General features: G+C 38.8%; 1 protein-coding gene across 4 annotated transcripts; it reads left to right on the top strand.

Annotated features, from left to right (window-relative positions):
* The first annotated feature begins 59022 nt into the window (after nt 1–59022).
* On the top strand, nt 59023–142257 carry GADL1 (glutamate decarboxylase like 1). 4 transcript variants are annotated; one of them, XM_058833229.1, is made up of 16 exons: nt 59041–59115; nt 59391–59424; nt 70164–70333; nt 71108–71234; nt 72911–73001; nt 73613–73719; nt 75172–75287; nt 82315–82394; nt 82510–82564; nt 85952–86068; nt 92224–92288; nt 92526–92607; nt 99552–99751; nt 103890–103941; nt 106981–107070; nt 139367–142257. In XM_058833229.1, exons 3-16 carry the CDS (start codon nt 70241–70243, stop codon nt 139538–139540), a joined length of 1449 nt encoding a protein of 482 aa, XP_058689212.1. In that variant the 5' UTR covers nt 59041–59115; nt 59391–59424; nt 70164–70240; the 3' UTR covers nt 139541–142257. The 4 variants fall into 4 exon arrangements, with proteins under 4 accessions (XP_058689211.1, XP_058689212.1, XP_058689214.1 ...); XM_058833231.1 differs by having other exon boundaries at nt 59063–59115; nt 59396–59424; XM_058833228.1 differs by lacking the exon at nt 59391–59424 and having other exon boundaries at nt 59023–59115.
* Nucleotides 142258–144179: the final 1922 nt, after the last annotated feature.

Genomic DNA, 144179 nt, shown 5'->3' with positions numbered 1-144179 from the left:
CTGATGTTCAGCTGCTCACAACATACGTGAAACAAGGCGTATTAGTGACTCTACTGAGCAGACAAAAATCAAAGCCTGAGCAACAGAGACAAATGTTCTCTCTTTTAAGCCACTCTTCAGCTTTTCTGGAGAACATCACTACAGGACTGGCCTAGAAAGAAAAAAGCAATTGGGGATTTCAGAGTGCCCAATGTCCTTGCAGTGTGTATGAACGCTGCCATTAAAGGCATGCTGAAAATAAACTCCTTTGAAGAAAAGGATTGTTAGCAGTCAATAGGAATTCATGAGTACAATATTTTATAGAACAGAAATTGAGATTAGAACAAGTAAAGGTTGTAGACCTCATATGCTCATAGGCTTGATAGGATTAAGTTTTCTTCCATGTTGAATAAACTTTATTTGGTACTGTTTCATTTTAATCAAAATTAAAAGACATAGTGGGCTAGTCTTAAGAAAAAGTATGCTCTAATTTATGCTTCAAAATAATTTCTAACAAATTTATTCAGACATAAAACTGGTTCTCACTCCATTTATGAGATAAAGAATGGACTGGTGGATATAAGATGTCACTTAAAAATATAATTCTGAAATAGGAGGCACTGAGTGCAGTACATTACTCAGTATGCTGACCCTGTTCTATTTGTTTTTCCTGTGTATGTTTTTATCATTATATCTACAGCTGTTAATTTGTGAGGTATTTTCTATGCAAATGGGAAGGGAAAAACACAAGAAGAACACCTCACTCAGTGCAAGATGATTTTTAATCTATTTCGCTTCATCTCATTGTTCATTAGTTATACAAATTGGACCCAATCTCCAACTCTGATGTAAATTTGCATATTTAAGTTGGCCAGAATTTCATCTCAGAGAGCCTTGAATTATACAGCTGATTCCAGTAGACCAATGTAACCTCACAAATCTGACCAGCTTTGTGCAGGAGTCTGTGTGTGACTCTGTAATCTTTGGGTCATAAGTAACTTAGTGGAGCATTATAATAGTTTGTTTTATATAATTCTAATACTGCAGCTGTTTTATATTGTAGTGTTTGACCTCCATCCTAATGAGTGGATAACACAAATAAACTAGCACCTTCAGATGCTTCAGTTTCTCTGAAATGAGAGGGATTTCTTCCCCAGGTCCTTAGGTCCCTGTCAATTAAAAACTCTTACAGAGTTATAACTAAGACCTACATTCCTTTGAAATGAGCCCTCACTTTTAAATGAGATGCCTACCCTTTTGATCTTTCACTTTTAAAGTCTTTTCTCCTGACCCTGATTCTAGACAGACCTCCTCTTTCACCTTTTCTCATGGCATAAACAAACATTATGTTTCATTGCTTCTGAGAAGCAAGAGGGAGACAATAGTAAAAAACAGTGCTGTGGCTTCTTACAGGTAAAAGAGAAGGGCTGTGTGATGTTAGGGTAGAGAATCAGGGCATGGCAGAGAAGAATTAAGCCCCAAAGGACTTTAAAAGGTATTTGAATAGAACAATCCTTGCTTCAATGGGTTTGCAGTGTGAGTTAATATGTGAAATGCGAGCTACTAGTGGTAACAGAGGAATTCTGGTTGAACTTTGCCTCTTTATGTGGCAGAACAGAAAGGGGTAATAAAAAACAGCTTTGTGGAGTGGAATATAAGAGTAATAAGTCATGCAAGTGGATGAACACATCCTGTTAATTTTGAGGCATTATATTAGTTTTCTTGTCTTCTATATGTGAGTGTTATTTTAAGTGGTGCAGAGAGAAAACAACAGATGAGAAGAGTAGATGGTGGCAGTAGAAGGGATATTTGCAATGGGATTAGGAAGAACAAATGGTGTCCTTTGGCATGATAGAAGGGATTGAATATTCTGGGCATGAGGAAGTGTAGGGAGCCATTAGGAAAAATGGCCCAGAGATTTTGGGCTCACAGAGGAGGACCAACATGAAAAAAATCTTTAAATACGGGATCTTTCTGAATGCACGGAAGTGCATTAAATGGAAAGGAAGTTTAAAGGATGGTATAGTGAAAACCATGATACAGACAGGCAAAGCAACCTTAAGCAGGCTGAAAATTATAAAATTTAAACTAGTAGAATGGGACTGTGTCTGAGAAGCTTGCAAGGGGTGGTGAGCACAACTGGAGGGCAAAGCAGAAATTTAATTCAACAGCACTAAGGAAAAGCTTGGTAAATTGCCAGAGTAGCTTGTAGAAAGCACAGCTATGTGGAAGATGTGAAATATTCTATGATTGTGATCATCACATGAGCTACAGTTCATTTTTTCTACCAAGCATGTAACACTAAATCTTCTGATTTAAACCTATTTCAGTTTGTATATAGCTATGACAGATCTAGGGAAAAATGTAAAAATTGGTGTCTTTTAGGGTTACTATCATTAATCCTTTAGGGTTAGGCAATTCTTTTGTTCAGTTGGATATCAGGTCACCACTTGTACCAAAATCTGCTTTGCCCATAGATTATTGCTCTACTTTCTTGAATAAACACAAATTTATAGAATACCAGAGTTCTATATCCTAAAAAAGCCTGTGATGAGCTGGATAAGTAACAGTTGAAGCAACTTTTCTGATGGCAAATTCTGATTTTTTATGCCAGCTATTTCCAATGAGAGGGCCATTCAGATGAAACAAACAACAGTATCTTACATGTTTACAGTTTTCCATTAAGGTGCTTTCATTGGTAGGCATACTCAGTGCCTTATCTACCATTGATGTAATTAACAAAATATCTTCGCATGTTAATGACTCTCGAAGCTCATTCCATGGCACAACTAATTTGACAGCTGTCTAAATTACCACAATGTGTGTTAATAGTATATTTTCTTAATGCTGGAATTAAAGTTTGTCTTTGAGGCCAAAATTACTATCTCAATCTGTACTTCACAAAACTAACTTTGACATTGATAGTCTGATAAATTGCTCAAAACAATTTTCAACCAGTCAGAACAGATATGATTTTCTTCACTTTGGATGAATATCAAAAGTGTTTAGATCCACATCCAACTGTTTCATCTTGCCAGATATTGCTTGATAACACAATGTCATTTTATAGTGACAGACCACAATTTTGTTCATATTCCAAATATTGCCCTTTATAGGATACAGAAGCGATGCTTGAACACTGAAGTTAATTTCACAACTTACAACCTAAAATAGTATCATAAACACACATCACATAGAATATCCTAGTGAAGTGTTATTTTAGGAATAGTTTCAGAAAATATGGTGCGATATCACACTTTTTAGATCCAATTTGTAGCTTACATAAATTCTGACAAAGGAGTCAATCACAAATGGAGGTTGAAAATCCACTGAAGCAATGGAACAAAACTCTTGGGATACAGGTTTCAGTATCAGCTAGTGATAATTCACAAGGAAAAAGATTTTCTGCAAGTGCAGTTTTCTAGAATTCCAAAATTAATCATCAACTACAGATCATTAAAACATAAATACAAAAGGTCAATTGTTGATAATATATCCTCTACTTGACAAACATGAAATCCCTGACATCCAGTCAGGTGTATTTTAATTTCAGTCCTTTGTGCTAACCAAAATATTTTTTCTTAATGAATCAAAGTAAAAATGCTCATGAAATTCTTGCAAACTCTAGATAATATTAAATGATACCATATTTTACATAGTTCGAAAAATATTTTTTAGGGCTTTTTCTTATTACTTCACCTTTCTTTTTTTCCTTTAATTTTGACTGATATTGCAGAAACGTTCCAGAGCACGTTTTTGCTGATGATAACAGAAAGTCTATACAGGAAATTTTTTGAGTGCTCTAAATATAGATGACAGGATTTTAAACTACTTGACCACCTGACTTTTCAGAGATTTGAAAGGGGACTGGCCCTATACAGAGAGGGAAAAAAAAGTTAAATACATCTGAGTCAGAGTCATGCTGATATATTTTAAGAATCCCCTTTCCTTTACTTCCCAGTCTTTTGTCTAAGACACTTGGTCACATTTATTTCATTTTCTAGATAGAGAGGACAGTGATAGGTCAGTTTCTTGAACAATTTTGACTATGTTGTATTGACCATCAAGAGTATATTTTGTAGTAGTTACTGTTCAGAATAACATTTTCTTAAATTTTGTTTAGGATCCAAAAAAAAACCAAACCCAAAGGCATTACTTGACTATACTTTGGAAAAAGGAAATACTATAGTAAAAGAGCTATAATTTAAACTGTAGGTAAATTTTAGGATCTGCTTTCTGTTTTTAATGCATTAAAATAATATAAAACCCACCATGTAACTGTGATATCTTCACACATCAAGCCTTTGTACTGCAATCACCAGCCTAAGAGAGTCTCTACAGCTGCTACATCTTGTATCCAAGCCACAACAGTTCTTATTATGGGTAATTTACAGGATAACTTAATTAAATAGGTGGTATTTGATAGCAAAAGTTGACTGTTAATCAAGACTAATTCTGTGCTTAAATGAACTGGAATATCTTGCCAAGATGAGCTTCAGTCATGTACACCATGAATGTTACTTAAGACTCATATTACCTCAGGGCTTCTTTCTTCGTACACAGGTCTACCCTGCCTCTACTGGTGACTACACAGCGATCCTGTAGATGCAGTTTACTTTCAAAGAACAGGGGAATACCTGCAGGAAATAATATGTACAATTACTCCTATTACAGCAGCACAAACAATCAGAGTTCTTTTGTGATGGGTGCTTTATATACATGAGGGTGGAAAGGGTCTCTGCCTCAAATGGCTTGCTAAATAAACACAAGTAGGAAAAATTAACTATTATTGTCTTCACTGACAAGAATTGAATAAAAGAGTAATTTACTGACTGGCCTTAGGTCATGCAAGAAGCTGATGGCAATGCTGCTGATTAAATGTAAGCATTCTCAGTTCCAGTGCAGGGCTTCATCCAAAAATAAATCCTTATTTGTTAGACATCTGAGTTAGAACATTCTGATAGATATCCTGACAATTCTTTCTCTAGAAAACATTCTCATAGTGCTAGGTTTAATTTTAACTTTTTTTTTTTTTCTTTTAAGACCCATGAATCTTTAAACTTATATTAAATTATTGGAAGAAGGACTGAGAAGTGGTTAAAGGTGGTATACACAATAACTAAAATACTCTTGGGATTCAGTTCAGTTTTATTGCATTTAGTCTGCTCAGCCAAGTAATATATATCTAGTTCCAGGTATTTGCTTCTTGTCTCTGTTTGTATCATGTTGGTAGGAAATTGGTACCATAGATATTCTTTGCAAGAAGAAATTATGTACATCCCTCCATAAAACAATTTTGAACAGCTCACAGAAGCTGAGAAATGCTGGTTAATTTTCCCTTTGATTTTCTCCAGTGTTGAGGAACAGTTCCCAGGGTATTTGTTGGCTGACCTTGCAACCTGGAACATTGTGGTCTGGTGTTATGTCTTGCAGACCAGTTGACAACCTCAGTTTGGATGTGTTATAAATGTGTGAACAGCATCTGGATGTGTATTTTCACGCAGCTGTCTTGTCTTCTCCCTCCAGCACAAAGCCTTAAGGCCTTTGATTATTCCTTCTGTGGTTTTCTGAGGGCTTGGTAACTGAAGGATGATGTTAAAGTTTCAGTCTGAAGAGAACTGTCAACACAGAACTCACCAGTTTGCTGTGAGGGAGGGATGCAGGGAAGAGAGGCTGCATTATGATTCAGTGTTACCTCACACATTTTTTGCTTATGAAATTAAATATTCCATTCAGCCTAATAACACTTGTACAGCATTCAAAGTGGAAGATGTAGTCTGCTGCTTCCAGGCCTGATAGAGCAGATATAGCAGCTTCCATCAGGTTGTCATGGGGAATGTCACAGCCAGAGCACCTCATCATGGAGCTTTACCTACTCTGCCATTTGCCAGGAGCTGCTACAGAGCCCAGGCTAGAAGAGTCCTATAACATTTGTTTCTGTTATGCTAATATCTGAAAGAACTAAAATCAGAACTTAAACACATTTTTTTTTGCCACCTGTTGGGTGCAGGGTTTTGCAAGGGAAATTTACTGGTGGACCTCATAGTCTTTGATCAGCTTGATTGATTTTTCTTGACAGGAGAAGCAGTTGTTTCATGATAGTCCCATGTTTGACCTCAGCACTGGCTGGGTGAAGAGCAAGCTGAGTTATTACTGTCTTCTGCCTGATTTATCTGGGTTCTTCTAATGTGCTGATCATTGTTTCATCTCATCTCTCAACAATTTGACAGAATTAGTAGTAATTACAATATAGATGTTACCAGAAGGACCGGGATTCTTGCCTTATGTAAAAAACAGGAAGTAATGCGGGTCAGTCTCTGTTAGTTATTGGGTTGCAGTGATTTGTAGGTTCTCTTGGATATATATGAAAATAAGATTGCCCTAAGGACAGCAAGGATATTTAAGAATATTTTCTAAATCTATTTACAGATACTGAATTCTAAGTTCTGATGTTTTATCTCTATATTTTTAAATGATGAAAGCAAGCTGTCTTCACAATTTTAAGGAAATGTTATTATACCACTGTATAAATCCACATTAGGCTTGGATCTTGAATGCTTTAAACAATTCTGGTTCCTCCATCTCAATAAAATGTAAAATAGCTTAAAAAGTTAGTGAGATGAATAACAAAGATAATCACGGGTATTGAAAAATTTCCATAATGTGGAGTTAAGTATGCTAACATTGTTTAGTCTGGAGAGAAGATGGCTAAGGGACAACAAGCTAGAAGTCCCTAAAGCTTGACATAAAGAAGGTGAGTAGAGTTCATTATCTTTTCCAGTGCAAAACATAGAGACCTGAAATGAAATTAGAAGATGTTTGTTTCACAGCAAAAAGAAGCACTTCTGAATATAATGGGTAATTCAGCCAAGAAAGTTATCAACACAAGACACTGAAAAATGTTAAGGTTTTATAGAGCAATTGACAGATTCATGAAGGAAAATGTAAGCAAGGCTGTAAAGAAAATTCTTACATCTGCCTCAATAAACTGCAGGAAGCTGGGGCAGTATTGTGGGTAAATGTTTATCTTCTTACACTCTGCTCTAGGCAGAGTGGTACTGGCCAGTGGCAGTTGATGATGTGGCAGAGATCCAGCATGGTACAGCTGTTCTTTCCATTCCTGTGTCCTGGATTCAATATCACTACTAGAAACAAGGAATTTACTCTGTTTCTGAGATGAAAAGTTATACCTAGATAAAAAAGTAAATTTTCTAAAAAAAATACATTCATGAGGACCGATGCATTTTTTTTATAGCAAATTAAGTAGCTGTTGAATGATTGTAGAAGAAATAAAGACAGAACTTTAAAAGGCTATCTTATTTTTTCAAATGTGCACTTTCAAATATTTTGTTGTCATGTACAACTGAGAAATCGGCATTCAGGGTTGCCTCTGTCCTGGTCTGGATCTGTCAAGGCACCTGGATGAGTTAGGCATCCCCTTCTTGCTAGAGGTTCTGCAGAAGTTGGCATCTTTTTGTTTGACCTTCTAGGAATCCTTGACTGAATGCCTGTGCACAGTGCTGTGTCTGCGAATTAGAGTCGTATTATTTGGGTCACATGTAAGAAAACCTGGCCAGGTATCTTAACAAGGCAGATTAACATTCATCTGACAAACACATTCTGGAATAGTGAGTGCCTCTTCCTCACAGAGATGCAGATCTGAATAGCAAACACTTCCTCCTTTTGTTTGGATTTTCTGTTCACCTGTGCTTTGGTTTTATGTTCTGTAAAGATATTCCAGAAGCATTTTTCTTTCTAATGATTAGCTAAATATAAAGAAAGACTAAATCTTATATCTTACTCTCTGATTATATTTCTGGATTAAATAGCTTTTTTTTCCCTTAGAATTTATTTTTGTTTCCCAGTCTTACTAAGTCTTTTGTAGTAATTCAAGAAGTAAAGCAGCGTGATACTCCTACCCACTAATAATTTTCTATAAGACCAAGAAATGTCAAGGATTTAATGCTGGCAGTATCTTTGGAGTTCAATTCAGATATAAAAAGAATACTGGTTTACAATAGATTTTACTCAAGTAACTATTTCCTAAGGACCATGATTGTATACAGTAGGAAATAGGTATAGTTATTTCCTTAGAATAAAGTAATTTGTGAGGTCTGTCATAAAAGGCTAAGAGAATTCTGCCTTTGCTTCACATCCCTTTTAACTGCCACTATAAAATTTAAGGAATTGCAATAAAACTTGGTAAAGTGGTTTGACTGGTGAGCACTATTTGATAGCACTTATGAGATTACCATGTGCTCAAGGCCACTTGGAATGTTTGCTCATAAGAAATTATTTAAAATTATATTTGTTTTCTGATTTTTTTTAAATTTCTACCTTAAAATATCTCTCAATCTGCCTTTTTTTTTTCCTTTCTTAAACAGAAAGATCTTTAAACACTTCACTGCCTCCTTGGCATTTCTTCATTCCGCTTTTCATTTCATGTGAAGTCTCCTGGGCTCTGACCGGTTCAAAACGCAACTTTGTAGTTTTCTCTGGTAAATGACTGACAGTGTTGGAAATTATGCTCTTTGTCTGACAGACAATTGTATTCACACTGCTAAGCAGCATTTGGACTGAACTTTTAATTTAACCCTACTGGCTTCTTTTTTCTCTTTCTTCCAGCATTGTCTGTATTGTGATTCCTACCATGGCAATTATTCTTCTGTTTCTGAAGCAGCTGTAGTTTTTTCTGTGATTCCAAATGCATCTTTGGTGAACAGTTTGGGGTCTAATGAAGATGTACTTTGTGTATTTGCTGTTGCACAGAATAACCCAAGGCATTGATATTAAAGCCCGTTAAAGGGTGGCTCCTGCCAGTCAGTAGGAATAGAGCCTGTGACTCTTTGATAGCTGGTTGTGACTGATGTGGTGTCAGTCAAATTACTAATAAAAAAGAAGTGCTAATAAGACTATGAGTTTTGTGAGAACTGTAAACAAAGCAGCTGAAAGCTGAATACAGCTGGAGTTCGAATAACTCTCTTATGTTAGTGTCACTATGCCAAAGTTTCAGTGTGTTCAGGAGAATGTTTGGGAATTTTTTAATACACACAGTAAGTATCTTTCTGATATTTTATTGAGAAGAGAACTATGCGTAGGTCTCATTAGTTCACATGCTTAAAATTCCTCACGTATTTTGATGCTCTTAGCCCAAAACCTACAGTATGGTGCTGTTGGATTTGTGGAGGTTGTGAGATATTTCCATGAGGCTAGCCAGTTCTTCCTTGGAAGAGGTGTGCAATAGCTGTTGGGGCATCCTGTTTTACTCTGCTGGTGAAACACCTATTCCAGTTCATGGCTAGAATCTATATTGCACCAACTACCTCCATAGGAAAAGAGAGAACAAAGTATGTGTGGCCTCCATCTCTACTTCAGACTCAGACCTACTGCCAGGATGCACACAGGGACATCCCAGCTAATGAGGACGTTCTCTAACTCAGATATAACCCCAGTCATTGCTATTTTCAGGCCACCCAGGCCTACATAAAAAATGTTGATGCTTAATAAAATAAAGAACACAGTCCTAGGTCCCCTGTGAACAGTCCTGGTGATGTATAACCTTTCATAAGTAATTGATTTGCTTTAAAAACTGGGGAATGTGAGGAGGTAGGAACCTTTTAAATTAGCAAAGTTATGGAATATTTGTGCATATAAAAAATATAATTATTTTAGTGTATAGCACAGACAGCATGCCATGTTTTCATTCCAATATAAGAATTTATGTCATTTGAATGAAATTATGCTCTTACCCATATATCTCTTTTCTACAGCACTCAGTTTTGCGATATGTGTGTCTTTGAATCTTAAAAACTATATTATATTTATGTCAATTTTATCTGTGCATGTTGAAAGTGGGTGTATAAATGTCTTCTAAATGTTATTTGTTACAGGTCATCCCTTGCTTTGAGATGAGAAGTGCACTAATAAATTTTTGGAAATTCAAGTTCAAATACACAGTTCACAGAATGGGGTTCCAAGATGCCACAAACATCATTAAAACCCCAACTTTGCTTTTCTTCTCTGTCTACTCACCTAAATGCAGTTTGACCACAATTCTCACATTTACTCATGTTATATCAATGCATTTCTAATGCAAGCTACAGAACACCTACACAGTGCCCTGGCAGGATGTTTCTCCTGTATGTCAAAAGATGCCTTACTTTGTTTCCATCCGTCTGAAAAAGAACTAGAGACATGACCATCTTCCATTATGTTATTTATTTTTTTTTTTTGGTAGTTAAAAGATGACAACATATTCCATTATACTTGTCTGTACTTGTGTGGTGTGCAGAATTATTTCACTGCACTATAATTAAGCAGCAAATACAGTTTATCTTGAGGTACCTTTTAACTATAAATGGTAAATCTTCTCAGGTTATGGAAACCTCTGGTCTGCTTGAGATTCAAGGATCTTTGAGGAGTCCAAAAAGCAAGAGGCAAAAACTTGAGATTGTAGTTTAAAGCAGCCTCAGGAACATTGTTTCCAAGCAAACATGAGCAGCTCAAAGCAAACACTGATATCTGGAACTGGGTGATACTCTACTTATATGCATACTTGAAATATAATATATGGTTATCATACAATATTTTATAATACAATTAAATTGAATAAGTTTAGCTTGTATTTAGCTATGTTCTGCTACATTAGCATGATATAACTGTCTTTATATATAATCTTGATAAGGACTTGCACAAACAGAACAGTTTTTTGCCATACGGACAATTATAGTAATAATTATAGTTATATAATAAATAATATATTAATAAGTAATAAATGCATTTATGAATCACACAGAGCAGGTGAAGGGTAGTTCCTTTTGTATGCAGCTGTTCTCATGAGCCTTCTGGATACAGAACAAGAGTGGAGATTGCTAAAGAGCTCTTGGACTGCTTGAAAGGATATTACCCTTTTTCTCATATTGCCTATTGTAGAGCTCACACACCTCAGAATGTGCTATTAATAAATAACTTATTGACTCTGAATTAGGCACGTTGATGCACATGTGAGTCTGATTTTATTTATGGGGTGGTTCTGAAAGAGCAGTGTGATTTATGTATCCATGTATCCAAGTCAGGGCAGAAAATCTACAGTCCCGCATCCCTTCCTGTAATGATTTAAAATTCACAAGTCAGTGTTTCAAAATTCTTTTTTTTGCATTTCTGCATGTACTTAGCTTTGACTGACCAAGTAATAATGTGAGGAATGTCTCTATTCACCCTATCTTTCAGATCTCCCAAGTAACGTGATGTAACACATCTGTTTGAAGCTACTGTAGATTCAAGAGGGTTCATGGGAGTGATGACAACATTTTTCAGAGTGATCCTTTAGTTTATTATATGGACAGAAGAGACATAAGATGCAATCTGAATTAAGGAGAATGTTGGGGAAGTGCATGAATTTTTAGGAGTGGGATAAATTCACCTACCTTTTGATTTAATGGCCAGAATTTTCCCCATTATTTAAATTATTCTGTCTCTGGCTTCTCACTTGTCCTTTCATCTTCAAGATACATATATTTAATATCCTAGCTCATAATCTTGGATTATGTGGACTTAAAAAGATTGAAGCATTTTTTAAGAGAATGGTGAAGGACAATGACTGGAAGGACAGGGTATTTCAAACAAACAAACCTGTGAGGGGAGTAAGGATGATGGAGATGATAAAGAACATAAGAGAAGTTTTGTAAGATCTCTTTCCCTGCTGCCAATATTCACACCTTTTCATTATGAAATTTTGCTACTTCTTTCCAGATTAGTCTTCCTGAGGGGGAATCTACCTGTTCTGGTTGATCTTCAGGCCTCTTGGATATTCATTGATGTTTTTCCAACAGCAGAAGAAATGTCTCACCAGCTTTCAGTTCTCTCCATTCAGCTTGTGGCTGCAATTGGGCCTCATAGAGCTGTGAACCCATAGTTTGTCTGACTGCTATGATAATTGCAGACTCCCTCCTTGCCTTTGCTAATTAACTGGCTTATACAACTTCACTGTTTTCCCCAAATCCCACAGCTGCCTGCAGTTCCAAGGACTGTTCTGAATGGCAGGTTGCAGCATCCTCTTGCTGCATAGAATGCAGAGCACAAAGCTTTTGCTGTGTGTTAACTGGTAAGCACCTCCTTGTACAAATAGCATGATCATCTCTGCGTCATGTTCAGCTTGCTCTCCTTGCTGTGTTAGTGGCAGAGTTTATAGGTGGAAATAGAATCTAGAGCCAAATTTATTTCTCTCAGTTGGCTTCAACAGCTGTTGGTTGTGGATTTCTTTCTGTAAAATTTCAAAGCTTTTGATTGACATTATTATACTAGGAATACTAGGACTGTGTCTGCAGCAAATATGCAAAGCTATAGACAAAATGTGGAGCATTTTATAACCTTTATACTCTCCCATCCTTAAAGAAAAGTAAATAAAAAGCAATGGACTTTCTTTTGTAGTTGTCAGGTGCTCAAATTCTATAGTGCAAAGGACTTATAACTACACAGAAAACATAAAAATGTATACCTACAAACATGTCAAGAACGTTTACTAAAGTAATATTAATGACACTTTTTAATATTAATGAACTGGTGAAGATAATTTTTTTGTCATATAAACTAATATATTACTACCATTATGCTGATCTTAATTGATTCTCTCTCATAAGAATTACAGTTGCTAATTCTGTATTCATAGGAAGTGAAATTCTTCATTAGCAATTATTTTATGGCTCATTTTAGCTGTGAAAGGACAGTCGCTCTGCATTTTCTTTACCTTCCTATTTCTATATTTTCAAAACCACCAATATGGAAATTCAGCATATCAGACTTCTGGAGAGTTCTGATTTTTGTCTCCCTCTTAGCCCTCAGTCTGTTAGCCAACCTAATGGGATTCAGAGGTCATATTTTTAATCTGCTGTTGCAAAGCTAGATTGAAAGGTGCTGCTAAACCACAGATGTCTAAGCATGGAGGTCTACAATGTATTGAAATGATGTCAGAATTTTTGTTAGCACTGATTTCTGCATTTTCTGTAGAAGTTAGTGACAGAAGGGGCAACTAAGAGGCAGTCCATGAAAAACATTTTATTATACTGAAGCCTCTCTTACTGTAGAAATGAGGTCCTTCTCAAGTAAACAGGGAGATGTACAGCATCTCTAGCACCTAAAGGCAAGCACACCAAACTGCTCCCTGAGAACTTAGTGCATGGTAGGGTGTCTGCTATTTCCCTCTATTGAGGGTCATTTTTTTACCACCATGTGGTGGTGGTGATAGAAGAACTGCAGTTTTCTGCAGCTTATAAAAACAAGTTTGTGTTAAGGGGATGATATCTGCTGGACATAACTTGGAGGACAAGCATTCATCTTTTTTTCAGGATGGCAGGTGAAAGCATTCTTTCCCTTGCTTGGTCTAAGTGGATTTGTTGCCCTTGCCATGTGTGCAGTACTAAATGAAAACAGTGTTCACTCAATAATAATGATGCTTTAAGCTAGTAAAATCTGACTATTTTTAAATTATTTTTGTCCCTGCCTAAATCTGTCTTTTTTGTCCCCTGAAAGCAGGAGCAAAAATCCGAGACATTTAGCTGATTGTGATTTTTAAAAATGCTATCTAGAAAACAGGTTCACTGACACATATGTGCAATATGGTAATACTTCTGGTATTCAGATCATCCACATTTCAGCTCATTTTTTCCAGCAAGGAGATTTTTTAAGATTTAGCCAGTTGAAAAGTAGCAGAGCAGGCAAAGCAAGGGATTGTATTATCCATCCCTTTCACACTCAGCACGTGATGTTTTTCTGAGAGGGAAGAAATTTGTTTTCTAAAGACATTGTCAAGTTCACTGAGATTCGCTGACTCCTGGTAGCAATGTAAGCTTGAGACAGCAGTGACAGGCTTTATTTCAGGACACTGTGTATTGTACAAAATAAGCTTCCTCCGACTGGAATGATGTCTGAGTTACAGCACCTCCATGAAAATTAACAGACGCATAGATCAGCCAAGCAGTAAGTGTGCAGCATTTCTGATCATGCACATACAGCTCCTCTTATCACCTTTACTGGTGATACTTTCCATAGGCAGCTTCTCTTTGAGGGGTTATCCTGCAGCTGAACACCCCATGTTCTCTCCCCAACCTTCCAGCCCTTCCAGGAACTGCAGAGAGAGCAGAACATGGCAGCAATATTGGGGCACTAATTATTTTTGCTAGCAGGAGCTCGTTTTGGCCTTTGATTTTGAACTGACAGTTAATAGATAGGGCAGTTTCAGAAGTGGGTGTGTTTTACAGCACTTGGCAAATGACTGCCTAAATCACAGGTACAGTTTGCAATTGCAGCCATATAAAGCATCTCTCTGTTTACTCTCTTTATTGAAGATATGTATTCATAAAGAAGATATATTTTTTTCAATACAATGAATGGAACATTGGCACTGATAAGGCGAACTTTATGGAGAGTAATTGGGTAAATCTTATTATCATTGCATTACAGGCAGAAACTGAGTTTGCATCTGGCTGCACAAGACGTATGCCTACAGGGAGGGGCAGCCTGAGGCAGCTCTGTACAGGGTAGAGCCAACTGTATGGACCAGGGCAGCTGGAATGAAGGGATCCAGGCTCTGTCTCTAATGCAGGAGAGACTAGGGACAGGGAATGAGCCCTGGGGGCTGCTGATGCTTGCTTTGCAATCTGGCACTGTTTTGTGTTGTCAGGACCGGTTTTGTTTTCCCCTCTTCCTAATGATATCCTAAGATTTTTTTCACCTTCAAGGCTTCTGTTAAACCCCAGATAATGCAACCTATAGCCTGCATTTTGTACTGATAAAACGTTGTTTTGATGAGTTGTGACACCTCCATAGCATTACTTAAAATGGTCTGAACTGAGAATAATACACAATTAAATAGTGTTTATGCAATCAGGCTATGATTCAGCCACAGGGGACCAAAGGAAAACCCTTGGCCAAACATTATGCAGAGTGATGAGGCAATGCCACACAGCTTGAGCTTTATTTAGCAGTGTGGGTAAGGTCCTTACACATTAGTTTGGTGTATCTGAGCTGATGTAAGCTGCTGTCTGCTACTAAGTGTGATATCTGTGGTTATTTTCTAGCAGTCATCTCATGATCCCATGTGGGAGCAAGAACTGAAATTAAAGACCTCTGGATTTCCAATTCTTGGGCTCCTCCTCTCCAGAAAATGCTGCACTGAAATACAGTAAAAGAGAAAAAAGCACCTAAAGAAGGTAAAATTATGGTTCCTGATGACATACTCTTTCTGTCATCTCATCAGTTCAATGGAGAATTGCAGTAGAGCAGGAGTAATTCTTCTCTCTAGAGCCCCTGGGAGCTCTGACTTTATTTGCAGTAGAAGTTGGACTGAATTCTGAAATAATAAGAACTTTAAGTCAAATGCATTACTAAAATTATGTTCTATGGATGCATGAGGGATTAAGGAGTTTAAAAATAATGATTTACTCAAGTCAGCCTTGAGGATCAAAGCTTTGGCTTCAATGCTGTCTCAAGGTGGACTTTAGAATCTTGTGGGATTGTTTCATGGCTCAGTGCAACACAGATAATTTGGCATTCCAAGCTGTCAACACCATGGATTAATAAAGCATTTACAGTATCTTTTAAATTATTATTGCGAGCCAAGTCTCTTGCTCTTCCTGAGTTCTGCTGTGTTTGTTTCTGAAATGCACAATTTCTGTTTGTTTGGTTTTGTTTTGTTTCTTTTTTTAGGAAAATATCCTTGAAATTTGGAGTAGGCAATTAAAACCAGCAGGAAATGTATAAGAGAATTCTTGGTGGTCTAATAAGGGATTTAGAGACTCCAGCAGGGGAGAATTATTTTATAAATTTAATATGAGGGTAAATAGTATTATCTCTGTTTTGCAAATGCAAGAACTTATTCAAGATCATTATTCACAGTCCTTAAGTTTTTGTGTTTCTTTTCTTAGCTAACTACATCATGCCCCTGTCTCCAGCAGAAGGACAGGAAGATGCATAGAAACTGAACTTCTTAGTTGGGATTATCTCATAAGGCAACCTTAAATTCTGGCAGTAAGTCAAAGGTTTACAGCATATCGAGAAATGAAACATGAGGACAGTTCATGGTGCTGCTATCAACTCTCTCTCTATCAACATCCAACAAGCAGAGGTCAGAGTAATTACCTCCTGGTCACCTTTGGGGTCTTTGTAGCAAACGAGGCACTCAGGCTGTGCTACAGAAGAGCACTGTAATGCTTGGGTGGTTTTGGCACAAGGCAGCTGCCCTGCAGGGCTCCGTGGCCCTCTCACAGCAAGCTCCTGTCTTGCTCTCAGCTTGGGAAGAGAGGATCTGATGGTCAGTGTGCCTGGTTCCTCTCACTCAGCCTTTTCCAATGTGGGAAATATCTTATTTGCTTGTTGGAGCAGAGCTCCAATCATCTCAAATGGGCCTCTTAGGAAGTTGATAGAGTGAACGTTGAATACTTGTACTTTGCACAGGTTTGGTGCCTTAAGCTGAAGGTTCTTTTGACAGACCAATGGAGTAATTGAGAAGGGCTGTATGGATAAAATTAACTGCAAACTTCTAATGTAAATATGAACATTTAGACAAATTGAGAAGAAGGGCAAAGTGACTACCTAATTATTATGAAAAATTGTATTCATGTTTTGTACAATTACGGCTATATTAAGCCTATTTCAAGCAACTAATATGCAGATCTGATTCAGAAGAGATTAATTGGTGATATGAACACTTAAGCTATATAATTTACTCTGATTGAAGAGGCAATACTAAAATGTGGCATTAGCAGATGTTGGATGAGTTTTTGCTCTGAATCCATTCACTGAAAATGCTAGGTAAAGCTCCCCTTATTCTAAACTATTAAATACCCTAATTTCTGGATTTGACTTGCATCTCTGTTTTGTTTCTTTGAATTATTAGTCAAGAGTCGTTGCTGTGGCAATAGCCAGTTCTGTGGTGAAATGAAGCACATTCCAGATTCAGCTGTTAAGGTCTGTATGGGGGCCCTTTGGCAGGATCCAGCAGGGTGCTTATTAGAAAACACCTGCCCCTTTCTGTTTAATATTCAACACCATATTTTTGTTCTCCACAAACTCACTGGTTATCACAGGGCAAGTCTCTGGGCACTCCACTAGCTGCTGTGAATAATTCACTGCCACTCTTCTCACCTTAGAACAGAGAAGCTGTGTTTTGTGTACCATCCTGGCACCAGAAATTCCCTAAATCCATATTTTCTGAAATGGAAGGGAAGCTGCAAGTCATCTCCTTAATTCCATTGACAGTGAAATAGTTAAATACATTAATTCACTCAAGCTCATTGGTTCTGATCCAGAACCAGTATTTCATCTGCACTGTGTGAATGCCCCTGAAAACTGAAGTAAGGGAAGAGGTAGACAAATTACTAAACTGTGCTATCTCAAATACGCATCGTAAAGCCTGGTTATGATTAGGGTTCAGTTGGAGGCCAACTATATATATAGTAGGGTATAGTTCGGTTTCATTTGCCATAAGCACAGAACTCGCACCTGGATGCCAGTACACATGCCATGCAAATTTGCCTAAATGCTGTAAAGTCCTGAAGTATCAGCAGAGCAGGATCCTATAACAACTGTGTCCAAAAAGCCTAACTATGTGCAGCTAACACAGATATTAAATTGAATGCTTCTCTTGCTATTATAAATGGCTGCTTTGCTATCTTTGTCAGCAGAGTTGTGGCATTCATCCCATTGCTAAGAATAAGAATAAGATGACCATCTGCATTTCTGCAGAGTGATGGCTACCCAGAGTGAGTTCAATAAAAGAAAATTATGGCTTTGTGCTTTGCTACAGCCGATAAATCATGAGCAGGTCTCGCACTGAGGCAAAAAATGAAAAATAACATTATGTGGCAAGACTCTTTATAGGGTACCAGCTGAGCAGCCACTTGAATTGTAATACCCCCAAAATGTATGTCATGCAAGTGCTAAGTAATGACCTGTTCATGAGGAGCTGAGAACGCTGGGTGAATAGAGACACTGGTGGATACATGTCAGGGACCCCGGTGATTGTGTGAAGCAGTGACAGCACATATATGCCAGCTATGAGGGTGTTTATCATTTTCTTCCTTCAGAATAAATCTCTTCAGTGCTAGTTCAGCATATCATTCCTCTCCCTTTTTGGGGTCTTCGGCAACTGCCCAATCCTTTAGCCTTTCCTATGTCCTGGAAATCAAAGCTAGTTAAAAGATGGCCTCAGGGATGCCTTGGAGGTGGTGTAGACCTTCTTTCTGGATTTGAATATGACTGGGGTTGTCTGACTACATACATCACTGTAAAACCTCCAGTTGTCTTATTTCTCAAGTAATAAAAGCCCTTCTCATTGGTGGGGACTCTAAAATCAACTGAAACCTAAGAAGGAGTTTTTGGTCTCCCAAATCAGTTCTTCCTAAAGGAAATTGATTTTCTGGTCATGTTTCCTTTTTCAGCTTACTTTGAAATCAGTGGTTAAGGTTCTCCCCAGTAGTTTCTCCCCAGTTCAGTTTTCCAGAGTAAGGAGTGCATTGCATGCATGATTTTGCAAATGAGCAGAAATCTGTGCTAAATGAAGATGGAGTAAGTACTGTGGAAAGTGGCTTTCTAAGTAGAGTTTTGACTGTTATCTCATAAATATTCATTGGTGTCTACAATATAGTAAGGTGTTTTCAAGATAGTAGTCAACTAAATTATCATTTAAATGCTATTTGTAGCCATTTACTTACAAAAAAAATAGGCAAACAACTGCTTAAAGACAAATTTTGATCTGAATTCAGTAAGAATAGCTTAAGGAGTCTCTGATCAAATCAGGTGTAATACAGATCCTATTGTGGCTCCAGACATGCAGAACTGCACTCCCATCTATTTCTTTTTCAATTTTACAGTCTCTGCTTAAACACATGGTGATTGTCAGTCAAGAAATGCCTCCAGGTGGAGTTTCCCAAAGGACTCAGTGTGGTGTCAATAGGAACAGTGCTTTAGAAAACATCAGTTTGAACAAATATCAGAAAGCACAATAATCACTAAAATTCAGTTATCTAGAACACTATTACATGCACTGTGGGGGGGAAAGGAAGAAAAGTGAGAAAATACGTTTTTGAATCTGAGATTATTATTCTTTATTGCTAATTAATAAGCGTTTGGGCTGTATTTATTCTCTAAAGGCCCACTAGATGTCAGCACATATCTAGGCTACCACAATTGGAGCAACAACCATCTGGTAGTAAAAAAACCCCTCTGCCCTGGAAAGATGCCATTTAGACAGCACATAGTCACTGGCTCGAAGTGTTTTTTGTTTGACTTCATAGAGATTTCATGTGCCCCCACTGTAACAGTGACTGTGTTATCCATCAAAATAGGGACATTTCATGCACATTACTTTTTGTTCTTGTTTTGCATAATACTTCCATTGCCATCACCATTTGGTCCATTGTCTTCCAGGAAGCACTTCTCATATGAAAGTCTACCAGGTGCAGCTTTATAGCAAGGATGGCTAATGTTTTGCTTTTATTTGAAGATTTATTGGCCAAACTTATTTTAAACATGAATATGACAATTCTTTTTAAAGTGACAAAAAGTCTGAATAAAACTTCAGACATATTATTCATAGCATAGGATGACATGAGACAAAACCCCCCACCCCATGTGTACTACAAGTGTGTTCAACTCACCTGTATTTCATGTAAGAAATAATGAAAAAAAAAATCACTCTATTATGCATTCAGGCTCTTTAAAATGCATAGACACAGTTCATTGCTTGCACTATCTTAAAGTTAGATCAAAACCCTCCTTGATCAATTTTGCCACACAGTAGCAAGGATTAGTATTCAACCGTATATATGTTCATATGCTGTGTATTCATTAATTAATATTTGATTAGATCCAATGTCAAAACAAAGAAGGATTTGGGTGATCTTGGTAGATAATCCATTTTTCTTAACCATCCATATCTTGAGGATAACTGTGTTTTGGAAAATATGACATATAAACTGGAAACTGTTTTTTTTTTTTTTCTAATATTGTGCAGGACATGGTCCTTAGATATTCCAGCAATTCAGACCTACAACTATTGCTAGCTGGAGTTAGGGGACATCATGTCACCACGGAATGAGGCTGTAGTGAGCTATAGTGCAACCCCTGCAGTTGATCAGTTACCAAGAAAGGGATCTATGCTCCTTGTTCACCCCATTTCATCAGAGATACTCAGCTGAAGCATGTGTGCTAAAACAACTATCTCACCTGCAGACACCATCTGAGCTGCTCACTGAAGGGAGGCACAGAGGAAACTTAGGGACTGGATGCCTGAGTGGAGGAGCTGAAGTCAGCTGTGGTCAATCTGAGCCCTCAACATGAGGTCATTTGGCCCTTGGCCCTTGAGTGTCTATCACTCAAGCCTTAATTTCCCTGTTGCCACCCTGTCTCTGCTGTGGCAGTGGCACTGCACATATCCCTTGCCCTGAGTTATGGATTCCTGCAGACTCTTTGGTTCTGGGGAGCTAGAGAAAAAGCAGAGAGGCTTTTTTTTGGCTTGGAGTGGCCCTGGCCTGTCCTCAGGTGTGACCTGGCACGAGAGGTGTAATCTCTTAGCAGCTGCAGACATTCTATGTGCAGTTAGCATATTTTACTAAGTCTCTGTCCCAGCATCTACCCAGAGTCTGCAATCTGTGTTTTCAGCATGGTAGAGCATTCAGCAGGTCTCCAGGCTAAAGTGCATTGCAACAATTGGGCTCCCCTCTGATGCCCAGGTTAGTCAGAGCAGCAGTCTGTGTGAGGAGGCGCCTCATCCTTGCAGTATTTCAAAGCTGATAAAGAGCTGACCAAATAGAAGACAGGCAGAGATGCACAGTGAGGGATAACTTGGATTCAAGAGTGAGATCAAGCCTGCCACCAAATTTTGCTCACAGAAAATACATCTTGCTGAACTAGAAACTTGACTGACCTTATGCACTCTGTGCTTAAGGCAGGTTGCCTAGCAGCAGAGATCTTAGCAGAATTTAGCCACAAACAATGTCTCGCTGTCTCATCTGTTAATAAAATTTAGGATTCATTGGAATTTCCATGCCAAAGGTGGATGACAGTGCCTCTGGATCTTACACAAGCAAAACAATGCAAACCTAGCTAGGCTGGTTTTATTGTTCCTGGAAAATGAAGACTATTTTGATTGTGCTTGACAACTCGTCTTTTTCTAATGTGAGATAAAGGAATTAATCTTGGTTTTTAAAACAGATTGCTCTGAATTCTGCATATCTGGGCAGGTTAAAAAATGCTCATAAATGGGAAGGAGCTGAGGACAAGTAATACTTGGTTTAAAAGTAAATTTCATTGTGACTACTTGTTGATTTCCTATCATGTGCATGCTTGAGAAGTCCATGAGAATATTGGATGAATAAATGTGAGTGTTGGTGTTTATTAATACTATGTCTGCCTGGATAAAATCAGTGATTTTTATAATTTTCCTGATTTGGAAGCCTGATCCAAATGGCTTTTTTCCCTTAGCACAACTCTGTGCCTCTCTGGTTCAAAGCAGAAGCTGATTGTCAGCAGTGTTAATGAAGGAATGACAGCATCCCTTTAGCCGGCCATTGAGTGAGAAGAGGTTCAGCAAAGGGGAAGTGATCCTTGCAGTTTTCCAACACGTTCAATATTCCCTCTTACTATAGCATCAGACAAGGATGAACAGGGAAGTTTTCTGGCTCACCATTGAGCATTCTCTGTCTCAGATGTGATCTTTCTCCATGGATGACTTTTTCTTCTATGGAAAGCTTTTTGGTTTTTCAGGTTTTAAAACCAGAAAGACAAATAACTCTCTAGAATTTTAAGTCTGGTGAAAGGTAGGATGGCAATTTTTTGTGTTAATGGAGTACCTGAAAACATTTTCATTTCTGTTTGGTTCTAGATGGGCTATATGGCATTGACTGGTGGAAGCTTGCATATCTTTGCTGCTGGGCATTAAAATTGGCAAATAATTTGCTTGAATAGCACTGTGAACTATTGCAATGTATTATACACATGTACATTGTTTTTTAGTGTTGTGTTTTGGCTCATAAGAGCATTCCTTAAAAGCAGCATACTCAAAATCCGTTCACATCTGTCCCTATCATTTGAGTCAGGCCTTCTCCTTGTGGAGGATCTGTACATTTTGACTTGTTAGCCTTTCCTTGGTACTCAAGTGGTGTGTTCAGCTTTGTCCCATTTTGTGACTAATTGTTGGTTAAAAATAAAATCAAACCAGAGATTTTTCAGTCGCTATGTTTTTTGCTCCTTAGAGCAGAAAAATGTCTTCCTTCCTGAAAGAAAAATATTGTATCAGCTGATTTCATGTATCCAGTTCAGACATTGGGTATAAAGCAAGTTACAAGCTGTGTGGGGAACCTGTTTTGTCCAGTACCTCATACCAGTTGTTTTTCCTGCTCTAACTTAATTTTTGCTCCTGGAAAGATCCAAAAAAAAGATAATTTTGTAGTAATTATTCATGATGTTGGATACGGGGATTCAGAGAAATAAGGTACACCTTTCTAACAAGGAGAATAATTAGTCACTGGAAATCATATCTGTAGGATAGTGTTGGGTTCTTGAAAATTTCTAATGTAGAAAATCAGAATTCAACATTTTCTTTTGAAAGATTTGTTCAATTTCAATTGCGTACAGTCATCGGTCTTGATGCAGGAATTAGTAAATGGAAATCTTATGGCTTTTAATATTTTGAAATTCATTAATCATTAATCCAAAATCCTCTTATTGCTAAGAGGAAATAGTCTAATAACACTGTCAGAGTACAGACCTTGCCTCTCAATATCAAAACCATAGTAAAAGGGGATAACAGGATCAGAGGTGTATTGATCAATTCTATACTATTTTTTAAAAAATGAGAACCTTTCTTTATGTAGATTATGTTCTCTTTCTAGCATTTCACTGCTGTGTAATTCTTGCAAAGAGGCTTATTTTCTCCAAGTAGGACTACTTTTATCAGTTATGCATCATGATCACATCTTTTTGGGCAGGACTTCTCAGGGATGCAGTGCAGCCCTGTCTAGCTATAAACCCTGAACCTTGCTGCTTCATGGGAGTCACAGGCTTAGAACAGTTCCATGTCCTGAGCCAGCAGAGGAGCTCTGCAAGCCGAGTGACTGCACTAGTAAACTCTGAGTTATACATTCTGCAGGGGTACGCGTTGCTTTACATGGTGAATCAGACGGAATGAGGCTGGCCATTAGAGTGCACTTGATGTTAATTGAAGCCATGACTCATTCATTTGCATTTTTCCTTCCCACAAAGAATATTTAAGTAAGTTCCTTTGCTCCTTATAAGGACTTTAAATCTGTGTCTAGCTGCATATCTGAGAAGCTACTGATCCCAGCCACTGAAGTGGTTGATCAGAAGATCTGGTATCATGGGCATGTACTGCAATTTGAAATCCAACTTGAAAGCTGACCAGGATTTTTGGGCAGCCTGCCTTTCTGTAGCACACTTGTGGGATACTATGGCTGCTGGTTACTTGGCATCTCTTTGCTCAAGACCTACTCCTTGGTCAATTTACTCATCATGAGCCCACATTGCTGAAGTAAAAGGCAACCAAAGACACTTTTTCATATTTCTCTTTTCTTTTTCCCTGCTGAAAAATAATTAATGAACAAGTTGCGATAGAGCTCACCACTTGCCTAGTTACTGTAAATACATGCAGCAAGTGACAGTGCTGGGCTCATTTTCAATTTGAGTTGACCAGGTATCTGAAGGATAGAAAGGAAAACATTGCAGACAGCAGCAGAATTAGTTGTATGTTACCCAGCAGGCAGGGTCCAAATAAAGATCCTGTCTCCACAAGGCAGGGATGGGTTGGCTAGAATTCCCTAAATATGAAAGCCTTGCAACAACAGAATGTCATAATAAAATGTATCCTTTTTTTTTATTCCCTAAGAATAAAAAATCCTGTGGTATTGTGTAGTAAGGATATAATTTTCAACCAAATTCTGCAACTTTCTTAAAGGTTCTTCATAAGTTTTTTTCCACTTCTCTATTAGATTTTAATGGACTATAAAAACTGGGGATTAATTTGGCCCATTAAATGCTAAAAGATTAACACTTTTGTAATTTTTCTAACAATTTAGAAGTGAGTTATATAGTTGCACTGCAATCATTCCACTTAATTTTACTTTTCATGTCATTTTTCTCCCAGCATTAATTTTGTCCCTGTTGCAGCATTCAGCTCAGGGCATATCTCACTGCAGTCCATTATCTGACCAGTCAGGCCTGCAGAAACAGGGAATCTTACTTAATTGGAAAAATGCACTGATGCAGAAAAGGAACATGTAACTTCTTGCACCAGCTATACCTTTTAAAAATGCATCATTACAAAGATGACAAACTGCCATCGGTTCTTTGATCTGAAAGATTTTCAGGAGCTGCTGAAGTCAGAAAGTAGGACTGAAGCTGAAAATTCTTTTCATGTCATAATATGGAATAGATGTATAAAGAATGACTGTACTGGGAAGCACCAGGTGAGAATTTTTAGAAGCTCTTCAAAGCCATCAGTGAAATCTGATTTAAGAGTCCCACTTCATTCTCCACTTACTAGTAGGTAAGTAGGTAGATAGGGATAGACTTAGGTAGACTGTATCCCAATGCCCTTCACAGAGTTAAGTAATAACTACCTGCATAAATAATTACCTGCATAAATAATTACCTGCATAAATAACAGTAGAAGGAGTGGTCAGTCACAGCAAATCATAGACTTAAGGAGTAGCTGTTTTTCAGCTGAGATTTAAAATAAATTATAGTCCATTATTCTACTCCGCAGCAGACAAAGAATTTCAACGAACTCCACCACACCTGAAAGCTATAAAATAATAAGCAAAATTAATCAGACAGGAAGAGTGGCTGGAAAAGTTCAATGACTTGAGCCCTACTGACACAACCTCTACTGAAAATGAACCTTGCTGACACCAGATCAAATATAATGTCACATTAATTTTCTCCTTTCTGACCTTGCTTGACTGAACTTGCTGGAACACTTAATTCTTTATGCTCACATCAGAAGGACCTAATCGGAGAGTCCAGTGGTAGCCAAGCCCTTCAGTGGCCTGTCCAGCAGTGCAATGTGTGAGCTTGGGCAGTTCATTCCTGGAGTAGGGGCCAAAGTTTGACAGTCCTTGGTGTTTGGCAATTGTGAACTCTTTTCCTTGATCCTGATACCAAAGCAGGTTTCCAAGTCACCAACTGCAAAACCAGCATTCCCGTGGAGGTGAAAAGAGCAAATCCCAACCTGAAAAATACAGTGGAAATATCTCAGTTTACACCTACTGAGAAGTATGATAAAGCAGTTGTAGCTGATTGGCTTCTGTATTCGTAGCTCAGACACAAATCATAATCAGAGACAGTTTTAACATTTTGAATAGTATGGGGAGAAAAAGATGGAGATACATGCCATAATATATCATTTGAAAAGGTCTTGTAGGCATAGTCATCAACTGTTTAAAGATTTTGCCATTCATATATCTTTTTTAACAGTCTGTTTCTTTCAGAACCTGTACACTTTAGATTTGAAACACTTCAGGCATAGAGGTGATGCCACTACTGTACCATATCCCAAGCCTAAAGACACACAAATAATGCTATAAAAGTTGCACACATTCTACCACTGGATCATTTTTTTACTACAGAAATGTTGATTTAGTTAGAACCTTAACTGTCTTTTCCCTGTAGTACCCTCAGCAACCCAGTAACAAAAAGCCATCTGCTTTTTCCAGCCTCCATTTAACACCCGAGCAGGAGGAGTCATGCTGTGCCCAGCATTATTTGCACTCATGAGGAAGAAATGGGAATATGTTCCATGCACTTTTTAGGGTTTACCTAACAGCTTTGGAAGTCAGTGGCATGATTCACCCTGATGTTAGGAGTTTGTGCATATATATATATTGCTCATCTAAAATACCCTATTTAAGGTGCTCCCCATAGATTTCTCCTTCTACCACAATAAAACCCACAAGATGAACTCCACAGAAATTTGGAGGGGTAAATGTCTCACTCCAGGTATGCTCTGTACTCATTTAAAAGCCTGATAAGTGTTAAACAATGCAAACTAATCTGCAGTTATTTTGTGGGAATAGTTATTGTGTTAATGCTGAAGACTCGTATGGGTGAAGGATATAAATGTGACATTTGATGAGAATTTTACAAGAACACCTATCTTCATTAAACTTAGTGAGCTGGTGTCGTGTTGTTAATGACATTCTGGGAATCAGAATTTGTGGAAAAAAAAGATCTTCTGTACCTGTACCCTCTGCATCTGTAAATGTTCACTGGTAAGAAACACATTCAACATTTGAGATGCTCTGCTTTGTCATTCCTGCAGGAGAGCTCTGCTTACTCAGACCTAATTAATTTTTGGTTTAATCTTTCTGTGATTGAAGATACATGGACTGAATTTTGCTCATCATCCCACCCACTTATGCCACTTATGTCAGGTTTGAATATGAAAAAGAAATCAGTGTAGTATGAAAGGGATACAGCATAATGACAAAAAAAAAATACTGTGCAGCAGAGGATTTATTATTATTTATTTAATATTAGGGCAAAAAGGAAGACTGTTTTGCAGAAATGTTTCACATTTTTACAAAATAAATGCTCCACCTGGGAAAATGATAGAACGCAATTGGAATCAGAAGGATAATTTCAAGGGGATAAAAATCACAGCAATGCTAAATGGAAATGCCTGATGAATTTACAAAGACACTAATTTGCCATATACCGTCTGACATTGCTTCCCATTGCCCAGTATCTGAGAGTCTAACATCAGAAAGGTGTGAAGAAATGGAAAAGATTTGTAATCCATACATTGGAAAGATCCAGGAGAAAGAAAAAACTGATGTATTGTAGGTAAGTGTTCCACAGTACTGGTAGCTGAAAAATAAGTTTTTAATCACCATCTGCCAGCAAGCACAGTGTTGAAATACACAATGTGGTAAATATTTTGGAATCCATAAGTCTTTCTGGGCTGCCTTCCTGAAAAATAAGGAAAACAATTTTGATGTATGTTTAGCTGGTGAGCGCTTGATCACCCACAAAGTCATCTGCTTGAAAATGTTGTCTTTGTCATTGCTAAGTGCCTATGAGAAGTGAATATAGCATGGAAGTGTGTAGAAGAAGAGGTAGAGATGTAAAGCCGAACTTGAATATTTATAAATAAGATGTGTATAAAGCCTAAACTCTCTCTGACATTGCCCTGCACTTTCAAATTCTTGGAGGTGAGTAATGAAATGAAGGTGAGATTGGCTTTTTCCAGCTGTGATACTTGCAGGAGGATGGCTATGAGGAGAATAAGACCCCTTTTTTGTGTCAATATTGGTGGTAACAGTGGGAGGATATATCTTCAGAGGGCCCTGATACTGTAGGTAATGGAGCTGAACACAGTGCTCATTCAAGCTTATCCAAAAGCCCTGTTTGTCAAAAACAACCTGTATGTAAATATTAAATGCATATTGAAAGTATGGTTGTGAAAAACCTGTATTTTTAGCAACAGGAAATCAGAATAAAGAACTATGTCGCCAAGACATAATACATGTACCATATACTTCTGGAATGGATTATTGTTTTCTAAAACTACTGCAGAAATTGTATGTTCCCGTGACTGAAAAGAAAACACTTTTTAGAATGTTTACATTGGGAGATAAAAGTTCTAGTCTCAGATTTTGCATGAAATTAAAATAATCTTAGTTCCAGTAGTTCTTAGCATTCCCATCAACACTGAATTGGCTTTTAGACTGCTTTTTCCTTTTTTAAAATTGATAGCCTGAAAAGATCAAAGTGTTCTACAGGAGTTTGGGAAATAGACACCTACCTTTATTTTTACTTCTGTGAAAACTGAGTCAGATGATTATAATAGTCTAAGGACTCCACTCATTAAGATGGATGCCAGCATATGAAGGAAACAAAAACCAAAAGTATTGTATGACACCAATAAGCTAAGTTTCTGGGTTTGCAGTGGAATACCAAAGTTGTTTTCACCTAATATTTTCTTCTCCTCTGTATATTCCCCTCAGCAAGAAGATGGCATCCCATGGTATATACAGAAACAAACAAAACCAAAGACCTACTGTGAGCTGTTAAAAAGTTCCCAGCTCTGATTTCACAATGACTAGGTATGGCTAATTTTGTGGCCCTTTGAAGGCTGAGTATGGAATGTGCAATCTGGATATATGAGTGCTGAAGTAACACAGACATTAACTGGAGAATGTGCTGCCAACGCAAACTTGAGTTTTCATAACATTGCTAAAATCCAGGCTCAGGGAGGGGGAACACTCAAGAAATCAAAGTGACAGTGTGCAAGAAACCCCACATCATCAAGAAAAGCTGCTGTAGGAGAGCAAGCAGGCCAGCACGACTCCAGCTCCTGGTACTGCTCACTGGTGCCCGCTGGAATGTGTCAAACGACTGAATATGAATGGGCTCCAGTGGGAGGAATGGCCTTTTCCTTGCGAATATTTCTTCAGCTCTTAAGTTGCCCCGCAGCAATAATGCTTGGCTTTTTATAGAACACTGCCTGATTCATCGGCAACCTTTAGCTATTTTATTGATTTAGCATTTTTTCAGAGATGCAGTGAAATATATGACCTGTGGACAATGTGATTTTTTTTGAAAGCCAATGCTGATGTCAGGGGTATGTTGTCTGGTTCAAGCTCTGCTGCCTCTGGAGTTCATTAGAAGTTGTTTTAAATATTCTTTCTACTCTGTTTATGAACTATATTTCTTTTTCCACACTTTGTAAGGGTGCTGTTTTACACTGCCTTTGGTGTGTATTTCAAATCCTCTTGGCTGAATTGAGTCATTTCATGGTGAAGTAAGCGAAATGTAAAAGAAATATGTCATGGCTGGGACACTGTGGCTTAGTGTATCAAAACCAATAAATAATGAGGAAGAGGTTGGGAGGACTTCTAGAATCAATTTTGTTTATTCATTAGAAGTAATGAAGCAAAATGTTTATTGTTTGTGTCCTCTGAATGTTAATCTGCTCAGAAGTTGAAATCACAGTGAGAGGTGATAGCAGGCTCTGATGGAATTGTGTGTAGCGCATCTGAACACAAGGCTAGTTGGCAGGCTGAACGAGAAGCTAATAAGCAGGCAGGGCTGAGATTTGGGGTGTGGTGAAAGTGGGTTCACCACACAAGGATTTTAGAAATAGAAGCACAGACCTGAGCAGCTAAGTTTATGTTAGACATGGGCCTGTTAACTGTGAAAACTTCTGAGCCTGCAACAGCCACCACTCACCATTTGATGCCAGTGTCTAAATGTAGCTCCAACTTTGGGTTTCTATTTCTGATAACTGGCCTAAGTCTTTGGGAGTTTATAATTGTGCTGCTAAGGACAAAACGTAGCACAACAGAGATAATGGTATTGACTGTCCTTTGACAGATACTTTGTAATACCAACATGTCAGGCTGAGCATCTTTCTGTACATCTGTGTGTATCAAAAGATGATTTGATTGAAGGAGCTCCTACTTTCTCTCTTCCCTTCCTCATACTTGATCTCTCCAGGAATCCCCACAGATATTATGATTAAGCTGCTGCTGCTGCTGCATAGTTCCCATTCTTCTTTTCCACTGTAGAGATGGAGCAAGAAGACTCTTGATAAGCTTAAAGTGTTTCTAGTCCACTGAGAGCTTAGGCCAAGAAGCTCAGAGCCAACATAGTATGGCAGCACCATGCCAGACCATGCAGGGCAAATCTCAGTGACAGCACTGAATAAACAGGAGAGAAGCCTGGAGTTGATGCATCTGGATTTGGTGGCAGAGGCAGTAGCTGTTGTTGCTACACATGACTAACAGGGTGTGAGAATAGCCTCATATAGAAACAGAGGGATTTCCAAAACTGCTGGGTCAGGTTCATGCTAGAGCCAGCAGTAGTGTAATACAGAGTGAAAGCAGCTGGCCTTTCCAAATTCTGTCATGAGCTGTAAATCACAATGTCCCTCTTCTCATGTAAACAGACCTACTGTAACAGCTCATCTCTGTGAAACCTTAAATAGCCAGGGCTGAAATAACTCCTGTGTCACTCCAGGTTTGTGCTGATGCATAAAATTACACTGGGATGGAAATACCATGGTGAACCAGACTGGAGCACAAATGGTTGTGACCTTTTCATGTTTGTCTAAAGCCAGGTGATAGCTGGCTCCAGAAAAGCAGTGTAAGTGCCATGTTCTTCACCTGGCTTCCTGCAGGGTCCAGCTTTTATGGCTGGTGAGGGCTGCTACATCAAATGGGTGGTGTTGGTGGGTGGATTAGATCTCCCAAAAGAAGGTCTTATAAAACCAAAACTGCAATCGCTCCCCACCCCTCCCACCAGCACAGGCCACAAAACTCAGGGATTTATGATTGTGATTGGCAGCAGCTGTTACAGGCCCTCAGGAGTGGCTCAGAATTTGTCTGAGGACCTCTGCTGACACAGGCATCCTCTTTCCCTTCCTAAAACAATGGTGTCTTAGAACTGATTCTGATGTTTTAATCTTTAAAGCAGGAAGCAGTGAGAGCAATAAAATTTAATCAACAGAGCACTAGTTGTATCAAGTAAATGGATAATTGTGACATTTGACATTCTTATGAGGCTCTATCTCTTGAACATTTGCCTAATTATCTCCCCCCTTTAAAGATTCTGTTCAGATTCCTGTTTAGCAGTTCACTGCATAATCAGATTCAGTTTTTCTGAAACATTTTATTGGTTTTTTTTTAATTGTTATATAGTGCATTCTCTTGGAAATGTCAAGTATGTTGTCAAATATTGTAGTAATTTCAGTTTTCTTCGTGTCAGAGCCCTGGACTTTATTAAGAAAACACATACTGTGAGTAGGTCATTGCAGTAACTAGTTCCATCCTAAAGAGCAATGGCATCACTCAGCTGAGATGTTGAGAGAATCTCTGTGTAGTTAAAGGGACCCTCTCAGGATCCCTTTTAACTCTATTTTCTGTGTTCCTTGGATCACCCATTTAGAGCAAAGGTGTCTTTGCATTCCAGATGCATGCTTTTAGCAGTGCATCTGTAGCTATAGCTTTCAGAAGTGAGGCTTTCATTAGGCTCCCTTCTAAGTTAATGGAGGAAAAAACATCTCCGTGAGGTAACTCATCCCCAGCATCTGCAATAACCGATCTTATGATGAGTGGAATTTCCCTCTGAAAACCCTGCTTCTCCCAGCTGATAAAGAAACAGTAGAAAATGGCCTAGGCCAGACATTCAAGACCTATACAGCCAAAGTTAGGTAAAAATTAGAAATTAGGTCTGCCCGGGCACAGTGTCATTCTGTACCTGACAGAAACCTGTGCAGGTTTCAAAAACGACAGGACAAATGTATGGACTACAAAATAAGACTACATCATCAATAGGAAGCTGTATAGTGCTAATGGTTTGCATTCATTTTTGGATGGTTTCTCTACATGTTAACTCTGTTCTTGTCTTCCTTAAATGTCCAGTTCTAGCCCCTGTCAGAGAGAGGATTCCAGCAGAAAGGACCTCTGGACACACCTGCCATCAGCTGCTACCACATTCCTGAGCTCCACCTACATGGAATATTTCTTAGTGCTCCCTCAGGTGTAGTTACAAGGGATAGATGTTGTGTTTGGAGAAACAGTACAAGGACTCTGTATGACCTGAGCTCCCTTTCTGCTTCAAATAGTCCACAGACCATGTGCTAGCCCTCAGTGTGAAGTTGGCATTGAGTCCACAGAGTGAGCTGGTTTCCTGAATAGATGAGAAGGCAGGTGGCAAGCAAAAAAAAGCGAGTTTAAAAGCCTGTGAATGGAGAATGAAAGGCACAGATGTGTAAAGGAATACTCATATTATAGCTCTAGACAGACATTAATGAGTGTGTGTCCTAACTATCATACCAAGGTTATCAGACCCTGCTTACGTGCAAGACAGATCTAGTTTGTCTGGCTTGAATACTGGCAGTTCAAACTCTCTTTTAATTACAAGATTTATGCCTTTGCCTGTATCCAAAGAAATTAAAGCGTAGTTCATTCTCTCAAGTTCCGCTGTTTTCGTTCTCATTATCATAAAGTTAAAGGTGCCAGTTAGAGCTGGTCAGATATTTTTATAATTAAAGCTTTAAAATTAAGTAGTGAAGTGAATATTTTACACTTTGGCACTTCTGGTTGCTCCATCAAATATTTCGTATGATCTTCATAAAAGTATGAATACAGTGGGGTGCTGAAATACTTCAAATAATTTGTCCTCGGAGTCTCCTCCTCTTGATCTCCGTTTTTGTTTGAAAAAATTGTTGTCCTATGGTGGAATGGTTTATGAAGTTTCAGCAGTGTCACCCAGCAGTGCAGAGATTAGTCTCAAATCCTCCACAGGATAAGGAGTCACGGGTGTATGTTACGTGTGCTGGCACTCCTCTGAATCTGCCAGCATGTCTGTCATTTGATCCAGGGACAGTGGAGAGTAAGGATGGCTCATTTAGTGTATTGATGGTAGGGCAACTGGAGATTTTCACCCATTCAGAACATGATTTTCCTTCTTGTACTACTCACTAGTCTATCAGAGTGATGTCATGTTGAGCTTTCTCTCACAGCTTCCAATTTATTTGAATTTATCTCTAAAAACACTAGGAAGTATTTTGGTCCCACTGGTTTTGGTAGGAAGAATCACAAAGGTATTCCAAGTTAAGCTACAAATATATCTCTTTTTGCACATCTGACCTGGTAGATGATCTTGTCCTTTCTCCTCTTCATCCTCCTGCCTCCTTTTCACATGCACTCATGTTTTCTTGCCGGCGTTTCCTCTCCCCAGCATTCCCACAGGTGCCTTACACGCAGATAAGTGCCCACCTGGTGGTGGTTTGTGTCGGAGGCGTTTGTTCGCTGCCCGTGTGTCCTGGCAGGTGGAACTCCCTCTTCAAAGGGAGGCAAGGAAGCACTGCTGTCTCTGCACACAGAGATCAGTCATTTCCTTACCCAATGAGCAGTAGCTTTAGTGCTCCTGCTGAGACCAACAGTTCAGATTATTTTTTACTTTCTGAGAGACGTGGAAAGAACATAACAAATTCCCTGTGCTTCAGAAGTTACTCCTTCTGCAACTCTGCTTCTTCCAGATAGGCATGACTGTTTATATGAAGAGAATAAATAAATATGTGTTTGTTTTGAGAAACATGTTTTGGGAACGCAATATCGTAGAATAGATTTAATTTCATTGCAACATTATCAACATTGATAGCAAATATCTTTAAGGCAGAACAGAAGGGTAACGTATTTCTTATTTTCTTCTTATCATCTTTGTATTGTTTTTCCTTCAATTTGATCCTGCTGCTGCAGTCCGAGAACCTTTATGCAAAGCACAGGGACAAGTTAGGCTCTCATCAGATTACTCATTGCCTTGCAAAACTGGATTTTAATGGGTACTGGATGTCAAGTTGGAAAAATAATCTTTTGCTCCATGACAGCATTATTTTGATATTCAAATCCTTGAAAAAAATGTGCTTGCATGCTGATTGGATCAAAAAACGATCTCACCTTTAGAGGATCTCTGAATCTTTTAAGAATGTTCCACTGAAAGCACTGATTATGTTTATATGCCCAGGAAAATTAGCATAACTTTTTAACCAAATGAGGAATTCCTCTTTAACTGCCCTTTTTTTGAAATCGCACCAGTAACACATGATACTTTTGGTGAGTGTGTTTCTGTTCTGTTCCACCTAAGCAGTGAAATGGAATAGAAAGGAAAATCCTCAGGAGTAAATACTAAAAAATCCACATGGCTTTTATGGCTGTGCCTACCAAGGAGTGAAGTGGCACAGCGTGAACACACTTACCAGGAAGTATCATGTGCACTAAGGACACTTCTGCAAGAGTGCAGGAATTCACAACACCTCTTTGTTTCACTAGAAACCTTCATGAAAACAACTATTTTTTTGCTTACCTGTGGTATTTCTGCAGTTTTTCAGAAGAGTATTCATATTTATCCTAAACCCTTGGGAGGAAATTCAGCTCCATTCATAAGCCAGGAAAAGGTATATATGACCATTATCTCTCACTTATAGCCTTGTTTTGAAGGCTTAAGTGCAATTTTCTACACAGAGATGAATTTCATTCTCTAGCAGTTCTAAGGATGCTGTTAAAATTTGCCATATGTCACACTAAAAGGACAGCTCATCTCATGGTCCCTGTCCTTACCCTTTTTTTACACATACACAACCTATAAAATATCTTTACCCAGAGCAGAATTGCATCCTGCCTGCCTCCTACCTTCCTTCCTTCAATAATAAATAGGTCATATTTGGTTGGTCAGAACAATATTTGCATTTGAGACTAATTCAGCAAATTCTGTTGGCTGCAACCAAAAAAAAAAAAAACCAAACCAAACCAACAAACAAAAAACCAAACCAAAACAAAAAAAAGGTCCAAAAAGAAGAGATGGAAATGTTGACAAGAATAGACCTAATGTTCTCCAAACATGAGTATTCTCAGGATTAGAATCACAGAATCAGAGAATCATTAAGGTTGGAAAAAACCTCCAAGACCATCAAGCCCAACCATTAATCAGAGATTTCATTCAGAAGAGAACTTCCAACAACAAAGGGAAGGTATCATCTAATTCTCCATTAATAGCCCAAAATCCAGTGGTTCTTGCTTGGACTTTGTATGAGGAAGTGTTAAATCTAGGCTCAACTCAAATTACAACAGTAGTTTTCATATCTTGGAAAAGCACTTGTTATCCACCTCTAGGATGGTGTGTATTGACTCTTCCTGACAAAATATTTTTAATGTGCATAATACAGAAGCATTTATTGCAGCAGATGAGACAGACCGAATAGTTTCCTTTACAAAAAGGCCTGAAGCCATCCAGAGCAATTCTCATTGTCCCTCTCTGGTCAAGCAAATATTTGGATATGGTTTGTGCTAAAGATAATATTCAAATTGAAAACAAATAGATTAGTGTTACAATGTCTTTCTGTTTCTTGGTTTGGTGTCTGTACCAGAAAAATTGGATTTTTCTCTCAGTATTAGTCATAACTGAGAAAAGCTTCAAAAGAATATGCTTTTAGTAATGTACATATTGATTATTATGTGCACTATTAAGTGTTAGAACAGGAAGCTTTAAGCAGGTCAAACAGTATAGATTATAGCATACAAACACGACTGTAGCAGCTGCAAGCTCCCACCAAAGGTAAAATGATGTAAAATCTTATAGATGTTTTATTAACAAGATATAGCTGAATTGCCTTAATGAATTGCAGAGGTAACCTGGCCTGTAAAATTTTTCTGTGAATCCTTTCCCAGTTTCCAGGGACCTGAATGCTGGAAACAAACCAATAAGTAGGCCTGTTAAAATGCTTAGGCTAAGTACGAACAGCCCTCAGTTCAAGAGGCAGTGAAAATTCTGTTACTAAAAGAACAGGCTGGAGGAATGACCATTAATATGTAAATAACTGGTCATTGTCTCTTGAGCTGTAGCTCCTTTTCTGGTTTGTCAAGGATAAGATTGAATTCAGTGGCCAAGAAATGGAACTGGTGATGATAATTATTGAAAAACAGCATTGCTGTTTCCTTTGTAACAGTCCTGCCATGCGGCAACATTTTTCAGGTTTCCAAGAATTATTCCTTCTCATATAGAACTTATTTTTGGTGCAGAATCAATATTTTTCATCTTGTGGCTATGGAAGTTTGCTGAAGTAGGACAAGTTACATGGCTTTTGCATTTTCTTGTTGCCAGAGGAATGTACTCTGGAAGATCCTCGAAAGGCTAAATTTCCCTCTGCCTCTGGCATTTACAGCACTATATCCAGCCAATTTATTATGTTTAAAATTAAACTTCTTCTATCATTTTGGTAGCATGACCCAGTTCTCTTACAAGATTTCCCCACATACAACGTATCCTCTTATTAACAGATGTACCAACTATCTTATACCAGCTTCTCCTTCTCTGTCTGTCACCCTCAGGAAACAACGCTATGGCCTTCTGCTTGAATTGTTACCATTTCCATTGGGTTGCTAAGCACATTTTACATGTAGGCTGCCATTTTTTTCTTTGCTTGCTTTTTCCCTCCTCTCTTTTTCCCTACTTTGTCTCCAAGTCCATTTGTAATATATTTGTGGAGTTGCCCTTCAGCTTCATTAGAGCATTGATTTTTTTTTTTGGTTAATTTATCTAATTCCCAGTCAAATGAGGACATGGTACTTGTAAATCATTTAGTTCCTCATTAATCTCTTCCAGTGCTGGTTCCATTTTTCAGCTGTCTTCCAATTTACTATCTCTAGCGAAAAGTATCCACTTTTCCCATCACTTGTCACAAGTAATGTCACGGTTGCTGTGGATCCATTGGCCTGAATAATCAACATGATTTTTTTTATTAGAAATCAAAATGTTTGCTGCTGCTGTAGAAAGCAGAATGTTTAATCCCATGCAAGGAAGTTTACTAAATGAAATGCAATAAACAGAAGATCTAAAACTTGCCCTGTTACTTTGTGCCAAGTCTTATTCATTAGTTTTTCTTTAACAATAGCTGCAGGATTTTAAGATGTAGCTGAGAAGAGCAGAAACCACAAGAACTGCGTCCTTATGCCTTGATACCTCACTGGCAGAAATCTCATTGAGGCAAGAGGAATAAGGACTTCAGCATGCACTTGAGAGTAGCAAGTATCAGCTTAGTCAGAACTCACAGATAAAGAATTCTCTGCTCCTGTCCTGGAGTATAAAACACTGGTATCACATCAGGCTTCCAAGCTGCTTATAGGTAGATTGGAAGGACAGGCAGGGTGCACAACACAGCAAACTGGCAAGAAAATAATTTTCTTCTGAAATGGAGTGGTGCTTTTAAGGTCAGTAGGTGATACTCCCCCTTCCTGGTCAGCACCAAACGCTTCCCTAGCAGAGTAAAAAGGAGAATTACACTGAATTCCCTACTGAAGGGAAGGGCTGTCTTTGCCCATAACTGTTACATCAGTTTTATTGTTGAGGCAGAATAGGCCTCACCTTTAATGCTCCCTGGCCAAATCTATCCTTCAGCTGTATAAGACTTGACTCATGTCCCCTAACACTGCTCTGTACTCTTTGACAGCTTTGCAAAGTGGCTTTCCCTGCATTTCAGGTATTTGCTGTGTATTTGGCTGTGAGCATATATATATATATATATATATATATTGTGATCTTTAAGACATTTATCTCAGCCCCTGTTGCTATCTTATTTTGAAAAGAAGCAGATTTTACCAGTAGGCTCTTGATGTCACTCATCCTGACTTTTTCCATAGTCTTTGTGCAACTGTCACTGAAAACAACTTCAATGCCATGGTTATTTTAGTTGCCATTCTGTGACTCATTTTCCTGTGGCTGTAATGGGATTTAAGGAGCATTTAATGTTCTCTGCCATGTATGGGGTAACTGATTGGACAATAGAGTGATAAGCATCTTCAGCTTACTATAGATAGAGATGTTAGACTGATGGGAAGAATTAAAAATCTATTTTGTATTTGAGACATCAAATAGAAAGCACAGACTTTCCAAGAACAGAAGTCCTGCATAGGGAAAATCAGGCCACAGTGTTTCTTCATGCGACAAAAATATCAGAAGAGGTGGAAGAAATTGGTGTAGCTTTGTTTGTAAAGCACTGGTTAAATTGCTGCCCCTTGCTGATCTGTCTAATCCTTTTAATGAGGCTAGGTAAGCAAAAAGGAGGCAGTAATGATGCTGATGACTCAGAGGTTTCTCTGTGTGGAAGAAAACAAGCAGAAGATGATTGTCTAAACAGAACAGCACAGTGACTCTCCAGGTGTCCTTTGCACCAGTAAAATGGTTGCTGGATGGCAAAGTAACCAAGCTCAGAGGCTCCCAGTGTCCCTGGGTACAAGTGATAGAACACAAATTCCTACATTTTGAGAGTGTGAGATTTGCTGTGTTTCAGCCACCTTTTAGACTGCAGCATGCATTTTTTCTTAAGCCTAGATTTGTGTTGGTCCTTTATGTTTGAAGAATCAGACAGCAGAAAAACAGCTCAGAGGCAATAACCAGCACACAGAGACACTGGGGCACTTTGTTCTGCTCTGATGAGTGGAATTTAACCCGTCTTTCTCACTGAAACTGCCCTTACCTGAGGATAAGGGATGGTACTTCCTTTACATGCCCCCATTCGTTGTTGGTTTTTTAAAGTTTGTTTGTTTGGTTGGTTGTTTTTTTGGTAGTTTGTTTGTTTGTTTGTTGGTTTTTAATAGTGAAAGATTTTAGGGGTATGCTTTGTATTCAAAATCCCCCATGTAAACTTCTGGGACATTATCCCTGTGCCAGTGTTGACTGTTTATTGTAATTTTTCATTGCAAAATTTGTAATTGCTCCTGTTGACCTGGGACTGCAAACTCCATGGAGAGACCACTAGGTGACAGAGTTGTTACTTTCCTTCATTCAATGAGCTTTTAATTTTTCATGCAAATTGAAGCTAACTCAGCCAGAGAGATTGCAAGAACTTCTGCCCCATAAAACAGGCAAGCACTTGTGGTAAGAGAAGTTTTTGAGGGGCCAGTTGAATCCCATCAGGCAGAAGATGGCTGTAAATGTACCTTTTCACTTGCTGAATTTACCACTAGATTGTGGTACAAAACGGGGAGCAGTGGTCTGTCTGCTAGCTGTGCTCCCAAAGGCAGGAATAACACTTCTCCTTTAGACATGCTGATAGTCCACCAGCTGGATCACCCCTCAGATGGAACAACAACTGGCTGTTGGCAGGGCTTGGCACTCCACTGCCAAGTGATGTTAAGTATGTGTGTGCATGGCCAGAAGTATTCAGAGACTCAGGGAGCACTCACATTTACACTTGAGTCTCTTGAGAGAGTTCAGGGTTTATATGTGAAGAGGAGATGGAGGCAGCCAGCAGTTTTACATATCCAGGCTTCAGGGTAGGGAGGTAAATACAGAGAGAAGTGAAATGTATATGCCCTAGCCCTTCTGTGCATCTGGTACTTAGTATCTATTTCACTTGAACAACATGGCCTTCTGCCATTGCAGCCTGGTGCCAAGAAAACCACGGTAATATATGTTTGGTGCCAGCTTTACAAGTTACACAAAGAAAACTAGTTAGAGGAAAGTTTAAAAGATCTGAATGATTTCTGCAGGGGATTATTTTTTTCACCTGCGAGGCTTAATTACTAGGATTCCAGATTGTAACAGTGCAGTGCTTGAAAACATGTTGGATTGCATTGGGACAGGTGTTTTTTTTAATGAGATGCAAGTTTGGATGATATAGTGAAGTTGTTGAAGGATCCAGCAGCACTTCCTCATTCAGCTCCAGCTCAGGGACAGTGCTTTAGCTATTGGAACCCATTTTGTTGCAGGCCAGAAAGTTTCACATTTGGCTTCTTTTTCTTCACACAGTTCTTAAATTAGTTTTATTTTTGAATTTGTCACTCTAGAAATCTACATGACTTTTACTGTAATCTTGAATAGTTGTAGCAGGGTCAGTACAATGCATGCTCAAGTGTACAAGGTAGGTGAGGATGTCAGAGGCAGCACTGAGCATCCCTGTGCTTTGCCTGGGAAGCTGTTACCCTGCTATGCACAAGAAAACAGAACACACCGCAGTGTATTTCACAGTGCAGAAGGCTAACTGAGCACTGCCTCATGTTTTTCACTTTCTATCCTTACACTATGAAGTAAAAATGTTGGTATACATATTTCTAGCAACTGTGAATTTTTACACATTGATAAATATCATAATTCTCTTTTGCTTGTCAAGAAGTGCTACTTTTGAGTATGGGGCTTCAAAGGAGGCTGTTTAGAAACATGACTTTTCAATCTGGATTGGCACTTATGTGCCCCCCTAAAGCAAGTCACTGAGATTGCAATTTTGAAATCCTGCTTAAAAAATGCAGCACCTCTCTCTTGACTTGTCTGTGCACTTACTGCTGGAAAACAGTTAAATCAAGGGAATATTTATAGCACCAGTGGGAGAATAAAGTTGGTCCCTTAACTGTGACAGAGCCCATTTCAGTCCTGTCAGCTGTCTCTGTTCTTAGCTGAACATCCGAAAGCGAGTTCCATTCAATGGTTGCTTCATGCTGCTCTCTGCTGCGAGCTGAAGCTTCAGTCAAGGTTAGTGTGAGTCTCTTATTAGACCCTTCTGTCTGTCCTGGCTGCAGCTTCCTGCTTTTGATCCCTGGTCTCTTGAATCTAACATCCACTTATCCTCTTGATTGTGTAATGCTTCATGGAAGTTTTCCAGTCCATCTGTGCAAAGGAGATTTTAAGTCTATGCTAATTTAATGGTAAATTATTGACAAGATGAATACGGAAAGATCAGTTTGTATGCTTTTGATACTGGAGAAATCTGATCAGATATTTTCCATCCAGGAAACCTCTTGTCCTGGTTTCCCCTCTTTGTATGCTTCATTGAGACTATCTCCTGCTTGGCAAGTGGTCTGAGAAACTGAGAACTAGCTCCCACAATATCCATAGCTGCACATACGTGAGGGATATGGTCAAGTTTAGGCAGCTGAGGCAGACTCATTATATTGGTGTTCGCACTTTCAGCTCTTCAGTGACAACCATCAATTCCGTCCCTGCAGTTTAGGATGGGGAGGCTCAGTGAATGTGTTGTGAGACATGCTCAAAAGAACCCAAAGATCAGTTTTTAAGCCACTTGGATACAATTAATTAAAACCACAACTGAATTTCTGTAGCTAAACCTAGCAGCAATCCTCTTCGACCTTTCAGTTATTGTGGGTTGTTATTAGGATTATTTTTAGGATGTTATTAGGATGATTGTCACTACGATTAAGGGCCCCAAGCTTTTTTCCTTCTAAAAGGATAACATGTTCTTTTTATTTTAGATTAAGGAAATCACAGACCTGTCAAATCTCGCAATTGCTCAAAGGCATCCTGCCTGCTCCTGCCATGGCACTGCATCTCATTTTTCTCACCTGACTGTCCTTTGCCTTAGCCATCTGCTGGAAACGCCCTGCCCTTTCTCCTGCTTTGTGGGGGCTGATGGCAGAGGATGTGCATGACCTGCAGTGTGTGACCTGCAGTGTGCCTGTTGTGGCACCTGATGCCCGGGCTGGGAGAGAGGCAAGGCCACAGCACTACCTGGAGCACAGATACACCCTCTCATGAGATCCAGTGTTCAGGAGCCTTTTGCCAGGGTCTTTCCCTAATTTCCTTTGTACAGATCCCTGCTAATTATCTCTGTTGTGGAGAATATAGTTTATATTTCCATCCTGCAAATTGATCTTGTACAGACTTCTCTGACATATGAAAGTTCAAAAATATTTTTTTTTCGGGTCCAGAGACTATAGCACTGAGGCCCTGAGTTCCTCCAGTTAGCTGCCAGAAATAAAATCCAAGCTTTGATTCAGGACTATATCTCTTTCCTATTATACCTGAGCACTGATACCCTAAACACTGAATTCTGGAAATTTGATTCTGAGCTTCACAGTCTTGGCCTCTCCATCTGTGTGCACGTACCCAATGTCCTTATATGCTCTGAACTGGTATCACTCTTTAGGGATTGCTGTCTAATATTTCTGGGACTTGGAATTTGCTCTTTTAGATTCTTGGCAGAGAGACCTGAAGCTGTCCCTCTGCTTTGTTATTTTGGTCTTCAGCCTTTGTAGGGGTATGTTCTTTCCTGAGACTTGGTTTAGCTCAGCAACCCATGAGAACTCTGATATTCTCATCTTTTGTCCTTTAGTTTTGTAGGTACTCTGACTTGTGATCTGCAAAGGTCACTGATATTGCAGGGAATGGGGTCTCTGAGAAATTTTGGTCTTGATGTTTTTTTCCATTTCCCAAGTACTCAGCATCTTCCTTCTTCTCTTGGCCTCAATTTAGTATGTCATGCAACTTCACACTTTGCCCACTTCACAGCATTTTATCTACTTGATGATGTTGAAACAATTCAAAATGTCTTGCAAGTCCTTGATTCAGTTGTAACATTATGAAAATATCCATATGGAGAACATTTCCTGAAGAGGAATCAAAACAAGAAAGGGAGATACTGTCTTACTTTTGTATTTTAAACTGATATATATTCACATCCGTTGCACTTGGGCATACTGCTGGAGCTGAAATTGTCCTTACTGGGTAAACATTGTGGAAAAAATTCACGTGAGATCATTATTTATTCCAAAATACAACAGCTATTTTTATTTCTCTTCCTCCTGAAAAAAAACCAAACAACTAGTAATTTGGTGACTAAACTTTGATGATCTGAACTATTCCAGAGAAAGTTTTACAGATTTTATGAGCAGTGTCAAATGACTTCTATTATTGGAAAAATGTTCTAGTTTTATCACACCTAAATAAATACATACCTATTCTATTTCAGAGAACTTTTTTTAAAAATAGCCCCTCTTGGCCACATGTTAATGATGAAAATTTCTTCAGTCTCACTGAGGAGACTCAATGAGGTCAGAGTGAGATCAGAGCCCTTTGTCTGGTAGATAAGCACACCTGTAAGTGTACTGCAAAGTCTAAGATGCATCTGAGGTCATCTTCCCTCTGTCATTGGATTCAACACCAACAAATGTAGAAGGCTTTCCAGGTGGCAATTAGTTTAGAAATTTGGCCTTAAGATGGGCCTGTGCTGCACAGAAATATTGTGTAGGGGTGGTGTCTCTAAAGCTAGACAAAGCTGGGGCCAGGTTGTATACCTTAGCTCATTTTCACATGGCTAAATTCTCTTTCTGTCTTTGAATGTGATGACTGCCCAAATGGCTTAGTAAGAATACGCCAATACTATTCCACCCCAAAATGGAGCCCGGGTAGGATGTGGGAGAGTGGGAGTCTTGAATGGGTGAGAGCCGGGCAGGGAGAGCAAGCTAACACCTAAATGGCATGACATAAATGGATCACAGTCCAGAGCTCAGGGCAGTAAACAGCCCCGCTTATTTCATAGGATCACAGAATCATCAAATGGCTTGGGTTGGAAAGGGCCTAAAAGATCATTTTGTTCCAACCCTTGCCATGGGCAGGGACACTGCCCACTAGACCAGTTTGCTCAATGTTCCATCCAACCAGGCCCTGAACCTTTCCAGGGATGGGGCATCCACAGCTTCTCTGGGAAATGTGTCCAGTGCCAGGCCAGCTTCAAAAGTAAAGAATTTCTTCTGTAAATATTAGAGTATTTAATTATTATGATTGAACTTCTTGAGTGTTTTATGTTCCACTGCAACACATTGTAATGATGATCACTGTGATGGTAGTGACATAATGAGGCCAATTAGCAACAAGGCTGACCAACAAGGAAAACAACCTTTGCTATTAATACTTAACAATTCTCAGCAATAGTAAGGAAACTGTGAAAGTGTGACTACTTTGTCCACTTACAAAGCCTGTTGTCTTTGAAATGGTTACATGTTCTGTGACTATGCTGTGTAAGTGAAGTGAGATTGGAAAAATTCTGTTCCTTCAAGGGAGAAAAAACCATGACCACATGGTCCTTTTGCCTTAGAAGTGTTGCCCCACTTTGAATTCAAAGTAACTTCTATTTGGACCAAAGCAGTTTATTCCCATGGAAACTCTGCATTTGCACATCACTGCTCTGAGCCAAGTCCTTTCTGTCTTTTGTCTCGAGGTACTCTGTCCTGTACAATTCTGATCATGTAGTCATAATCCTGTGCTTTAGTACATGTTTTCCCTTTTATCCCTAAAATGCATGGGTTTCATCTCAGTTATAAGGTGACCTAACAAATACATCTCCTGTCATCTCATTTATTTGTTTAATGGTCAGTGCAGCCCAGCAACAAATGTCAGACCTTTCACTCTTTGACTTTCAGTTACAGATGGAAGAAGCAGAAGTTTGACATGTGGCGTGTCAGGGATGGAGAGAGAAGCATAGGTCTGATTAGAATTCTGTAGGTGATTTTCATCCAGTTCATTTTTTTAAACTTGACAGGACAGTACTGTTTTCATAGGTCTCTGATCTGCAAGTCATAAGCGTCAAAATGATCAGTGTTCTCTTCCTCTGTGTTCTGACTGTTAATTTATTTTTCTGCTTTTAGAAGAACAATGGTCATCCACGTGTTGGCCTAAAATATAAAGTCATCTGGGAATCCCAGGTAATTTTTTTTTTAAACTCCAGTTAAAAGGCTTTTAGAATAATGAATGAAGCTGATAATATATTTGAAATCCATAGAGATTTTTTTGTTGTATTTTTAAATTTTTTAAAAAAATGTTTTATCATTTCGAGGTTAAGTTTTATTTATCCAGGAAGAGGTATGAGAAAAGAGCTTATTATGGCATCGTGTAGTGTGTGATTGTCTCTGGCCCCTGCAACTTGATCTTGGCAGAGGGATTGACCTGAGTACTGTACAGAGGCACTTGAGGTTATGGGGGATGTTTGTGTATTAGGTAATGAAACTCAACACTTGGACCTCTGTGGTATGACTGGTCTGCATTCACACACGCAGATGATGCAGAGATGCTCACCGGGTGTTCTCCACCATGCCACTATGCCAAAAAGCTCCTGGCTATGACTGGTGGCAAAAGGGGCCACTGGAGTGAGGCTTGGACTAAAAAGGTTGGTAGTCAGTAGTCTGCAATATGTCACACTGAAGACTTTTGTAACAATTATTCCCAGCTGAGTTGCTCACAGGAATGGCTGGTGTTGTCAGATGCTTGGGAATGGTCCTGCATAGAGGTTTGGCAGGACTTGTTTAGTAATAAGTAGCAATAATTCCTTCTGACAATGGGAAGGCTCCTGACAGGCTTGTTTAGAGACTGATGGATTGGTGTATTCAGCCTGTCCCAAGGAGAAAAGAGGACAGGAAGTGTCCCACTGGGAAACCACACAGTACAGTCCTGATTGTGAACCTGAGCTGGATGCAGCCTTTTGTCACAGATTCCACTACTCAGACCATGGCCAAGCAAGTGAATGTGACAAGGGATAACAGTTTATCAGCCATGTGTGAAGCTGATAGGTCTATGTGTTTGCAGTGAAGGCCAAGCTGGCTGCTAAGTAAACAGCTACATAGGTTTGAGATCTTACAGTCTCCTTGCTGATAGTTACTCTGCCAGCAGTTACCACTGCAGTGGGAAGCCTGGCAAAAAGAAAAGTGTACCCGTGCCTCTGCCATTTCCATCCACGGTCTATCATCTTAGTGGAAACACATGTCCTTTGGTATTGCCAACTTTCAGCTGCGTTGGGACATCATGTTTTAAACTTTTTTGGGCGGGGTTGAAACTAACACAGGTCATGCTGGAATTAATTTTAAATTAATTGAAAATCATGTAAAATAATGTTCTTCCATTGTCAAATTAAATTCTCAGATTCATATCTAAATACTCAGAAATGTCAGCAGTTGTAGAGATTTTTTTCTTTATCATGGAATTATGATTTTGTTGCAGACTGAAAAAATGGATTTTGGTACTCTGCCATCGTAGATGCATGCTACTTGAGTCTTTATTGCAGAAGATCAAATTCTTCTATGCAAATGGCAAAAATGAAATCCAAGAAAACTGCCTTCATTAAGGTATAAATGAAACCATTTGCCATACTTACATAGACATTCCCAACCTGCTTTTGCCATAAAATGTGTCTTTTACAGCTTATCTTGGCACACACATCTTCTGCTCCTAATTATGAAAGCCTTGGGGTGACACCAAATAAGCAATAATTCCAGCTGCTCCTGACTAAAGAAGACACTGCTGCACTGCATTATTTCTCTGATGAATGTATCTTCCCAATAAGCTGAAGCAAGCTTTGCATCAGCAACATCTGCAACAACAGGGAGTTAGAAAGTGGGTCAGGTATATTGATGGTTTGGAGAAGGAGAATGGATGAAGGAGGTTGTGTATGAACGTGCATCTGCTTTTGCCTTCTTATTTTCCTACAAATACCTTGCTAATTGATTCAGGTCCTCTGGTGGCAGCTGCAGGGGAAGCTTTTGGTATAAAGTGCTTTACTTGGAGCTTCAGTAACCAAGGCTGAAAAAATTGACTCTAATAGAGTTAGTAGTAATTCATTTTCTTGACTCATATGGGGACAGCATTTCTCCTTGTAATTCCTAAATGGGTTGAGGGCAGGATCTAGGTAGCACATTGGTTATGTTGTTTGCCCTCAGCACTGCTCATTAGTACTGTCTCTGGAATTGTGTATGTGACAATGACAGCTTGAGGTGAAAAAATGTCTAAAATTGGCAAATTTCAGGAGGGAAGGGATTAAAATCTGCAGCCAAAGGGTTACAATCACCCAAAGAAAAAGGTAGATGGAGACCACGTGTTGTTTTGAGCCTGGTTAACATACCAGGCAGCCAGGAAGGACATATTGTGGAAATATCTGCAGTGCATTCCCTGGGGTAAGAAAGGACATGGTGGAAGCAGCAGCAGCTGCAATCAGACTGAGGAATCTCTGCTTTTGCTGTTTATTTTGAAAGCAATGTTGATGGTTCTGGAGACTGTCTAGCTTTCTTTTTTCTGGCTGGGCAGGGCAGGTTTGGTGCATGCTCCCTTTGAGCTGCACATTAAGTTGCTAATGCATAATCTGTAAAGACCACCTCAAAGGAAAAAGGATCTTGAAGGAATCACCTCAGCCATCAAATATAGTCCTTTGTAGCAGCAGGCAGACCTGTGGTAAATGTTTAAAACAGGTAAGTCAACAGAAATGCTACTCTGTGTATATCCTGGGAGCCACAGGACTTCCCCCAAACTCGTAATAGCAAAAGGCCATAATGCAAAAGGCAGAAACACAAAAACACACCACATGATAGGAAAAAATCAGAAGAGACTGGGGCAACACCAGTGTGTTCAGACTCTGAAGTACCAGGAGAATTTGTCCCTTAAGGGAGTCTAGAAGGTTCTACAAAATAAACAATCCATCATATTATTGATAGAGACCAAAACCTTTGAAGCCCTTCCATCCAATCTAGTTTGGAAGGATTTTTTGGCTTCATTCCTGGGGACCAGCTTAACCCTTGGTGCCTGAGCAAGATGCACCTTGATTTGACAATTGTTCACCCTCCATGTCCATTCTGGTTTTTGCTGACCTCTATCTTCTGAGACAACTAATTGGATTCTGTGTTAGTATTGATGATGCTGGATATAGTGACAGTGAGACACACAAGAAACTGGACACAGACTTTCAGATGTATCTTAGGTTGACCATTAACTCACTGTTAGAGAAATTGTGTCAAATCCTGTAAGAAACAATATCCTGAAAATAAGCCAATCTTTTATTTTTATTTTTTTTTTTAATGTTTGCTTGTTTTTCTGTTAGACATTTCTGCAGGGTGAGGGAGAAGGAGCTCATTATAGACTAGCACAGGACTCTTTTAAGCTTGTTTTCCTATGTTGTCACTCTATGCATTTGTCTTATTTTTCTCTGTTGTTGTCTATAGTAGCATGGATCAGATGGAAAAAACTGTCCTTTCCTATACATTTTTTATAAATTAAACTCTTTCAGGTGGGACTGCTGTCAAACTAGGTTAACTTTCAGAGTCTCTATCATACAAATGTCTGTTAAAATTCCCCTTTGGGGTTTCAAGGCCACTAAGGGCCATATGCTTCTAGCCTTTAAACAAAAGAGAAGAAAGTAGAGCTATTGACATTGTAAACAAGAAATCAAGTGAAAGCTTCAGCACATTCTTTACACCAAGAGGTTTTATATTGCACTCTGGAGCAGGACTCAGAGAAGAGGAGATTGTGAAAGAGACATTAGTAGTTATGCTGTCCTTAGACAGAAAATGGCACTGCAGCACACAAATCACAAGGCAGTTCCCAAACAGACAAACTCAGCTCTTGAGTTGCAAACCTTTGAAAAGTCTCATGCATAGTTCCCAACAGGTGGGAAATATTGGGTTTATAATGACTCAATATACCAAAAGTTCCCTATTCCTTTTAGTGCTGACAAGAATCTGGGAACTTCCTGAATGGAGATCTGTTATTTATCATTTTGCTGCAGCATATTTATTGAATAGATTTTTTTCTTGGACTGGTAAGGGAGAAATACTAATTAACTCTCTCCATTTTTGATAGCTTGCTTAATTATGAAACTAATTAGTGGCTAATTTTTATTATTGTGAGGATGAGAATACTGGAAAAAACCTTAGAGTAACAAAATTATAAATATGGGCTTTTCCTAATGATTCTGGACTGGGTCAATCATTTAGGTATTTCTTCCAACAAACTTATACACGTTTTGGAAAGGAAAAGAGAGTACTCCTGGGGATATTTATCTTATTAAACCAGTTCTTAAAATTAGCTTCTGAGAAAAGGAGAGCAATAAAGCATGCAAGATACTCAGGGCTGGGATTGTCAAGTGAAAAGTCCTGTTTGCTGTCAACAGAGGTTTTTCTTGAAAAGTCTAATGGCACAGTTACTGCATCCATTTTAGTACTAAGAATACTAAGGAATATGTTTGATATCTGTAAAGAAACCAAGGCATCCAGAATGGAACAAAAGCCCATATTGTCACTGCCCCTGTAAATGAACTGAGTTACAAGAGGCTAGGATTAAAGAGTATATTCATGCATTTACAGAGAGGGGTCAAAAATAGTAGCAGTATTGTCTTATGATGGCCAAACACTGTAATAAAAAGCAAATGGCCTTAAGAGTCATCTTGGAAAAGTGGAAGTAATCTTAGATACCTAATTTTGCTACAGTAATTCAATTTATATTAGAGAGCTATACTGTTTATTGAGAAGTTCTGAACAATAGAGATTGACCTTTGAAGTGAAATCAAATATCTTCACGATTAAGAAGAATCATCTGTGTCAATATATGTAGCTCTATTTTAAAAGGCAATGTGCTGGTTTAATCTTCTAGTGATTTAACACTTTTAAATACCAGTAGTAGGAGAATCTGTTTCAGTGGTTTTGCTGGTTTTTCTGTGTCTGAGTTGCTACACTGACACTAGAAGTGTATCTAGACAAACCTTTCAAAATATGCTGCTTATGTGCAGGATGCAACACAGAGGATGTAAAATTACATATTTTGGTTTTAAGCTGCACTTTGAATTAAATGTTTGGGGACGATTATGATTCAGAAGGGAATGCAACTGGGTTTAATGTTTTATAGTTGGTTGTGGAGTATATAATTTAATGGTGTCTTTCTCTCTAAATGTGTTATATACTTCTCTGTACTGCTTTATGTAAGTAGGTACTGAAAGAATACATTAAAATGATGCATTTTCTCTTTATTTAATTCTTATCAGTATGTGTGTTCATACATCTTGGCTTATATATTTGTCAGATATTCCCTGTAGTTCAGTTTATGTGTAAAATATTACCAGGGTCTTTTCTAAAACAAGGTGGAAGTTCATTTTACTTTATTTCCATTTCACTGCTGACAAGCCTTGTATTTTGTGACTCGGCTCCATTCCTTCTGATGTGCTTGTAGAGTAAGTCTTTGTATTCTTTATTTTGTCAAGTACACAAGACTGTGCAGTGTTGTCATCTCTACTATTTTTAGTACAGCTGGTTGAGTGAGCAGTCCCAGTTGGCATTTCTTTACCTGTGCAATCCAGAGAGAGTCCAAGAGAAAAGATGTCTTGGCAAAGAATGCAACTAAAATTTGAATGGATGATGTCTCAGGAGAAAATCAGTTCTAAATTATTCAATTGGAAAAATATTATTGGGAATAATGATTTCTCTTTCTTGCCTGAGCAACACCAGCACATTGCATGAAGGAATCTACATAACTGAAAGATCCAGGATTTTAAAACAGTACCCTCATGTTGCAATTGTTGGTGTTCAGCTAAGTTTTTTATCTGTTTTTCTCCCAAAATTTTCTCAAAACCACTGTGTGAATTGCTGTTCTCAGGAGACCGATTCACACAATCCTAATGTCTAATAGTCCTCCAAAAGCATTTGATGGTGAAAGGAATAGCAGTGCACAGGCTCCAGTTCAGTCCTTCAGCTGTGTCTTTGCCAAATTGAAAATGTATTTGAAAACAGTGGAAACAACTTTTTTCCAAATTTTTTCTATTTTCTCATATTTACACACTCCCATTTCTATGTAGAAACTCCAGTTTCTTTTTTATTTATATAATGATCATATTACAAAAGGTCTTTAAAGGTATCCATGTCAGAAGGATAGAATCCAGGAATAAAGTTGGGCTATACTCATTAAGTACCACATCTTGTATCAGTGCCTTCCTCGGATAAACCTGTCCTAGGTTTGCCTTGGCTCCATCAGCAGAAACATCTGCCACTTTTCATGGTGTTTTCTTTGGAAAAAGTGGTCTCCTGAGTCCTTGAGAAGCAGGAAGAGGGATTATAGTGTTTCAGCCACAAGAATTTGGCTTTTCTAATTAAGGGCTGGGACTTGCACTTCTTTTATGCCCTGTCATAATTTAAATTCACTGTCTCGTTCCTGAGCTCAAAGTATGACATGTGCTCCATGTGCAGGGATGCAGGAGATGGGAGTTCAGATCCAGGACCTCTCAGGAGTATAGTAGTTAACTTTCAGCAACACATTGGTGTTGCTTTGACCTTCCTGTCCCCTATACTGGCTGCATGCAAGGCTCTTTTCTTTAATATAACAAAGAGGACTTTTAAAGTTATGTAAGAGCTTAGAATACTAAGAGGAGTGAGCTGCTTAGCATAATTCTTGGCCTGAGAGGTGCTTTTATTTATTGTTTATCTCCTCTGATCTCAGAAAAGATGCTTTGTCACCAACTAACCTTTTTCTTTGCTAGAAAAAGGCTGTTGGAGAAATAATAACAAAAAAAAAATTAAAAAAATAGATGATTTGCACAGTGTCCAGCTTCCAGTCATCTCTTTCCTGGTCTTAAGCTTGACTTTGCAAGGTCAGCTTGTTGCATATGCTGGCTATTTGCACCAGGGATACAGCTCAGTGTTGTAAAAGCTGTGTGAGAACCAGATGCAGCAGGACAGACTTGAATTGCAGTTGAACATTGTGTCCACTGGAAAAAAGTGGTGACTTTCCCTTCTGCATGGGGATTTAGATATCAGAACCACTTTTAATTATCACAATTACAGTGATTGGTGTGGCTGTGCATTTTAACAAAGTGTATACTCTAACCAAAAGAAGCCACTGAAATACTTAACTTCTGCCTGTGCTAGTGTGAGAAAGCAGATATTGGCCAAGAGCGCCTTCTGGTTTCACACAGCTAATACTATGCTGAAGTTATGCCTTTCCCTAGTGCTGCTCCATTTCTCCTAGAAGACTGAAAAGTAGTAAGCCACTTAACTGAAACCAGCTCTCTAATCTACATGCTGAATTTACATTATCTAAAACATGCTACCATTAAAAAATCCCTTTGTTCTGGGTGTGGGATGGTGACAGCTGTTTGCTTCTTGTCTCTTCCTAGTCTTTGTATCCCAGCCATGACATCAACTGTTATAATCCCTGCATGCAGCAATTTCATTTTACCTCAGATTTCTTTATCCATAACAGGTGTTCACACAAAGAGAAGAAATTGTGCTCATTGCAGTGAAATTGTCGAAGGTCAAATCAGGTTTGAAGATGGCTCAAAGAAGCATATTTTGTCCTCAAACACAGTTTCATGCTGCTTGGTGTACATTGTTTGTACACAGAATTCTACATTTTCCACGGAAGTGAGCACTGGGAGTAATTTCATTTGCAGAGCCCACAGGCTAGTTTTTTGCTAAATAACATTGCTCAGTGTGGTTCTGAAATTGCCTGCTGCTTTGCATCCTTTTTAAATGTTATGTGGTCCGTGACTCTTGTTTTGCAACAGGAAAGAATTTGTGTAAAATCTGTCTTGAATTGATATAAACTTCATTCTTTCCTGAAGTTTACAGAGGTGGGAAGTTGAAGCATTAACCCTCCTTTGCATGGTTACATGCCCTGGAAGACGGTGGAGATGTCTTTCACTTACAGTCTGGTGTCTCCCTCTGCTTCCAAGTGGTTCCACACAATGAGCTGCACTGGGTGGAGTGCTAGACAAAGGACATAAATCTTGATTCTAGAAACGATACTCATGCCTTTTATTTCATGGCTTGCTAATGTGAAAATTATGGCCTTTGATGCAAAGCTATTTCAGGGTGGCACGTACGTAGCCTGCTCAAAATTTCGCAGTTTTATTTTCTTTGGAAAAACACAAAGGATTACTTGTTTTTAGGTGTGTAATAAACATATAAGATACTTTATGTGAAAAACTAGGTATATTGGGTTTTCTTAAGATTCTTGACACTTCAAAACACCAAAATGGAGAATTTACCCATTCTCTGCTTCATCACGTCTTCTCTTGTGCCCCTCAGTTTATTGTCTCAGGAAAATTTAGGAAAGGAAACATTGTGGGAGAATCTAATTATGGTGTAGCTGACTGAGGAGAGAAACCCTGTCTGTTTACTAATTTCGTCTTCAACTTTTATAATATTCCTATATGGCTTTTGTCTCCTAACTTCCAAGATAGCCTAAGGACTGATCTGAGATCTGTTCAGCCAGCCCACATCACCGTTTGCTACCTTCCTGTGCAAGGCAGCACTCCAGCTGCAGCAGCGTGTGCCTCCAAGTGGGCCAGGAGCCAAATACCCAGCCTTGAGCAAGGGTCTGCAGCTTGCCTTGAGCATTGTGTTAATTTTGGTACTTCTTTAGAAATATCTAACCTTGCTAATTTAGAGATAACCTGTACATGCCCACACTAGCTGCAGTGACCACGGTAGAGTAATATCTACTGTTTGTCTATTTTTTTTTCTATCCCTCTCTGTGATTCTCTTGCCTTAGAATAGGTGAAGATTCTTGACTTAAATATAGCAAGACAAAAGCTATGTGCATGTCTTTATATTTTTGTTTATTAAAATAAATCAAATAAAGACACATAATGAGGGTGAAAACACCTTGCATTTTTGCCATTTTCCCCCTAAACTTTTCTGTCTAGAACACAACAAAATAGCCAAATATAGATTATATATGTATGAAAAGATTTTGGTAATATTGTAAACCATAGCAATGAACCTTGTCTAGACTTCTTCTTTGTATTCAATCACATCTTGAGATGTCATTAGGGTCTTGGATTTTAAATATCCTCATTTTCATTGCAAGTTTTGAACATGATTCCATTATTGTGCCTGTTCCCTCTTCGTCTGATTCAAATGGCAAACAGAAGCCTTGCTCTAATTGGCTGCTTGTCCTATTTTTAATTTACAGGAGCAATTTAATCCTTCTGAATTACAGAAGGGGCAAGCAACTCCATAAACTTGAGTAATGAGATTTCTTAAGTGTTATTTCACCATGAGGATATTTCCTAGAACACACATCTTTTCCAGAAAAATAGTTGATTAAAACATAATGGGTGAAACAGTATGCTGATTCTCTTGAGAATCTTGAGAGGTTGCTCCTCCTATGAGATTTTAAATTCTTTCACCTCCCACCAAAATCAGCATTAGCGAAGGGTTATGACATGACCTGGTTTGCCAGCATTGGTTAAAGGACAATATACAAGACATAGCAGTTATTCAAAAATAGCATTACAATTTTGAGATCAGGCACATTAGGCAGTCTACTGTATAATAATGCGTGGTACATGGGTGCTTTTATTAAACATGGGAATAATTACAGTTAGATCTGTAATTCTCATTATTGACTTGAACAAACAACAGTCATTGGAAAGGTTATAAACAGACCTATTTGGATTACCCTATTTTTTTCTTTTTTCCCCAAGAAAATACAGATGCAATTTAACAAATTTAAATATACAGCATGGGTGTCTAAGCTGGGTCTAAGAAACCACAAAAGACTTGCCAGTAAGTGGAATAAGTGTCCATTTGAGTAGCAATTGGGGATAAACCTAGCAGCACGAGGTTGCCACAGGCCTGAGCTGGATGTCCAGCCCAGGCCTGCAGTGGAATGCTGAGAAGCCCTTCCAGTGCCTCTGACTCTTTTAGGCTGCTGTTTCCTGCTCATCTTGCCCCTGGCACCACCAGCAGTACTGAGTCCTGGTATTTGTCATGTCCTTGCCCTGCCTCCTAATGATCCAGGAGATTTTGCTGTTTGTGAACTGCTCTCCGTCTTTTCATCCACCAAGTCACATATATATATATATATATATATATATATATATATATATATATGTATGTATATATGTATATATGTATATATGTATATATGTATATATGTATATATGTATATATGTATATATGTATATATGTATATATGTATATATATATGTGACCTCTGGGCAGGTGTAGATGTGCTGTCCAAAAAAATATGTGGCATATGTGTGTCTCAAGGGGAGTGATGTTTGTTCACCTCTGATTTGCAAAATATCATCCCCAGAAAGTGCCCTGTACTGCAGCTTAGATTCAGTATTCACAAATTCCTGCTGGCTTTGTTGTCTTTGCTGATGCCTTGAGGGACCAAACCTTGGCAGCTGATGTTTTGTTGCTTTGATGTTCTGAACAATGTGTTTAGCCAGCCATCTAATACCATATTGTTCCTTTGAAGACATCAGATGCTGCAACTTGAGAATCTAACTACTTCTTCACTTCACTGTGTGGAATGATCAGTCTTCACCTTTGGTTGGCCTCCACCAGCACAGCAACATTATTCCTCTAGGCTTCACAAAGGTAATGAATGCCCTTCAGCTCCTTAATGCTTTTTCTTCCCTGTCTCAGTTACCTGCACCAGACTACTAATCTTTGAGTTCCGTAGGTGATGTTGACACCAATGGAGGTGACCATGACACTTCAGTTATTAAAGCCCCAGGATCTGGATCTGATTTTCACAAGCTCAGGGATCCTGTAGCAATTTTTTTTTCTTCATTTGTAGCTATCAATTATTTTTTATTCTAAAAATGGAGCCCACAGCTTCTTCCGGGGACGAGACAGAGGAAGAGCTGAAACCCTAATTTATACACCTTCCAGGTTAGACTTGTAGAGTAAGCACTAATTTTAGAAGCTTCAATCTTTAAGACCATCTAAGGGCCCTGGTATTTTTCTAAATAATTTGTAAAAGTCAGGACCAATCACATGGTATTAGAGTCTGCATACCAGTATTAGATATTACAAAATCTTTGAGCCTCTTTTGGATAAAATTAAGTTTTTTGTTTGGAAAGCACCCTTGTTCTGAATTTCAGAGTAGTGGATTTGAAAAAAAAGTTACATCTTATCTCCAAAATGAACTTTCCCTCTTCAACACAATTCTTTCTTCCTTCAGTAAAGAATTAATTGTTATTCTAATCTACTGTGTTAACTATTTGTTTACAGCATTGGGGTTCTGCATAGTTTAGAGTAGGTTCCTGGCTTGTTGAAAAGGTTTTGTGCTCAGAGAATAAGCTTCAGGCAGGGGGACAGGTAACAAGATCAGAAAGGCCACTGAGACCTTTCAGCTTTGTAATATCAGCAAGTGTATGTTGTAACTTTGCCATATCAGCTTGGTAAGCAGCAGAGAGAAGATGCAAGTTCCCATCCTGGAAAATACAACAATTTAAGAAGAATGTTAATTCATTAATATTTTAATCCAGTTCTCAATAGTTTATGTGCAACACAATTCAGTTGTGTGGTCCTGACTGCTTTCAGAGATGTAGGCATTACTCATGTCAAACCTTTTAGTCCTCACTGCATACCACAGCTCATTATGGGGGATCACAGCTTCAGGTGAGGTAACTTGATTCATTTATGCACAAACTGGGCAATAAATTAATAAATATTTAAAACTGATGTATATTTACCAGTGTAATATTGCATATTGAATTAGTTGTCTGGTTTGCCTGCCAGCATTTCAAAGTTCGTTTTTAATTATCACGTTACCTAAGTCTGATGGCCAGTGTTTTTAATGGATTCATACTGCTGCCCTTTCCTTCAGCTTCTCCTTAAGCTCTTCTGAGCTCCTTTTTGACACAAATGAATTGAAATCTTGTCAGCTAGTGCACTGACGAATGAAAACAGACAACTAATGTTGATTGTCTTTTGGTATTTCATATGCTGCTTGCCAAGAAAGTCTTATGTAGTGCGATCATTTAAAATCCTACACACTCAGGGTAGTCATTTTTTCAGACTGATTGCAGTCAGTTGACAAAGAATATTGTCTTGAGCAGATGCTCACCAGTAGCCAGCCCTTCTTATAATTACTTAGCATAAGAAGAAAAAAATTAAATAAGACACAGAGGACCATTTAGTCATATGGTCTGACCTCTGTATCCTGTGTCATTAAATTTCACACATGTACAAGCAGTGAGAACAGTAGCAGTAGCCTGCATTTGGCTAAAACCTGTCTTCCAGAACAGCATCTTGTCCTGGTTGAGGGATATAAAACCATTAAAAATTTATTGGTTCCTTTATTAGCTGCTCCAGTGATATGTTGTCACCTTAAAAAGAAAAAAATTGTGCTTCATTTGAATTTGTCTGACTTCTGGCTCCTTGTTATGCCATTCTCCACTAGATTAAAGAGCCCTTCAGAATACAGTATTTTTTTTTTCTGCATCAAGGTACTTATATGCTGCAATCAAGTCAATCTTTTTGATACGATAAACAGATTGTGCTCTTTACATCTCACTTAGCAGCATTTTTCTTCAACTCTCAAATCACATTTTCAGCTCTTAATCTGCCCCCTCTACTATTTTTCAACTATTTAAAAAAAAAAAAAAAAACATGGGCAGGAACACAGTATGCAAGATTGGTATCATCAGTGATATATCCAGAGAGAAAACTATGTTCCCTATTTTCTACTCCCTTGATGCAGGTTAATCCTTCCTTTTAGCAACATCACAGTCAGTGTTTGGGAGAGTTGGTGACTACAGCCCCTAAATTGCTTCCAGTGGGTGCCATCACCCACTCAGTACACAACACCTACAATCCTTCAAGCTTATTACAGGGATTTAGCTATAGTAGATGTAGTTTGTTTTACAAGATCCAGTTTGCCACTCAGTTCAGACTACTTCACTTGGTTGCTTGGTACCTTTCCCATTTTTCTCCTCTTGGGGTCATTTTCAGAGAAACATGCCCATACAAAGAAGGTTCCTTTACATTTTGATGCTTTTTGTCATCACTCATTTAGGCAAGGCCTAGTCAATTCAACACCTGCTTGAATGATATCAAGGGGTACCACATTTTCTTTCAGACTTAAAATCTGAACCATCAGTTCCAAACAAGTGTGACTTAACAAGCAATCTAATTGAAGAATGAATTTAGAGAAGTTTCATTAGACCTGGTCTTCCTAAAACAGACTGGAATTATTTCTGTTAATTACTTTGAAATATTTTAAAATTAAATGTTTCTCCCTTTAGTATTTAGGGTGCCAGGGTTGGCCTGTATTTTCTTCTCATTGCACTTGCTCATTTTTTGACTACTGGTATAAGATTAACACCCCTTCAGAATTTCACAAATCATGATTGTTATTTTTCTTTATTACTAGCAGGTCGGAGCAGTTCTTCATAATCCCCTTGAGATACATCTAATTGTTTCTTTTGTAGCACAGAAGTACTTATAGAACATTTATATTTTACACATCAGCACAAAACCATTTAGGAACTACATTTATTACATGGGCCAGCATCATCACTGGGTTTTCTTTTTGTTTCTAACATGCTTTAAAAGTCCTGTTTGTCTTTAGCTATCACAACGGTGGATATTTTTTCTTGCCTATTAAATTATTGATTTCTTATATTGTAACTTGCAATTTATAGCAACTGTAATTTTTATAATTTCTCTTTGTTTTCCATTTGCTTTCTGACTGCCACCTTTGGGGTTTTACAATAAAGTTACTGCTCTCTCTGATTGTGTAGTGGTTCAGATTAGTGTCCATTAAATAGAGGCTTTATGAGAGCCCCTCTTTTGATGTTCACACTAAATATGTTTTTCCTTGTCAGCTGTCCCTACTGTTTTTCTCAGTTTGGGGAAATTAGCTCTTTGAAGCAGCAGAAATGCATAGTTTTGATTGGGGCTGTCTCTCATTTACCCATGATGAATACAGCCAGACCACAATTGCTTGTTCCCAGGCAACCACAAACTCTTAATTTAGTGATACCAATCCTTTTTATCTATCAAAATGAGGTTCAAATACTTATCTTTTGCGATGTAGGATATCTATTGGGCTACAAAATTACCTTTTCCAATTGTACAAGTTATTAATGGCTTGGTAGAATCTGCTGTTATGCTACAAAAGGGCCACACTTGCTTCCCTGCAAATAAGAAAAATTAAGATACTACTGTGAATAGATATTTAATTCACATGCAAATATTTCACCACTTCCAAACACCTCTGTCAAATTTTAATCAGAATCGAATTTAAAGGAAGTAATAAAATTTTGGGGACACTGGTAGTTAAGTTTTGGATACTTCCAAAACTTTCTGTGACAACAGCACACAAAAACAAAGTTTGTTTAGCTTTTCCTTTTAAAAGGTAGTGATTAGGAGGAAATTTATTTTAAGAGGCTGTAATTCGGAGGAAATCGGGGGATGAAGATTAAGAAAACCTATGTTGTGCTGAACGGGGCAGGTGTCCTGGAATGAACTGGAACAGGGATGCCAGCCACAACTCATCCAGAGCCCTTAAAACTTGTTCTGTTCAGTCTGGAGAAGTAGAATGAAAGTCACTGCAGTCTGCAGCTTACTCATGGGGGAAAGCAGAGGGGCAAGCACTGATCTCGTCTCTGTGGTGACAGTGACAGGACCCGAGGGAATGGCCTGAGGTTGTGTCAGGGGTGGTTTAGGTTGGATATTAGAAAAAGGTTCTTCACCCAGCAGGTGGTCAGGCACTGGAACAGGATCCCCGGGGAAGTGGTCACAGCACCTGACGGTTCAAGAAGCGTTTGGACAGTGCTCCTGGGCTCATGGCGTGATCCTTGGGGGTGTCTTGTGCAGGGGTAAGGGTTGGACTTGATGATCCTTGTGGATGCTTCCAGCTCAGAATTTTCTGTGATTCTGTGAAAGGTGCCCCGGCGGTAGCTGCGAGGCACCGGGTCAGGCTTTTCATACACGAAACAAGGGCGTTATCACAAGCAGCGACTGCCACAATCCCTGCATTTGGCAACGAAGGCAGCCCCGGGCTCTCGCTGCCAGCCGTGCCCGTCGCTGGCGGTGCCGGGCTGCCCTACCCCGCGGGAGGGGCGGCTGCCCGGCGGTGTCGAGGGTATTGATAGCGGCCCGGGCGATGCCGAGGGTATTTATAGCGGCCCGGGCGATGCCGAGGGTATTTATAGCTGCTCGGGCGATGCCGAGGGTATTTATAGCTGCCCGGCGGTGCCGAGGGTATTGATAGCGGCGCGGAGGCTGCGGCAGCGGCCAGGGCGCAGCGGGAGCGGTCCCCGGTGCCAGCGCGACGCCGAGATGGAGGGTAAAGGCAGGGGACACAGCCGCCTTGTCCCGCCTCTGTCCCCGCTCCGGCCGGGCTGCGGGCGGGGGGGCTCGGACAAGGCTGGCAGGAGGGAAGCGGCTCGCTCTGTCCCCCGCTCGGGGCTTTCAGCGCTTCCCTCGCCTTCCGGGGGCTCCCGCAGCCTCCCCATCTCGGGTATCCCCGGGCTCGGCGAGGAGAGGGGCCTCGGGGCAAGGGGAAAGAGGCAGGGGCGGTTCGCAGGTGTGGGATCTCCCCGTAACCTCCTTCTGTTACAGCACAGCAGTAGCACAGCCGGGATGGCTTAATAAGGTACAGACTTTGCAACAGTTGTCATAAAAACAGAGCAGTGTTTTTGGTTGAAATAAGTGGTCTTTAAAGAGGGCTGCCTTTAATATAAATGTTTAATTTTTTTCATCAGGCACCAGAGTAATGGTGATATATAGCAATATAGTGATTTGCATTGGAGCAAAAGGTCTCAGTAAGAGAGAAATTAATCCTGTTTTTTAAAGATGTTATCAAGTTCTTTATCCTCATGGAGAGGAAGGACTTGCATCGTTGATGAAAAGTGAAAGTTGACCATATGTTTATGAAAGCTGGGACTGTGGATGAACTATGAGCTGCCAGAGGAGCTTAGAAAATGGAGAAATAAAATTTGCAAGGTTAAGAAATGAGGAAGTCCTTAGTGTTGTGAATGGAAGCTGATTGCTGAGTCAGAAAATAGTAAAAGTGTTTGCAGATGGCTCTCTCCCTCTCCCGCAGGATCAATATCCTTGATAACAATTTCTTCATTTATCTCAAATTGTGACTCTTTTATGAAAACCATCAAAAAAGAACACTAATAAGTTTCTTTTATATTTTACCCTGAACATGGATGAAACAGTAAAAAGCTTTTATTCCCAGCTTGAGAAGTCTCTTCTTACATTTGTGGGTCATCCAAATTATTAGCACTAATTTGGTTAAAAAAAATCTTTGAACAGAACCATATATTTGAAAGGAAACTGCAGAAACTTAATATTTGAAGAGCAGTGGATCCCTTTTTCTTTATTTGATTTAAATTGAATGAACATTGTAAAGTCACATGTCAGTTCTGGTGTGTACTAAATATGTTCTGGTGCCTGTAGTAGTTTCAGGCTGCACTGTAAGGACAGCTGTACTACGTGAGTAGCTGGGGCAGTATTGTAGGAGTGACAGCAGCTCCCAAAGTCATTTGTTTCAGATGCAGCTTATTTTTATATACTCTGCCAAAACAGCAACACAGGTACGCTTACAGCAGTCACTAAGACTGAGATCCTGGTGGTTTAGCTGGGTAGTAGTGTTCTTGCTTAAATATCACCTGTTGTATGCTACCAAAAATCCTAATTTCCTTCCTAATTTCCTTCCAAAACTGTTGGCTTGTGCTTAAACCACAATGTGTCTAATGGTAATGTGATCTCTACCCTTGTTGCTGCAGTTTTCCAGTCTCTCTACCTTATTCATGAGTAGCATCTGTTATTTCTTTGCACTTTCCCTCTCATGAGGGATTCTTTACCGGCACAGACCTCTCTTTCCTTTGTCTTTGGTGATTTGCTGTGTTATCTGCCAGGTTCTACCTGGCCAATGAGCTTCTCTGAAGTGAGATGGTGAATGAAGTTAGGCTACATTGTAGCCTTCTCTATAAGCTCAAGTTATTGTAGAAATTTAGCTCTGTGGTTCTTGAGGTTTTACAACTTTTCTGCCTGCTGAAATATTTATTTTTTTTCGTAAGCAAATGTGAGTCCATTGTTAAACTAGACCTTCTGGGCTGATCAGTGCAGTTTCTCCTTTCAGTACTGATACTATGGGCTCTTATCTTTTAAAGTCCTATTGGAAAGCATCTGGGAGAGAGACTGGAGGCACCTGCCTGTTGCAGCACTAGCATTGTGTTTGCTTTGCACAGCTGGAGCAGCTGTCAAAGTGGAGCGGAGACTTGAATGTGCCGAGTTAACCCTTGCAGTAGCTGCTGTGGTGAGCACAGTGGGAGCTCTGAGGGGTGACACTCTGGGATCTTCTCCTTGTTTTTTGTTTTCGGGTCTTTTTTTTTTTTTTTTTTTTTTTTTCCTTTTCTTTTATAAACCCCCTCAATGTGTCTGAAAGTGACCACTTGAATTTCATCCTGCTGGTTGCTAGTTGAGCCTAATTTCTCTCAGACATCACCATTGTCCATAAGGGAAGCCTTAATGACTATGCAGGCATGGGTAAGATTTTTTTTTCTTATGCTTCCATTCACACAAGAGACAGCAAAATCCCACTAATTAAAGGGGGCCAGGTTGTAAATTCCTACTCCTAGCTGCAGAAAGGGATCTTCACTTCATATATACCTCAGACATTTGGCATCAGGGTAGCTTTCCAAGGTTGATTTGGCGTGGAGAAGGCTCAGAAAATTCCATATTTGGAGAAAAAAATAATAGGTGAGCAGTTTTCTTGTGGGGCATAATACTGAGTGTGTTAAGCAGAGTTTCAAGGAGATTCCTAGCTCATCAACAGAATCAGAGCTGGCAATCACAAGAGGAAGGGAGCAGCCAGCATTTGTGCAATTTGCTGCTTTTTGACTTCTGAATTGCTGGTGACTCAGTGTGTATTTGGTATGAATGGGGAGTTACGTGGTTTTATGCCACCCTCAGACTGGGGAGATGAGCTGGCAAACATTTCGTGTAAGTTGTTGCCATGTTGCCATCTCAAGCAGCTGAAATGTGAAGCGTGGTAAAACACCCTGGAAGTTAGGGAGACTTTAAGGCGCTGGTAATGTGACACTCAGGTTAGTATTTTGGTCTGAGCAGGGGGATAGGATCTCTCCCGTGTCTTAAAATCTGATCTGATAAAAGAGGTACTCAGATCTTTTCTAATATCACTTCATCAGAGGAAGGGAGACATCACTTTGCAAGAAACGAAGCTTGCATCAAATAAAGCCATTCTGTGTGAGTGCATTCATAGTGCTTTAAAATTAATAAGAATTTTCTTGGCAGTTAATGAACATTTAGTGAAGAAGCTTAATTTGACATTTGAGAAGTTCAGTAAATAATTTTTCTTTCTTGATTAAGGCATCTTCTAAACTATCACTTATAGTACCAAGAATTGTCACTTTTTAATGCATTACAAGATCTTGTTGCATACTGATTCAGCTATTATTGCCTATTAAACAGTTTAGATCTTGTGTACCTTAATTTCCCTGCTCTCGACTATTTTAAGCTGCCTGCTTCTTTAAAGATCATTTATATTTACATAAGCATTTATTACGTATTTAAAACAGAAAAAATGGGCACACTGAAGTACATGTCTTCATATTTCTTACTTCCCCTCACTCTGTGGTCCAATTTGAGATATCTTTTTATGCTCATCCCAGATGTTTGCAGAAGCTATCTCTTCAAACTTTGCAAAAATCAGAAGTTAAAATTTCTTATGGCCTTTCTTGCTTTGTCTCATGTCACAAACTGCAGAGGTAGTAGGAGGCACTTTTTGGTAAAGCATTGATAAATCCAGGATACTCAGCAGGACATGGCTAAATGTGGGCCTTGTCCCACCTTTTGTTTTCCCATCTGTGCACCTTATTTTAGCATTACATGTGCAATGAGGGAAAAATAAATTGAAAAGGTAAATTATTATTGCTTTGCAGCGTGTCAGTTGTGTTTTTTTCTGTTGATAATTATTGTCAGGCCTCATCTAAGGGTAATAAATCTGATCCAAAGGTGTGTATTTACATCTCTGTTATCATTTCCTGTGTATATGTGACCTTTATATTTTTATTGGAAAACTTGTCAAGTGTCAGCAAATAGAATTATCTTTCAAAGTAAAAGCCACTGGACCAGAAGCTTTTCAGTACTATGAATGTCGTGGGAAAGGTGGTTCTTAGTTCACAGGTCTACACGGTCTTTTGTCAGCAAAGTAGCAATGACTCTACGAAGTAGTTGGTTAAATCCAGATAATTTGGAAAAGCTTGTGTCTCTAAAGCTTAGCTATCTCTGCCCTTTGTCACATCTCATCTTATGTATGCTGAAAAGCCTTATAAATATGATCTTATCCATTGGCAAATATCAGGGTTTCAGCAAGAAAGATTGTCTTTAAGTGGCTTGGCATCTCTCTGCTGGTTACAGTGCAAGACAGCTTGCAGGGTCTCGTTGAGCTGCTTAAACCAATTTTTTGCAAGCAGCCCTTCTCCATTGTTCAGGGATTATTGAGCCCCCTTTGGGGCCAGTATATCACATCAATAAGCTCTGGCACCAGCCTGAAGGGGAAAGAGCAAGTGACAAATGCTGTATGTACCTGGCATTTGGTTGTAGGGCTAATGCTGAGGTCAAATGACTGATTTAAGTTTTGGCATGGTCCAAACAAAATAAGTATCCATTTTTTTCCTTCCATAAAGGAAAATGGAAGACCTGGGTGCAGTCAGGCTACAGACAGTGTAGTGGTTCTGTTTGAGTGTATTTCAGCTTGCCTTTTCTGAGCCCTAGAGTGCACAGTAGGATCAGATCTGTGCTTCCACCAGCCACCATCCAGACTGATGCTCTAGAAAAGGACTGCTAGTGTCTTCTGCTGGCACCAGCCAGTGCCATACAGCAGCCTGGCCTCTTGCAGCTCAGGAGAGGTTTCCCAAAATTGGTAAACCCATGGCAGGCACAACTTGAAATGGTGTGTCAGAGCCCTGCTGGGTCCCTCATCTGTGTGACCAATCACTGCTGATGTTACCGGCAGAATTATAAGAGCCTGGGCAATGCAACTTGCTGTTTAGAAAGTGCATTGAACTGCTTTAAACTACTTTAACATTGAACTGATAGGCTAATAAATTATGCATATCTATTTAGGAACTAGTTCAGAGAACCTAGTGGGCTGGAAAGTTACATCCTGATTAGCTATGCACTAGCTTCCCCATGTTGGTAAATAAGGGCGTATCTCAAAGTTATGTTGTGGACATGAGTTATTGAATGGCAATTGGAAATCCTTTGTAGGAAGCAGAAAGTATGGAAGTGTTTATGGTATGAAAAAGTGAGAAGAAAAGACTTGTTTTGACTGTAACTTGAATGTGCAGGTAAAACTTCCTAAACTGAAATTTAGACTTATCATCTATTACTACTTTAACTTGCATTGAATCCCATAAAACTCAGTTTTAGTAAATTACTGCCTGCTTAGTTGATTTTTGAAAGACTGGAGTTAAAATTGGTTTTATATTATGATTAAAAATATAGCTCTTGCATGAAATTGCAGCCTGTCAGGAACACTTTTAAAACAAGATGCAGAACTTCCATTTGGAAAAAAAAATCTATTTGTGTTTTTCATTTAATCTTTTTTTTTTTTTCCCACTGGGAACCAGAAAAATCTCAGGGATTCTGTATGTTCTGTGTGGGTCACACTTGGCCTCCTGAAGTTAAATTTGCTATCCCATGCACAGTGTTTTGATTGACTTGAATGTTGCAAATTCAGTTACTTTCTCACTGAAAAAGGAATGTTCATTAGATATTCATCAGCAGCACACAACTTTTAATTAAAATAAAGAGTTTTGTTTCTCAGATACTTTCTACACTGTTAGCAGGTGTTAAGACTTAGAATATGTGAGAAAAAAAAGATCTCACTGGGGTCAGGGAGTTGCAATTTCCATTTCATAGTTGGCATTTGCCATTTCTCAGTTTTGCATCAAGGTGAATTCTGATTCTCCCCAGCCTTTCTTCCTAATTAGAAATGTTACAGCACGAATCATTCCTGCACACACTTGGTTAGGGCATTGCAGAGTTGTTATGAAAAATTAACATCAGTTCCTGAGGACTGGCTGCATAAAAATTTCTGAATCTTATTTTTTAACTTTTACCTGGGTTTTTTTTGGTTGTTTTTGTTTGGTTTTTTTTAGCAAATCCTGCCTAGGACCATACAACATGACATGTGAGCATTCAGCTAGGAAGAGTGCCCCCTCAGAACTCAGGAAATCCCTCTGAAAGCAGGACCTCTGTCCTAGCATGGTCCTTGCATTCCCTGTCAGATACTCATTGCTGCGTCTCCTCTCCTCATTTCATTCTCCCAACCCTTCCTTTAGGAAAGGGAAATTCAGGTGTGGGATGGAGAATAGGACCTATTTGTTGTGCTGCTACTGTTCAGTGCTAGCAGTGTGTTCAATGAGCCTATTCAGGGATTTTGGAGCCCAGACACAAGCACTTTTGTTTTCCTTGGGTCCTTCTCTGTGAAGGTCACATTTGCCTTTTCACAGTCAGAGGATTCCTGTGTGGGGGTGGCTGTTGCAGACCTTCTGAGGGGGAGCACCCAACTTGTTCTCTACCCACATGCCTGGTCCATAAATCTGCAAAACAAGAATATGTAATATAGGGGGAATTGCATACCTACCTACCATACCCATGCCTACTTCTGTTTTTTCATATGGATAGCTTTTCTAGGACAACGAGTAATTTTATATACTGGATTTTAAGAAAACTGCATCTCCTTTACTTGGAGACAGGCCTGTGAAATCAGTTTATGAAGAAACAATGTACTTTTGCTTTAAGACTGGAGGGGCTTTACTTTATTCATATGTACAGAAAGCAGTGATTAAAGAAACAGAAGTGGCTTTAAAGATTATTTATACCAAGGGACTCAAATAGCTGTATAGTGTGGGACAAGCATGTGTTTTAATGCTTTGATACATGATACAGCAGCACAGTAATTTATTAAACATGGTGGAATAGAGTCTTGATGCTTATTTTCTTTTACTGGACACACTAAAAGAAGACACATGACTAGATCATATAGAATGAGAAATTTAATTTCTTTTTTCTGATTGATGCTGGCAATTACTTCTGCATTTGTTACAAAGCATAAATAGGCCTTTGGTCAAAGCCAGGTTTTTGCATTCCCTTGAATAGTCACTGGTGCTAATACAGGATTTGGCTCTGGAATTTGAGCACAACCTACTCTTTCACAAGAACCCCTTTCTGTTTCCTCATTTGCCTTGCAAGCAGTAAATCTTTCTGGTCATGCTACTTTCCCAAATATTGTTAGAAGTACAATGCTTCAGTTTCTTTTTGTAGTGCAAGGATTTAGCAGTCAAATATGGAAACACAGATGAAGCTTTTAAAATATATGGTAGTACTTACATAAAGATATAGAAACATCTGAAAAAATGTTTCTTTTTTTTTTGTACATTATTCCAGCTCCAATTAATTTATGTTTGCTGCTGGGGAAATAATATTGATCATAAAAATGAAATGCTGGTTGGAAATACTTAGGCTTCTGTAATAGAATATTTCTTTCAGGATGAAATATGAGAATTATGTACTTGATTTTGCTGCTGCTGAAGCCAGTGGCTGAATGCCCAATTGCCTTCAACTGGAGCAGAATTGAGTCTTCTCTTCTGCAGAAGGGTATCTTAAACAGTCAGTAATTCTTAATCTCTGTGTTAAAGCACTTCCATTTGTTAAGTTTTTAGTTCTCTTTCAAGCCTGGAGCCATTTGGCTGAAATTGTATTTGATGTATTTTCTGGAAGTCTGTTTTCCAAGTCTGCTTCAGAGTGTGTTTCTGTATTCTCAAATAGAAAAGAACATATTTATTACAGTCACATGTCTAGATGGTTTCCCTGTCATATTTGAAAACAAAGATGCCGTTTCTATGAAGTGGGCTTTCCCACTTCAAAGAAGGTGATGTTCCTTTAGTGCAATCAGGTGTGTTTGAGACATATAAAAGGCCCAAAATTTTTGTAAAATGATGTGAGCATTTGATTAATGATTTTATTTTTTTTATATAAGAGACAACATGTATTGTCAGCATAGTGTGTGTTTCTTAGCTTGGATGCTGAGCTCTGAAAATGTGTTAAAGGCATCTATTTAACTGTGACATAGAAAGTGAACCTGGAATCTTTCTGGAGGTTCACCTCTAAAACATAATAAATTGGTTGTTGGCCTCTTATAAAAAATGTGATAAAAATAAAAAAAAATGTTCTAGAATTTAAGAGGTTTATAATCTACTTAATTTTCCTCTTCAGTGTTTTACTGCAAGTGGAAACACATTAATTTTTTGATAGAGAGGGGTTTGGTCATCTCATAAGAACTGCAGAAGTCAGACAATTACAAGTAGAAGATTAAGTATCATCAGTTGCAGAAAGACCAAGAGGTATGAGAAGAGTGGATGTATCCAGTTATGGCTTCCAAAACTTGAAGACTACCTCAGAAAAATATTTGTGCTTGGGGCTTGATTTAGCACCTGATTGTGAAATAAGTGTTTCTGCTAATTTCATTGGTTTTATGGTATATTCCAGGGAAGAATTTGCAACAAATTCAGATTGAAATTATAAGTGATAACCAAAAAATTATTGAGGACGTGGTAAATAATTGAAAGGAGTATTATTACATGAAAAAAAATATGGGCAAAGTTACGAACATTTTGCTGGAGCTTTAATGCTGTTGCAATGAATGCTGTCTTCATCTCTTCCTTCTAACCTCTCTGCTTTGCCTTTCTTTCATAGACTGTGCTCAAGCTCCAAAACAGATGTGGGGACTAGGTGTAGACCATCACCTATTTCCCAGATCATATCTTCCTCCTCAGGATCCACGAAGCATCCTAGGCAGACAGTAAAACTGTGTGTAGAGGTGAACAGGCCTGCTTCAAACAGGGAGCTGTTAGACCTATGACTCAGTTCCCTGAAGACCTGGTAGAAAAAGTAAAGTTCTGCTTTTGCAGAAAAAAGATCATTGTAAGGTCATGGAAGTACTAGATCTTATCTCTAAGCAAAAGTAACAGGAATAGGGCTAAGGGAGTTAGCAATAGAAACCTTTTTCACAACTCTGCTTCTAGCAGACACCTGGAAGTTTGAAAGAGAACAAAAAACCCCAAACCAATCCACCAAACTACAACAAAAATACCCCAAACAAACAAACAAACAAACAAAAAAAAAATGTTTAAGAGTTAGTGAGTTCTCTTGCTTTGCCCTGTCTACTTTGCTTGTAACCAAAGGAAGTATCAATATCTGTGCTCTGCAATAGATACTAATCTCCCACATAGCTTTTTTTTTTAGATACTGTCTTTTTTGTAGAAACAAAACACCTTTGGTGTACATAAAGATCATAGACTCTCCAGGTGATGTTAGGTTGAAATTCTTTTTTGTGTTTATGTTAAACTCTGAAAATACTTAAGGCAGCTATTTATGCATCAAATAACTGAGTCTCAACACAAAGTTAGTCTCTGTTCTCTCTGCCCAAAGCCCTGGTACCTTCCATTTCCTAATAATACCCAGAGTTTTAAATCTTGTAAAGTTGACCTACTAGCTTGTGTTTCCAGAGATAAACATCTAAGACTTTTTCAAAGCTGCAGTTTCTTCACAGTGCCTCTCCTGTGGTGTGCTGGAAAGTATGATGAGAATTGACATTTTTAATGTCTGTGATTTTCCCTCTTTGCCTGTTGAAGATTTAATACTGTTTGCCTGCTTGGTCTCCATCTGCCCAGTAAGAACATTTATGCCTTTCCTGTAACAATGGGCTGAAGGCTACTCTGTTCAGAAAAATTTATTATGCTGCCCATTTGGATTAAAAATAGAAGTAATTTCAGAAATACAAGGCAGGGGGTCATTTTTGTTGGCAAAGTATTATGAGAAGTGTGAGGTCCCATATCATGTTAGAATTTTATCTTGTTTGTCTTATCTCTCCCGATAAGTCAAAGTGAACTGAATAGCTTCTCTGAGTCACCAGAAAATAAAAGCTCATGGGATTAGTAGGGTTTCTTTCAATCAATGGACCTTGAAGTGATGCACATTTCTAAGCAGTTGTTGTTCTTCTATGTCCTCCTGTGCATGAGGAGCTGTAATAATGATAAGCATGATGAATGTGTCAGACTACAGTGCCTGGCAGTCCTCTGGAAATTCAGCTCCTTATACCTGTGAAAGAGCCACCTGTCTTTTCTACTTTGTAAGTGGAGCAAAAAGTAAAGCAATAAGATAAAGCTGTTTTAGGCATAGAACTTTCTCCATACACCCCAGCCTTGCACCATCCTCACTCTAAATGAAGACAACCCATGGTGGCAGTGTGCTGCCTGGCTTTATAGATCTTAGTTATTCTAAAGCAGGATCAGTGAACAGATACTGCCTGTAACCCAGATAATTTGGCTACCACAGTTACCGCTTCTCCTTTCAGCAAGGTTCTGTTTCAAATATCTATTCCCTTGATATCTCCAAATGTCTCAATTTCATCTTCATCCTCATGCTGATGAAAACCAGAGTCCTGATCTTGCAGTATGAAATCAATACATGAAAGAGATACGTATTTGCTTCTATTGGCCAGTGTCTTACAAGTGTCTTGGATGAGCTCTCAGGGATAGTGTAAAGGAGGAAGTAAAAACGTGTTCACGGAACACATCAGGAGAGTATGTCTCGTGGGTAAATGTGAGGGGGGGGAAAGAGATCATCACTGGATCTCTTTCCAAGGAATAAACAAGATCATCTGCCCAGCAGATTATTGCAATTAGTGTCTGAGGGCACGTAACAGGATAAGGGCAGAAAGAAGTACACAAATGTTACGTCGAAAGGTTTTATTTTCATGGAGTGTGGGTCAGTGAAGCACTCTGCAAAGGATGTGGAAGACCCTGAGCAAGAGGATTGGCTGGTGGGAAGGAGCAGCATAAAGATACAGGAAACAAAGCTGAGAGTTATTTCATGACAAAGTGGGAGCAGAGGGATGGTTTGTGGAGGGAAACATTTTCAGCTAAGAAAAAAGCCCATTATCTTTCTCTGTATTTCTATTTATACAGCTGTAACATGTTCTAAGCCAGAACTCTATTTTCCTCTGTGTTTGGAAGGTCCCTTGCATGCTTTTGTATGTTAGAGAAAGCAGTAGATACAATACAAGTAGGCTATTATTGCCTACAGAATAACAGTCTATGTTTGAAGTAATGTGTTGTGTTTTTTTTTTTTTTTTCTGTAAAGGTTCTTCCACCAAAATCTAGGATTTTTGTACAGATAAAAAGTCTATGTGAGTTTTTTCTTAAGTTGACTAAATCTCCAGAAGTGAAAGAATATTTTTTTAGTTTATTATTTATTTATCCTTGCTTTAATGATGAGTTCTTTCTCTTACAGTTGGTGTTTGCAAGCAGGAGATTCTCCAGAAGAAGAATGCTGTTTTGGTGGATGGGGTCATTCTAAATGGTCCAATAATGGACTCAAAAGCAGGAGAGAAGTTTGTGGAAGAGGCCTGTCAAATTATAATGGAAGAAGTTGTCCAGAAAGCGGATGATGTAACAGAAAAGGTAAAGCCATAGAGAGTTGTTGAGACTTCGTAGGGAAGATGATCAACAATAAATCAATTTTTTATAAGCTGTATTTTATTGCACTCTAAGTAGCCTCAAAATTGCATCTAGTCTGTACTTGGCTTCAAAATAAAATACAGCCTTACAAATTAATAAAGAATGTATTATAAAACCTTCCAATAGCATAATTAGCATACATATCTGCCAAAAAATGATGTTTTTTTTTATCTCAGAGTACAAAGGTCATTTTCTTTGAGATCTCAAATGGCTGTAGTGTTTTTCATGTTTGGAGTGGGGTTGAGTTATTTGTTTGCTCCCAAGGGGTACTGGGAAGGAAGAAAGTGGGTGTGGTACTACCTTGAAAGGGCAATATTAGAAGGTTGCTGTGGGTTCTGCAGAAAGCTGTATGGGAAGAGGTCCTGCAAATAAACCATATTTGCCTTTGGGCATGCACTGCTTGCTCCCACCCCTTGGCAGAAGAGCATCTGAAAGTGCTGTGATTACAAATTCTTAGCTAAGAACTCTGCAGGCCTCTTTCTTCTGCCTTTCAGCATTTCCCACTCTAATGCTTATGGTTGAGTGTTGCCTGAGACGTGATAGAACCAACATCCCATGAGGCCAGTTCACTGGATATATTTTCCTGTGGTGCGCTGCCTTGCCACGGGAAGCTTTGTGAAAGCAGTGCTGAATGGGGTCATTACTTTGTACCTCTATAACCTCTTGCTCCTGGCTAAGCTGTTCACTGATGGTGTCCTCCCTGCTCCCCATCACTAGGTCTGTGAATGGCAAGCCCCTGAAAAGCTTAAGCAGATTCTTGACCTGGAAATGAGGGACACTGGAGAATGTCATCAGAAGATCCTGCAGCTCTGCCGTGATGTTATAAAATACAGCGTCAAAACCAGTAAGAATGGGATTTTAAGCATAGCTGCTCTGCATGCTTAGAGGAGATAATGTTTACAAAGCTCTCTCACCTTTCAGGGAACTGTGAGTGTGAATGTTTGTTTCCCTCCTGCCTATACAAGTGTGCAAACAGTTGTTTGACTGAATTCTGGTCACCACCAGTTTGACTGAAATATGTAAAAATGGAAAACTAATCAAAAAATGATTAACATAATGCCATTTGCATTAATAGTAGATTCTGTCACTTTGAAGTCTTGGGAAAGTCACCTAGACAAATGGTATAGCAGTCTAGAAAAATAAGCAGGAGAAGGTCCTTTTTGTGCGATTTCCTGCTGTCTGAGTGATGAGATTTGGAGTCACCATCATTGCCCACATATGTTCTTAGTGATGATTACCCTCCATTTATTATTGTTCTATTTGAGCAATACTCTTGTAGGGTGTTAATTTGCTGATAGGCAGTAATTCCTGTTCCAGACACCATGAGAAGAGAGCCTGCAGTGTTTCAGAGACAGTATGCCACAGCTCTGCAGGATTACTTCTCTACAGCTAACCTTTCTGCAGCATGTGCAGGGTAATTCAATCTTGGTAAAAAGAGATGAACAACATCTGTTCAGGAAACAGCACTGTGAATCAGTAGCTCAGGATTTCAGATGTTGTAGGGCTTAGGCTGTATTTTGGTAAGTAAGAAAGAACATTTGATATAGTTAGTTGTGCATTTCTGGGCTGCGTTCCCTGCTTTAGTCACTGTTGCTGAGGAGCAAACCTGTAAAATAAGGGAACTTACACCTTTGAAAACCATAAAGAGTAGTGATACTGATCTGCAGGGGTAGAGTAATAGTAATATGCAGATATAATTACTGAGTTACTGGAAGATGTTCTGTTTATCTTACTTTTGCAAATTGACTTTAGATTATAATTTGTTACACTATGCCACCTTAGAAAGGATGTTGTAAATAAAAATATGCTGTGCAAATAGTCTTAGAATATAGACATTTATTGAAGCCCCACATATAATATAAATGGAGGCATACTGTTTACCTGGTTTTGCATGTAAAAATGCTGTGCTATGGATTAAAATTTAGATGCTGACCCCACTGTTGAGCTGAGTTGTTTTTATAGGTGGAAATAATGTAGCATTTTGTCAAAATTATTTATATCTCAGTGTTTCAAGGCAGGTAAACAAATTCTCTTAACTTTTCATTCATTTTAAGTATGCAGCAAAATTTTCCAAGCTGTTAGAGTGTCTTTCTCTCTGTGTTGAGACTTTGGTGGGAGAAGAAGCACAGCTGCTTGGGATCAGCTGGTTGCTGTATTCTGCTGCTTAGCAAAATTTGGCTGAGCATCAACTGCGGCCTCTAAAAACCCCTTTTTAAAGCCACTATGTATAGTCAATTGTCAATCTTTTTTATTTTTTGATTTATAAGACTTGTGAACAACTTACATTTATTCTGTGTACCACTCGCATTTCTCAAGACATGTTTTGAGGTTTGAAAGTGCTCATTAAATTTACTTTCAAAGGAATGTCTGTCTTTAGGAAAGGACAGCAAATCCAGAGAATACTGAGAGAATGGAGTCAATAGTGGTTTGCAGCTATCAGCATTCAGCTGAGAGGGAATGTGATGTATTTATTATCTTTTCTGGTATATCCTGTCACTTGCTTTTCATCTGTATTTTCAGATCATCCAAGATTTTTCAATCAGCTGTATGCTGGAATAGATTATTACTCGTTAGTGGCTCGTTTCATTACAGAAGCACTCAACCCCAGTCTGTAAGTGTGGTTCTTTGTCCTCTTGATGATGAATTAACATGTTTTGTGGAAGAACAGCTTTTTTTTTCCCCTTGCTTCTGATTTCTGTTTTCGGTGTTACAGAAGGGGCAGGAATTGTGCAAGACATTGGGAAAGAAAACAGGCTGATTCTGATTGGCTGAAGATGGGGTTTAAGAGAGATTTTTTTTTTTCCCCAATGCTATTGAACCTAGACTTTTGCCTTCCTTAGTACATAAAAATTAATTAATCAGGCTGAACTTAGTTGTCCATTCCTTTGAGGCGTTCTTCAGAGAGTTGAATGCAAATGGTTACCTGTCCACTGTTTACTTGCAAAGGTAAAGCTGACATTTAAGCATGTGACCTACATTAAGAGCAAACTCTGGTGTATTACTTGGAAAGTGGAAGTGTCAATGAGATGCTGCCAGAAACGAAGCAATTTCTCTACTGGATCAGATCCATAATGTTTTTAGTTTAGAGTCCTACTGCTGGTGGTGATCAGCTGCTGATAGATTAGACAAAGGTGCAAGAAGCCTTTATCCAGTTTTAGCAATGCTCTGTGCCATGAATTCTGTAGCTTTAATACCAATTATCATGCTATTATTTCACTTTAGATACACATATGAAGTATCCCCTGTGTTTCTGTTGGTGGAAGAGGCAGTCATCAAGAAAATGATTGAGTTCATAGGCTGGGAAGAAGGGGATGGTATATTTAACCCAGGTAGGAACAGCTCAGACCTCAAGCTGTGTCATTATAAACTGTCTAATGCCATTAATTCTATGAACACTGGAGTCACATAGAATATTTGAAAATGCATGCAAAAGTGTACTGATACACAAAACTATTTAATCTAGGCTTATCTTAAGTGTTTCTAGTAATAATTCGGCAATTCTGACCAGTGAATGAATGAAAACACTTCTAAATTAAATATAATTATATGGAATTATTTAAAATTAATTATTTGTAGCTGATGTCCTTCCTAGCCTTACTAACAATACCAACAGCCTCAATGGAAAGAGTCAATTTAGCTGACAGAGAGGGAGCTGATTTATGTGCTAGATGCCAACCCATGATGCCTGAGGGCATAGACCTGTGAATCCTGCCTATGAACTGTGGGAGCAAGAGCTTACATGATCTAAACTCCTTTGAATCTTTATAATTTTATTAAATGTTATGATAAGGCAGGCCAAACAGGTATTTCTTAAGCTGCTTGATAAACCATGTTTTTCAAATGTTCTGTAAGGCAGTACTTCAGCCCACTGCACTGAAATAATGAAACATAATGGTGATATTTCACAGATTATTCAGATAACAAATAATTGGGCTAGATGTGAAGCTTTTATATCTATTTTGGGGGTGAGAAGAGGAGTTAAATGAGTACATGAGTTTAAACTCCCCCTCCCAAACTGAAACAGTCAGTAATTCTAGCCTACACGTGAGTAGTAGAAAAATAAATAAGCTAAAAATCCATATTTTTTTTTAATATATTACTGGTATGTATTTTTTTCATATCAAATTTGGTGTGTATTTTTGGTAGAACCCTTACTTTTACAGACAGATTTCTGGCTTAAAACAATATTCTACTGAGAGAAGATAAATTAATTCCCCTTGTTTTGGTTCTGGTTTTATGTAAGGGTTTTTCTTACTGCTTTGGTTTTGTCCTTCTAGGTGAATAAAACCTGTCCTGAGTGAGTAAAGCTTGTCTAGATCTCACCTGGCAGACATTTCCGTTCCCAGTCACTGTGTTTGTTTTTTGGATCTTTTTTTTTTCCAAAGACCTTTTTCTCCCATGGTCCTCTGAGGTCTGGTTTCCCAAGGGATCTCCAAGGCTCTGAGCTTGGTGGAGGCAGCTGCGCTGGCTCTGCTGCAGTGTAGAGGGAAAGGTGCTGTGGCAGGGTGTTCTCTGTCAGGAAGGGCGGTATTATTATTTGGCAGCTCTTATTCCTCAGGAAATATCCCCAAAGAGCATCCAAACAGGCTCTGTTTCCATGCCTGCTGCAGGGGCCAAGGTTCATTTTATGTATGTAGCCTTCGGGGGAGGAAATAAACTGTGATGGATGCATCACTAGGATGCCTGTGGGGTTCATTTTTCCCTTAATAGGTCAAGCACTCAGATGCAGGAAAGGTACTCATACTGTGGCTAATACAATATTTGTATGTCTCTTTTTGCAGGTGGCTCTGTTTCTAATATGTATGCTATGAACTTAGCAAGGTACAAATTTTGCCCTGAGATAAAGGAGAAAGGGCTTTCAGGTCTGCCAAGACTAGTTCTGTTTGCTTCGGAAGAGGTAAAACAAAACCAAAAGTTTTTTGAATTTTATTCCAGTAGCTGCAAAATGATATAATTTACATATCTGATGGGGCACTGGTACAATAATTCTGACATCAGCGTATGATGTGGAATATTGGAGCTAAGTGGAGAAGTCTGATGGTAAATTTCCCTGCAGAGGCTCTCTTGCTTTCAGAAAACAAACACAGATGTTCCTGCTTTGAAAACTGCTGATATAAGAATAGGTTGTACATGGGGCAAACCTGAAGCAGAATGCATGTGCTGTGTTGTGGAGGTCTGCAGCATCTGATTTCCCACAGCATAAAGTCTAGCAGGAACTGTAGGTAGGTTTTAGATGTCAAAGGGTTTTTTCTGCATGTTTAATTTGTATGGAACTGAGTACTTGTGGACCTGTGAGATGGCTCTCTGCAGCTCTCATTTTGCCCTATGTCTGAATACAGATGGTTGTGGTACAGAGTCAAAGCCACCATATGCCTCTCAGAAAAAAAAATGCTGGACCTTTAGACATTTTTTCTTTAAATAATTGAAAATACGTGGTCAGTTTTTAAAGTTTTTGAATAATATCAGTCCAAAATGCCAGTGGGAAATTGAGCTACATTCAAACATTTATTCTGAAGGTAGCTTTTGGAGGAATTTTTCTCTTCCCTGTCCCTTCAGTTTAAAGAGTTTATTATTTGAGTAGTGAAGAGTTGTTATTAATTCTGACTCTACTATATAAAGGCCCCCATGGAAGCCTGCACAGAACCTTGTTGTATTAGAAAATGTAGACTTACTAGAATAATTTTAACTTAGACGTTTATGCTCCAAACAGTTTGCAGTGTAAATAAAAGAGAGGCTTATTTTGGAGAAGCCTGAGGGATGAAGGCATTGTGTGAGTTTTCCAAGATAACTAATGTCTTTTGGAACTGAGCCCACATGCCCTAAATAAAGGTGGTTTGATTGTTTTTTTGCCCAACAAAGTATATTTTCTTTTGTTTTTCCTGAAAAGTTTGTGTATGAAATGACATGCCAATTCATACTTAATCATGTTATATCTTCAAAATACTTAAGGAGGAAAAGATGAGTTTGAAGCAAGTTCCATAAATACTTTTGAAGGGATGCCCATTAAACTTTTATCATGAAGTAACATTTTATTTTATTGCATGGTTTAACTATAACGTATTTTCTTATTCTGAAATAAGCAAACATTTAATTTCATGTCAAAAGAAATTTTAATTGACTGCCAGAATAAATTTATTTTTATGTCTTTGCTTCATAATGAAGACCAAAACCATAAAACATAGAGATGACCAGAAAAAATAAATAGGTAAATTATTTGTAAGGCCATGCTTTTGATCTCTAATACTTTATCTGCTTCACACAACTACGTAGTCTTTAGTACTCAATAATCATTTACTGCTTTTAATACGCTTTTGTATGCTTTTAATAGCTAGATAATGTGGCTATATTCTAAGATCACTAGTGTTTATTCATTGTTATGTGGGAGGAAATGGGCATATTCATTTATACTTGTTTTAGATCCACGTGTACTGAATCCAAGCTACCTGACCTTTTGGAAACTTTTGTTGAGATATGCCATATTGAGAATATATGTAAACAGTAGTCCACACTTGAGACAAATACAGAAGTACTGGTGTCATACAATCTTAGGGGTTTTGTTATTGTTTTTGTTTTGAGTCTTAGTTAACATTTTGCACCTTTGAATCACAGAACTGAGGAATCATTTAGGTTGGGCAAAACCTTTAAGGTCATCAGGTTCCACCTTTGACTGATTACCACCTTGTCAACAAGACCATGACACAAAATGCCATGTCCGGCTGTTTCTTGAGCACCTAAAGGGGTGGTGACTCCACCACCTCCTTGGGCAAACTTCCAATGTTGAATCTTTCCTGTGACAAAATTCTGATTGTCCAACTTGAACCTCCCCTGGCACAGCTTGAGGCTATGTCCTCTCATCCTGTTAGTGGCTGCCTGGGAGAACAGCCTGACTCCCACCTGGCTACACCCTCCTTTCAGGCAGCTGCAGAGAGCAATAAGGTCGGTCCCCTCTGAGCCTCCTTTTTTCTGGACTGAACACCCCCAGCTTCCTCACCCACTCCTCATAGGTTTCACTGTCCTGATCCTTCAGCAGCTCCATTGCCCTTCTCTGGACCCACTCCAGCCCCTCAATGTCTTTCCTGCAGTGAGGGGCCCAAAACTGAGCACAGGATTTGAGGTGTGGCCTCACCAGTGCCGAGCACAGGGGGACAGTCCCTGCCCTGGTCCTGCTGGCCACACCATTGCTGATACAGGCCAGGATGCCATTGGCCTTCTTGGCCACCTGGGCACTGCTGGCTCATGTTCAGCTGGATGTCAAGCAGCACCCCCAGGTCCTTGTCCACTGGGCTGTCGCACTATATTAGGAGCAGTGAGAAGTACAACACTCTCTTAGCTGTGTTATCCAAGAGAGCTAAGTTTATTATCTTTGATCTTCATTTATGGACAGGTCCGAGAGGTAAAAATCTCGTTGGTCATTGAGCTTACACATCACTATCATTGGTCAAGTGGAACACCACCCCTTGACTTTCTTACAAGTAAACAATAAGGATCCTAAACAACACCTGCAAAGATTGTTGTCTTTCTCCAAGGATTGTTTGGATTCTTCCTTATGCTTTCTCAGGCCAGAGTGAGAAGCTTGTGTGACTTAGTTTGACACAGGCTCTGTGTTCCCTGCTTGCTTTCCGCATTTAGCATCCACACTTTCCAGCAAGTCTTCCCCAGCCTGTAGTACTGTGTGGGGCTGTTGTGACCCAAGTGCAGGAGCGGGCACTTTGACTTGTGAATGTCACAATCTTGGCCTGGCACATCAATCCTGCCTGTTCAGGTTCCTCTGCAAATCCTTCCTACCCTCCAGCAGATCAATCTCCCACCTAGCTTAGTGTCATCTGTGATTACACTCAATTCCTGTGGTTACACTCAATCCTCTCATCCAAACATCCTTAGTTTTTGTTGGATTTTTTTGGTTGATTTTGTTTTAACTGAAGAGGTACCTGGAGAAGCAAACTGTCAACCCCTCCCCCCCCCCCCAACAACAAAACAAACAAACAAACAAAATTAAAACAAAACTTGGAGAAGTTAACAACCTGGGTTTATCTTCATCAAGAATCAGGCAAAAGCATTGGCATGGAGAAGCCATGAGGCTGTAATGAACTGAGTGTTGATAATGAGTCAAAAGGCATGACTATTCAAGGCCCTTGTGCCATTTTTGGGCTTGGCTATGGCACTGTGCTGAAGCAAAATTATTTTTGCCTTGATTTGCTAAGTTTTTAAGTTTCAGTTTGGCACTTGTCAGGTTGAAAGAGTTGCCTTGCTGCAGAGCAGGGGAATGCACAGACTGTCAATCACTTATGTGATCCAGGGCTATGTATTTTTTGTATTTTCTTGGATAACATAAAGATGCTTATTTTATGCATGGCCTGCCCAAGGTCCTCATGTATTCTGCTTGGCCTTCAGGAATAAAAAGGCTCCTTGTTCCTGCAAGTAAATGCTTAGATATTTAAAATTGGTGATACACAGTGAACACTGGTTATGCTGCTAGATAGTGATTCCTCTTGAGACCGCAGCTGCAGAAGAGTAATTGTTATATCCCACTTTCTGGAGGCATGATTTGTGGCTCTGTATGAGATAAATACAGTTCTAGTTATAGATATCAGCCCACCTTTTTATTCCCTTTTGCTATTTGAGGTCCCATCTAATCTTTGTTCTGGCACAAGTATGTGTTACATTGATCTGAAGGGTAGAAATCTGATAAGTTTGAGTTAAGTAAGGGTAGAAGAAGATGTGTAAACAGTTGAAATGTACATGCTGATATGAGCAAATTTTTAGATGAAATGAAACTAAATTCCTCCCCAGTGCAACTTGATCATGAAAGTAATAAAGTGAGAGAACACAACATTAACTTATCATGTTGTCCCCTGTTGAAATTACAGCAGACAAAAATGGGCAATAAAACAATCTCATAATAATGTAATTGCTTTATGCAATTATGTTTCTAGGAAACCTTTTAAAATCAAGAAAATACAAATTTATCTTCTGTTTTAATGAGCACAGTTAGAAAGTACCTTGTCTTTGCAAACAAGATTAGGAAATGAAAACTACCTCTAGATACAGGTAAAATACTACAGCAGCACATCTTAAACGCACCAATGTTCCAATTTAATCTTGTGCTCAAAGATGGTGATTTCTTACTATAAATGGCTACAGATTTAATAAATTGTCCAAAAGCTGAACTGTGAAATACATGGCAAGAGTAATCTGAACTCACAGTATCTAAGATAACACTTTTTATCTGGATATTTTTTTGTCCTTTTTTGGAAAGGGAATTATGTAAAGTGAGTTAGTTGGCACTCTTGTGGCCGTAGCTGCTAAATATTCTTTGGTACATTTTTTTCTTAAAATGATGCAATACAATTTAGCATAATGGCTTCTAGTAATGAAGAGGGAGAAAGAAATCCTTACGTGTTTTCAATTAATATAACTGAAACTCTTTTTTTTATCAAAGGAAGCATATTCCAAGTCTGTGTAGTATTATGAGTCATGCTCTTTTCTGTCTTACTGAAGGACAGAATTTTCCAAGAAGTACAGAAGTACTTGTGGACGAAAAAATAATATATCTTACAGCCTGTTTTTTTTGTATTTCCTCCATTCTTCTCTTTTCCTCTGCTTTTTGATGTAATCTCTCAGGTACTCAAGCCTCTTTTGTCTTTCTTCCAGTCCTCATACCATTGTTTATAATAAAATAAATAATTTACTTTTTGTAAATGGTAAGAAATTTGATTGTCTGCTTACCAGTATACTGTATTTGCAGGTCTGCTGCTTTCTCAGTTTGTAGCAATCTAATTACTCTTGGTGATTCATACCTTTCATTTGAAATTAATGGCTAGAAATCAGTGATGGAGGCAACTTCTATTTTAAGTGATTCACAAGTCAGTCAAAAACATCTCCAAACTTCTGCTGAACAACACACAGCCACTTACAATCATTATTACCTTTATTGATGTAATTTGATGTAATGTAAGACTAATTATCCACCTATGTATGTTATTATTCTTGTAACAGTCTAAATGACTGAGCCCTAAAGGCCTTGCAGATGTGTCATGTTACAAATTAATTTTTCTTGAAACTACTCAGTAGCATCAGGTAATGTCTTTGTATGCCTTTGTTTAAAAAGTGGGTGATGGTGGGGGAAACCTCTTTGTCAAAAAGAAAAAGAGCCCTCTGAGATCATCCATCTCATCAAAATAAGCGTGACAAGCTTTAATACCCTTAATATATTCATGCCCACACATTAAAATGTTGTACATTTTTCATAATTACGTTCTGCAGTAACTGCGTTTTTGTGAACTCTCAGGAAGAAAATTGAATTAATTAACCACCTGGCTTCACCTCCTGCATGGAAAGTAACAGTTCTAGACATCTTTGCATTTGCTGGTGTATGTGTTATTTTAACCCTTCAGTAATAATGTGTAAAAGAGACAATTTCATTTTTATGTGAAGGGTAGTGATAATCCAAGGGTTGGATGGTCTTGGTTCTGGGAACTGTCTAGTCCTATGGGATGTGGTGTACTCTCAAAAGTGACTCCACTGCTATAAGTGGGTAGTTTTGATGTCTAAATATCTTCAGATCAAGAAGGTTACTGTATTTTGAATTCCCAAGCTAATCTTGAAGACAAATTACACAAAGATCAGTGTACTCTTGTTCTGGAATAAGACAAAGTAGTATTCTTGTGCTAAAATAACAGTATCCACAGTAGGGCAGGTCCTTATAAAAACAAGTGTCAGAAATATAGTTAGATAAACCATTAATATTTGTTGAAAGTAAAAAAGTTTGTAAAAAGTATATAGTTGACTGTGAGTTTGAATAGCATTCTCACCTTAGTCATTTTACCACATTCTGATTAAATAAACACCCATTTCTAAAATCCTCTTTTACACTCACTTCACAGGCTTCATAGACTGATGCCCTTTATTCAGTGGAATGTGTGAAGTGGGCTGCATGTGTCTGTGTACTCATTCAGATACGTCTCTCTGATGTGCCCCAGCTAAAACTCTTTGCTAAAATAGTAACTTCATTTTGTGAAAAATGGAAACTGGTCCACACTGGAACCTTTTGCAAAATTCACAGTAAAGTCTGAGTCCTGTCTAAGGTCTGCTTGTTTTTACAGTAGTTTCTAAGGCTTACATTCATGTGAACTATATTCACACCATCATGATCTCCAGATCTTTTTGCAGAGATAGGACATTGAAAGCCTTGCAAATCCCCATTTTACCAGATCTAAAGCTTTGGTAGGTCCTGGGACTTGAGCTCCTCAATCCTGTGAGCATGGGTTGGCCACGGGTCAGTTTAGGAGAGTATCCTGTCTCTGGAGTATCCTGTCTCTGGCAGTGGTCACCAGCTGAAGATTAGAGAAAGCATACAGAATTCTTTCAAGCATAAAGTAGAGGCTTCAAATATACATCCTGACTAAGGGTCCAGTTTCCAAGGAGTGGTGGTTTTGGACTTACAGACCTAATTAATTCCTTCCAGGCTGTTGAGCTAAACAGCCTTTATACACTTTTCCTGATGCATTTCCTAACTCTTACATTCATTGATACTTTTGACGCAGTTCTATTAAAACATTTTGAAACAATTCATAATTCTTCCCTGCTGACACTTCAAAGCTTCTACTTTTCATTCTAATGCAGAGCTAGCTCTAAGAAAAAATGTATGAAATAAATGTTCTAATTTTTTTTTTTCTTAAGCTTGCATTTTAAACATGAGCACAATATTTTTTTGGTCTTATTTCCCCCCAGTTTTCTGTGTGTGTGTTAAGTACAAGATGGGCTTTGTGATATGTACCTTATCAGTTTGCTTTTTTTATGTTAGAATATGCTGTTGTCATGGCTGTTAGGTGCTGCTGTACTTGTCACTGTTCCCTATGTTAAGGAATTTGTTTCTTTTGTTTAATTGTGTGTGTACTTTTTTTTTGTGCCTCTCTCACTGACAGTGCCATTATTCCATGAAGAAGGCAGCCTCCTTCCTCGGTATTGGCACAGAGAATGTGTACTTTATCAAAGCAGATGAAAGGTAAGAAAGCAAAAGCCATGACTCTGATCTCTGAGCCTTTTTAAAATGCAGTAGTGCTGTACATAACTAACCTATTTGAATGTAACTGAAAAAGTTTTAAATCTGTGTCCCTTAGAGGTAAGATGATACCTGAGGAACTGGAGAAACAAGTCCAGCGGGCCAGGAAAGAGGTGAGAGGGGTAGAGAGAGCATGAAGGAGAGAGGAGTGTATGCAGACTGTGTGCTTGTGTCTGAGTGAAAGAAAGGAAAACTAAGAGTGACCAAAATCTTAAAAACAGGGTAGTTGATGTAACAATGTCTTTCCTACAGGTGCAATCTGTTTGCCACAAACTTGTGGAACAAGCCAAGGCTTATGGGTTCTACACTCTTAGAAGGGAGGAAAATTCCACAGGGTGTTTACTGCTAATGAAAGTCCCAAGTACAGTGCTGCTCTGAAGTACTTAGCACATTTCTTATAGGATTTCTTTTGCCCTTGATCCTTTTTAAAATGGATGCAGTATGTTTTCCTAAAATGGTTTTCCAGTTAATTACAGCAGCTATTGCTCTATTGCCTCTGCACTGAGCAAGAACTGTAACATGTAGCTTAGTCTCTAAAACTATCTTACAAACTTCAAATGCTAAATTCTGTCCTTTCTATTATTCTAGCAAGAGTGCAGAGGTGTGCTTCTTTTCCCTTAGGGACCTTGCCTAAAGAAAGTCAAAGGCAAGAATTTGGAAAGGCACTGATGTGTGTATTTGGACAACACTAACATAATACATTCCCACAATCTGTAAGACAGCCCTTACCTATAGAAACGTAATTTATTTTAGAGAGCTTAAAGGACTGAATGTGACTTCTAAGAGAATCTTCTTTTGGCTTGGTTAGCTCACCCTACTTCTCACTTCCAGTTTGTGCATCAGAGCAGTAGAATTCAGAGCTAAGCCCTTAGTCCATGATGAGTGAATACAAAGCAACTAGTGCAATGTCCATGGCATGAATGATACCTTCCATGGGATCCTCTCTTGGGAAATCTGCCTTTGTAGATAGAAAAATCTACCTTTTGATAGAAAAGCCATGGCAGTCCTGTCTGGTCCTGCACTGGCATGGCCACAACAGCTTTCAGTAAGTTCTGATTTGGATACGTTTTCTGCCAAACAACCATCTCTTATTTGAGTTTCATGCTGGATAGCATAGCTACTGATACATGGGGGCCCTAGTGACCCAGCAAACTTTCTTGCCTCTTTTTATACTTTGCATTTCCTGAGGAAGACAACCTGTACTTTATTCATTTGAGCAAGCTGTGGTGAAAAAAGGGCTGAAATAACACAAAGCGAGAGGAAGAGGCTTGCAGGAGAATCAACTATTTTGCTTTTGCAAAAACAGTGTTCTTGTTTGTTCTTTTAACAATATCTGTAATGGTCATTTGAAAGAAATCTTCTGGAATTTAAGATTTTTTTTAAAAAGATCAACTCCAGTAAGGTACTCTGCAATTTAAAAACAAATGTTCTATATTAAAATGCTCTACTTACAGGAAAACATGATTTCACTTGCATTTTAAAGGAAGTTACAGGTGTATTGGAAAGTTTGGATTTCATCAGAGCTTCAGTGTGTCTGTCCTTGTTGAAGTGCTACCTTACAACTTTTACAGAAGGACACTTCAGTGAATTACAGTAAATATTATAATGATTCTAGACAACAGAGGATGTATTTGCTAGTGATTGAAGCACAAAATGATCACTGAATATGAATGGCAAGAGTCTTGTCTTTTTAGAGAATTTAGGCAGGAAGATTAGTTTAACTATATTGTCAGGAGTAATAAAAACTTAATTGCCTTCTTTATGGGAAAAGTATAATGGTAGTAATTATTGGCATTTGTAGAGATCTGAGACTTGTCCCTGTATTCAGTTGTGCTACAAATTGGTTGCTTAAGAACCTTTGAATCTGATGTAGCTGTGGGAGAAAATTGCTTGGAACACTGAGAGAAAATGGGTGCATTAGATACATCTTTGCCTCACTTGCAAGTATTCTGTACTCAAGCTTCAGGCTGATTTGTAAATTTGATTAACTATGATGGTAGCTTGTACGCAGAAAAAATGACAAAGAAGTGAAGATTGGTAAGTCTTTGTGACTATATGGGGTTAATTTAAATTCATTCCAGTTCAACTTTTCACTGCTTTAGCCATTTGTAAAGAAAACCTAAAACACAAATAAATCATAATTATGTACCAGTCTAACAGTCCTCTACACTGTAAAGAAGTATAAAACTGTCAGAGTGTAAACGTGAATCAAGCCTGTCTGTCTCTGTAGGTGCTTAAGGTAGCAACACTTTTTTTAAAAAAAACAAAAACAAAAAGAGATCAGATTTCAGCAAAGTGAAGATAAATGGAAGACTTGTGTGGAGTTTGATTTTTCAGCTGATGTCTGATTTCACTAAAGCTCAATTGAGTTACCTCTGCAGACACACTTACATCTTCTGGGAGATCACATTCCCTGAAAATGAACTTCAGTGATCCCAGCTTGTACAATTTAATAACAACTTTAGTGCCTCTTCAGTAAGAGCATTATCATTCTGTAGGCCAGATTCTGAACCATGCAGAGCACTTCTTTCAGCGTGCATTTACCAGCAAGTGAGGCTGCACAGTCATTGCTCCAGCTGACACCCTCAATTTCATGGAGTTGTTACAGATGCCACCAATTCTTCTCATTGTTGCAGTTTCTGCTCCTATGTAGACCCAACACAGAGATCTTCAAGGGTACATGAGCTGGTCTGCAATTAGCTGAAGGGAAGCAAAGATGGACTGCTGTCAGTGGTTGTCTGAGATCGCAACCTGACAAAAGCTTTCCTTATCCCACCTAACTGACCTCAACACCGTCTGAGATTTCCTCTCCTAACATTCAGTTACCGTCTACAGCCCTTCTTCTTTCCTAGGCAGGAGTGGGAGCAAGGGAATAGCACAGACCTGTAGGTCAGGTGTGGGATCAAGCAGAGGTGACTCTGTCATGGTATGTACCGATGTGGCTGAAGGCAAATCACATTCCCTAGCTGAAGCTTCCTCTTCACCAGGCAGAGAACAGGGGTGTTGTAGAGACAGTGCAGGTGGAAAACCCTAAGGGGATGAGCCCTTTCCTTGCATGAGCCAGCATGCTCAGTCTGCTGGCTGAGCTAATAGCTTTGTTTTATCGGTCAGAATGACAGCAAATATTGTAGTGAGATGTGAAAGACTGATAATTGAAAATCAGTGTATAAAGAGAGATGTCAGATATCTGGTATGTTTTGATTTTGTAAAAACTAGCAGCTGTCAAAACAGTCTGAAGCTTCAGAAGTCTGCCCTGGGATGGTGTTAACTAGAAATGGAAAATGCCTTTTTTTAAATTTTTTTTTTTTTTTTAAATGAAAAGAAATGAGAAAGATTCAGCACTATTAAATGCAGTACCTTCTGCTGTGAAACTAAAATGTAGATTGTAACATCTCTGTCCTACATTCCTAGATCTTTTTATACTTTAGATCTGCAAGTATACGTGGAAAAGATGAGCAGTACAAATGATAATTTCTTTTTTGTTTTGAATACTATTGCAGGGGTCAGCACCATTTCTTGTCTGTGCTACAGCAGGCACAACTGTGCTGGGAGCATTTGATCCTCTGGATAAAATTGCTGATATCTGTGAAAAGTATGGCCTCTGGCTTCATGTTGATGTGAGTTTGTATACTGTGTGGTTTTGTTTAGCACTGTTTTTTATAATTGCTATTTGACTGTTGATATTTCTTTTTAGAAGCTGGGCTCTAATACCATTTCTTTCTCCTTGCATAGGGACCAGGAATATGTTCTGATATGACTGTTTTACATATGGTGCAAAACAGAAAATAATTTAGTTCTGACTAACAGCCAAAGCCATTTTGTTATTGCCAGGTTATATTTCAAAATTATTTTATAATCAATTTCTTCTTGCTACCTCCTAAAAATGCTTCTAGAGTAAATATATACAAACATAAGTTTAATTTAAGAATTCTTCCCATATTTTGTTGGGGAATAGACACATTATAATTGTGGTGAGGGGTTCATACAGGTTAAAATAAAGGTATGTTTCTGGCTCGAACAAAAAATCATAAATTATTATTATTATAATTTAAATTATTTATATTTATATAAATATAAATATATTTATATATCTATTACTTATATTTATAATTTAAATTATTATAAATTATAATAATTATCATAAATTATTCTGTGTCATATTTACAGATTTGAAATTTTTGTATATCCCCTTACATTTTCCTAAACGGTTCAGAATTTTTTCTTTTTTTAAAAAAAATAATTGTAATTTTAGGTTTGGATATTAAAATTCATTCATGAATCTTTTTGGAATAATCACTGTGCCTTTTTATGGCTTGAAAGAGTTAGCTGTAAATATATTTTTCTAAAGATAGGCCACTTCATATTTTCTACAATTATAATTGCAATACCACAAATCCAGAACAGATAGATTAAAAGTCATGGAGCAATAAGGGAATCTGGAGCAATATTTGTGGAGATTTCCAGACCTGCTCTAAATTTCTGAAATGTTTGTGTAACGTTGAGTATCTAAAGAAAGATCAAGTAAGCAGTGATGCATGTTTCAAATAAATGTCTCACAGACATTAATAAATAAAGTCACTGTATGTGTGAGTCAAAAGAGTTTTCTTTCAGTCTTGGAGACAAAAATACAGAATTTAGGCCTAATATTTAAAATGTCTGCCAAGCCTCCTCATGGTTGTGTGCTGCTGAGAAGGACTCATGAGATTTTCAGCAGAAGTGCAGCACTCTCATTACACAACTCCCTTGTGTGTCTGCATATAGCTGGAGGAAAGAGAAATGTAGTTGAAATCTGTGTTGGACCTTAGGTGAGTCAAGTAGACGTGGCTGGAGCCATCTCCAGTGGCTGTAGGAGAACAGTGAGTAGTCTCCCTGTAGCTGAACTAGAGTGTGGTAGGATGAGCCTGGGTCCTGTTCTGAACCACAGCCAGTTGTTAGTGTTTTGAAAAGAACTAACCTTATTCTTCCAATTTTGCCTCATCTTAAACAAAGGTAAAAATTTCCAGGAATACCTTTAAGTTATTTTCACTTTTGAAATGATGGTCGTTGTCAGATGTCAACTGTTTCTCAGAAGAAGGACAAGTGTCCATTAATAAATCGGGTTTACAGTCTGGAAGATAAATTTTTCTCTTAAGATGTGATTAATTTTATGAGCCTCTCAGTGGTTCTGAGAAGTTCTATCAGTATTTTCTCCATTTTTCACACTATATGAAGGGTTGGGTGGATGGCTGTTTCTCTGTTTTTTCATTAAAAAGTTCTAGCTGCATTTATAAGAGAACAGGACATGGGGAAAGACTGGAAGCTTTCCACAGAAGTGACATCAGGCACACACATACATACAAGTGTGCTGTGGTAAAATGAGCAGACTGTGATTCTTAGTGCAACATTTTTTCTCTTACAGCACCACTAGAAATAGATTTACTGAATTACTAAAATTATATGTGAGCAGGTACAGTGAGATTGGGTCTCTGCCATTCAGAAAGACTATAAGAAACACAAAGAAGAGTTAGATTTTTGATTTATTTTTTAATTTTTTTAAGCAAGCATACCTCCTATCACTATAGGATGGAATGTAATATTTTTGAAATCTTTGAGAATCTGCAGTCTGCTGAAAGGCCTGGCTTCCATTATGCAGTCTAACAAGTGTGCACTGCTGTAACTTTAGAGTTAGACCTGCTGTAACTTTGAAGGAAAAAAGGTGCAGTACAATTAAAACAAAGAGTAAAACCCAGGTAAAGTTTTGTCTAATTTAGGACTTTTCATGTATCATTGGTAGCCATCAGGACTATCTACTGTAAGTGCTCTCACAAGCTGTTACTAAGAATATCTTGTATGAATGTCACTGGTGATGTTTCCAGATTTACGCTGATTTATCTCATTCCAGAATATTTTCTGATCCCAAAAATTGATGTGTTCCCCTTAGGGAGACTCTTTTCATTAAATATGAAATGATAAAGCTTGTGATTCTTAGGAAGGTCAAAAGCGAGAATGTCAACAGAAATTCGGTAAGCTTCAGGAAGATAAATTTCAATAAAGTCAGAAATAGTAGATAAGCTCTGACATGAAAGCAAGCTGGAGAGGAAAAGCAAGTTAAGGAAAATATTTTAAGAAGATAATACCAGTAGATCCAAGCTGCCCTAGCAGTTAAACTGTTCAGTCAAGCCTAAGAGCAGAGGCTATACCAAACTTATTTTGTTCACATTTCAGCATTCCAGTTGCTTATTGGATTTTAATCTCCATCTCTGATGCCTTTCTTAATAACTTGTTTTGTATCATCAATATGCCCTCCAGGATTTGTGTATGTCATGCATTGTCTTCACGTAGCTTTAAATGCTGTGCGTGAGTATTCTTTCCCTTGTGGTCCTGGCTTTGACTACTTTTTGTTTTTTCTCCTGTTAGGTCAGTAGAGAAAATCAGGCTTGACCTATTAGCCCATGCTTAGGTAATTAGCTTAATCAGGCAGTGCACACTGTGATTCCCATCATTCAGCTGTAAATGATTTGTTGCATATGAAACAGTGATTTTCTCGTACCTTGTTACCAATTACATTGTGTGGGACACAGGTTGATATCAGTCGTATTTTGACTTACCCTGCATTGCTCTCAGCTGGATTTGTTTTAAACAAAATGTGTTATCCTAGTTTATCAATCTTTCCTCCTTCTCCACGCTTGTGGATGGAGGAGAAGCAGTCAACTTTACTGTGTCTTTGCAATATCTCACGAAAAAGCCAGAGAAATGTGCCAAGCTGTAGCTCTGGTAGTGAGTGAAAACCTGCCTGGAAAACCATTCCCACAGAACAGTTACCACTGGTTGGCTGAAAGAGGAAAAAAATTTTGAGCAGGATTCCTCAAAGGTCTACCTTAGGGTAGAAATTATCTGGTATTTTCATTAAATAGCTTGGATGAAAGAGAATATGCTGACAAATTTGAAGATGACATAAGACTTCTGAAAAAGGCAGTGGGAGGACAGGATTAGAAATCAAAGGGATTTTGACAATTTGGAGGAAAAAAGTGGAAAAACTAGGCTGCAGTTCAATAAAGATAGAATTTTAAGCTGCAGTAATCAAGTACACACAGGCTGGGGATTGTTGGCCCAGATCTTTTTTCTAGTTCACAAATCAGTGATATTTTCAAATAGAGTTAAATACCTTTCAGAATTGAATAAAGGAAGTAAATAAAATGATTCTTTCTTTCTGCTTCACACGCCATCTGCTTTATCTAAATTTTGTCCAAATGAAAAGATGCAGTTCAATAAGGTCCTACAGGAGAAAGATTAGAAAATGGGAAAGCAATGTAGATAAACAGAATCATATCTAGAAATTATGGCCAATGAAGAAAGATGGAAAACACTGATGTTATTTAAATTAGAAAAGACAAATAAACAGTACATAATAGTCTACAGAAGCTTTAAAGGTGCTGCTGAAAGGAAAGGACTAATCGGTTACCCTGACCACTGGAGGTATGACAAATGGTAACATTGTTTAGGACTGACATATTAAATTAAAATGGTGTTATTCCTGTTACACACAAATTAAGTGGTTAAGTTGTGCAGCCTCCATCATTAAAGAGGCCTTTAAAAACAAAGCCAGTGATTCTCAGTCTCCTTAAATGCCTTCTCATTCATTGTGCTTTGGTTTTTTGTTTTGGTTATTTTTGTGATTGTTTGGTTGTTTGTTGTTTTCTTTTTCTTTTTTTTTCTTCTCCTGGATCCTTAAGCACTTGCTCTTTGAATTGGGCAAAGAAACACGGGTAACAAATTCATCTTGTATTACTGTGGCTCAGGCAGAGTAATATGATTTATCTCATCCAGATCTCCAGTAGTTCTTTAAAAAAAGGCAGAAAGTAGGGCAAATAATTCTGTGGAGGCAGCAATTGCTGGTCTCTCTCTGCATTTTATTTTTCACTTCAATGCTAATTACAGGTGTAATTGATTCATTGATTAATAACCTCTAGAAAAGATGTGGTTGAGAGAAATGAGAGGAGTATGGCTAATCTTGCCTTTGGGGGTGACACACTACTGAGATGACCTCTCAAATGCCTTTCAAGTCCTGGTATCCACAAACAGCGTGAGAATGTCAACTTTTTCAAACACAGAAACTTTGGATGCAAATTTTTTAAAAATTTATTCTATTTCAATGGGTTGTTTAGAAATTCTGAAAACCAGGAAACAACTTAGTGACTGTTTTGACTTCATTGAATCATAGAATGAAAGGAGTAAATTTTGTCTCTGAATAGGAAGTTCATCTTGATTGTCATCCCCTAACACAGCAAATTTGGACTTGCTGGAGGAAAATAGTTGCAAGTCATGGTTCTACAGGATTACCATAATGCTTGAGACAAAAAAATTTCCTGCCTTAGGTCTCACCTGTGGTTTGTGCAGCAGCCCTTGTCTCAGCAAGGATGTTGTGAGCATGACAATGTAAAATATGATGTGATCTAGTAATGTGTGGCATTAATGAGAATGACTTTTTAAGGCAAGTTAATAACTTTCATCTCCCTTGTGAGCCTTTGCCAGTCTCCCAGAGATAGCAGATCTCATTCCTACTGAATGGCCTGTGAAGCAAATTCTGATGTTAAGTTCATAAATCAGATGTCACATATTTTTATTTCAAGGAAAGAAAAAAAGGACAAAGACAAAACAAGCATATATTTTCTATGCTTAGGTCAGGAATCTTTACATCAGTGATTTTCTTTTTCTTTACAATTTTTTTTAAAAAAAATAAACGGAGTCCAAATGTTTTGTGGACTGATGTCTTTTGTGTGTCTCTGAAGAGCTTTGCTTGCTTCACAGGCAGTTGGCTTAAGTGCATTCTGCCTGCATGAATATTGAAGCTCATTTTATATATTTATTTATTTAACAGTAACTTCTCAAATGCACTGTGTGACATGTCTAGTGTTTGCATGATCTCCTCAGCTTTCCACTGGATAAATATTGTTGTTTGGGAGCTGAAGGTTCAAAGCACCTGATGATCCTTGCAGAATTCATGAGAAAGAATCACACTCCCTGATTCAAGCTGTCCGGGAATTAAACTTGAATAATAAAAAACTTGTTGTATGGCTTCCTTCTCCAGTCCCTGGAGAGACACATCTGCCAAAGGTGTCACCCAAAGATGGGTGTCTAGAGTAGATGGAACTAAATAAGGGGTTTCAGTGGAGAGCTCCTCACTACAGAGAAGGTCTAAGGGACTCTTTGAGCACACACTGAGTTCTTAGGTGAGCTGAGGGAGTCTTAAGTCATTTCAAGGTCAGCTGGGTTGCTGGTGACAGAAATGCTGCTATTGCTCACTGACAGACTTTGCTCTTCATATCTGTGCAAAACCTGAGCCTGACCTTTGCAATTGCCAGAGATTATCACTATCCACCCTTTCCCCGGTGAAATTCTCAGGAAGGAATTGGCTAGCAGGAGGAAGATGGGCAAAGTGAGGCCTTCTGCTGCCACTGATAGTTTAAGGCTGGGGGAAAAGGAAGCAACACTGTTTGGTATCAGGAATGAGTCTGGGTGTGCAAGGACATTTCAGTTCATTGCCCTTGCTTACACAGAAGGGCCACTCTGGTTTGTGGCTCATGTAGTGGAACAGACCACAGCCTCCTCTATTTCAGGTATAGCCCCAGGCTTTATTTCAGGAGGTGAAACTCAGGGCAGAATTTAGCCTGCTGACCATGCAGTAAACTAAGTTTTAAATGAGATAAGACATCTTTAGAAATTATTAGTTGAATTATTATCAAAATAACTTTGTACAAACAATATTTTGTTGGCTCTATAAATGTTCCAACAGGCTTCTTGGGGTGGATCAGCTTTGATATCAAGGAAGCATTGCAGACTGCTTCATGGTATCCACAGGTAAGTCAATTTAGTCCGTGGGCTCACTTACTAGGGGTTGAGGTGGAAGTTATGTGGCCTGTTGGCTTCCATCAGTGATGCATTTTTAAAAATAGTTGGAGAGATTTCTGAACCTGTGGTGGGGGTGGGTGTATGGGAAATCTGATTTGTCTGCCTGGAATGTGTTTGGTCTTTTTTGATTCTTAAGTACCCATGATCGTAGATGCAATTTTCACCTCCCTTTCTCCATTTTTGCAGGGCTGATTCTGTTGCCTGGAATCCACATAAAATGTTGTTGGCAGGAATCCAGTGCTGTGCTCTTCTGGTGAAAGACAACTCTGTAAGCCCTCCTGAGCTTTTTTAATTTCAATTTCCTCTTTTTTTTTTTTTTTTTTTTTTCTTTTTTTTTTTTTTCCTTGTGGTATTCTAATAGGCTGTCATTCCTGTAATACAAAAGTGGAAATAATTGGAATACAGCTGAAAGTCAGTTTAACTATACTGAATTACAAAGGTTGAATTATATTATTTTGGATTTCACCACTTAATCAATTAATAAAGGGTGAATAAAAGAGCAGGGTGAGAACGATCCAAGTCACTGCACTCACGAGTGGTCAAATTTTGCAGCTGGTGCCCTTGCTAGTTAACTTCTGGACATGATTTGCATTCAGAATGGAGTATTTTGTCACCTGGGCCTGGCACACTTAAACACAGAGCTCATCAAAGCCCTCGGAATAGCTGTCAGCCATGGGGACTGCAGCAGTGCTGCATCTGTTTAAAGCAGGCAGAGCCCATCTCCACGTCCCCTTGAACAGGAGGGAGCAGCAGAGTTGGAGAGGGATGGCAGTCAGAGCACGTGCAGGTAAAGGTGCAGAGCCTTCTCTCCACACTCTACCAGTTCTTCCTCATCAGCAGGGTGATTTAGACTTCCCAAAAACAAATAATGTTTTCCCAAATGATAAATTTAAAGGTCTAGCAAGAAAACAACAGAGCTCTGATCTCAAGATGACCCTGCAAAGTAGCAAAAAATCTCTGCTTGTATGTTTGTGGCACAAACCTTAAACCTTTTCTTTTACCTTAAAAACAAAAAACAAAACAACCCAAAACAGTAAGAGGTTCATTACTTCAAGCTTCATTTAAAAATCAGACCTGCTAGAACTTATGCCAACTGCCCACCATTATGGATGGGTTTTTACCTTCTACTCCATAGGTTATAAATGACTGAATATCATGAAGATATCGAGCCCCTAAGGTTTGCATCACTATTTTGTGGCCGTGGTTTGTAAATTGCTTTTATAAATCTCTGTCAAAACAAGAGATATTTTCTATTCAGCTGCTGGGGTTACCTATCCATGTAATTTGTTACTAACTTCTGTTAGTAAGAACTGATGAGGACCAAAGAGCATAGTTGCTAATCAGCACTCTCTTGGAGCTGATTGCTCTAGGTCATGGGTGAAACATGGCAGGATGGCACGGAGCAGTGTGCCACCGCATTTCCTTAGATTAGAGCCTCTGGGATGGAAGAGGATTAGATTTCAGGGTTACCATCCATCACTTTATCTTTATTCTGAGCTGAAAAACAAATAGAATAAAGCTATTGACTAAGATTAATATGGTGTCTTAATTGCAGGCTTGGGAAGATTTCAGTGCTGTATTTTTAACTAATTAGGCTCAGAACATAGATATCGCCCCAGGTAATGATTAGGCTACTCGGATTGAATAGTGGAAATTTCTCAAGGAAGAAAAAGGAAAGAAATGTAGAGGATTGAAATGTTCTAGCTGCCCTAGCCTTTCGAGTCACTTTATGAGCACTGTTCCAACTTGAGGGCTCTGGCAGCCTTTTTGTGGTTCCCTTCTGTGCAGTGCAAGGTCTGGTAGAACAACCCTATTCCACTTTTAAACCACAGCTAGGCAATATTGAGTTAGAAATACTTTTAAAGCTGAATCTTAGGCCTTTGAGGGGTAAAAATAATACAGAAGTATTATGGATCACAGCATCAGATCCTGTTGTACAGTGAGACATGTTCTGGAATGCAGAAGATTTGTCTGCATTGGGAAGAAAGGTCGTTTTACTCTGTGTCTAATTCTTGGAAAATCAGCTCTTACTCATTCTGTGTATGTGCCAGTGAAGTCTTTATATGCAAACAGACACACATGCAGATTTGAGTACTTTCTTATTAACTAGCTGGGATATAAATCCTTAAGAAAAAAAGATCAAATGCATATTTAAGACACTTTGACAGAAAAGTGTTGCTTCACTTTGATCCTCTTCATACCAGAACAGGCAGCAGATTCCAGTTTCCCATTAAAAATGGTATTTTTGCACCAGTTAGAGAAGGGAATAGTACATATATCAGTTTCTCACTTGGGAGCTTGTTCCACTACTCCTAAAGCACATAAATACCTGTGGCTAAAAGGAAGCACACGTTTATATGTGAACACAATTCCTTCACACTGTGGTTAGGACGCATCAGTGGGAGCTGGATGCTGAGATGTGAGCTGGGAGAGTCTGGCACATATTGCTCTGCTACTGAATGTTCAAGAAACCTCAGTTATATTCTGAAGTTCTGAATTCTGCAAGAAGTCAAGCAGCAAAATGTTAATCATGAATATTAAGTCCCATTTATGAATTACCCTATCATCTCTCTTTGAAAGACTGATAAAGGAAGTTTTGTTAGCCTGTCTTTCTATGTACTATAAGACCCATTTGGAAATTATGGAATATTTCAGAATTAATCTTAGTTGATTATAAGTGAGCAAATTAATCCCCCTCAGTTTTTCTGTTTCTCTTTCATACTTTCTGTATGAAAGATAATTTTTAGAAGATGTCATCACACTTCAATTGTACTGGTAACACTGTAATTTCCCAATAACAAAAGTAATAGTGGCTTTTTTTTTTTTTTTTTTTGGTTTGGGTTTTTCTTTTGCCATTTTGCTTCAATGGGGCTTAGCAGTGTTAATATATTTAAGATACTGCAACTGGCTTGTTAGAATGAAACATTGTACAGATTTTTTAAAAAAGCCTAAAAAAAGATTAACTGCTGTGAAATGCTGATAAAAGAGTATTTTCCAGCTTTAGTGAAACAAAATTGGAATATTTCCAAGGAAGGTAGAGATAGAAAAGACACATGTGTGTTTGACTTGATTAGAAGAGAGAAGCAATTTCACCAAAGGGAAAGAAAGATTGGTTAATCCCTTTTAAAAGCTCAGATCAATGACTGTAGTTCTTCAGTGCTTAAGGCACTCAAGAAGAGCACAGCTATTCCTTTTTCACTGCCATGCCCTGAGTAACTTTCATCACTTCTCCAACAAGATAGTCTTACTCAGAAAACACTGGTACTGCTGAGTCATGAATTGCAGTGACTGTTTAAACACAAAGCTAGATGGATCAATAACCTCAAAACATTTGTGAAGTCAGTTTTTGTCATATATGTTCTTAAAATTCTAGGAATTGCTGTTGGGTTGTACATACTCCCTTAAAACCCACAGAGCTACTCCAATTTGTCCTTGCTGTCATCCATATCTGTGTGAATATTATCTACATGTAAACAGAGAACTACTGTTTATTACCAGTGCCAAAGTTCTGTGACTCGTGAGAGTGAAGCCCTAGTTCAGGTAATAAAGAATCAGTTCTAGGTAATAAGCAGAATTTTTACTTATTAGTTAAGAATTAAGGCTCAATGTAGCTAATGAAATCTCATTTTAGTACAGATTAAGGTGATGATGGTAACCATCCACAAGTAATCTCTTCCTCATAATTAGCAATATCATAGAGATATCTACCTCCCTGATTCCCCTCCAGGACAGCTGAAGGAAATGTTCTATTCTCATTGCTTTTGTTTGGGTTTAATACAACCGAGAGCTCTTTCTCACCCCTTGAAACAAATTGCTATAGTATCCTTTTACAGTGCACTGCTTTTGACAATTTTCAAGTATGCTATTCAAAAGATTTTCCTTATTGCCTCAGAAAAGGCAAATCAGAGAGAGGCTTGTCTTAGGGAAAAAGATATTTTATTAATGAAATTGAAATTCACTTTTAACTAGCAATGGAAATGGAAGGAGATCAGAAGACTTGCTGTAGGTAAGTCTGTTCAATGAGAAAAATGTTGAATTATGAAACTGGAGCTCTTTCTTTCAGTATCAATATTTTTTCATCAATTTGCCATTAATTAGAGCACAAAAAAACTATACATAGACTTCATCAAAATCAAAAGCTCTTTGAAACTTCATAGTGGATTGAGGCCTCTATGAAAACAGTATTTCAATTTCCTAAACTTTAACAGACTGACTATAAGGCTGAGAAATTGTATTAAAAAGGGTAGAAAGATAAAAGATGAAGAAAGAAACTCAAAGTTGTCCAATGGGGTAGTTCTGTGAAACTTTTGCAATTCTGAGCAGATGTAGCAATTACTGTGTGGAAAACTTTTGGGATCTTCTTGGGACTGAGAACACTGAGTCAGAAAGCATATTTAAAGCATATTTCTTTCCTTTTTTTTTTTTTTTCTTCTACTTTTTCATTGCTTGACTAGAAAAATTGAGATGACTTTTTTGTCTTCCATTCATTTTCTTTCCCCTTCTCTTTCTCCCCCACCTTTCTTCTGGGATATTTCTCTCTTCCTCACAAAGGATGATTTTTGTTTCTTTTCCCCTCTGCTCTAGTGACATGTAGGAGGATGTAAATGTACTTGCCTCTGGAGATTGATAGTATCAGTGTCTTCAGCAGGATTTCTTGCATTCTTAGTAAGATAAGCAGGTGGAAAAGGATCATCAAGCCAACACGTATTGTCAGTTTCAGATGCACCAAGACATGAGGACAGTACCTGCCTTTTCTTTTTTTTTTTCTTTTTTTTTAAATTAACCACCTCACCAACAATACAAGCTGCCTCAAGGCCATCAAAATATTTGTTGCATCTTAATTCTGGAGCATTTTTTTAAACTATGTAACTCTGCAACTGTCCTGTGATCTTAAGTGAACTTCTCAGTCTTTTGTAATATTGCCAACTACATTTAGGTTTCTTGTGACAAACAAAGGTTACTTTTTATAGGATGACCAGCATGAGGGGCATTAATATCCTGTGACATCCTCTGTTGTGCAGCTGCATTGCACTCTGATGAGGCAGAGGATAGTACCACACTGATAACCCTGCTGTACCCTCACTGCAGATACATCATTCAACATTTTAAGTCAGCAGAGACAAAGCAATTAGATTAAATTTGAGAATGTTACTGCCTATTTGCTTGTTTTGTGGGTTTTTTTTTCTTTTTTTAAAACACCATGTCTAGTAAACCTGTTATTCTCCTGAAACTAAAGGTATGAAGGTCTAAATGAATAGAGCACAATCTCTTGAGAGAATGACTCCTGTTTCGTGTTGTGCAGCTGCTAGCCAGGGAAAAAAAAAGCTGTAAAAAACCTCAAAAGTATGGATACCTCAGTGCTTGACTATTCTGTCATTTCTAATGTCATCTTCTTGCCTTTATTTATTTGAGATAATTGGAAAGTGGGTGTTAGAATTTTACATGCTGCGAAACACTGCATCCATCATTGGCTTTCCAGCTGTGGCTACCCTGTGCCACACTGCACTCTTATCACTCTTATTACTCTGCAAAGGGAGAGCAGATACCAGCCCTTTTTCCCTCCAAGCTGTCATAAAAACTGTCTTTTCACAATGCTTCTATGACTAAAGAGTTCAGACCAAATTTGCTGTAATTTTTGTACTTTTATCAAACAAATATTACGATGGGATTGTCAAACCCTTATAGAAGTCAAGGAGAAACCTTGATGGTGTTCTCCTTTTGCTCTACAAACTGGTGTGTAGGTGGGTTTTTTTGTTTGCTTTGCTTTTTTGGAGGGAAATGAAAAGTCTAAGAGAGAGGCAGAGTTATTCTATGTATGCCAGTTCAGTTTTTTTTAAATTTTTTTTTGCCTTGACCTTTTTACTTCATTTTATTGCCATTCCTAAAGTCATAAGTAGGATATTGGAATGTGGATTAGGAATTGTACCTCTGTTGTGGGAATATGACACTTTGATTAAGAATGATATCAGACACTGCCATTTCAAAATCAAACTTGCAGCAGATGCAGAGAAAAGGGTGAAATGAGAAATGATTTTTTTTGTTGGTTCAAATTGAAGAGTGATATTGAATTGGAAAATGAGTTGTGCTCTTCTTAGCACTGACAGATCCATGTTTCCTGTCTCCTGGGTCCCTCGTAGGGCCACCCTCATCTCTGCTGTCGTAACCTGCCTTCTGCCAGCCCTTCTTTTTACAATTCACAATTTTACAGAATATATTTTGGTATTTTATTCTTCAGCCAATGGTCAGTCCTATGTCTCTTCCTCTGCACCTTTAAACCTGTAACAGCCTCTGTGCTTTCTGTTTCCCAGCTGTGTTCTCTTCTGGAACTTGCCACATCACTCATTAATCTTTGTCTGTTTTGTGCTGCTCATCTCGCCCAGGTTGCCCCTAAGAAGTTGGGGGCTGGAGATTGCTGAATAAAAATAATTTTATTTAGAAATAATGATTAGCATATGTGAAAGTATCTTCTCTTAAGTTAATTTTCAAATGTTACATTTGTCTGAAGTGTGAAAGAGAAAAAAATTGGTCTGTACTAATCTTCTTGTGGTTTTTCTGCTCAGTCAGCCTATGCCAAATCCACAGTGTCTAATTGGTGGTAATGGCTAAACATTTATTTATTTGGGCTAAAGTCTTCCCTACCTGCAACTAACCAAAGCAGGAATGGATTGAGCCATTTGTGAAAATGTAGGAAGTTCCTCAGGGGTTGTTCTTGATAATGGTGCTTACAATGCCAAGACTGTGGGTTCAGCTCCTGTGTGAGCCATTCTCTTGGATTGGACACAATGATCCTTGTGGGTCCTTTTCAACTTAAAATATTTTGTGACTCTGTGATCTAAAGACTGAAGCAGTGGACATAGGTGTCTCCTTTTTCTCTCTCTTTTACATCCATATGTATTTTACAGCAACTGTTTCTGAGATACCCACTCCCATGATTTCTTGAGATCTGAGTCAAAATTCCTCTTCAGCCTGACACTCTTCCATGACATTATGAAGAAAATAATCATAAAAATATATTTGCTGGTTGTTGGTGTGAATTCACTGACTTTAGGCCCATCCAGAGTTCTTAAACCACACTGTAAGCTTTGGATGGCATCCTGCATATCCAGTTCTGTTTTAATAAGCATTTGATACAGACAGGGAAAGAAAGGCTTTGGTTTGTGAGGTTTGGAAACGTTTATACCCAATCAAAGCCTCTGTGGTGTTTCCTCACAGGGCCTCCTGAAGAAGTGTTACTCTGCCGAGGCTGCGTACCTGTTCCAGCAGGACAAGTTCTACGATGTCAGCTACGACACTGGTGACAAGTCCATCCAGTGCAGCAGGCGTCCGGACGCGTTCAAATTCTGGCTGATGTGGAAAGCTTTGGGAACCACAGGCCTGGAGGAGAGAGTAAACAGGGCACTGGCTTTGGCAAGGTACCGCTTCACCGTTTTGAGTATGTGTAGTCTGTTTGGTGGGCTGAAATGTTGGCACTGCTGATAGTCCATATCCTGGAACAGTCCCCGTTGTTACATTCTGCCTCTATGCTTTTGTTTGTGTATAATAGGTGGAACTAATAAAAAAATAATAATTAGTGTTATTATGATTGCTACAATATTTAATAGTAATTACGGAAGTCAAAATTAAGCTACCAGTCTGTATTGAGGAACATTTATGTTATCTGGACTAGACATAGGACAGAGTTACCCAAACACTTTCTTTTAGATCAACTGGGTGTTCTGGTGTCGATGTAAAAGAAGCGCCAGAATCCAAGCTGTGCCTGGCAAGAACCAAATTTTCCTGTTTAAGTCATTCCTTGTGAAAGAGGAATGCGGTAATATTAGGATCCAGTAGAGGTGTACAAAAGCAATATTTTTCCGACCTACTGAGTGTTTTTTCTCAAATTTGCTGAAGTTCTTAACACTTACAGCACGTTCTGTTAGGGACTGAGTTAGGGACTGAAACAACTTTTTCTTGTGATCTTCCCCACACTTGTCCTCTTCAATTTCATCAAGTTTTTGGTCTTGCAGAACTGAGTTTTGCAAGTGAATTCAGCAAAGTTCTTGGTAGAAGGTGTTCATAAAGTAATGGTGATGTGTTGGTTTCTGGGGAGAGACTTCCATACACAGGTGGTTTTCTCTTCTAAGAAATTATTTTGGCATAACGGCCCATTAAAAGAAGTTAATTTTAAATAAAATGTTTGTTCAGAATTTATACAAGATAAAACATAATGAAAACTACATAAAACTAGCTATACACTGCCTTAAGTAAAATAATTGGTATTGACATTTTACTTTTTATATGAAATAACAAGTAGAGAAGAATCGAATGTTTACTTCAATCAAAATTAAAGGAATAGTCTGACTCTAATGAAGTTACTTAAAGAGAAAATAAAAATGCCTCTTACCTAAACCCAGAGTAGATTTGAAAGGAATAAAAAGCAAGAACCCAAACCAGAAAAGCTAAAAAAAGCTGTGTCTTTTTCTCTACTTAATTTCTTTAAAGCCACTCAGTTTTTTGGCTGGTTATGTGTTTTTTAATATGTTTTGGTTAAATTGCACCTTGTTTTTGTTGTGAAGCATTGTGCTGTTCTTTGTCTGTTCAGAGTAAGTAATTCTTTCCACTATCAGTAGGAGAATTCAGCCTTACCAAGGTCACTGGCCAAGGTCATTTGACTGACTGTGTAGTGATTAATCACCTTTCTGGGATCGATATTTCTGCTTAACATTAGGATTCAGTTGGTAACACTTCTAAGGAGTGACTGGCTTGTCTCTTCTGGTTTTTGGTTTGTTTTTCCATTACGAAGAAATTTAATTTTTAGACATTATCTGGTGAAATAGATTCTTCACAGTGGTGGCATTGTCATCTTGAGTTTGCATGGACATGGGCACTGTTCCAGGTTTACCAACTACTCAGCTGTGCAGCCTTTCTCCTCATTTGTTACATTAGATGTTACTTCAATTGCAAGGTAGTATTTCAGCGCTCCTGAACACAGACCCAGATTAATTCTGGAACTAGTCCACTGACTATAGAATTTAAGGCCAAGATTGCTTTATTTTTTTTTGCTTGTAGCCAAGTGGAGCTGAAAAGGTTTTAGGGTAGTTGCAGGCATGTACTTCTGATGCAGCAAACTTTGCCTGTTGGCTATTCCAGTAAAATCTTCAGCTGGAGATGAATCATGCTTTCAGGGAATTTACTATCCCAGGAACTTTGTGATGCTATCTGTTTCAAAAGGCTTACTTTTTAAATATGTAGAGTAGAGCATCCAGCTGATCCCTTCAGAATTTTTTTGCATATTTTCTTCCCCCCAATTATTTTTGATGTAGGGATGTTGTTTTATAAAGTACACTAAAAAGAAAATAGAAGTAAACTACTTTTAGAATACAACTATAGTTACTATATAAGCACCTCTGCATTTTATGCTTCATCTTCTTTGGAATTTTTCTGCCTGTTTCCTCTTCTGACACCCATTGTTAGCAGACATATGTCTACTTTCACAGCAGATCTTCACCCCTCATTTTCTGCAATGCTTAATCACAGCAAATGACACTTCTCTGTGTACTTTGGTCTTCACTAAGATTCAAGCCCTTCTAACATAATACAACTGTGACATGATAATAAAACTTCACTGTCAGCTGTGGAAAGATGCACAAAGTAAATTGCTCCACTGCTATCAAATGATACTGGCAAGATAAATCATGGGCAATGGATTTTCTAATGGCTGCCTTCTTAGGTTATTGGCAGTGTAGTTAAGAACATGATTAACAGTGCTGTGAACCTGACCGACATCAGGTAGCCCACGTCAGATTTTAGACCTAGGTGATATAAAATAAAGGCACTTGAGGTAAGAGGCAAAGGTATTAAGCAATGCAAAATTGCTCTAACAATTCAAGACCTTAAAAAAAATGAAAAAGGAAAGTGATTATGCATAAGTTTTGTTTTCATAGTTTATTGAAAGAAAAAAAATAAATAGAGGGCCATTGTCATATGAATAGCCCGTTGATGTTGCTGAATATTGGTTTTATGGCACAGACAAGTATCTTCTAATAAACAGGACAGAAGCAGCAAGCTTTGACATAAGATAATTACCCTACAGATAATCATGTCTCTCTTTCAACCTGAGCAGTAGTTTGGACTCTAACAGCCAGATAACAAACCAGGGCACGCGGGAGGATCTGAGCGGTCATGGCAGAAACGACCAGAACCGTGACTTGTTCCAGCGAGGGGAAACACCTCAGCAGTGCCAGCACAGCTCCTGAGCTGGGGGCTGTGGGCACTGGCCCTCCACCGCAGCGGTGGCTCTGCTGGGGTGTGTGCTGGGAGGCAACGAGTCGCAGGCACAGCGCTTATTAATGATAAACAGCGGCACAACTCCCCAGGCGCTGTCTGGAAAAATGTGTGCCATCTAGGGTGTTGTTTATTGCTTCTGCAGCACGGCTGCTGAGGAGAGGGCATTGCAGAGACAGCTGTGCTAGAGGTGTCCCTGCCGGGGGCAAGTTTCAGCTGTGTGGGTAGGACCAAGGGAGATTATTTTCCCAATATTTCTCTTTCTCACTGAAAATAATTACTAGTGTGATGACCAGTAGTGCAGCTTCAGACAGGAAAATGCCAAATAGTGAATGCAAAAGAAGAACAGTTTTGTGCACAATCAGTAGTTTAACTTTGTCAGGTTTGTTAATGTTAGACAGCAATATCTTCATGTAGAAGGCTAAAATTTTGTTGGACTGGAGAAGCAGAGTGAATTTGCAGTGAATTTGCTGAAATTTTTCTTTGTAAGGCTTTGAGGCGGGGGAGAAGAAGGAGAGAATTCCCATCTATGTCCTCTTTGCTTCAGAATTCCTGTGAGATATGTGCCATGGCAAACTTGCAGTCATGTTCTAAAAAAATCTGTAAATTGAAGCTGTTTGTATCCAAAATCTTCATCCAAACCCGTCTTTCCATTGAAGGCTTCTGTGTTTTTCATGTGTGACAGGTGAGAAAGAAAAGAAATTCCCATTTTAACACACTGTTAGCATAGGAAGTCCAGGGATTGTCGTACATAAGGAGTGGCCCACTGAATGGAAAGTTTCACTGTGGACAGTGTGGAATGTGGGCAGTACTGGGAAAAAAGCTGAGCTGGAAGTATGCTCAAATTTTTAAATTCTGGGCTAAGCTAAGAGATCCTGGTGATAGTAGAATGCAAGAGGTGTCAGAGTGACTGTGAAATAACACGACAGCCCAGCATTGGCATTTGAGAACAAGGACAGAGGTATTAATTTGCTCTGGGAAAGTTCACAACCTGATGCAAATAGGATCAATTTGTGACATGTGGCTCTGCTGAAAATCTGTGCCTGAGGACAGAATTTGGCTTCTCCTCAGTGCTCCTTGGCTGGCTGTAGCCTTCTTTTGTTTCTAGGAACTGATAGCTATTACATTTTCACAGCAGGTAGAAATGAGGTTTAAGTCTGTTGTTTTCTTAGTGTGAAAAAAAAAAAAAGGAAAAATAAATACATGTTTAAGACCCTTTTTTTTAGTGTTGTTGTCTGTGTGTATTGTTTTGTTCTGTGCTTTTAATCCCTGATTTTTTAATTACAGATATCTAGTGGAGGAAATTAAAAAAAGAGAGGGATTCCAGCTTATTTTGGAGGTAAGTGAAAAGAGAACTGAACTGTTGTTATTGTTAGAAAGTGTTAGAAAGTGTTGTTTGATTTTGTTCTTTTTAGTCAATTACCAATTTGTATTTAAAGTATCAAATCTAGTAAGTCTGTGTATTGGAGATCCACAGATATGATTGAACACACATAACATATGTGCTGTGTTCCCTACTATCATTCTACCTAATTTCCTGGCTTCTGGTCCTGTGTTGCCTCAGGGGGTGTAGATGGAGCACTTTTCTGTGAGAGTAAAGAGGCTGGCTGTAAAAAAAACAGTGCTTGCCAGACCTGCAGATAAGATTATGTGCTGGAGGGGAAAAATAGTTTGATCCTAAAAATGGACTTGGCATTGTTAAAGTCCATATTTTTTCCCTAGTTCTATTTCAATTCCCATCTTCCTAAAAACTACCCAAAAGTTGTGTTTCACTTGTTTTACTGAAACTGTCAGCTTATTTCCTGTTTGATGACCTTGCCTGGGGGGAGAGCAAATAAAGGGAATAGAGCTTAAGCACTGTATTTCCACCTGTCCTCAGCTCTTTGGTTAATAAGGCTGATATCTGAGGATGTTGCAAAGACCTGTCATTTTTATAAAAAACCTTTTGCATTGTTGGAAGTGTACTTGTATGAAAGACAGGCTGCTGTGTGGGATCAGGAGGAGGAGAGTATGTGGAGGAGGATGGGAAATGGAGTAAGTGCCACCATGCGCATTCCAGGTTAGGCTAGACAAAAGGGAAAATATGAAAAATATTTTATACTATTCATACAATGTAAACTTTTCTCTTTACCTTTGAAAACTGCTGTTCAGTTGAAGAATTTTAGGCCAGCAGCACAGGATAGGGTCAGTAAAGTGGCAAGTCTGTTAAAAGCTGTCCATTTCTTGTTATTGTAAACCTTAGCAGAGAGCCCAGGTCTGCTGTAGATGTGGAAACTCTTGGTAAGAGCAGAGGCTGCTGTGTAGTTCCTGAAGGAATGGGACACCTAAATTTAAAGTGGGTTTGAAGGGAGTATTGTAGTACGGACTATGAGAAAGAAGTTGAGCTTGAGTTCTACGAGTTTTTCTATGAGTTGAGAAGTTGAAAGGGTTAAGAAAATTTTCAGGGGATAAGCAATGAGAATTCAAAGAGAAGATGTTATAAGGCAGCAAGGCCCAGCTGTTCAAGGCCTCTCTGAAAGGAAGATGGGCTTCAGACAAGAATCTTAGGAAGACGATCCTCTGATACATGCAGTGAGGAAAAACCTATAATGAGAATTGCTCAACGGCCTGGAAATGCCACTTGTGCTTGAGTCATCTTGAACTCTTCTGTGCTATAATTGCTTACCTGCTTGGATAAGACCTGTGGCAAGACAACCAGAAGCAGAGTGTGAAGCATGGCTGGGAGTAGTTTTCTAGGATGAATGGTATTTTCAGAGAGTGATGATGTATTTGATGTGTGATAGGAAACTGAGATAATCAAGAAGGCAATACAGGCAATGGCAATATGGTAATATATGCCATCTGTCTGGTCCTGACATCTGATTTTAAATAGTTTTGGAATAAACCCTGTAACACTGAGCTAGTGCTTGTTCTTATGGGGAAGGCACCGCCTTTTCAGGGTCTGTGTTTACATGTGTACTCAAAGCAAGCTCTTTAGGGAAAGAAATGGGACTTTAAGAACTGATCTTTATTCCATTCAGCGACAGCACGTGGCAGGTTTGCAGCTCAGTTCCTGCTGACAATGATATTCTTCTTGATGATTAAATTGTATTTAATGCATTCTTTGAAGTGAAGCGGAAAATGATATGAGCAGCTCTCAGTGGCCTTTCATGGAAGAACATGTCTCAGCTGATGAGTTCTCCTCATTCAGGAGACTGCCTGGGATTATAATAGCAGTCACATCCACAGTGGGGCAAAGAGATGATGTGACTCAGCTACCAAGCTCCTTTTTAGCTGTATTTTTTTTCTTTCAACTAGTAATGATGAGGATGGCATGTGGGAGAGGAGCGGGGTGTATGAGTTCACAGTCCAAATTATCATAATCCATACTATAACCTAGATGGCATTTGAATGCTGTGCTGCAAATAGTGGAGGTCAAGATTGATGTAGTGATTTATGGGTTGTAGAAGGTGTTATCTATTCCTCATATTTTTGTTCTCTGTACAGGTAAACAAAAAAAATAAGTTCCAAATTAGCAGAAAATATGTAGAGACCTTAGAATGGCCTACTGGGAACATTTTATCAATCATATATAATACAGAAACCTCATAAGCACAAAATTCCTTATTTTATAATGCATGGTGAACAGCCACTTTTGCTGGGAGCCTTGCAGCTAACTCTGCTGAGTTTAAAGGCAAAATTTCCCTGGGGAGAAGCAGACATGTGGAGTCTCAGTCTTTGCTCAAAAGGCCTGCTTAGATATTAAACAAGATACATTCGGGATATGGTTCATACCCTGCAAGGGGTCTTGAGATTCTTATAAAATGTAGAAATTGAGAAATTCAGCATTAACTCCAGCACTGTATAGTGTGCTCTATGACATGAGAGGAGATTGGCATTGTTCAGTAGGAAAATGATGAGGTGTGCAAGTGTTAAATGGTCACAAAAATTGAGTTTTTGTGTTTTGTAAAAAAGGCATCATTGAAAATTTCTGTTTTAAAACCCCAAAACACTAAAAAGAAAATGTATTCTTTAAAGTTGCTTCAAATATGAATTCTGTAAGTTACCTTTCTATGCCTCTCTTACATTTTTTCTAGCCAAAGTTTTTTACTGAGTAAAACAGAGTTAAAGATAGATATAGGAAGAAGAAATTATAAAGGAGCCCCTGGCAGCAGGAAGAGGAATGGATGATATGAAAATTATTTCTAGTTTCAAAAAAAGGGAAACAAATGTGACTTGGAGAAGGAAGCTTTAAAGGAAAGGGTATAAATTCAATCCCACCCCACCTCCCCTCCCCAAAAAAAAAAATCAAAACAAGCAGAGCTCTTTGAAAAGCTGTAATATGTATCCCTGTGCCATCTATTGCATCTTATAAGCAGTTACTTGTTCTCTTGTTTAGCCAGAGTATGCAAATGTCTGCTTTTGGTACATTCCACCGAGCTTAAGAAAAATGGAGGATGGACCTGAATTTTGGCAAAAGCTGCACCAGGTGAGTGCCACATGTTACCTGAGGCTTACTGATTTATCTGTGTGCCAGATAAGAATGTGAAATAGCCCTCGGCTTTGCTCATCATTATAACCAATTGGTAGACTGGGGATTTAATCCTTAAATAGATGTTGGTACAATTTAAGTTTTTTCTTGGTTTAGAGAAATCTAATCAATTTTTTTTTTTTTTTTACTATAAGAGATGTAAGGATTAACAAGTATTCAGCTTGCTGTCCAAGCTGCTAGCAGCTGGCAGAACTGAGAGAAGAGGAACTGTGCTGGCGCATCTATTGTCTAGACAGATTATTCATTACCTGTTTCATATACTTAGAGCTGGCCTTGGAACCTGGCTTGCATTATCTGTGATAATCTATGATAATGCCAGCAAGGAAGTGCTTAAGAATATATTTCTGATGTTAAACATAAATGACAACAGGAATACAACGGGAAAAGACTGTGGGAAAAACTTCACAGATGAGTGTTCTGGTAACTCTTTGCCATTCATGAACATCTCGGAAAAAAAGCAGCAGTAAAATTTGGGATTTACTAGCAGAAAATCATTAATTAAGACTTAATTAAAAAGCTACTAGACATTGTGGTAGTCTGTTTTACTGAATAACTTATTCTGTGAGGAATTGAATTTAATTCATTGTTTTCTCATCTCTGGAAGAGCTTTGGTGTTCTGTGTTTATTTTTTCATGGAATTTGCTAGTAGAAATTTAAACTAGAACATAGATGTGTATATCATCTGCATAATATGTAAACAAGCTTACATACTTTATCTACATGATTCCTGTAACATCTGCTCTCATTTCAGCACCTTTCACAGAAATTGCTTTCAATTTTTGCTGGAGGCTGATGTCTTTAGGAGAAACATCTTCCTTAACCCCATCCGTATTGTTTTGGAAAATATACTTTTGTAGTCCAGATCCATGCATAGCCACAGTATGGATGCAAAGGCTTGGCATTTACCATGCTTTCACAAAGTCATGCTCCTTTCATCTGGGGCTTCCCATCCTCTTCTTAGAGTGGAAGGCTTGTATATGTATGTATGTATGTATACAGAGCTGTATAACAGCTCATCTACTCATGGAGGAATGCGGATTTGGGAAGGAGAAACTGGAAGCCATAGAAGAAACAATGCTGCAGCTGTCACTGTTTGATTTATGTGGCTACAGATGGGACCAAGGAGAAAAGGGAGGAAGCACAACAAATGGCTTTGAGTATGTATATTTGAGTGGCTTATGGAGTGAAACTTACTGGTTCTTTGCTCTGCTTCTCTATGGTGCTTCCAGTCAGGGTAGGGAATAGATACCGGCCTTTATTTTATGTACCAATGTAGGTAGATTGATGCTGGAAATACAGATTTCCTAGCCTGTGTTTTTGGAAAAGAACTTGGAGGGAAAGAAGCTTGCATACAATTTCTTCCAAGAACTGACCCTTGCTGCAGATCTCAGCCACTCTTTTCACGACCAAGGTGACATTTTCTTGGTTCTTATATCTCCTCTGATGAAAAACTAGGAAATCCCAAATCCTAAGGTATAAGCTATTTCACTCTTCCCAACAAAAGCCCAGAAAAAAACAATCTAGTGCAAAATAGACCAAAGCTCCCTAGGAAATGGCACAAATTTCTCTCCTGGAGGAAACAAAAAATTATGATTGTTAGTTGCATTATCTTAGACACTGCTGGGAAGTAGTTTGACACTACAGAAGTGAGCCTGTTTCACAGTGAAAACATGTTATTTCACCTCTCTGATTCTCGACAGGGATAGGTCTGGGGTTACTCTCCTTTTTTGATGCTGCAGACTAGTTTGGGGCACAACATGTATCAGTGAGAGGATGAGATGAGAGCACTGGGTCAGAAAAAATAAGACTGACTTGATTTTTTTAGCCAAGATCAATTTGTTTTAACATTGCTGATGCAACCAGCGTGATCATTATATTACGTTAATCAATACAAGTATATTGCTGGACAAGAAGAAATGCATCCTGATCAGCAAGGTGTAAATGATATGAGCATTAAGGATGGAGAGGTTGGTACATGGTGCTATTGATGGACAGATGGGGCTCTGACAGTTTCTTCATTCTAAGCACTTCCTGAATATTCCCATCCTTTCACTAAAATGGGCATTAAAATGCTTTCATTCACAATTTCTCTTTTCATACCACTTTTTAACATCACAGTTATTCTGTTTATCCAGAAATCAATCTTCCTTTTTGTTGACCTGCATATCTGACAATAATTAAGGGAACATATGTCTTAAAAATCCCTAGGGTGAGTAATTGATTTTATTCAACTACTTGTTCAGCAATATTGTTCAGAATAATATGCTGTCTTCTAAGGCTAGTTATATGAGTTTCAGTGCTGGTGGAAGTTGATAAGCAAACTGTTCAGATCTAAAGTCCTCAGCTTTGTGAAGAATTTGCATAGTCCTATGAAAAATAACACTGGAAGTTTTCTGCTGTACTGGCTCTTCTCCAGTTTCCATGGCCCACTTTATGTGGAAATGTGTCAGGACTGACTGGATGGCAGCGTGATACCTGATTCTGATGTCAGCCTTCTTGTTGTCCTACATAGAATGTGTCTCTAAGAAGCTTACAGGGGTTTTTTGGGGGTAGGTTCTTTGTTTTAAATTCTGGAGCCTTCAACTTCAGGTGTGAAATTTGTTCTCTCCAGGGTCTCCTACATTCAAAACAGAAAGGTGATAGAAGCCTGAAGGGCTTGGAACAGCCACTAACTGGTTGTTTTATTCATCACCTGAACAATTTAGGGAGTGAGAAAACAACACGATGGTGGGGGAAGTAAAGAACAGCATGAATGGTACAATCCTCTGTTATGTGTGAAATTGGGAATTCTGGGCACATCCACAGTCTGACACCACTTTGATCTTTTGGGATTACAGCAGGAGTTGGCTGTGTAGTGAAACTAGTTGTATAAACAGTGCAGCAAAGCTTTGGATGCAGTTAGATGGTCCAAGACAGTCCATGCCCGGAACACTGAGTGCACTGAGGCAGCAGCAGACGGGATAGCCCATAAACGATCTGGCAGTGCAAGGTGTTTTCCAGTGCCACTCTTCACAAATGAGGAGAGATTTCTTCTTCTAGAAACCATGCAAACCAGCCCTCTGTGGTAATTGAGGAGTTGCTGGTAGATCCAAGTAGAAGTATCTGTAAAGTGGTGTTATTTTGTCATTGCAGGCTGGGGGCTGCTGTCTCTGACCTGGAACTCACATAATTGTCGGGAGGAGGGAGCGATGGCTTTGCTAGTGCTGTATGCGCCCCCCAGTGGGAATTTCGCTCTTTTTTCTTTGGTGGCACATCGTAGGATTTATTTTATTTACTGCTGTGAATGGTCGGTGTGTCACAGGGTCACGGTGAGAAAAACTGAACTAGAAATTACAAGCTAAAAATGGGAGCGAAGGAAGAAGTTAAAACAAAGAAGCAGCCATCACGTCAATTTTCTTATTTTCTCCATACCTACAAATATCTGTGCATCTTCTTTCTTGTAACAATCTCCTCTTCAGAAAGTCGGCTTTCTCAGCTTATACTGAAATGCCTGCAGATGATGTAGAATTAGCTGATTGTTAGTGATAGCATCTTTGCAAAGCCTCCTGGCAGCACAGAGGATGCACAAGCAAGAGTTTGGAGGGGCACATTTGGAACTACCCTATTGCCATTCTACTGCTAAGCCAGCCAGCCAGCCATGTCTTACTCATTCTGGATCAGTTTGCAGTGTGCTGAAACTCAGACTTTACTCTTGCAGACTAAAAGACAGCACAGAAGTAACTGTGTTTGACAGACCCCTCCTCCTGCGGGAGCCTGGCCTTGCCAAAGGATCCTGGAGCATAACTGTAGGTAGAGAACTATGTAATGAATGCTGCTCAGTAAAGAAGGCTAGTGATTTATTGCTAATTACCACTTTAGACCTCAACATCTAGGTTCAAAAAGCAGCAGTAGGTTCCTAGTAAGTCTTTTGTGATTTACTAAACTTTGCCTGCTTTTTAGTTCTAAAAACCTATGCTGGAGTATTACATTTTCTGTAGTTCAGTAAAGCTTTTATACACAGTTGTTAGTTTCAGTAACTCAATATTCTAGCATCTCAGTCTCAGACTCTACTTGTGTGGTGCAGTTTTTTGGTTTTTTTTGTTTCTTTCCTTTCCTTTTGAAGATTTTTGGCCAAGTAATATGAAATTTATTGGCTATAATAGAAGGCTCAGGATGCAGTCATACTAAAGTAGTAATGTCTTACTAAAGCCTGTATAGCTTGGAATACCATTTTGCCCCTCCTCTCTTCACCTTAGTAAAAGGTAACCTTGTTCCAGCCTTTCTCTCTTATTTAGGAGAAGAATAAATTTGTTATCTGAATGCATATTTGTAAAATAGCCTGTCATTCTGAATGGTGTTTTGATACATTTGCTTAATGAGAGATTTCATATCAAAGTATAAAGTAAGGAGGCTGAAGGGGTGTTGCCTTGGCAACCCCCGAATCTTGTGGCCTTTGTAGTATAAATAAAAAAAACTAATCAAGGACCAGATTCAGCTGCATTTATGTATTCAAAATACCTATTGATTATGGTACAAGATTTGAATGGGAAGGGAAAACAAGACCTCCAGTTGGTTATATTAAAGTTTGTCCTCTGCATTTTGGAAGCACACGAGAAAAACTGCTTAAGTTATAACCACAGTATTAAATGAAGTGAATTCAGGTTTATGCATAAGAAAGGCCCCAAATATGCCACTTCAAGTGTATTTCTACTTGAGATTTGTGTGCAAAATGTTATTTGATTTTCTGGCATGCCTGTAAAAGTGGTAACACTTTGAGGTTTTCTTACACTTGAACAAGGAAACAATTAAACTTCAATGGGTGTGTTTGAAGACTAATGACAGAGACAGGTTTCTGTGAACTTTCCTTACATAAGTAACTTTTATGGTAGCAAGTAGCCTACTGCCTCTAGCATCCAGCTCAGTTAGATGTGAGTTTCGGTGGAGGGCCACAACAAATGACAGGAAAACAAATGGTAAGATTTGCACAGAAATATACAGGAGTTAGATTGGCCAAATCATTGGCTTCCATGAGAAGGTGATCAGCTTAGTGATGAAGGAAAGGCTGTGGATGTTGCCTGTCTAGACTTCAGTAGTGCCATCCCTCATTATCTTTGCCTTCTCTTAAAGCACCCTTCAAATCTGTTGTGGACTTCAAGAAACAAAAATCCACAGGTGGAAGAGATTGCCTTGGCAATATTTCATTTGAACCTTCCAGGGGCAGGTGGATTGTCATTTCAGCATATCAGATGGAACCTCTGAAGGGGCTCTTTGAAGAAATCCGATTTTTCAGGGAAATCAAGGTGAACAGAAGCTTCAGATTCACCCTATAAAACTTAAGGCAGTTACCCAAGGAAGCTACTTGAGGAACTGGCTGTTTTTCCACCATCTTTAACATGGATAATAAGAAAGGGATCTCCCAGATCATGACTTAGACAACCTGCAGTCAGAAGCACCCTTGGGAAAGATTTCATTAGTCAGAAGGGGAACATAAGAGGTGCTATGATCCTTGATTGGCTGCAATATTTATAAATATAAGTAAAAAGATCCTAACACTAAATCCTCAGCATGCTGTGTGCTGTTTTAGGTTTCTATTTCACAGGCTTCTGGAGAGAAGGGTTGCAAAATCTCCTCCTAACTGAGTGGACCTAGCTGCATTCTCAGTGTTGTGTTCAGGAGGGGCAGAAATGCAGCATTCCAGGAGAGGTGAGATCAGGAGGCCCCATGGAGGCAAGGCTGCAGCCAAGGACCTTAGGGGAGAGAGGCACAACAAGTACTGAAGCCACAAAATGAGTAACATGATAATAATTAGGACTTACGTTTTAGTGTGATCATTCCTCAGAAGAAGGTGATGCTCAGAAGTTTAATAACAAAATAAGCATTAATTTTTTTAAGTAACAACATCTCTTATTTTGCAATTAATACTGTATAATATACAGCAGCATATGAATAAATTTTTTTGTAGTTTGGCTGCATATAAACATGACTGTTGTTGTTAAGAAGAAAGGTCTAAGCTTTGATAAATGAGAAGAAACAGTACAGTATAATATAACAGCAGAGAAAAATTATAGCAGTGTTTCAGTACCTCATTAATGAGGGATTTGCACACTTTCGCTTTTAATACGTGTCTTTTTCTGCAGTTTTATATAACTCATCAGTACAAAAGTGACTGTAGCTGTTAATTATATGAGGTATTTAGCATTACTTTGTTTTAAATGTATCCTCTGTAGAATTGGGTTATAAGAATACAAAAATAACATGCTTTAAAAAAAATTTGTTAATTCGAATAGTTTGGTTTCTGACTGTGTATCTACTTACACCTGGAATTTATGTTTCTGTTCTCTTTTATATTTATTCTTGCACTATTACTGAAGTAGTAGTGTTAGCCTAAGAGCCTGAATTGGCTGGTAAAGTGTTCATCAGGAGAAGTAGGAATCAATACATGATTCAATGCCCTTGATAGTGTCCATTTCACCTTAGCACTCGACCCAGGTGTTAGGTGCACTTCAGTGTACATTTTATATTGGTGAGGTTGTACACCTGCCTAACTTTCAGCCACAAATAGTGGTGTCTGAGAGTGACATGATCTCCCATTTGCTCTTTTGTGGGATGTCTGGCATATCAGGTGTGTGTATGGGGCTAGAACAGAGATACATTTGTATGACTGTATTGCAATTGCAGCAGATGCAATGAGACAAGGCGAGGGTGTGAACTGCTTCCAGCCCATGCTTTCTACAATAGTCCTAAGTGATACTGTAATAATTCATGACATGACAGTTGTAGATATTTCTGTTTTAGCTTTCTACTTTACCCCTTATTCCAGACTGACTTTTCAGGGGTGTGTAGTATCAATTGGGCTCCAATTAAAGGCAGTCCCATTCATGCAGAAACCTTTACATGTGTTAGGTCAGTGGTACCTGTCTCCATTGATGCAAATAAGCAACAATCAACATCATTAAATAATACATCTGGCAGAAAAACAACTCTATTTTAAAAGCACTGCTGCACAGCTGCTAAAACTACACCTCAGTTTTTGAGAGAAAAACAAAAAAAGAGAAGAAAGCTTAATGACTTTGATGCAGAATGATTTACTAGATGAGAGTGCAGGGAAACTTTTGTCAGAGACTTAACATTGAGCTGTGCGTGTTCAAGGCACATTGGGGACTGAGGTCTATTGATCCCTGGTGCTCAGCCTACTGAAATGATCAAGGCTGGAGGGAGGGAGTCTGCTGCAGCTCCACATGTTGCATTCAAGCTGAACGAGGATTTCATCTTCCCCAAGCCACCTGCAGAGCAAGATTGCTCAGATCTCCAGAGATGAAGTAGGTTTCACACTAGTCGTTTCTTGCTTGAAATCCTTTTAAGGAAAATGGAGGGTACGGTAATTTCTCCATGTGGTAATTCACATAATGGCATGAAATGAAGCTGGGGGTGATAGACAAAGTGGAAAGAAATATTGTCAGGAAATAAAATCACAAGAGACCTACAGATTCAAAGTAAAGGACCAGACCTTCCAGGGAGATGACTGCAAGGTGTGTTTCCATCACGGTATGTAATGCTCTGTGATGGTGCCTTAGCTGGCTCAGGTACTAGGAGCCATATGTCCACAGGCTAAATATGGTACTTAATCCAGGTTAAAAAGGACCAGTTGACATGTCTGTTCTTTCAGCACCAAAACAAATCACCTATGGCAGTGGTATATATTTTGTGTAGGCGTGCTCCTTTCTTACAGGGAAAACATGTGTTCCCCTTGTCCAATTTCTTAAAAGTTTTGCATTCTGCCTCCTTAGACCTGAGGGTCATTCTAGCTTTCAGTTCAGATATAGAAAACAAATGTTTCCAAATCTTTGCATTGTTAAATCTTCACATAGAATGAATCTTTCTGTTTGTATACAGGAAGTTTCTAAAATGTCCTATTTTGTAGCTGATGGGTTGACAGAGATGGTGGGGATTCAGTGGAACTGCATTCTCTGCTTTATTGCACAGACTCAATTGACTAAAGGGCACTTAAGCACTGCATAAGAGCTCCTTGCTATTTCTGTGTGAACAAAGACAGTACTTTTTAATTTGTATGGCTTTCAAATAGATAAACCTGTTACCCAGAGCAGCAGATGCTTTGCACCCATTGTTAAGCATCTCTTAAACTGTGGAAAGACCAAGAGGGTAATGCAACCCCATTTCTTTTCTAGATAGGTGAATGTTTGTGGGGACTATGTGACAGTGGTGCAATTCATAGAAATTAGGCAGGCAGTTGGCAACATGCCTCAGCAAATTGTTTTCTTTGTGTTTGGGCAGAACTGAAAAAGCTAATCTGAAAACTATGTCAACTAAGGCATTTTTTTAAAAGCAAATATTAAAAAAAATTTGAATATAGAAAACAAAAGGCAATTTGCAATGAATGTAAGAGTTTATTATCTCTCTTTGTTTGCTTGCATTAAGAGCACTTCAGTGTCATCTTTGTTTGTACCCTTCATCATTTCCCAATAGCATAACAAAAATAACTACTTTTTACTTGGACTCATGTTGCCCCACAAAACAGTATTTCATTTTTGTTCATTACTGCTATAGAACTGAAAAAAAATTAATATTTTGTAATGCATCACTGTGTTTCAATGTAAATACATGTGTGTTCCTATGCATACATGTGTATGGCTGTATATTTGCTCCCTGGATCATATAAAAGAAAATTATTATTGAAAGGGAGAGGATGGAATAACATATAGTGTTGCTCAAGTTACTCTAAAGTAAAAAAACACTTGCAAAAGGAATCAGAGAACAGTTGATGTTGGAAGGGAGCATTGCAGGTCTTTGAGATCCCTAGAGTTGGCTGTCCAAGACAATGTCCAGGTGACTTTTGAATATCTCCAAGGATAAGACACTCCATAACCTCCCTGGGCAGGTGTTTTGTCACCCTGACAATGAAAAAGTGCATTCAGATTCCTGACTACATAGCACTTGTTTGCACAATCAGCATGTATTTTCCTCTGCTTGAATGGGACTAATTACACTTCCTTTGCTTCCTTTTGGAGTTAGAACATATTGGCTAATATTTTAAATGGCCTTTTGTGCCTCTCTGTGAAGAGAACTGTTTTTAGCAAGAAAGTAGAATTTGAAGACACTCAACACAGTTTGTTCTGTCTGACCTTATGGATTTTGTTCTCCTAAAGCAGCACTGTGCTCCTGAATATCTGTGCACCCCTTCATTCTGCTCTCTCTGTGCCGTATGCACATTAATAACCAATGATAGAAGAAAAAAAAGTTAGAGTTACAGGTTGAACTCCAAACTAGTGCTTTTCTGAAAGTATCATAGATCATGTTTAATAGCCTGTGGATCAAAATGAAACCCAGTATATATCACAGGGGAACTCAATAATTGAAGTATTCTGGGAATGTCTAAGTACTGGAGTGCTGAGGTCCCTAGAAGCTTCATTCTGTGCTCTCACCCAAATAAAAGCCCTAGCATCTATTTTTTTTAATAAAAAAATTGTAATCATATTTTAATGTACTGACTTAAATTACTTTATCTGATATTCAGGGGAACAACAGACTCCCTCTTCTGCCCCTTCCACCTCCTAATTTTCTGCAAAAGAAAAAAACAGTCCTTGAGAGACATTAGCATTTCAGGGTATCTCTTGTACACATGACTCATGGCTATCTCGTCTCTGTCCTGGGTGTCTGCAGAATGGTCCCTCAGGAGCACTGAACATATTCTCTGGGTCTGTGGAGCTGATCTGTCTGCCAGCTCTGAATTTACTCCCTTCATATGAGAAGCCTCAGGGTTTCTCTGAAGGATCCTAACTGGTCTCCTGGTGATGGGAAAGCAATAATTTGCAAGCCTGAAGCTGCACAGGTGGTACTGTGTGGGTATGAGGAGGATGTATAGTTTTGTCTCAGAAAAACAGCAGTAACAGAAGGGTTTTATGGACTTGCTGCTCTGTGGTTTGTGCAAGGGATAAATTATTTTCCTATTTAAATGTGGTAGAAGGAAGGTTGACTTTTGCATCAGCCTGACAGAGAATAAGACTTGGAATGAAACTGTAGGAATCCTGGCAAGATTGAGACCCTTGAACCTTTCTTGACTGAGTATTACAGGGCTGTTGTGGCAGGGCTGCATTGTGTGACTGTGACAGAACTGGGCTGGATCTGTGCTGGCTGATCTGGAGCCCTCGGGGCTGGGGCAGCCCAGGTCAATCCCCTCCGTTTAATGGTGCTCCTCAAGGACCATCGTGTTTTCAGTGCACTGTTTCACCTTGTGCCCCTAAGCTGCTCCTAGAGCTGCCTTCCTGCAGCTGCCCAAGCTGTGGCTCCCTGGCCCTGGGAGGATTTTGGTATGCAGTTCAGAGCAGCTGTTTTACAGTGGGAGTTTGAACTGAGTGGGGTCGATGGCTGAGGTGATTTTTAGGTGAGCATTTGCAGTGAACATTTTAGGATGCGCTAGAGACTGATAAGGGAGCTGCCCACCAGAGCCACTGGCTTGATACATGATGGCTATATATATATTCCTTTATGATGGTTATATATATTCATTAACCTCGCTAATAATTGGTATTTCAATGCTGAAGGGTACGTGTAGGATACCAGAAACACCTACCTCTCCCCTTGCTCCTGTGCATAGGATAAATCTCACTGAGACAGAAAGTAAAGAGCATGGCCAAGAAGAAATCATTCTTAGCTGTTGTTTAATTGTTAATGCATGATTTGCCTTGCTTTTGCACGAGTTAAACTACAATGTGGAGAGGAAGGCACCTTTTCTGGACACCTTCTGAAGTGCTGCCTTTCCCTCTGCAAGAGTGTGGTAACAGATCTTCTCTAAGTGCTTTAGATACAAGGGTACTTGGATATCAGAAGTTGCAAGGAGATGTATGAACAGTGAGTATTAGTGTGGTCTGTTGCTGGTGTTTTTTTAAATGAACCATTTCTACATTCCTCAGTAAAATTTCTTCGGGTTACAAATCTTTCTGGTGGTATTGGTGGTACCCTGCCAGCTGGTACCTGCTGTGGTTTATGAAAGAAACAAGTGTCTTCTAGCATTCTGGTGGGTTTGACACATTTAATAAATAACAGCAATGTATTGACCATAGTGCAATAATAGTGATCATGAGATAAATAGCATAGTGGTTTTTTTGTGTTATTTTGTAGTGAGTTGGACAGAAGGAAAATAAAATCTTTGCGTTTCACCCTTAATTAATGGACTGCTATACTATGAGTTACTATGTGTTTGATGGAAAATAAGATATTTTTTCTGCTTTACCAGCCAGGAAAGAACAGGTGTTGAACAGAATAAGTCTTTATTTTGCCCCACAGGAAAGGGAAACTTCCACTGTAGCTGTCAGAAACATGGGCAGCAATTTCAACACTGGCTCAGCCTATCTGGGGAAATATTTCACTGTGTCTGTTATATCAGACATAAGTGGGAAACTCCCATGTCAGTAGAGTTACAAGGGATGTGGGCAACTGGGAAAAATGCTGTATCTCTAAAAAAGAATTACAGTCATAGTTCAAACACAGATCACAAATATTTAATCAAAGAACTAATTAGAGGTTGTTTTAGGGTATTTCCATTGTCTACTTGGCTATCTCTGTATATTGGGGTAGACCAGTGACTTTTGTATAAGCACATCTTCTAGAAAGGCATCTATTCTTGACTGGAGTTCATCAAGGAATGGTAAAACTAACACTTTTTTGGCACATCATTCCAATAGCTAATTAGCTAGCCTTCCTATACAATATGGCGGTGAAAAAAATGCTTATCCACACTCAAATAGCCTTCTCTAATGTGTTTTTCCCTTTTGCTCATAAGTTATCATCAAGTCACCTCTCATTCTTCTATTTATAAACTAAATAGATTCATATTTTTAGGCCTTCATTAGACATTGAGTTATTTCCGTGGCTGTCATCATCATCCTTCCCATTTTTCACTGTTGTAAAAAACCCCAACAAACATCTGAGCCATGTATTGCTTGCCAGCACCTGTGTTTCCACTACTGTATGTGGAGACAAAATTGTGTCCCTAATATCTATATGCACTTTTTTATAAAATCATGGATCATATTACATTTTTTTCTTATATTGTATTTCTTTGTGAGGCTCTGTAAAAAAAAAAAAAAAAAAAAAGCAAAAACCAAAACAAACAAACAAAAAATATAGATATGTGATGAATGCTGAAACTAAAAGTTTTCCTGTGTGTATAAATTACTAAATTGACAACAAAATAAATTGTCAAGACATCTTGGGTGGTTTGGGTTATTTTTCCCATTGGCCTATGGAAACCTAACTGACAACCCAATAAACCAGTGTTCCTATGATCTGGGAATCTTCGTTTAAGAGCAGTCTTGACTGTTTTAAAGCGCTCACATAAATGACCAAATTACAAAACTTTGTTGTCTGCCTCTTGACAGAACCTTTAAAAGCTGATTTTGGCTTGGGTGTAGAGTGAAAACAATTGCAGAGAAGTCAGTTCCTTGCCAGGAAGGATTTTTGGCTTCTGATGTGTGACCTGGAAGCTCAAGTGAATTTGGTTTTATTGTTGACTGCTACAGTCTTTTCAGAGTCACAGTTTTTAGGGTAGTCATCAATTTTGAGCTGTCTCTGTTTTTTTATCTGCATGCATAACTTATCTTTTGAGTGAGTTTGAGCAGTTCAGGTCTGTGCAATGGCTTGTCTTCCTCGTTTTTCTCCCTTTGTGAGTCTCTCACTTGCAAATGGTATCAGCTGTCATTTACTGACTTTCAGAAAGCCAACAGTGAGGATCAGTATCAAGGTTAATCCTGGTCTCTGTGGAGCCTCACTAGCAGCAATGTTTGATTGATGCTCTGTTTTTCCTGGGTGGGAAGATATTCCAGTTATTTAAATCTTGCTTAGTTCTACTGCATTCCTATTGTGTGGTCCTAATTTTTTTGTGCTGTTCCTGTGTGAATTGTTCCTGCTATTTTTCATTTAAATGGCTTGTGTAAGGCTTTCCTATTAATGCTCTAAGTGCAAATAAATCATCAAGAAAACTTGGAATATCAGCAAAATAATGAAAGTGGGCTGACCCAGAAAAATGGTGCTTGGCAAAGATATAAATATAACTGAACACAGAAGACTGCATTTTGAATCTGTTTCTATAAATTTTAGAATTTCTATGTTTTCTTACCCTTTAACTCATTATAAATTAAATCCAGCATGAGCTTTTCTTCTTTAGCTTTAGGTTCACATTGACTTAAGCAACCTTATTTCACTAGGTCTATCTCCTTACCACTTTTAATACTAGTGCTTGTTTTCTGAAATTTCCACAGTATCCTCAAAAATTATCCACAGCTTTAGGGAGCTGTTTTTAATCTTAGCCATGCAGGTCTATAGACCTAAAAATTTATCTTCAGTAGATCTTTAAAATACCAATGGCTGCTGATGGTTTGATTTGTGGTAGGAATCCTTCCCAGCAGAAAAATAAAGCTTATTAAACATTTCTGCCTTACCTGCATTTTTAATGATTTAACCATGGATAGGGCTTCAGTCATCCCTAATATACTTACTAAACTGCTTCTTCTTTCCTTAGTCCTGTCAATCAAGGTTTTCTTTTCCTTCTGATAAATTTTCTTCATGTCACATTTGTATTGATTGCTATCTGATCTGCTTCTCTCTTTCAACTTGTTAAATATTGCTTTGCTATCTTCCCTTTGCCAATAAATTGGGATGGGCTTTTAGATAAAGCTGTCTTCTTTCTTGATTGAAGGATTGCAGCTTTTGACCATCTAATCTCTTCTTAAAGGGCTTTAAGCCTTCATCTATCTTTTCCACCTGAAGTTTTTTGGAAATTAAACCTTTTAAAACAGTCTTTGTGATTGTGACCATCCTTTTCCTTAGGCTTCACTGAGAATAGTCAGGTTGTGATGAGTTCATGGGGGGAAGTGCTGATTTATAGACCAGGGAGTGATTTCTTTGGCCCACAGTATGGTTGGAAATGAAGAAGTATCATACTGGGTCTGCTCCACCCTGCTGGTGACTTGGCCAGGGTGTGCAGAACTGGTTGTTGTATGAATTAGAGTCTGTGGATATGATGGGTCAAAGTGTGGTAAGGGGATGCGGTGGCTGCTGGGGAAGAAAAGTAAGACAAGGCCAGTGCTGGGTATCCATGTGTCTTGGCTGCTTGAATGATGCCTCAGTTTGATTAATACAATATAGATTTCTTCAGCTGTCCCATCCCTGGAAAGATTCAGGGTCGGGCTGGGTGGGGCTTTGAATGTAATTTAATGTAGTTGAAGATTTCCCTGCTTGTTGCAGGATTGTTGGACCAGATGACCTTGAAAGGCCAATGCAAACTGTTCTGCATAGCATTTGTGCTGGGTGCTTAGGGATGGTGCTTAGGACCCGGCTGGAGGACCTGCCCAGCTCTGGATCCCAAGAATGGGAATTCTGCTGTGTCCGTAGCGGTGTCGGGGCTCAGGGCTGGGCTGGAGAGCTACAGGTGCAGTTATTTGGGGGTCAGGGCTTTTCCAGGAGGATTTAGAGGCGCAGGTAGCAGTGGAGGCAGGTGACCATCGGGGGGCACCAGAACGACAGCAATGTGCTGGAACTGCTAATTAGCGCTCAGGCTGTTAATGGCTTCCGTGCAGTCACGGAAAACACCTCTCTTTGAGGGGGGACAAGTAATTCCTTCTACTTCTTAAATCAACACCATTTCCTCAGTAATACTGCAAGCTCTTTTTTGAAGGCATCAGCTCTTAAGGAATAAACTAGCAAGCATGAATTATACTTTCCCTACAGCACTAGCTTTTTCTTTCTTCTCCTTATTTTCTTTTTGTTTTTTTTTCTTTTTCTCCCTTTCAATCCTTTGTTTAAAGTTATATATTGTTTTACAAGGTTTAGACTAAGAAGTTACCTTGAATAAGACATATTGAATAATTATCATCGAGAGATCAGTGTCTAATAAAATATGAAACTTGTAAAGATTTTACAGTTCTTCCTAGGCATTTCAGAGTCCTATATGGAGTCTGAACACAGTAATGTTCGGGAGTTAGTATACAGAGGAGTTACTATACATTTTTAGCAGTAAGAGATTTATTTATTTATTTATTTAAGTGGGTGCTTTATTTTTTTCCCCTATTTTTTTTTTAATTTTTTTGTGTTTTGTTTTGTTTTTTTTTTTTTTGGATTTTGTTTTTTGTGGGTTTTTTGTTGTTTGTTTGTTTTCTTTTTCCCTGACAGTTCAGCTGATGGTCTGAATTTCAGATGTGAAGGGATACCTATAGACATTATTTCTGGCTTGTTGTTGTATGAGGTTATTACCATGGGTAGATACTGTATAACAGTGACTAGAGGCTACTGGTAAGTTGTGGTATTGAAGCATCTTTTACTCCTCCTTTGTCTGGCCTCATAAGAAAATGGGGGAAAAGAAGCATTTTTTTTCCTTAAAAAGAAGGCTGTTCTGCTGTCTACAGGCAAAGTCTTCTTCCCAGTGTCTCCTGTAACTCCTGCTAATCTTTGATGGAAATTCACACTATTAATATTTAATATTGAAGGTGTAAGCCTGTTCTAGTAAAAACATTTTCTCTGTTTTGTTTTGGTCTTCTTAAGTTCCTGAGGGTGAAGATATTGAGTTTCTCTGGGTGGAGCCACAGTATGATTTCTGAAAAGCAAGTTTGTTATCCAAGGATTGGTCTTTGTTCGCCAGTACTGTTGAAAAGCATAGTCCACATTGTCCTGAGTCATCTGCAGTGGTCAACACCTAAAACTGCCAGGGGCTTTTATCCCCAGTGGTACTGATAGTCTCTCTGTCCAGTTATCCTACTGATGTACCAGCCTTGAAGTCCCCACTGCATGGATAAATTGAAGTGCAATCGGAATGTGGGCTTTAGTTATAACAATGCACACGATTAATTTTTTTAAGCAAAGAATTTTGCAAATAGTGTTTCTGACTTGACAAAAAAAAAAATCAGAAAACAAATTAATGTAGCATTTAAACACATGGAAGAGGCTTGGTGAAAGGACTCCTTACTTGAAGCCATGTTTCTCCTTCTCACTAAGTAAGTTGGACAGAAAAAGGCAGTATTTCACTATGAAGATCTTGCTTTCTTTCTCTCCCTAGACCATCACAGCCAAGACTAGTAGAAAACAGTATTTTTATGAAACATCTCACTTCCATCAGGCAGCTAGGGGCGTCTGGAAATTCCTGCTTTTTCGAGTTCACTAAGCCTATTTGAGGTCTTCTAAAAATGATGAAAAGAATTATTAATCCTGCGGCTGCTTAACTTTAAATCGCTAAATCAGTCCTTAAACCTGTGCAGTTCTTTAGTTCATGCACTAGATGGTGATCAAAAGCAGCCCAAGTTGTGTTTTCTGCCCAAAATCACAGCTGACATTGGAAAATGAAAGCACAAGACTGACAAATTTTCCTGCCAAGCTTTTAAACTTTTCTCGCTGTCCATTAATGATTGATCTATTTAGTAGAATCATTTTAGAGATTAAGGGAGGTGCTTCTAGCTTTGTATATCCTGTTCTAACTGTGATTTTTTTTAAAGTCAGTTGTTGGATAAAAATGTAGGAATTGCTTTTCTTTGTCCTACTGTAAAACATTCATCAAACATTCCACAGCTTCAAGCTGGGTTTAGTGTTTCCACAGTGAAAGAATTCAGATATACTAGTTCTTGAGATAATTGCTGTGAACTGAAACTTAAGCCTCTGAATGTACAGATTGATTACCATTGGCTAATATAAGGTAGTTATGAAAAACTGTGTGTGTGTGTGGGGAATTACTCTGAAAACATGATTGCATTTTTTGTTAAAAACAAACCAAGGAAAAACCATTTCTGTACTGCCCACCCTGAAAATATAGAACCTGCTCTAGTCCTGTACTTTCAGATTACCACTGGCTTCAAGGGAAAAGATTGCAAGATGTGTTTTGGATTCTGTAGCTGGAAGAAAAATGCATTCCACTGAAGGGAATCAGTCAAAAATATTCTTTTACTGAAAAAGGCAAGGTATAATATTCAGGAATGGAGGCTGATAGGTGGACCTAGACAGATCTGGGACGAGGGGAAATCTAGTACAGTCCTGTGCAGAGTGACTGTAGGTAGAAAATATCAATGGTGCAGTGTTTAGGTAGCAAGAGGGAAATGTACAAAACACAGGACTGTAAGATGATGATGTACAACACACTGGACTGTACTATAGCTATTATAGGCCAAATAAATATAGTTCAAATAAACAGCTAAAAGAAGGAGCATGTCTCATGAACAGTAAATGTTAATGGCAGGGAAAAGTTCTCTTTTGTTCTCTGTGTAACTCTGTAAGGAAGCAGAAGCCTGTCTTGTGACTAGTGCTCAGAGGCACTCACATGCACACATCCTTCCTCTGGCAAGGTTAAAAGCTGGTGTAAACAACCCTCATTCTGCTCCAGTGTGGGAGGAGGGGCAATGGGGGTGATGGCTATGGTAAAAGATGCAGTGCTCTGGAGCCACCTCCATGTATGGAAAGATGGATGAGATCTGATGGTGCATGGAGCAATGGCATGGCTTAAATTAGGCTTAAACTGAACATCTGGGTTGTCTTTTCTGTCTTTTTTTTTTTTTTCCTTTTTTTTTTCCCCTTTTTTTTTTTTTTTTTTTTCCCTGAGCAGAACACAAGCACTCAGTGCAGAGGCTTTATCCCAGAAGCTGGATAAAGAGATGCCCCTTGGATTTAACCTCAGTGTAAATATTTGTAAGTCTTTGTGACTTCTGTGAGGCGGGCAGTGAAGGCACAGATCATCGGTGGTTAGGAAGCTGGATAGCAGCAACTATGTATCTGCTCACAGGCAATTGTAGGGTTAAAACAGCAAAAGGAAATTTGATGCAGCTACAACGTGTTTTACACTGGTGATCCATGTTGCAACGAGGAAATGCATGGAAAAGCAAAATTCCAGACAACTGAGTTGATGATATGATTCATACACTGACTTTTTAACTCAGCACTCATCCCAGTTATAATGAGAATCATCTGAGTGAAGTAAAATAACAAGAGTTTGAAGCTTGTAGGAGGGCAGTAGCCTATAGCCATGCTAAATGTGAGAGTCATTTGCTCTGTAGCCCGTTGGAGACCTGTGCCACGTACAAGATGGAGCTTTTTCTTTGGCTTATTTTTCATGTTTGTGTTTTTTGGAGGGGTCTGCTGCAACCCTGGCTTTCATTCTAAATTGGTCCTACACAGCTGCATGTATACATATATGTAACATTTACATGCAAATAATCTGTGCTTACAGGAAAAATTATCTTTGCCTGTACACATGGCCAGCTTGGCAGCAGTGCACCAAAGGAATTTGTATGTGCTAAATTTATAAAAATTGGCTCCAAACATAGAAGGGAAATAGCGTCAAGAGAGTGGAGGCACACCCTTGGGATGGTGTTAGCACGTATTCTCACAACTGTTCTTGGTTAAAGATGGCTCTTGCTCAAACAGCATCAAATATGCAAACCTCACATTGCCTCATTCTGTGCAGTTTAAGCTTTTGATCTTAGAGAACTTAACATATGATAAAATAGTGAGGTAAAAACATATGTGGATTTAATCCTAGTCTGAAGTTACATTTCAAGTTCATGAAAGATGAAGCTCCACCCCAGCATTTTATAATCAATGTGCATTTGTGGGACCATTGGGATGCTCCTGGGATAAAATGCAAATGATTTCTTATACATAGAAAATTATTCAAAGCACAGATCGCTACCATTTCAGTGAAAACCACAGAATCATAGAATGGTTTGTGTCAGGTTATCAGCCACAGAAAAGACTTCAGGGCAGCACCAATTCAGCACAATGTCAGAAGGTGGCTGGCCTTGGGACCCAGCAACATTCCTCCTTTTTCAGCCCAGCTGGTGTGAGACCACTGTGGTTCCCTGTCCTCAAGCCCAGTGAGCACACTATTCCAAGAGGAGCACATGTACGCACACACACACACAATACATGATATACACACAGCTGGCTGCAGAGATCAGCACAGAGAGCAGTGTCTTTACTGGCATCCTCATGAACACGTTTGAAATCGTGTCATACAGACATGGACACTTCAAACAATTATATTCTCTTCAGAGGGTAAGGACTGAAGTCTTGAAATATACACACATTCCCTCTAGTAGCTGGTTTTGGAAATTGAGTCTATTTGGTTGCTGACACCTTGGTTGCAGGTATTCAGACCTTCTGTCCTGCTATCTGCCTTGTCTAACTTGGAGTCTATTAATGTTCACATATCCACACAGAAGAAAGAAATTTGCTTTAATAAGAGTAAAGGATAGTCTGCAGTGATCAAGTGCAGGATTGAGATAGGTAAGGGTGCTAACCATCTGTCTGTATCTGCCCTGTTAAACTTATTTTCCCTATTTTTAATGCACAAAATCAGTTAGATTGGAAAAGACCTCTAAGATCTAGTCCAATCTTACACTGACCACCACCTTGTCAACTAGATCATGAAACTAAGTGCCACATCCAGGGATGGTGACCCCACCACCTCCCTGGGTAATCAATGTTAAATAACCCTTTTTGTGAAGTAATTCCTCCTGAAGTCCAACCTGAACCTCTCCTTGTGCAGCTTGAGGCCATTTCCTCTTGTGTTGTTAGTGGCTGTTGGGGAGAAAAGGCTGCCCCTCCTCTGGCTACACCCTCCTTTCAGGTGCTTATGGAGGGTGAGAAGGTGCTCTCTTTTTGGAGAAAAGCCTCATTTTCTCCACACTAAACAACCCCAGCTACCTAGAAGCTCCTCATAGGACTGATTTCCAGGCCTTTCCCTTACTCTACTGCCCTTCTCTGGGCTCTCTCCAGCACCTCAATGTCTTTCTTGTAGTGAGGGGCCCAAAACAGAACACAGGACTTGTTGTGTGCCTTCACCACTGCTGAGCATAGGGTGACAATCACTGCCCTGGTCCTGCTGGCCACACTATTTTTCATACAGGCCAGGATGCCATTGGCCTGCTTGGCCACCTGGACACTGCTGGCTCATGTTCAGATGGCTGTCAATCAACATCCCCAGGTCCTTTCCCACCAAGCCATTTTCCAGCCACTCTGCCCCAAGCCTGTAATGCTGCATGGGGTTTCCTCACCTTCCCCCACCCTCCTGACTTTGTCCACACCTTTGCTTCTTCACCTAAGCATCGTATAATGCATTTTCCACACTAGGTTCCCCTTGAATCTTCTTGTACTCTGGATATCCTCCCTTTGTATTTTGTCCAGTGCAGCTTTTGGGGCAATCCACCAGTTAGGAACAGGAGTGGAACATGGGTTTTATATAGCTTGGATTCGAGATAAACTGCCTGCATGGAGTTAATCTTACCTTGCTTTAGCCAACTAAAACTTAGGTAGAGGTCTCTGCTGAAGCCCATGCAGGAGAAAGTTTTCCAAAAGGAGCCCATCTGTGTTAAGGCCTGTCTTATTCTAGGATGAGATGAATTACTGTCTAAAAATGCCTCTTTTTCTTCCTTAACTAAAGGCAAAGCCTAGATGGTCAGCCTAGGCTAGATGTCTAACCTTTAGTCTGCCAAAATGATGGGAATGGTTCCACATTTTATCCTCAGTGCTGAAGGGCGTGTCTCTGGGTAACATGTTGTACAGTTCAATGTACCTAACACTTCCACTCAAGCTGTTGCTCCCTTTATGTGAGAGGCTCTTACAAAAATAACCAACTAGAGTCTGTAAACAGCGAGGGCCCTGAAGGAAAAATACTGTCAAAGATCAATCTAAGTAAACATACAGAGCTGGAACTTGGGAAATAGTAGTCTGTGTTAGGGATGTGTGTGGTATAAAGATGGAGTGACCAGGATTTGATTTTTAGTGATCCCTCACTAAGCCTGCACCAAGAGCAATGCTGACACCAGTCAGCAGCCCTGGGTGTGTTCTGTGAGCTCATGGAGTGCTGCCCACTGCAGGAGCTGGCATCTGCACTGCAAGGGGGGCACTTGGCTTTGCATCCTGCTGCTGCTGCTCAGCTGAGGTGACTCCAGGAAGGAAACCTCTTTGACCCAAATGGGATGAGTTTGTGTGTATTCTGCAAGAGTATTTGCAAAGTCAATTTGCATTAAAAATACCCTGTCCTGCTCACTAATGTACCTGAGTGATGTCTAGCTTTGGCATAGAGTTGTGATTAAGATCTCAGTCATTATTTCCTTTCTGTGTGACTCAGTTCCTTTCAGAGATTAAGGAGGAGATAAAAGTATTTCTTCTTATCTAAGAAGCACATTGAAATGTGAGGATGGAAAACACTGTAAAACTCCAAAATAGAAGGATTTTTTCACTTACACTTACGAGTAAGGTCTTTTTTTTCCTTTTCTCTTTTTCTTTTCCCTAGCAGCAGCTACTTACTGATTTGTGTTTTTCCTTCTTACCTGCCTAGAGCATGACAAGTAGATGGATGTGGCTTTAAGAGCATCAGGTTTTTAAGGAAAATGAAAAAAGTTTAAAAAATGGTGTGGTTAAAACAGAGTTTTTGATTCCTTAGCTGTGATGGTCCCGGCAGAGGAATGTAAGACAGGTCTATAGCAGCATGAAGAAGAACCTAATGAAATGCACAACAGTATAGTCATGATAGAGAAAACCAAATATTTCTATACCCATATATTTAATTCTGTTGAATATTATATGATTTAATTATCAAAGCATAGTAATAACGACCCAGGAAATACTAATGACTATTGGCAACAAGGCTCATGAGGATGCACAGTCTAATTAGCTTTAATAGGATGGATTTAATAATACATTGGATTAACATCTGTTAGAATGAAGAATAAAGATTTATTGTTCTCTGAATAAATATTGACCTCTTGCTCTCAGGTCAATAAATCTTAAGCTTGTGTCCACTTAAATTACTATCTACTTATTACGTTAGCACTCTTCCGTTTCCTATCACCAACTTCAGTAGAGGGAGAGGGGAGCAGCACTTCTCTCCTGCTGCATCAAACACTTCTGTCAGCAACTGAAGGTAAATATTTGTAGACAGAGGAAAAAAGGTCTGGGCCCTAAATTGTCCTTTGTTCATATAAAACATCCCTTCCTTGCTGTTGCTTGATAAGAAATTTCAGAAATGTTCAGAAAATATCAATTACTATTAATGCCACAGAAAAAGTACATAGCTTGCATCATCTGTGCATAATTAAGCAGTTTTTATACTTGTGTGATGATGTGAGTGGTGTCAAAAATAGTTTTGGGGATGAGTGGGAGGAAATCCTGCTCCTTCATGTGTAGCGAGGTACAAAGTTCTTTCTGGGACTTCGGATTTCATTTTGTGCTTCAGATATTTAAGGACAGATTCCTTTCTAGCTGTAAGAGTTTCAAGAGGAGTGAGATGGAATATATTTCTTTTTCATGCCTATGAGGGAGGGATTTCTTGTTACACTCCAAAAGGGTCAGTATGGTCAGAAATATCTACAAGTCTAAAAAAATGAATTATATCTGAGAAGCGTTCCTCTAAAAGCAGTAGCAAATCCTAGAGATTAATACAGAGCAGATATTTAGACCTTCCTTTCAAATTTAGTAAATAATTTAATAATAGAAAATTTAACAGATAATATTTATAAGGAAACATGGGTTAGTCTAACTTTACCACAGATGAATAGCTGTAAAACTCCTTGTCACTTCAGTGGCAAAGTTCTGTAGGTGAATGTTGATTAATCTAGAGACTCTTCCAGACACACTGACCAATCAGAAAATTTATAAGTTTTTCTAGGATGATTATTTTTATTTATTGAGTTCCGCAGAACTTTTTCAATAGAGGAAGTGAAATCAATCAGAATTTAATGGATGAGTTTTGTAGAGCAGATCATAATTGCTTTCAAAGCTCAAAGCATTGTTCTTGCTCTCTCTCCTTCTCTGTAAGAATATCTATGCTGGTGCAGAACCCTGACAAAAACATTCAAGTACTTTACCCTGCTTTTATTTTCTTTCTGATTTTGTGTGATTTATAGGTAGATGTGGCACTAAGGAAAATTGTGGCATTAACTATAGTCCATAGGGAATATCTGGTGAAAGAATAAGGTCCTCAGAGCTATTTGGTGTATAGGATTAGAAAACTTCATCTGTGCCTCTGAATACTGAGCCATATCTATGTCTCTAATGGTTTAGGCCCAGGGTTAGCAGATTTTTTTATTTTGTGTATTCCTTTGAGGTTACAAATCCTTGCAAAATGAATTCTAAATTTTGTGCCCAGTCTGCTGTTTCCCGTTCAACTGACCTTAAATTATCTAGGGATTGACTGCAGTCTAGTTCTACTTACCTCAGGCTGTTGTTATTAATCATCATTACCTATATTTTGGCTCTTTAGTTTGCAAATACTCATAGGTGCAAATCATTATTTTCCTTCCATTTTTCACCCTTTCAGACTGCAATAGAATTGCACCTTTTGACACCCTAGAGATCCTGCTTTGTTCTTTCCATTTCCTGGTTGTCCATGCATTAATCACAGAGGTTTGTAACATAGGTTGGATTTAGGTTGGGGATAAAAAAAAAAGATAGAACAGCTCACTGGGAATGAGGAGACGAGCAAGGCTGAGCTGGAATGAACATTCTCTGGGGGCAAGATGTACACGGGAAAAATGTTGTGTTGACTTTGATAGGGCTCGGTGACCTTTGTGTCATAGACATACCAGACTTTACAAAAAGGAGTATCAGGCAGAAAAACAATTTTGATAACTCACAATTACTGGTTTTGTATTTCACTGTGTGGAGGGGCAAATGGGATCATTTACTTTGTTAAATTGGGTGATCAAATTAAACAACTGCCTTGCTTTTGTGTTAGCATTAGCATCCCCTCATGCTCCCCAAGGAATTGCATGCAGCTTCTGAGAAAGTCAGTGTGATGACTTTAAGGAGAAAAAACAAGGCGTGAAAGTTACCTAGTTTTGTTGAAATACCCATTTTTCTTTAGATCTGTTAAAGAATATGCATTGCTCTGTAGTTCTAACTGTAATGCAAATAGAGAAGGTGCTGATATCTTATACCAGAAACCGACTTGTGCAAATAGTAAATAAGATCTTAACAGTTGGGAATCATTCCAAGTTTCTGAAGTGAAATTACCTTTTTCTACATCAGAAGCATGTTGAGTTTTTGAACTTGTGTCACTATGTAATGCAACCGTCTCCTGTTGTAAAGTCTTCTTCCCAGCCCCAGACATTCACGTTGCACTGTGATTTCTTTATTCCCTCGGTGGAGTAGAGTGGAATCTCAGCCCTGTGCGTGCAAAACAAAAAGGATAGTTTTTTTTGTTACTCTTGCTTTCGAGATGACATGCTACCCTTTCATCCTGGATGGAGAAGGGGAGCTTTGGCAGGGTTGAAAGACTAGAAATCGTAGTCACTAAAATGGGAACTTAATAAAATGGTGCACAGAAGAGCCTTGTGTATGCTTCAAAAGCTTTTAAAATAATTACTTTTATAAACCAGTAGTGCTCAGCTCTTTTAAACAGATCAGAACACTGGGATCATAGTGTTTAGACCATAGCCTCTGGAGTTTTCTTAATGCCTGCACTTTCTACATAGCTTGTTAATAAGATCTTGGTAAAGCAACAGAGAAATGACAGAAAAATAATAAGAATTCCATGTGAATTGTCCTGAAAAACCACATGTGCTCAGACAGAAGCAGACATGGGACTGTGCACCTGGAAAACCATGTTGTTCACCAATGTACTTTTTAGCTGCAAGTAAAAACACCCACAAACCTGTTCAAGTGCTGATTCTGTTCTGGGGGCTGATTGTCCTGGCTCCTCCTTTTCAGAGGCCAACACCATCAGTGTGAAAGCTTTTGTCTGAAGGCTATTTTCTCTTGCATGAATGACCAGCCTAAAAAAGTCATTGAAGACAATCAAAATCAGAAGCCAGCCCACAATCCCCTGTTATTCAGGTAATTTTCAGGGATTTGTGGGGTTCAAAACATGTCCTCTGGCAAAAAGCAGTGGATGGGAAGATGATGTGCAGAACATGGCAGTGTGGACATACTGTGCAGCCCTGAGTGTGATTCGAAGGTGCACAGAGAATGTTGTTACTGGAACAAAAATACAGCAGCATCTGTTCTTCTTTGATATGTTAGTTGCCCAAATAATGTGGAAGTGGTTACTGCTATTTTGACAAATGCACTTATTTCTGCTTTTGTTGCGTGGTGTGGCACAAGGGGAGCACTGGCGCAATAGTGTAAGGCAATAACTTATTAGTGGTTTAGGGATGTGGGCCCAGAACAAATTCTAGACAAAAGAAAAACATGTTTGGGTTTTACAGAGAGCCTTGGCTACAGGAACAAAGCTGTGATTGGGTGTGCAAATATTTGGTATTTCGATTGTCCTGGTTGCTGTGACAGCTGACAAATGGTCTGAGTTTGTTTTTAATTATCACCAAGAGGGGAAAAGCCTGTTTTAAAGCCAGCAACTGATGTTGCAGCAAAAGGCAAGAAAAGATATTTAACAGTGGGGAATATACTTTCTCGGTGTTAAAATATGATGAAAGCACTATTACTTCCAAATATTTACAGTATTTAGCTAGTTTTGTGATTACAGCCAACCAAGGAAAGTGTTTTGTTCATTTGTATTGTATCCAGTGATGGATATTAAAATGTCAGCTACTGTTCTTACTTGATACTGACTGATATAATTGATCTCAAACTTATCTTCTGCAGCCACACTGGGAAATGCAGCAGGCATGTTGTAGCAGGTGTTTGTGAGACTTACTTAACACAGAAATTACAAAATACATATATATGATACCTTGTGGATGCTCTGCCCACTTGTATCAGGGTGTAGTGGGTTGGCCAATTGCAATAGATAGAATCATGAAATCATTTAGGTTGGAAAAGACCTTTTAGGTCTTTGAGTCCAGCCCTTAACCCAGCACTACCAAGTCCATCCTAAACCATCTACGCAGCTCTTAAATATACTCAGGGATTCAACCATTTCACTTGGCACACTCCTCCAGTGCCTAAAAACACTTTCAGTGAAGAAATTTCCCAGTATATCCCATCTAAACCTCCTCTGGTAAAAATTCAGGCCATTTCCTCTTGTCCTATTTCTTGTTAATTGAGAGAAGAGACCAACCCTCACCAATGTATGAACACATAAAGACTTCACTGTTCTGAAGGGTTATATAGGAAAAAAGAAGCATGTTACCCAAAAGAGATGTAGTAACTCATCCTACAGTCTCTGGCAGGGTTTGGGACCAGTCCTATTTGTATCGAGTACTCCAAACCACTGTTCTATCATTTAAGCACAAGAAACTGTACTGTGAAAACCCCTGAGATTATTTGAACATTATGTAAAGATTTAAGATTGTGTCCAAATACTTCATAAATTGGGGTTTTATTGACTTTTTTTTTTTTTTTTTTTTTGTGGCAGTTGCTGTACAATAGCTGTTTTATTATGAATATGCATGAATTCAAACTGGTAATTTCTAGCAGGATGAACAACTTGTCAGACTTTAAACAGCCAATCGTTGCCTTTTAAGTAAAAATCATGAACTTCCAAATGAAGATTTGCCCCTTCTAGGGGGGAAAAAATAGATTTTTGTGGTCAGATGAGGAGGATTGTTCTGTATAAACTTGTCTTCCACTGCAGGGAACCATTTAGACAAGGACACAAGATGTGTTTCCCATATCTGTATAATCGTGAGAATATGATCTTTCCATTTTGTCAAAAGGGAAGCTTTTTTGTGTTTTAGCTGCGAATCTTCAAGCAGTTTCTCATGTGGTACTCTGTACCTTGGAAAATTTAATCAAGGCTGTATTTGAGGAAGAGAAATAGTCTGAGCTGCTAATATGCTCCTGTTCTTCCAATGCTGTCTAGCCTGCTTTTATGGATCCCTAGAAAGGTTGTTGATTTACTGCAAATGTGGCTTTCTGTTATAAAAGCTGAAGGTTGTTTTCAAACCTGAAGCAGAGGCTTAAGCAGGAAATTTAGATAATTGCATTCTGTTTCCATTGAAGTTCATGGCAATTTGGAAATTAATATCAGGAGAAGCAGAACTCCTGTGACTGGGAGTTATGGGTGCAAGAAACTGGAATAACTCTTCAGGTTTATGTTGCAGAGATGCTCAACCATCTGGGAACTGCTCAAAAGATTTGGAAAAATGTTTCTGATAGCACTTGCCAATATTAACACTAGCTTTTGTAGACATTCTCTCTTTGTAGCACTTGCTGGGTCAGCACATTTAGACTCATCCACACTACTCAAAGGTGTTCACATGGGATGTCCAGACGGGTTTTGCCAACAGAATGGGCAGTCCCATGAGTTTTCTCATACTTTCTGTCTTTTCTGAAGGACAAAAATTCAACAGATGTTTTATTTAAGCAGTGTCAGCACTTTTGATCCCACATACTTATGGTTGTACAAATAATGATTTTATTTTTTTTTTTTTTGCTTGGCCATTGAATTGAGAAACTGGAAGAAATTCTTGGTTTTAGTTGACCAGAAAGTTGTTTTCAGGCAAGTTAAAATGAAGCAATTTGCATAGTTTCAATTTTCTCAGTCCTTTATTATGGGCTTTTATAAAAATGGGTTCAATTTCCAATTGAATTTCAGTTTTAATTGAAAACAGTATTTTGAAACAAATACTCAAAATATGTTTGTTTCCAAAATTGAGAAAAAGTTTAGTCTTTTCTGGATTCTTTATTTTTTTGGCTGATGATATCTTAGGCTATTTTTGGAATTCACTTTTTTTTTTCTCCCCTGAAGCAATGTATTTTCATAAACTCATTGCTTAACATTTTTAGCAATTTTTCAACTCACTCTTTTTGCCTTACTGTTTAAATAAATAAAAAAATTACATGATGTTGCTTTTAAAGCTTATACCCTCTAGCCTACAGTTTGGAAAAACTCTTGTGATATGTAACATCAGGCATGACTAGAGAAATCCAGCTGGAGTCCGTGAGAATGAGGGCAGTACAGGTGGCATCCAGGTAATAGAGGCACAGTGTCAGGGGTAGAGAATATCATTAGTGATGGGACAGTTTGAAAATACTCAATTAAGTCTAAAATGAGATCACTTACAGAATAAAGGAGGGTACTAGAGAAAGAAATTTATATTCAAGGTTGACATGGCCTTCCATTATCAGCAAAACAGTCTGCAGCTGTTGAACCTGAGCTTTCTTGCACTTTCAGCATATCTGCTAATTGCAATTGTCAGGGACAATATTAGTGCAGAAAAGTAAGGGGTTAATTAAAACCAGTAGGTGCTGATTTCTTTGTTTCAGCAAAAAAGAACAAGATAGCATATTTTTGGGGGAAATTCAGCTTCTCTTTAGGGCAAGTTATTTGGCTATCCATACCCAGCAGCACCAGGGAAGCTGGGGCTGGGGTCTCAGTGCATTTACCTTGTATGAACAGGGGAGCCAGATATCTCTGTTCTGTTCCTTTGCAGCAAAAGGAATCTGCTAAGATTCCAAAATTCCTTTTGGACTAAGTGTATGACTTGAACTACAAACTGTTGATAGTGGGGTATGTATCTTAGAAATCATAAAGATTATGTGCTTTGAACAAATTAAGCACTTTGTTATTTTATTGCAGTTTTTCTTTTTTGTTTTATTATTAGAATAAAATTTACAAACCAGTTCTTCTTACAAATATCCACAATGTTCACCAAAAGGCAGCTAAGAGTGAAAGAATTCTAAACCATAATACTGTGCCATGATTAATGGAGTGAGAACATTACCTATTTAACAGAGCTGCTCTGAAGGTTTCCCTTTGCACAACAAATCCATGCGTTAGAAGGCTGTTCTTGGCCAAAGAACAAGGCTTTCAGAGCTTGACCAAGGTGAGAATGGTTTTGTAGGCTTTGCTATTTGGAAGAAGAAATTTTCTGAGATATGGGTTTCATCAAGTCCTCTGAATAGATTTTTATTGTCCAGATTTGGGAACTAACTCTTGGAGACACTGGGAATGGGATTCTCCAGCTGAGAATGTGTTCAATCCTTTTGTTGAGTCAGTCTGTAATAGTGGTTGCTGAAGTGTGTTACGCTGTTATAACCTGAGCCTGATGGAGATTGTTAAAGTGTTGGAGAAATTTGGATTAAATGGCACTGATGAGTCAATTAGTTGGACACGGTAGTTTAAAGGTAGATGTTGCCCCTGTGGTGTGACTGTACAGGGTCACTTTTCTCAAGGATACTTGAGATATGGAGAAGGAGATACGTTGCTCCTCTGATCCCCCTGGTGCACCAGATAGTTCAGCTGTAGAGTCTAAGCTGATCCCAGCTACTTATCCTACTGCTCTGTGTGTATATGTGCTGGGAAGAAACTTCGGCATCTTCCACGTAAATATGTGAGGATCAGCTGTGGTCTGGACTGGGTAGAAACTGCTTAAAGTTTAGGGCTAAAATTTTTATTGTTGGTAGTGTGGCTGAGTGCTGGCTGAGAGTGGGAAAAAAGATTACCCTGTCGCTCCAGTAGGTAGAGAAGGAGCTAAACTACTCTGCAATCTTTGGTCTATTTTAGAAAGCTCTGCTATCAGTAGTAAGGGAAGTATGAGCTGTAACAGCCACTGTGTAGCCCTGCACAGGCAGACTGTGATGTACCCATCAAGCCTTAGGAAGAGCTCCCAGGGCTCTGGCTGCATAGTGCAAGGTGGGAAACTCGGTGTAGAATGGCCTTGCACACAGGGCACCTCCTCCCCACATTCCTAGGTGGAAGAAGAACCTGTTTGATAGCTTTTAGGCTGCTGCAGTGAGTGCTTGGAACAATAGTCTCCAGGGTGGCTTGGCAGGGGAGGCTAGTAGTGGGAAGAAAGGGGTGAAGGGAGCAAAGGAGAGAAGAGACTTTCAGGTTTAAGAGGATGTATTACACTTAAAATTCTGAGACTTCTCCATGGATGGGCCTCATAAAGGATTAGATTTACAATTTGAACTAAGTTCCATAGGAAAATAATTGGACTGGTGAAGCAATCTCACTCTTACTAAATTGCTTTCCAAGGAGCCTATCCTGAATGGAGCTGTGCAGTTCTTTCTGATATTTGAGCATCCTCATTTCTCATTGACTTCAGTGAGAATTAAACTCATTGAACTCCTCACTAGGCAATTAGTTTCTTACAGGTCTAATTTTTCTGCTGCAAAGTGGTAGCTGCCTTTCCCTTCTGATAGCAGTCATACCCCATGCTACTCAAGTCCAAGCCTCAGCATGCAGGTGTCATTTAATGGTTCTTTTGTGAGACATGTACTTAAGAATTTGAACATAGATTCTGTTCCTTACCATTTTCTGTAGATAGGATCCTTGACAGTTTTGTTACACTGACTGCACCACTTTAGCAAAAAGAACATGCAAAATAAGTGATGGAAAGTCTTTCCAAAACGAATCATGTGAAAAACTTATAAATCAGTTTTTGGCTTTGTTTTATTTATGTAGGAAGAGTTTCTTTTGCCTTCAAAAAGGGATGAATACACTCCAAATTAAGAGGACAGATTCATTAGCATGGAGGATGAATGAGATAATAAATGAGGTTACAAAAGTGAAGTTTTTCTACCTTTCCTTTCCACAAGAGAAGAGCTACTGAAATGCAGTATATTTACAGTCCTCAAATTACTGAAGCTGTAAATGTTTTTGCTTTCATGGCCTCTGTTTGTGCTACTGCACATTTTGGGATGATGGATTATGGAGCGCCAGGTGTTGGGATGAAGAGAATCAATAGTGTGATACAAAAGATGAAATAGCTGTGATGGAACATCAATAAAGGCTAAAAGCTGCCATAGGGATTTGAATCTTAAAGAAGAGCCTGAGAAAGTGTATTAAGAAGAATTCACTTCTCCCCTTGCACTTGTAGTGTCTTTATTCCATGAGCAGAAGTCACCTGGGGGCTCTCTCAAGGACTGAGGCAGAGGAATTTTTTCTTTTCTGTATGTACATGGTGCCCAGCACAACACCTCTGGGGCATGATGTCATGGTGTCGAGGTAATGTCAGGACACAGCTGGTGTGGGTGCAGTTTGGAATGGTTGGTCTGAAGCAGAGAGGGTTTTATTTTATTTTTTAATGAAGAAATGGAATTAAATTGGTTATTAATTTGCATGCTATGCCCACAAGCAAACTAGATGAATGCATTTAGAAGTAGCTAGCTGCAACTCACATCTGTGCTGTTGGGATGTTGTTCTGAGGAAATGGCAGCTGCTCCTCTGCTGCTGTGACCTGTTCTCAGGGGACATGGCCACTAAAGAAACACGGTAAAGCTAAGCTGTTAGTGTTGAGAGCCTTATCTGTTTCTATCTAAGCAAAAACGACTACTGAAATATGTCATGTAAAAATAAAGCTATTAGGGGAGTTTGGCATCATCATTTTTCTTTTGCAAATCAGGCATAAAGTTTTAGAGCTGAAATAAATTAATGCAGAAACCAAGGTTAGGTCACGCACTCATTTTCTTATTTCAAAGTCAAACCATCGCAAAGAGAAGGAGATGAACACACTCTGCTGAAATACCTTGGTGTTATTACTAATATATTAAAATGCAAGACCTTTTAAAAAATACTCCTGTCAAAATACTGAATACTTTGGAAGGTTCTGTCTTCCAAGGAATAGTCCAGCAATGCATTTAAGCTTATGAACTATTTCAAGCATGACAATGCAGAACTACTCACATGCTTTAAGCTATGAACAAGTTTAATTGGCCAAAGTTAACATCCCTAGTGGGATGAGATCAAATGCTCTGCTATAAGGACCTGACTGCCAGTCTCACTCACACTGGGTTTTTTCTGCAGTAAGACAGCTATGAGATTTCATCCCATGCAACACAAGACTGGTGTAGCCGAAAGCTACTCATGTCTTAAGTCTACGAGATGAAATCTTAAGTGCCAGGATCAGGCCTTTAATATTGCGTCACACTGACTATTTTGGCAACTTGAGTTTCACAGGGGTTCAGTGCAGCATGTCCTCTAGGGACAGCTGCTTTGCAGATGTGTTGGAGAAGGGTCATCAAGGGCAAGAAGTCATGCTTAGCCTAGTTAGCAGAAGGAGACAAACCCTGCCTTTAACCAGTTGCAGCTGATGTTCTTCCTGAGTTCAAACCTTTGATCTAAAACAGGAAGACTAGGGACCTTAACCCAACCTTTCCCATGTCACTGATGAATGCTTCAAGCCCAGGGTTTAGATCTTGCTCCAATTCTTTAAGGAACTACAGAACACAAGGGTCTCAGTGCTTTAAACCTGCGGGTCTGACCTTGGCTTTCCTTGGGGCAGGCAGTGGGGAAGACAGGCAAGGAGTGCAAAACTCAGTTCAGAAAAACTTTTTAAGTTCACAAAATTCACTTCCTGCCCAAAAATGCTGTATTTCTGAGTATGACCTCAAACCTTTTTTTTTTTGTCTCTACTTTCAGGTTGCTCCTATAATTAAGGAGAGGATGATGAAGAAGGGCAGCATGATGCTTGGGTACCAGCCCCACTGGGGCAAAGTCAACTTCTTCCGCCAGGTGGTTATCAGCCCACAAGTTAGCCGAGAGGACATGGACTTCCTGCTGGATGAAATCGAGCTTCTTGCTAAGGACTTGTAGCTGTAGCTCCACAGCATCAGGTGCTGCTCATGTGTGATATTTATGGAGGGAGAGTGGCAGCAGCATTCTGGTGCTGTTTTGTGAAAGGTAGTAGAAAGCTTGACATATAGTTTGGAAAGTGTCATTTTACATATTGATGTTGAGAGATTTGCAGGTAGAACACCTCTTCACAGGAAAGAATTTGCTGACAGGGGCTGGGGGGCAGGCTGGTGCTTCCAGCACCATTGCTGCCATTCTAGGAAGTGTTTCTTCAAGAAAGAAGTGCTTCTGAAAATGGTGTCTATGTCCCAGGAAAGGCAGCTATTTACTGGGTGCTTGTGCACAGTGTAGCTCAAACTGGTCACTTATGCATGCAGGCAAAATTCCTCTGAAGTTGCTGTTACAAGTGAATTTGTCAGTGAGCCTTAAGATGCTAGCTAATTCTCTTATCTACTCTGTCAATATTTTAGGTTGGTAATTAACATGACAAGACTGGAAACTGTGGACTTGTGTGAAATGAGTTCCTCAAGGCCACCTAACTGTGTGGATTGCCCAGGTTTTCTGCTGTGAGCAGAGGCAGACAGTACAATGAGGCTCAGTGCAGTCATCACACCGGGAGGTTTGCAGGAACCTCCTGCACAAAACCCTGAGTAACCAATATTGACCCTGCTAGGAGCAGATTGAAGAGATGACCTTTTAAGGTCCCTTCCAACCCACAGGATTTTGTGATTCTGAAAAAACACAGTCATTTGGTCCAGTCAGTGTTTTCCCACTCAAAATATCACCACTTTAAGAGAGCAGGAAATATTCGAATAGCATTTAGAACTTCTAACTTCTTTGTTAACAGGAGTTACCTATCATTTCTGAATAGCTGTTCACCTTCATCTATCTTTAAAGCATAAAGATTTATTTAAAAGATTTTAGATGCACTTTAAAATTTTAACAGAGAAAAAAAGATATATTTACCCAGAATATACATATTTTTTATGTATGGTGACTTTATATTAATAATATAACAAAATTGTTTATTTGTCCTTGTTTGTTTGTATTTTCCTACAGAATTGCGACAACTTGATCTTATGTTATCAATGTATAAATAATTTTCCTCTGAAATTACAGTAGTGGTGATAAGAGAAGGTCTTCCTGTGATTTTAGGATATGAAATATTCGAACGCTTTTGGTCAATCTTAAGTTTCAAAATGAAGTGCTGCACTTTGTGTTAAGAATTAAACGATATTTTTCATCTGTTTTTTATTTCATAAAAACTAACCATTTTATAAAGCTAGAAATGTATTTCTTTTGATGAAGTTGTTGCAGCAAGCTAATGGAAATAGCCATGTCTTTAACCTTGTAATCAACATCTACTCAATGTTAACGTTTTGCTGCTTGTTCCTAATTCTGTATTTGAGGTAGCACTAACCAGTATGAACCTTTCTGCTGTAATGTTTTCTGTCCTTCTGAAAGCCGTTTTTAAACACAAGGCTTCCCTGTTTCCATTTCCTACATTGTACTAGGATCCAGTATTGCAGGAAATTCCTATTTCCAATCTCCAGGATGATGGTGTGCAAGGTTTAAGAAGGACATGATAACCAAGGAGGTCACACTGTCAGAGCAGTAGTTAAGGGTCACCTGCAGCCCTTGACAGGTGCCTTTAACCTTTATCCTGGAAGTGCATATACTTGTGCTATCATAGTGATCCACTGGACTTTAAGCAAAACCCATGCTGATAATAAAATGAATATTACAGTGTGGCCCCTGGGCTTTGCACTTCAGTACCCACAAATCAGTCCATCATTTATTGATGGTATGTGCTTCTGGCTATACCAGTTATCCTGGTCTTGGAAAGCCTAAATTCAGGGCCCATAAGGCTTTTTTTGCCTCCCTGTCACTTGGGATGGAGCTCAGAATGCACAAGGAATGCTGCATGAAGGGGATGACTTTGCTCATTTATCTTGAGTTAGACAGGACCATTACCCCTTCTCCTTCTCTTTAGTCTTTTTACCCTGAAGGGAAAGACAGAATACCATGTCAGGATGTTTTGTTTGTGGTCCAGATTCTTGGTGAGTACTTGATTTTTTGATTCATGGAGAAAGTTATGACACCTTTAATCAGCTAAGAATTTGGTCCATGGTGTTTTGTGACACCACCACTGTCAAAAAGGTGTTACTGTCTTGTTTCTCTTCACATTCTTCGTGTGTTTCTCTGTTTCCAGACACTGCAACACTGATGGCACATGTCAGGAGGAAGTAACACAGTTCCTTTCTGTAGCAGTAGTGGCTATAGTATTTTTAAATGAGAGAAAACCGGAACTCTTTTCATAGTTGCAGAAAATAAGTCTCTGATCAACATGTGCACTGATTTCTTTGAAGCTATAGGCTAACCTACCAGTGTGATGTGAGCACCTTATCCAGTCTCCATATATTTTCCATTGTTTCTGACCCCGGGTGCACAATATGATGGTTTCATTTCAGGACTAATGCAATTTTGTCACAGTTGCTTATGTAGGAGTAGTATGTACAAAATGTCTATTTTGTAGCTGGTGATTTTAATAAAAAGTGAAGTAAATGACACCCTTATAAATACAGGCTGTCTTTGTCATTTGTTAATCTAAAACTGCATATACAAATGTAGAAGGCACCTCTAAGCACTCCAGACAAATAGCACTTCAGCTTTAAAATGTGAAACCTAGTTTAACCCTGATTCAGGATGTGGTTCATCTATGTACTGTGCCCACATCATCTTTAATAAACATTTTGGGTGAAAACATGTCACAATTTATCCTACTCTTGCTTTGAAATGCAGCAGCTAAATTGCCTGTGCAAAAAGACATCTAATTTTTATTATTTTTTTTTTGCTATTCTAGCCAGTTGGGGTTGGCCCATGAGCTCCCTCTCCTAGTTACTGGCAAACTCCATCACTCAGGATGCTAAACAAAGTTCTGGAAGTAGTGAGGTACTAGCACAAATCAGTGTAGAGGCTGATCCATTTGTTGCCTGTAATTTTTAGTGTCTACCTCTAATAATTTTTTCAATAGAAAAGGAAAGAAATATTTAGACAGAAGGGACATGGAGGCAGATTTTACTCCTAGCTGTGTGGCTGCGTCTTGTGTGAACTTGGGCATTTTGTGATGGGTCCATGTGCAATATCACCCACATAAATCATTGTACCCAGAGCCAGCAGTCCCTGTCTTGGGACTTCTATTATGATTTTCTGTGATAAATGAGCACTAATCATCAGAGTCTGGCTACATATGATTTTAGTGCTCCTAACTCCCACTGATTTAATTGTAAACCCTTTCCGGATTGGACTCCAAGTCTTATCACTGGGATCTCTCATTTCAACACCAGTTTGGCACTCTGAACACCTCAATTTATCTGCTCTATGCTCATGCCTAGAGATTCAGATTTATCTTTATTTTTGTAAGACTGAATTCAAATGTACTTTCATTTGTATCCTTCAGTGATGCATTAAGATGCTTTTCAAATATCATTTGACCTGTCCTTAAAGGACAAGAAACGACCTTTAAGAAAAGCCTAAGAACTGGTAGAGTTGCATTCCCAGAATGCCAAGTGAGAGTATGTAAAGACCTGTTATGTGCCTGAGGCTTCCTCATACACACAACCCACAGCACTGATTCATGCTCAAATAACTTTTATTTTTAAAACTCCAGATATCATGATAGGGCTTACAGAACTGATATGAAATGTTGAAGGCAGAGGAGAATAATTCAGAATTACTAAATGTTGAGTTAGGTCACACATGAGCTCTGTGACAAGCCAAAAGTGATCTAAAAGTGAGTCCCATGTTTTCAACAGTGCCAAATCTGCCCAGCCTCTCTTGTCTGTTGGCTACTTCCATGGTTTTTCAGTGGCTGAGTGATGTGTGGAAAAGCAATTGTTGGAAATCAGATATTGCAGGTACAGCCCACTCATTCCTGTCCTCCTTTCTGTGGTGCAACTGGTAAATGCTGGTAATTATTTGAGCTTATGAGCACTGTATCCACTAACAGTAGCTGCTAAATATTGCTACTGTTGAATCCTGAAATAATGCAATTGCACACATTAATTTTGTCTTAATTGCTCACTCTAATTGCAGGTTAGATGCAATCAAAGCCACACTGCCTGGCAAATGCACTGTGTACACCACAAGAAACCCTGGTGGAGGGGTTTTCTTTCTTTAAATTGAATCTACCACAATTGCATGTTTTTTCTTCAGATGTACAATTAGATATTATTACTCTAATTCTGTAACTGCACAATAATCAACCAAAAAATTACTTTGATAAATAAAACAAAACAGAACTAGGAAATTTTCTCTGCAAGAGGAACAAAAAAGAGCATGTCAAAGGTTTCAAGGCAAGCCCACAGAAGGAAACAATGGCTGGCTGAATGATTCACCTCTGTTAATTGAATTACTCTGTGCCCGTGCTGCAGGGAAGCTGTTCCAGCCATGGAGTCATCAAAGAACTTGTGCATGCCCTGGCACTGCAGCAATCTGCCCCAGCATGCCATGGCTCATCCACTATCCTAGAGAAGCCCTTCCAGAAGTCTGGACACTTTGTAGTACATTGATGATTTTTGTATGTATCAAGGTAAATTTGTTTTAAAGCTGTCTCAGTAAGAAAAGTGACACTGAAGGAGTAATCTTTAAAAAATCCAAG

Source organism: Poecile atricapillus, chromosome 2, assembly GCF_030490865.1.
Source record: "Poecile atricapillus isolate bPoeAtr1 chromosome 2, bPoeAtr1.hap1, whole genome shotgun sequence".
Lineage (NCBI taxonomy): Eukaryota > Metazoa > Chordata > Aves > Passeriformes > Paridae > Poecile > Poecile atricapillus.
Note: the sequence above shows the minus strand (reverse complement) of the source record. Positions and strands in the feature narration are given on the sequence as shown.

Bases quoted from the DNA above. Each gene is read 5' to 3' on its own strand.
- GADL1 (XM_058833228.1), top strand. The intron at 92,608-99,551 runs GTAAGCCCTCCT...GTTTCCTCACAG, and splicing joins TTCTGGTGAAAGACAACTCT to GGCCTCCTGAAGAAGTGTTA. The intron at 103,942-106,980 runs GTAAGTGAAAAG...TCTCTTGTTTAG, and splicing joins GATTCCAGCTTATTTTGGAG to CCAGAGTATGCAAATGTCTG.